This window comes from Camellia sinensis, chromosome 2 (genome assembly GCF_055761805.1).
Source record: "Camellia sinensis isolate YWXY chromosome 2, ASM5576180v1, whole genome shotgun sequence".
Classification (NCBI taxonomy): Eukaryota; Viridiplantae; Streptophyta; class Magnoliopsida; order Ericales; family Theaceae; genus Camellia; species Camellia sinensis.
In genome coordinates this window covers 200,402,065-200,546,243 of record NC_138962.1, presented here as the reverse complement: position 1 = coordinate 200,546,243, position 144,179 = coordinate 200,402,065, and the positions used below count along the sequence as shown (strand labels likewise).

Genomic DNA, 144,179 nt, shown 5'->3' with positions numbered 1-144,179 from the left:
GTTGCATTAGCCATCTTAACATGAACTAGGATCATGCATATGATTATTAACTAGTTTCTGTTTTGGCTTGGAGTACTCGGTAAGTATTTATGTTTCAGCATCCTTGCATGAGTGTAAGTGTTAACATGACAGCATGCTTACCATGTGGCTATATGCTTATGTGATATATCTGCCTAAATGCTTGTAGGTGAATGTTGGATTGTTTGAGTTGGAACAACTCGTCGAAATCCATGTTTTAGCTTACTTGCGAGTAGCAAATTTCAAACCGATTTCCAAACAAACGGATATGCGATGCTTTGTTCCAAATTAAGCGATCTAGTCTATACTTTTGTGTTGTGCGCATCACATAGTAAGATTAGCTAATTAATCGGAATAAGAACGCATAATGTTTTCAAAACTAGATATCATGGTTAGTAGAAGCCGATCTTTGAATGGGCGAGAGGGGGTGCTCATAGCTGACCTTCCCCAATCGTACCCAAGTTCCCGAACCGAGGCAACTTTGGTGATGACGGACACGTGGTCTTAGGCAAACGAGTCAGGGTTTCCTTAATTCTCCCAATAAAATATTTAGGTGGCGACTCTGTATCTGACAAAGCAGTCCATGTTTGGCACTTCTTTACAAAAAAATCTGTTTTCAAAAACGATTTGCCGGATTTGGACTCTTTGGTTCAGATTAAGAACCGTGACAATTTGAGTCCTGAACTGTAGTGAGCCGAAATGAACGAAACGGGATTCCCTCCCAGGCGTTCGGGGACGTCTACACTAATCCACGCACATCTATCTTGTTCCAACACCAACCCTTGTTCCCAAATAACTATATCTTCACACCAATCCCCAACCATTTCCTTGACATTCTGCACCTTAGAGTTCATCTCCTCCTTCGATGTAAAAGACAGTAACATCTCACGACCACCACCCTTTCTGACCACTATTTCTTTCATTCCTTTATGCTCAAGCTCCATCTTCAAATCAACATCTATGTATTCTACTTTCATACGAAGTATCTCATACAGCCATCCATTGCCTATTTCTACTGCCTTTATTTATCAACTTTTCCTACAGTGTTGCCCCCTTTAACAACGTCCACAAAAGTTCTCTGCCCCATGAATTGATTCTCAGCCTTCCTTTCTTTAGCTTGACGAGGCCTATGAACAATTTGATTTCTTGTTTGAGACTGCATTATGCCATGCACCTGTCTTTCCCTTCCAAAATCAGCATTCTTCACCAATAGTACCTTATCATCCACCCACAACCCATTAGCTGTTTGCACTGCTACTTTTGTTGCAACTTCACAACTAAACCTCACAAAGCCAAATCTTGATTGTGTTCCTCGCCTCCTCTTCAGTGGTATGAAAACATCTTTGACAACACCAAACTTCATGAATAAATTGAACAAGCCTTTAGGTTCCTTGCTTGTGGAAGGTTATCCACAAATAATGTATAAAGTACTGGGCACTCAACTGAACTCCCTAACCCTTGTCTCCATCTTTGTTTCACAGTGGAAATTCAACCTCCCTGATGAACTCCTCTTATGTACTCCCTAACCCTTGACTCCATCTCTACCTGTCATATAATAGTTATCAAACAAGCTTAGGAAAAGTATAACTTTCAAGCAAACAACAAAAGAATCAGCAACTAATAAACACCACAACGATTAGTCACTGTTGGATTAGTACAACGCTTAAGACATTTCCCATCATATTCAAGTATCATTTGTGAAATGGTGCATGCACCTAAATTTTAAACCAAAGTTATTTTTAGATATACCTTCATAAAATGATTTATATTTAATGATGTGTTAAAGTTTGAATCAAATTTGAAAAAATTAAATCTTCTGCCAAATTTGACACGTGGCACAAGTTTTGGCGTTGTCAAAATTTTCACGTCAAAGTATAATCATAATTAGTAGATATTTTTAGAAAGATAACTTCATCGATTAAAAATTACAGATAGTCTAAACATTTAGAAAAGGATAAAAAATTTAGTTAGATTTTTAAATCAATGGTGTATATTTTGATTATATATTTTGGACAATTTTCTAAGTTTGTTTTTTAGGAATTGTAGAACTACTATAAAATTAATATTTTGTTTACTGTCAAAATATCATGGAAACGATTGAAGTTGGGTAACTAAAATGGTTCTTTTGTATTGCAACAAACCAAAAATGACTTTTTTACTTTTACCATTAGAGTTGCCCAGTTTTTGAATTTTGTTAGTTAAAATAGTTAGTAAATCACCAAACATTCAACTACATTAAACTAGCTATCAAGTTAACTATTTTAGTTTTGGTAGTAAATCACCAAATGTAGAAATGGTTTTGACTAGTCAAACAATTTTTTTTTTTTTTTATAAATATTTTGATATTTGGAGTTAGTTGTGAGTTTATAAAAAAAAAATAATAATTTTAAATTAAAAATAAAAAATAAGTTTGTTAGACAGTGTATTTAAAAAGTATATAATCAAAATAGAAAAGTAACATTTTAACTAAAATATACCAAAAAATCATAATTATGGAGATACTCTAATATTTTAAGACAGTAAATTGTGAATCCACCGTGCACGGATTCAACTCCCATTATTCATTCATAATAAAAATAATGTCAAAACTTTCTCCCTCATATGATTTTTATTTTATTTTGGATTTAAATTGTTGGTAATTTAGTGCACACAATTTGATAGGAGAGAAAGGGACACAAGCCATGAAGCATCATCATCATTTTTTTCCCTTTTGTTATTGAATTTTTTAAAAAATATTACATATAATTTTATTTTTTTACTACCTTTCACAAGACAATAAGATCATATGTTACAAGAACCAAATAAAACTTAAATAAAGTAGAATTAAGAGGATTTTGGTTTTGAGAGCATTCCATCATCCAATAAGTGGAAGCCAAAGTTGTTAAGTGCTTTTTAGGGGAAGAAAACCAAGTGGAAACCCAAATCTTGATCATTTGGACTTGTATTGATTTTTCTATGATTACATAAGAAACTAACAACAAATTTGATATACTAGGATGACCAAATTTGTGTTGGTTTTTGGTGCTTGCATACTTAAGACCATCTCCAACGGTTTATCAAAGTTGACATCAAATTTAAAATTTGGTGAAAAAGTTACTGTTTGGTGCTCCAACGGTTGCACCAAATCGATATCAAATTGAGATTTCGGCAAACGATTCATCAAACTGAGGACATAATACATATTTCATCAAAACACTGTGTGTGACCGTTGAAGCAGAAAAGCTTCAGAATTTTACACATGGGACGACCACTTGAATGACCACCTGGTTAACCCCTTGGTCGACCACCCGATTGACCAACCGGTCGACCAGTGCACGCGAAATTGGCCTGGTTCAAACAGTTCAAAAAGGTAAAAAAAAAAATAAAAATTGGCTTTACCGGTCGACCAACCGGTTGACCCACGGAGGTAGGTTCAAATAGTTCAAAAAGGTACAAAAAAAAAAAATTTCCTCCTAACCGGTTGACCAACCGGTCGACCTGCCGGTCGACCATCCGGTTGTCCTGAAGGAGATTTGATGAAGGTGAACCGTTGGAGTATTCAGTATCAAATTGAGAAAATGGCCATTTTTTTACTTAGATTTGAAGAAACATTAGGTGAACCGTTGAAGATGCTCTAAAGGTCACTATCCTCCACTTACCTCAAATATCTACTTCAAAATTCAAATAGAAAAAAAAGAAGAAAAAAAGGGGAAAAAATTGCCTCAACTTGTCTTCAAAAAAGACATGTCAAATAGACTTTTCCACTTCAAAATTTCATTGTGTTTTATTGATGTATTATGCCCCTACATTGTGCTCATTTTATCAATGATTTTTTTTTTTTTGTCAATAAAAAAAAATCATTTTCTTTTCCTCTCTATTTTGGCCTGGAAAAAGGGAGAATCTCTGAAAGTGACCCTTGGGTCAAGTTTGGGAAGACTAAATAAGTGTACTTTTTGATTTTTTTTTTGTATTATGTGTAGAAAAAGTAGATAGGAAATGTTGATTGATGTGACCTAAAAAAAATAAAAAGATGAAATAAGTGTACTTTTTTAGGTTAGCCAAACTTAGCCTTACTCTGAATAGCTAGTTGACCCTAGGTTCGAAACTTTTTTAATTTCCATTGCACCAAGTTTTGCGTAGTGTTATTTATTTATTTATTTATATTTTAAAGTAAAGTTACAAATTTGGCAACATGGGCATGAGTTACAATGGAGCCTTCTTTTGAATAGATATGTTCTTGTTTGGAGGAGGAAGTGTGGGCTAAAGATTGAACTTTATCCAACATAATCCCAATGTAAACCCAGAGCCATTGTTTCAAATCTCCAATGGGTTGTTATTATTAAAATTATTATCACTTTATTTCTTTATGGTTTGACCTATCGTATAATATCTTTTTTATTTGGAAATAAACATATAATTAACTCTTTACGACTTGTGAACTAAAGTGAACCATGTAACCCTTAATGACTTGAGCAAAAGAAATTAAAATACCCTTGTACATAAGTAATCTTATTGTGCAAATCACTAACATTTTTGTCATTTTTTGGGTGAAAATTTTTCAATTTAACCCTTTATGTGTAGTTTATCCCTCTGAGATTTGAAAATAAGTACATAATCTCTTTGAGTGTGTTTGTTTGGACTGACTGAATAAGGGGGGATTGTAATCCATCGGACTGTTAGTCTCGGGATACATTGTTTCCGGTCTATTTGATTGGATTGGATTTGTATCCTATGTTTGTTTAGTCATGGGATTAGATGTCTGGATTGGATTATTTTTAGTGAATCCAATGTTTGGTTAGACGGACTGGATAATGATAAATGTTCAAAAGACTATTTTACCCTTATAATTTATAATTTTTATTTAATATATAATTTTAAATTTGTAATCTATAATTTATAATTTATAATTTAACAACACTAAAAAAATTTAATTTATAAGGCCATAATTTATAATTTATAATTTATAATTTATATTTTTTATTTAATATATAATTTCAAATTAACGACAATAAAAAATAATTTTATTTAATATATAAATTAAATTTTCAACAACACTAAAAAAATTTAATTTATAAGGCCATAATTTATAATTTATTATTTTTAAATAAATTTAATTTATAATTTATATTTTTTTATTTAATATATAATTTTAAATTAACAACACCAAAAAAATTTAATTTATAAGCCATAATTTTTAATTTATTATTTTTAATTAAATTTAATTTATAATTTATAATTTAAATTTTTTATACAATATATAATTTAAATTAACAACACTAAAAAATAATTTATAAATGTTCAAAAGACTCTTTTACCCTTTTCTAATTGTTTGCTAAGTAATAGCATGGGGTAAAATGGGCATTTCAGAGCCTAATCCCTATAAGATACCAATCCGATGGAAATAATCTCACCCCCCATGAGATAGGATAGTCCCACATATATGAGACTAATAGTCCGGGGGGACTATTAGTCCGGAGTAAAAAAATTGAAACAAATAATGAACTATTAGTCTGATAAGACTAATAATCTAATTCCACACTCTAATCTTTCAAAACAAACACACCCTCTAGGTCACAGCATATGTTTCACATTTGTTAATAACTTGTTCGGAATATTTTGATGGTGTGCTTTAGTCTAATAATCATAAATAATAATATATTTATTTCCAACTATGAAAAGGTAAACTACAGAGAATAAAATAAAATTTATCCTTCTTATTTTCACTCTTGTGTTATTATTAAAATGAGTTTCACCACGATATTTTTTTAAATTTTTTATTCAAACGTCACGATATATCTAATTGGATAGAAGAGTGATTTTTTGCAACATTATAATGTTAGGTATCATAAAAAATATTTTATGAAAATAATCATAAAATATTTTTAACCTTTAGATTAGATATATAATAAATTATAAAGTGTAATATAAGGATGAAAATTTGTTCATGATCATTTTCATGAAATATTTTTTATGATGTCTACCGAGCATATGTTTTTATACAAAGCTCATAGCCCTGACAACCAGATTCCCTCTTTCCATATTAATTAACTAGTATATACCCGTGCCTGAAGGCACGGTTAAAATATTATTTGAATGAAAATGTAATTGAATGTAAAATTATAGGTAAATGAAATAGTGAAAAGTAAACACATAAATGATACGTAGAATTCAAGCACAACAAAAGTATAAAATTTTAAACAAACAACAAAATGTAAATCTCATAACACATAAACATATAATAAAAATCAGACGAAATACGTCAGTCAGTGCTCTGCAATAAATAAACAAATTAAGCACACCAGTCAATACTCTGCAATAAAAAGAAAATGTCAAATAACAAATTAAGCACACCAGCCAATGTTCTGTAATACAAAAAGAATGCAAAACAACAAATTAAGCACATCAACCAATATTCTACAATAAAAAAAATGACAAATAAAAAATTAACCACAATAATCAGGGCTCCAAATCTACATGGCATTGTGCAAGTAGTATGTCAATTTTACAGTATATGGCACTGTGCAAAGTAATATGTCAAAAAACAAAAAGTGATCGAGGTTCATGCTCCAAAACAAATATTTCAAAGAAATATACGGTGTTTTGAAAGTTTAAAAAATAATGTAAATAAGAATATACGGTGTTTTGAAAGGAAAAAATCTATATAATTGAATTGGGCCTACCTCTCGAACCCTAGATGACATTAAGGTCACGTTCATCACGGATGACAACAGTAGCATGTCTTTCTTGAAGAAATTGAACCTATAAATACAAAAGAATTAGAGGTAACAAAAAATTAAAAATGTATACATCTAAGAAAATGAGAAAAAGAAGTCAGTATTACAGTTCGGCATAGGTTTCCATCCATACGTAAATTATAAGAAAAGATCATCTTGTTAAAAGGAAATTAGATTAAAAAAATCGTGAAAAGAAAAGAAAATTAACTTCAACTTATAAAAAAGACATTTTCTTAGTGGCATTTTTCAAAAACATGCCACTAAATATCATTTTTTGTGGCATTTTCTAAGAATATGTCACTAGTGTAGTGCCACTAAAGTATGTTTTTGTTGTAGTGTTATAAGAAATGTGTATTTTTTTTTTCAAATAAATATAAAAGAAAACAATTTACGTCACTAAAAATAATAATGTTGTCCATAATTAGAGGTTAAAGGTCAATCGTGTCTCAACTTGAAAGTGTTTGGTTATGTAAATTTGACAAAGATAACTGTAAGGCAAAATGAGGTTTAATAATTGTTATAAAGAAAAATTAATCAACACAAAATTAACAACCTCCTCACATATTTTAGTTAACAACCCACTTTAACAAGTTCGTTTATGCATGAATATCACAGATGGAGAAATTGAAATATTATTCTTCTTAAAGAACTTTTAACAATTTTAGTAGCAAATCAGATAATAAAATATAAAAATTAATTTCAAAGAGAGGGTTACAATCAAGATGAGAAGAGCAGGTATATAAACAGAGAGATAAGATTTTTACCTTGGTGTTAAATGATTTTTGAGAGAAGTGAAAAAGTGAAGAATAAGAGGTATGTAAAGTACAGAATAAAAGGTATGCTCGTGCCTAATAGCATGATGTAAATAATATTGAGATCAAAATGTAGTTGAATAGAAATGTAATTTATCAAAAAGCATATCAAAAACTTAAGACATTGAGAAATATAAAGAAATATCAGTTTTAAAACACTTCCAACAATTTTGTTGGTACCACACTCTATAGAACTGAATTAAAGATGACCACCCCTAGGCACAGGTATATATAGTTGTTTAATCATAAATATTACATTTTCATTATTCATTCGTTACCAAATAATACCAACCAAAGTTATTGTATATCTATCAATACTTTACAATAAATAAATAAATAATGTACTAAACACCAACTGAAGCACATCAGTCAGTGATATACAATCTCGAAAAATAGAATTCAAAACTAAACAACAAACACTGCACCAGACAGTGCTCTACAATTTCAAAAAATTAAAATTAAAAATAAATACCAAATAATACACACCAACCAGTGCTCTGCAATTTTTAAAAATGAAAATTAAAAATAAACAACAAACAATGCACACCATCCAGTGCTTTGCAATACCAAAAAATTACTAAATACCAAATGAAGTGCACCAGCCCATGCTATGCAATCCTGATAAATAGAATTCAAAATTAAATAATAAACAATGCACACCAGCCAGTGCTCAGCAATCTAAAAAAAAATTAAAAATAAAAATTAAAGTGAAACCTTATAGAAGAAGAGATTCAAGACTTTTCGAACTTGAATATGAGACTGAAATTGTCTTAAACACCTGTCACTTGGAGAAAATATAAAATTTTATTAGAAGGAACTTCTAGAGGGAAAAAGCTGTGTATTTAAAAAATATCTATAAAAAAACACCTATGTTTCAAAAAAATTATTTTTTAATATAGAAGTGAATGTCTCTATTTAATAAGATAAACCCAAAATAGCACTGGAATAACAATTTTGTCTCAATATCTTACCATGTTGTGACCAGATGTACTGGAAGACAAATTTTTTGGTAAGATGTTTTATGTAAATTTTCATAATATCTCTATTTAATCAGATGTCTTATGTAAATTTTATGTTGCATAAGACAAAATGGGGTTCATCCTAGAGCACATGAAATAAACAAAATGGGTTCAAGCACTGATTCTCTCGAGTAGTTAACAATCAACAGCTAAGAACCTGAAATGTCCGAGAATATCAGTTTAAATTTAGATAGGAATTTGAAAAGGAAAAAAAAAAAGATGAGGGAAATATAAAGCAATTATGACTCAAACACAACCTTACATACCTAAGCAAAATTATTTTTGTTGATGAAATGGTACCAATCCAATCTTAGATTAATAGGCTCTTTTCAAATGCATGTTCTTTTCAACTATCAATTAGTAACCACATAAATGTGCCAAACAGCATGAAAAATCATTTCTATGAACATATAAAGAAACAAACCAAGTTGAAGGTAGTAAATAGCAATTAACCGCAATGACTATTTCAACCTTCCATACTGAGTGACAATTTTTTAACATGAAAAATCCATTCATAGAAAAAGACTTATCTCATTTCAGAGTAGAAAAACAAATAGAAGTCACCCATTCATAGAAACACATTTCATTGAAAAAGATTTATCTCATCCCATAGTAACCTATTTCATAAATCAAACAATTTTTTTTTAACCCATTTCATATTCATATAATTGAAATCAAAACCATAAAGAAACACAAACATTTATGCCCATGTAGACGTCCCCGAACGTCCTGGAAGGGAATCCCGTTTTGTTCATTGGGGCTTACTACAGTTCGAACTCAAATTGTCACGGTTCTTAATCTGATCTCACAATGTGCGATGTGAGATTGATAAATCACCAAAGAGTCCAAATCCGGCAAATCGTTTTGAAAAACAGATTTTTAGAAAGAAGTGTCAAACATGGACTGCTTTGCCAGATACAGAGTCGCCACCTAAATGTGTTATTTTTTGGAAATTTAGGAAACCCTGACTCGTTGCCTAAGGCTACATGTCCGTCATCACCAAAGTTGCCTCGGCTCGAGAACTTAGGTATGATTGGGGAAGGTCAGCTATGAGCACCCCCGCTCGCTCGATCAAAGATCGGCCACTACTAAACATGATATCTCGTTTTTGAAAATACATGCGTTCTTATTCCGATTAATTAGCTAGAATTACTATGTGATGCACACAACACACAAGTATAGACTAGATCGCCTAATTTGGAACAAAGCATCGCATATCCGTTTTGTTTGGAAAATGGTTTGAGGTTTGCTACTCTCGAGCAGGCTAAAACACGGATTTCAATGAATTGATCCAATTCAAGTAATCTAACCTTCACCCACAGGCATTCAGGCAGTTATATCATATAAGCACATAGCCTCATGGTAAGCATGCTATCATGGCAAAACTCACATACATGCAAGATGCTAAAGCATAAATACTCACAGTGTACTCTGAGCCAAAACAAGAAACTAGTTAGTAATCATGCATGATCCTAGTTCATGTTAAGATGGCTAATGCAATACATGCAAAATGCAACTACAATAGGCTCGGCTATTCTACAATGGCATGTGAAATGCAACACTTAACATGTATTCAACTCGAAATTGAAATGCTATGCAATTAGTATGATGAGCCAAGCCTGGTGCATGCAATACAGATGAATGATGCAAACATACATAGCATAATGATGCTAATTGAAACATGCCCTAGAACTAACCATCATAAGCGGTTAAGTAAAAGGGAGAAAGAAATGGTGGTTGGAAGACATGCATCACACACACGCACGCTTATTACAAAATTACCCTCTCTCGGATGGTCCGAATGAATAATGCAAATTAATTAACTAACAAGCTAATTAAATATTATAGACCCTTAATTAATTAAACAAATTAATTAAATTACTGAAAGTAGTAAAACAGCCTCGGGAAGAGGGACGAATGCATGCACGCTCGGCTCCGCTCAGAAATCCACCGCCATGTCACATGTTGCCTCTGTTTACATTGCTTTGCACCTTTGAGGACTGCACAAGTCTCAAGGTTACTTCTGGACTACTCCCTGAGCACTGTGGGAGGTCACCGACCAAGGGGAAACACCACCGGCCATGGAAAACTGGTCATCGGCCAAAAATTATACCACCGGCTGGGTTTTGATAGTCGGCCGGCACTAAAAGTTGCCGACCGACTATTTCTTCCTGCAGAAGCCTGGTTTGCTGCAACAGAGGACAGACAAGACATGGCAATGCATTTTCAAAGTAATTTATGCACCACCACCCTCCTCAGCATGTTTGAGACTTAAAGGAGCATGGTTCTCGACCCTCGGGCCATCAATTACGCATTTCAATGCATGATGGCCAAAGAAGCCAAGTGTGCAACTCAATATGGAATGAAATGCACAAAACGCATAAAGGACCTTAACCTCTATCATGATTGATCAAAAGGCAAGGAATGCACACACAATGCAATGCAACCTAGGCAAGCAAGCATGCATGCAAATAACTCAAGTATGCAACAAATCTAATGCAACATGAGAATGTTAACATGCAATATGCAATAGGCATACAACCAAAACATGTGGACATGTATAGCATGCAACAACATGCAAAATGAAACAAGCATGCAACAACATGGTGAGATGGACTTACACTAACATGGGTAGCTCTCAAGCATGCCAAAATCAGTGGCCAATATGCTAAGGGATACAGGATAAAGTCACATACAAACATGCATGTATAACGGTCCAACACTTAAGCATGAAAGGGCAACTTTAAGGACACTTAAAAGGGACAAACATGGACATATGGCAAGCATTTTAATGCTCTGAAAACATGCAAAGGATGATGCCAAATCAACCTAATAATGCAAACAAGTCATGCACAAAAAACTTGAAACTAGCCCAAAGGCTCAAACCATGATCATGTGACACATGAAGCAAATGACCAAAGTGGACCAAAACAGTTCCAAATCATGCCAAAGTAAGCCTAAAACATGCAATGGCCAAAGCTAAAACAAGCTAAAACAAAAGGGGCAAGGCATGAGGCAAACAAGGCCACCAAAGAGGGGTTACACCACACCTAAGACAACCAAACATGGCATGATTTAGGTGACCAAAATCAGAGATATGACATGCTAAAATGAGCCCAAAAGCTCACTTAGATAGCATCCCAAATGCCTAGACATGATGGCATACACAATGACACAATCATGGAGCATAAAACACCAACCTTTTAAAGCATTAAGAGAGTGATAAGATGCAAGCATGTGAGCATGAAACAAGGACTGAAATATCATAACTAATGGTGCCAAACCACTGAAATGACGCAAATAGAGCATGGTAGAGGAGCCAACACTCAAAGCATACAAGCTAGGTTGCATAGTAGCTATACAAAGCAAGTCATGGATGACCCAAACAACCAAAATCAGACCTTTAGCATGGCAAGAGAAGGCCAAAAGCTTCATGGAGTTAGGCCAAAATTGAGGGATAACAAGACAAGTATACATAGCATGTATGGCACGTCTAAACCAACTTTGGCCAGAGGTAAATCATGGCAAAATAACACCAAATATCAACTAAGACATGGCCAACATGAACTTAAACAAGGCGCTCACACATGAGGCAAATATGACAAGTATTGAAGACAACAAGGAGAGGGAATGGTCCTCTCCTTCTTAGGACCTCAAAACACCATCCGCACCACTGAAATCCAGAGTGGTGAGAAGGCCAATACAAGGTGGTCCCGAAGCCCACAAAAAAGGCACAAAAATGAGGCCAAACAAGGCCTAAGAGGGGGGAAAAAACCCCAAACACAAGTGATCTGAAACAAACTTCAAAAGCATGCAAAAACATAACTTTTATCAGTTATACACTAAGCTTAAAAACAGATGCAAGGTAGGTTAAAAGCTTATGCAAAAATGGGGAATGAAAGGGTAAGTTTCTCACCCTTGTTGACTTTCTTCAAGAACACCACTCCAGCACTTTTTCTGAGTTTAAATCAACCCAAGAACCCCAAGATCAGCCTCAAGGGACCTCAACTCCAAGGTATGGTGTAACACTAGATGTCTTAGTGCAAAACTAAGAACAAAATCACCTTTAGAACACTATTACACATACTCAAAGGCAAAGAGAGGGAAATATAGAGATAGATAGATACAAAATCCTCTAACCCTAATTCTGGAACTCTAGAACCCCTGAGGAGGGAGGAGAAGCTCCCTCTTTATAGAATTCCAATCTTGCAAAGCTTCTAAAACAAGTTAAGCAAGAGACAAATCCCTCCATACACGTGTATGGATGGGGTGAATTGTGCATGCCAACTGGCACTAAATATCTGCATAAAGCAAATGAACAGGGATCTGTAGAAAAATATGGCCGATTGACCAACAAAAATGGCCGGCCAACCAAAAACAATACCGACCGACCAAAATATTTGGCCGGTAGCAATAAAACTAGGCCGATGGCCTCAAGCCAAGGCCGGTGAGGTGTGGGGATGGCCAACAAGCCATTCCCTGCCCTCAGAAGCAAAAACACAAGTGTTTGGTACACAACCAAGCACAAAACAAACAAGTCGAGAGGTCTTGAGGCAAGGCGCGCGACCAAAACCTCCGAAAACTCAAGACGAACACGAACAAGGATGATCATCGAGTGTTCAAACGATGACGTCCAAGTCTTGAGGACGGTCAAAAATGAGATGTCTTATAGCGACCCCGGTCTTCTCCCATTTGATTATTGTATCCGGACTTAGGTTCCGTAGATTCTGTCATTGTATAATTGTTGTTGTTGTCCCTTATTTGCTCATTTGGACTTATAGGATGTGTTGGGTAGGTTTGTTTCAGGTTGGTTGGGTTTAGAAACCAAGTGTTGCTGTCCAGAATTTTGGATCTTCGCTCGAGCGAGGAGTTTGTCGCTCGAGCGAGCTGTTTCTTTTGGTTCTTCGCTCGAGCCGGGGTTTGGTAGCTCGAGCGAGAGGTTGCGTCTGATTTGGACCTGTAGCTGTGCATTCTTGGCTCGAGCGAGCTTTTCTTCGCTCGAGCGTGTTAGTTCGTTCTTCACTCGAGCGATAGTTCCTTCGCTCGAGCGTGTGTCTGGTTACAGACCTGAGGGTTTGAGTTCTTCGCTCGATCGAGTTTTCTTTCGCTCGAGCGAGCATTTGGGTTGTTGGCTCGAGCAAGGCTTCCTTGGCTCGAGCGTAGCTTCTCTGTGTCTGGTCGCTCGAGCGACCAAGTCTTCGCTCGAGCGAGCCTGTCAGGTTTAAATAGGCAGCAGCGTGTTTCAGATCTGTTTTTCATACACTTTCATATTCCAAAACCCTAGTTACGAGTTTTCTCTCCCTATATACACCTTCTCTCTTAGGATTGATCTACTTAGGGTGTGTTTCTACCCTAGATCCTTCATTAAAAAGAGTGTGTGAGTCGAGGGCTTCGTTTTAATCTGAATTGTTGGTTGTTTGGAGCACATTGGTATTTGGGCATTCATCTCTGTCTTCACCATTTGGGTTGTTTTCTTCGAGGTAGGGATTTCCTACTCCATTTTATAGGTTTTGTTCTAAGTTTTGGTATTTTGATATGTTGGGGATACTTTGGAGAATTTTGGGAAAAACCCTAGTTGTATTATTAAATTAATTTGTATAATTAATTCATGGAATTGGGAAAAGATGGTTAAATTCCTGGAATTGGGGAATTTATGGATTAAATGGCGTAGTTGGATAATTTGAATCATTTGTCTATTGAATTGTTGACATAGTTATTTTCAGTTTAGAAATAACTGTTTTGGGCTATCGGTGGAGGATAGTCGTGATTGTTGTAGACATTGCATGTGGATTAGGAATAACTGAAACTAATCACAATGGTTGAGTCATTAATTTTGACTATTGCATTGATACAGAAAATATGTGTATTGATTGAGCATTGCATTTGCATACATTGTTTTGTGTGGGAGGAGATAGGGGATGTACTCCACGGTTTAGGGGAAGATAGGGGATGGACCTCTAAACCGGATTTTGTTTGGGAGGAGATAGGGGATGGACTCCATTAGCATCACTTTTATGTGTGCTTATTTATATAGAAGTGTTTTATTGATACAACACTAAAATGTGTATCAATTTGGAAGTATGAAGTGTTTTGATTTGAGCTTGAGTCTCATTTGTTTGTTGATATTGGAAGGATGTGAATATGATATATGTAATTCAATGTTGTAAGTTTGGCCAGGTTCTGAGCCATGTTGATAAAATTGGAAAGTAAAACGTGTCTTAGACAATAGTGTCATGAGACTGTAAAATGAAGTAATTGATTACCTTGGTTAACCATCTGTTGAATGCTATTGCTTTATTCATTGCTTATATGTGGTTTAGTATATTTCTACTGGGCTGTGGCTCACCCTTTATGGGAACATCATTTTCAGGTTCAGATGATAAGCTACCTCCAAGAACTTAGCTTGGAAGGACTTGGATTTTGAAGACTATTTTTAGTTATTTGTTTTTCATTGTTAGTACATGTAAACACACAAGCCTAGGGCTTTATTTATATTTGAGTTAGAACTCATACTTTGTGTCCAAGTGTTGGCTTGGAAAGATGTAAGCCGGTAGGGCATTTACTTTGATGTTACATGTAATGCTTTTGTTTAGTAAGACTCTGATGGACATTATAATGAATTATTAAAGTGTTTTCTTTAAATAATGCATGTCAATGATATATATAATGGGTTTATTTTTTAGGGCGTTACATGTCTACAGCCCAACTCAAGGAAAAAAAATTCAATCAACACTACATAAACAAACCTGCTTAAATGGTAGCTAAAATGACGTATGACAAATAATAGGAAACTAATAATTAGACCAAGCAACCATATGACAAAACAAATGTTTTGCAATAAGAAATGAGTATATATGTTTTTATCATTTATCATTTTCAGTAACTTAGAAATGGCAATATTAAAATGGGTTAACATGGTGCATTGAAATACTACGACCAGCAGCTGCAAAAAAAAAAAAAAAAAAAAAAAAAAAAGGAAAAATCAAATAGCTCCAACTATTCAAATCCTCCCATAAACAAAATATAAAACCAACCCTTTTGGATCCATTTGGTTTGCTCATGGGAAGTAGCCAACCCACTACCAAAAAAAAATAAAAATTAGATTAGATTCAAAAAGCAAACTCATCACTTGGCAAATCAATACAGCAAATGCTAACAAACTTAATTTCCCATCATCTACAAATCAATACAGCCCAAAAACCCCCATTTAGACCTACCCAAAAATCCAAATCACCCAGTCGTATTCATTTTGCTTCCAACCTTCAACTGAAAATTGTGAATACGTCTCAATCACCCCCCCTCCCAAGAATTGCCAAAGCAACAATACAATTCATTTCTACAACATACAATGAGAGCAAAACAACTCAACAATACAATTCATAAGACTATTGACACCATAGGTCCATAATCATGTTTATATCAGCAACCTTTACATGAAGAAAAACAATACCTGCTCAAAATGGAGGAACCCCACATAACATAATTTCGCTTCAAAACCTTCGGGGCCATATAGTATGGACTCCCCACAATCTTTGAAAACTTCTCCCCTGAATGAAGATGTAAAGGAAGTTTAAAAAATCATCAAAGAACCCACTCAAACACCATAACATTCTCAACTAAAATATTCAAAGTGACCAATTAAATCAAGAATAACAAATGCATGGAAATAATCAGAAGAATGTCTAATCATTGCCCAAAACATACACCAAGGAATAACAAATGCATAGAAATAAAGGAACTTTGGGTTCTTTTGCTTAAGGCCCAAAACAACAGTCAAATGAAAACATACACCAAGGAAAGGAAAGGAAAGGAAAAATGAAAATAAATATTAGCCAGGGAAAAAGAATAAAAGGCATGAAAGAGAAGCTCAGACTTCACCATTCAAAAATCTATACATAACACAATTCTAGTGAAACATAACATGACTAAAGATATAAAGGAAGACATCATACCAAGGAAAGATATATGCCCTGTTTGTGGGTAAATGGTAGCACCAATTTACAAAACTCATCCATGCCATGATGGGTATAATTAACCAGTAATCAAGGAAAGATCGATTTAAAATGCTTAGAAATTGGATTATCTACAGAGGCCTCTTAAATGCTCACATGAAAAATCCATATGGAAAAATTCATTAACAATATTGTAACCCATATGAAAATCAACCAAAATTTCCCAAAATTTCAGCAATTTTTTAATAAAAAAAAAAAACACTAAGGATAGAGAAAAGTGATTGATAGCATGCTGGTTATTAAGTGAGGATAGAGAAAAGTGAAAAATATAAGGAATAAAAAATGCGAACATGATCTCTTGCTATTAGAGAGAGAAGGGAGGTTAACCAATGACCCGTACCTAAAAATAATATCAAAACACATACAAAGTTTGAACTATCCATCACTAAAATATAATTCTAATTACTTTCACATAATTTAACATATCACTAAAACTAACATCGAAAAACTATTTGTAGTATGATGTGTTTTTGTGCTCAAAACTTTGGTACAACAATTATGTTAAATAAACACAAAAAAAAAATGTGGACAAAAAAACAATGCATACAACAACACAACTATAAAAAGAACACACATACAACAACAAGCATGAGAAAGAATAAGACATGAATTGGAACTAATTAAAAGGAAGCTACCATCCATCTATTGAACCTCAAATATCCAAGTATATCATTTTCAGAGAACTTTATTTTTTTAACACAAAAAATAAAATAAAATAAATAAATACAAAGTGAATAGCTGAAAACAAAAAAGGAGAAGCCATCAATCACCAAGAATTTGCCTACAACATTTAAGAGGGTATTGCACCAACATTAAGGGTTGATAGTGAAACCACCTTCTTCTTCACTTATGGGGTACCATTATGCATAGTCATCCAATTAAAAGTATAACGCATGTTTAAACTACTTCAAGCATAAAGTAAGTTTATGCTATCACTCATTACTCCAAGAGACTAACTAATAACATAGATGGTCTATTGAATTAATTTAGTTCCAAAACCAAATATTCGAAGAAAAAAAGAAACGCCAATTGACTTAAAGCTGGCTCTTGTTACTCTAGACCTCTTTACTATTTTTTTTTTTCAAATTCTTTCTAGACCTCATTGAGCCAATCTCAGCATTATTAATAGTCTTACAAAATAACTGGCAAAGCTGAAAGTATAATTTTTTTTTTTTATCACAACTTACAATCCTCACTCTGAAAGTAAAATAAAAAAATGGGAGGAGAAGAAGAAGAAAGAAAAAGAAAAAAAATGAAGAAAAGAAAGAATAGGCTTAGCTCCTGTAAAAAATAGCAGATGATTTTCACCCAATGAAACTAAAATATATTGAGTTAAGAGTCACAGGGGTAAAGGGAAGAAAGAAAAAAAAAATTGACTCTAACCCATCCAATGAAAATTTTAATTTATTATAATCACATTTGTTTGTCACATCTATTTTAAAATGAATATACAATTGTGCCTACAGTGTCTAAATTTGAAAATGAAAATTTTAATTGATTATAAGCACTGGTAGAGTTATAGGGTGTGAAAAAAGTAATAGGCAAAGTTATTTTATTAAATCAACATAATCTAAATTTTTCTTCCACCCCCAAAAAAGAAACTCAATAAATAAACTTATAGTTCCCCAAACAAAGATCCAAAATTGTGGAGAAAAAAAAAAAGCTCACATCTATTTTAAAATGAATATACAATTGTGTCTATAGTGTCTAAATTTTAGAATGAAAATTTTAATTGATTATAAGCACTGGTAGAGTTATAGGGTGTGAAAGAAGTAATAGGCAAAGTTATTTCTTGAAACTCCCCCAAAAAAGAATATACAAAATTATTTATCTTCCACCCCCAAAAAAGAAACTCAATAATAAAGGGTTTTTTATTGATAAATCCAATTTAGAGGTGTTCTATCCCAATAAGTCCACAAAGGAAAGTTATAACCTAGTTAGTCCCATGTTTTTATACTTTTGTTCCATAAGGTCCTTTTTTCCTGATTTATAATTTTTGTTAGACTATTATACCCTTACATCTATTATTGATATATATTATATACAACAATGATATATATATATATATATATATATATATTTTCCTCTGCTTTTGTTGTGGTAGGGTTTTGTTCCTATAGAAGAGAAGACAACACAGAGTTTGCGGTAGAGTTTCATTCCTATAGGAGAGAAGATAATGATTCAGAGTTTGTGCTCTGTTTTTTTTTTCTGTCATAGTTACGGTTTCAGCCGAAAATCAAAGGAAAAGTGGAGGATTTGAATCGAAGAAACAGATGAGATGGCTTACAAATTTGTTCAATCGATTGATTGAAACTCACATTCGACTGGATTAAATCAAAGGAAAAGAGGAGATAGAGGAGTTTGTGCTATGTTTCTAGTTTTTCTGTCAATTAGTGTGATTGCTCACATTTCATATTGTTCTTCTTTCGAATGATGTTCTTCTTTTTCACAATTGTTAAAATTATTGCCCACCAAGTGTTTGATTATATGTTCAACTGAGAAATTCAGCAGAAAAAGTTGTTCTCATTGGAAACTTTGTGGCTAATTGTTGTTATTCCCTTGTTTGTGCAATGATTTTGGGTTTCTTCCAAGTATTACAAAGGAAATTTGTTCATACTTATATTTTTTGGTTTTTTTTCCATCCTTGTGCTCACTATGTGTTTGACAAAATATTCAAACGAAATTGGAACATGCTCATGTCTTGTCTTGGACCAAGAACACAGCAGATATAGTGAAGTATAGGCTAGCTCCATTGACTTTAGTCTATTTTTGATTGAGTGAAAAATGTTTTTACATGGAATAAGATATTACAACGAATAGATCATCACAATTAGTGTGAATGTTCACATTTCATATTGTTTAGAAGTTTGAGAAATGGGTGTTAGAATTGTGAAGAGTGACGTCTCTGACACAATAATGGAGATTTCTTTGTAAAGAGATGAGGCGGGTTTGGTTTGATTTGGATTTCTATAATGGTGGAATTGTAGGAGGTGTTAATAATAGTGATAATAATGAAGATGAAGACGAAAATTATGAAGACACAAAGGAGGATGTGTGTGATGGTTTTTTTATTTTTTTAGATATTGAGATTTTTGAATTTATGATTTTGTTATTGTCATTGATTTTGATTCTTTGTTATTGGATTTCAATGTAGCAATGATTTTTTGAGATTGGTAATGTGTCTGATATAAAAATGATGTAAATGTTCATATTATTAATCAGTGTTAATATTCACGTTAATTTGAATTGAAAATTTGTCGTTGTGTTGTTAATTGGTGTTAATATTAGTCACACATCCATATAATATTGAATGGTGAATATATTTTCACTATGTTCATTACCACTGTGACAATGTGATGTTAAGGTTCACATTAGTATTGCATCAAATTACACAACTACAAGCCTCAACTCTCATTTTGAATACAAACATGATGTGAATATTCACACTAAAACATGCAAATGTGAAGGTTCACATGAATTATGGAATATAGATAAAGGCACTATGGTTTCAAAGTATTAATTACTAATATGGAATGATGATATTAAAGTTCATATTAAAATTGCATTGCCCATATATCACATTAAGCCAATGATTATGTATACACAATTGTAAAGCAGCTGACAACAATGTGAAGGTTCACATCGATTTTTTAATCTCTAAAAATAATATAATCATGTTCACCAACCCAAACAAATATCATTGCATATTAACACTATGCAAGCCAACTTGATTTTAACATAATGCTCTTGTCTTGCTATAATTGTGGCTCAATTAGAGTTTTTTGAAGTTATGACATTATTCACAGTATGACTCATGTAAACATTAGTATGAACATTCACATTATACTTATTGCTAAAATAATGGTCACGTGGGTTTGGTCAATGTGGTTTTGTTAATATTGATGCTGAGATAATATGCAAATATTTCCTTTATGTTGTGAAATTTTGTTCCTGTCAATATGAGAAATCAACATATGTTGGTGCTGTCTTCGTGGCCTATGTGAATATTCACACCTTGATTAACTCCACTATTACTTTTGTTTTCATATCCACATTCATGTGAATATTCACATCTCCAGTGATATTTGCTTGGGTTAGTGAATATGATTTTGTTATTGTCATTGATTTTGATTCTTTGTTATTGGACTTCAATGTAGCAATGATTTTTTGAGATTGGTAATGTGTCTGATATAAAAATGATGTAAATGTTCATATTATTAATCAGTGTTAATATTCACATTAATTTGAATTGAAAATTTGTCATTGTGCTGTTAATTGGTGTTAATATTAGTCACACATCCATATAATATTGAATAGTGAATATGTTTTCACTCTGTTCATTACCACTATGACAAGGTGATGTTAAGGTTTACATCAGTATTGCATCAAATTACACAACCACAAGCCTCAACTCTCATTTTGAATACAAATACGATGTGAATATTCACACTAAAACATGCAAATATGAAGTTTCACATGAATTATGGAATATAGATAAAGGCACTATGGTTTCAAAGTATTAATTACTAATATGGAATGATGATATTAAAGTTCATATCAAAATTGCATTGCCTATATATCACATTAAGCCAATGATTATTTATACACAATTGTAAAGCAGTTGACAACAATGTGAATGTTCACATCGATTTTTTAATCTCTAAAAATAATATAATCATGTTCACTAACCCAAGCAAATAAAGCAAATATCACTGCATATTGACACTATGCAAGCCAACTTGATTTCAACATAATAGTCTTGTCTTGCTGTAATTGTGGCTCAATTAGAGTTTTTTGAAGTTATGACATTATTCACAGTATGACTCATGTAAATAATAGTATGAACATTCACATTATACTTATTGCTAAAATAATGGCCACGTGGGTTTGGTCAATGCGGTTATGTTTGTTGGAACCATCTTCTGTGTATATAAAATAACTTGAAATAAATTCAAACAAAATAAATAAATAACATACCGGATTTATTTATCGAACCGAATTAAAATTAAGACCAAGTCGAGTGTGTGACACTCTGTCCTTAAGACAGATTCACCCCGCCACGGTGCTTACGGTTGAGTGGCGTTTATCTCCCAGGATACAATGATCTTCACAAATTTATAGAAGCACTTCAAACAAATTTGTTCGGCGAACCAAACCTGTGTTCTATACTCTCTTTATTATTTTCCTAAGACTAGAATGTAGGAAAATGCACTAAATAAAAAAATTGGACAGCAACAAGGTATTTTGCAGACTCATATTTTCGGATAGGAAATTGGATTACAAAGACTCAATTTCTCGGGGGTCTAGAATGCTGGATTAATGGCTGTATATATAGGCAACCAACTCTGCCCCGAACAGGTCCCAAAAAATAGTGAAAAGGTGCATAAAGAATATAACTGTTGCTTGAATTCTTTTTCAAAAAAGTTTGAAAAATGTTAGAACAAATTTCAACCAATTTGAAAATAGAACCGTTGGAGAATAGTTTCAAACTGATGGACCTTTATTATATAAACTATATGGAATATATATATATATATATATATATATATTAAACTATTGAAATAGTTTAATAAATAAAGGAAGAGGTACAAACTTTAGAAAACCACTTAGGAATCCAAAATTTAAATTTAGAATTAAATTAAATTTTCATAATTACAAACTTTAGGTAACCACTTAGGAACCCAAAATTTGAATTCAGAATTAAATTAAATTCCCACAATAATTTTTATTGAAAAAATTCAAATGAATTTTATCTAAGTAAATTAATGTTTAGACCCGAAAACGACGTCAACTTCCCATTCACTCATAAATGGTTTTGACGTTCCGTCTTCACCGTGTGACTTGCCACGCGGCAAGGAACACGTCACCTCTTCGGACCCACCCCAAAAGACGTTTGGGGCCCACTCAATTTTGGCCTCAAAGTTGGACCAAAATAAGCCATATAAAACACCATTTTGCCAACAATCCCCCACATGAATGGAATTTGACGGAGAGAAAATGCAACAACATGATCTATTACAGAGAGTACAGAAATTAGAAATATTCTTCAAAAGATAGGTAGCTTTTGGCTTTGAACTTTCTCTTGTGAGACACTATCGGATTTACTAGCTAACTAGTGAACATGATGTCTTGAACTGTTCAGCTGTTTGTGTAAACCAAGACAATAGAACTCACACAGTATATTCCCAGACACAGTTTAGTTCTCACTATTGTGTTCATTTTGGCCCTGAACAACCTGGTCTTTCATGAGTGCTCTAAAGATTTGTAGCCCTTCACAAATCTTATAGAACCGGCCTAGTTCACACTCACGTAAGTGATTCTTATGAAAAGTATCCTGCCATACTCCACTAGGTTTACCTAGATATAAGAATCATTAAAATTTTACTTAACCTCAAACGCTACAGACATCACTATTTCATCAAAGAAATGGGTAGGAGTTAGACTCCCCAGTGATCCTTCTGAGTCATTCACAACTCGGTTGTCCCTTTGAATCTAGATCTTGGGATCTCCAGTCAACTAGGTTGGATTGCCGTTATAGTAACTCTTATTTAATAGGCTTAAGTCACATTCCCCTCGATGAATTATCAACTAACTCTCTTGCTAACCCTTTAGTTTATGGATCCGCTATGTTGTCTTTAGACTTAACATATTCTATGGAAATAATTCCATTAGAGAATAGTTGTCTCACGGTATTATGTCGACGACGAATGTGTCGTGACTTACCGTTATACATATGACTCTGTGCTTTACCTATAGCTGATTGACTATCGCAATGTATGCATATAGCAGGCACTGGTTTTGGCCATATTAGAATATCTTCAAGGAAGTGGCGAAGCCATTCTGCCTCTTCCCCTGCTTTGTCTAAAGCTATGAATTCTGATTCCATAGTAGACCTAGCAATGCAAGTCTATTTGGAAGATTTCCAAGATACAACCGCCCCACCAAGAGTAAAGACATACCCACTGGTGGACTTCAAGTCTCTAGTATCCGATATCCAATTTGCATCACCGTATCCTTCAAGTACTGCTGGATATGTAGTATAATTAAGCCCAATGTTACGAGTAAATCGGAGATATCTTAGAACCCTTATAATTGCTTTCCAGTGTTCTACTCTCGGATTACTCGTATACCTACTTAATTTACTTACTGCATAAGCTATATCTGGGCGAGTGCAGTTTTGGGCATACTCTAATTGAGAAATACTTTCCTGTACATTCTTAGAAAGATACAAATTCACATCTACAGGTGTTCTAGCAAGATGATCATCATCTTTGCTGAATTTGTCAAGTATTTTTTCAATGTAATGAGATTGTGACAAAGCATATCCTTCTGAAGTTTTGGTAATTTTCATACCAAGAATTACATCAGCAATGCTCATGTCCTTCATGTCAAAATGTTTATTCAACATTTTCTTGGTAGTTTTAATCATGTCATTATTACTACCTATGATGAGCATATCATATACATAAAGACATACAATGACATAACCTTTGTCTGTGTTTTTAATATAAACATATTTGTCACACATTAATTTTGAATCCATTTAACATAATTGCCTTGTCAAATTTCTCATGACATTGCTTTGGCGCTTGTTTTAAACCATATAATGATTTAACCAATTTACACACTTTCTTTTCTTTTCCTAGAACAGAAAAACCTTCTGGTTGTTCCATATAAATTTCTTCATTTAACTCACCATTTAAGAAAGCGGTTTTCACATCCATTTGATGAATTTCTAGATTGTATAGAGATGCAATGGCAATTAGCATTCTTATGGATGTTATTCTAGTAACCGGTGAGTATGTGTCAAAGTAATCAAGACCTTCTTTTTGTCTAAAACCTTTGACCACAAGTCTTGCCTTGTATTTGTCAATTGATCCATCTGCTTTCATTTTCCTTTTGAAAATCCACTTGTATCCAAGAGGTTTACAACCTGGTGGCAAGTCCACTAATTCCCAAGTGTGATTTTGCAAGATGGATTCAACTTCACTGTTGACAGCTTCTTTCCATAAAGGAGCTTCAAGACTGGACATAGCCTCTTTAAAAGTTAAAGGCTCATTTTCTAACAAATATGTTAGAAAATCTGGACCAAAAGATTTTAAGGTTCTAGCACGTTTACTACGCCTAGGTTCCTCTTCCTTATTTTGATCTAACTCTTGCTCTTGATCATGTTCTTGATCATTACTAGTAATAGCATCAAAAGATCTTTTATTGTTACTAATCCCTTGTTCAGTCTTATTTGGAAATACATGTTCAAAGAAAGATGCATTCCGAGATTCAATAATAGTATTTACATGCATTTCGGAATATTCTGATTTATGAATCAAAAACCGATATGCACTACTATTTTTGGCATAACCAATGAAAATGCAATCAATGGTCTTAGGTCCTATCTTAGTCTTTTTAGGACTAGAAATAGCCACTTTAGCCAAACACCCTCACACTTTTAAGTATTTGTAGGATGATACTCTTCCATGCCACAATTCATAAGGTGTTTGATTCACTTTCTTTCGGGGTACTTTATTAAGTATATAATTAGCAGAAAGGATTGCTTCCCCCCACAAGTTCTGAGGTAATCCAGAACTTATTAACATGGCATTCATCATTTCTTTTAAAGTCCTATTTTTCCTTTCAGCAATTCCATTTTGCTGAGATGAGTAAAGAGCGGTGGTTTGATGAATTATTCCATGTTCTTTACAAAATTCACCAAAAGGTGATTCATATTCACCACCTCTATCACTTCTAAGTTTCTTGATTTTCTCACCAAGTTGATTTTCAACTTCATTCTTATATTGAATGAAAGTTTTCAAAGCTTCATCCTTGGTTCGAATTAAATAAACATAACTATATCTAGTATAGTCATCTATAAAAGTGATAAAATATTTTTTCCCACCTCTAGTTTGAATTGATTTAAAATCACAAATGTCACTATGAATTAATTCAAGTGGTTTCGTACTTCTTTCAATTGAATGAAAAGGAGTTTTAGATAATTTTGCCTCAACACAAATTTCACATTTATGATTTGAATCAATGTCAAATTTAGGTAAACATTCCATATTAATTAATCTACGCAAAGATCCATAATTAACATGTCCTAGTCTACCATGCCATAAATTTGAAGACTCAAGCAAGTAAGAAGAAGATGTATTATTATTAATAACTGAAGGTACAACGGTCATTACATTTAACTTGAAAAGGCCATCAGACATGTAACCTTTTCCTACATACATCCCGTTTTTGGTAAGTACAAACTTGTCACTTTCAAAAACTAGCCTAAACCCATTCTTACTCAACAAAGATCCAGAAACTATATTCTTGCGAATGTCCGGTACATGCAGCACATTGTTGAGAGTGAGTTCCTTTCCTGATGTCATTTTCAGAACAATCTTCCCTTGTCCTTCAACTTTGGAAGTTGAGGAGTTGCCCATAAAAAGTTGTTCACCATTGTCCACTGTAGAATAAGATGTGAACATCTTTTTGTCGGCACAGATATAGCGAGTAACACCAGTGTCCACCCACCATTCTTTAAGATTTCTGACAAGATTTGCCTCGGAAATAACTGCAGAAAGATTTATAACATCTACACCATTGGAAATTTCATCAATTTCGGTCATTTTGACTTTAGCAGCCTTTTTACTTGATCTTCCTTTGCCTTTACGTTTGTAACGGGGATCTTTGACCTGATGTCCCTCTTCGTTACAAATGTAACACATGCCATTAAATTTGTATTTCTAAGTTTCCCCTCCTTTAGACAGCATTCTCTTCTGCCATCGTTTAAAAACAGTTCCTAAGAACTTCTCTGGTTTTTCACCATGATTCACTGGCACAGTCGCAACATAAGGAGAGGTTGGCGTAATGGCAATCACCATACCAGTACTGGTTTGAACATAAGTTTGACCAGTTTTAGTAGCCATAAATTCTAAATTATAAAATAAAATTATAATTAGAATTTTATACTACACAGAAAACTAAAACCAAAAACCACAGAATTTTAAATTCTGTAAAAATAAAAGAAACAAGAATTGTAACTTTTATTTCCAATTAATTTGAAAATAAAATAAAATTTTATTTAAACAAATTAAACCAAAACTACAGAAATAAATTCTGTGAAAATAAAAGAAACAAAACAAAATGTAACTTTTATTTTCAATTAATTTGGAAATAAAACAAAATAAAATTTTATTTAACCAAATTAATTCCACACAGAAAACGAATCCAAATACACAGAATTAAATTCTGTAAAAATAAAAGAAACAAGAATGTAACTTTTATTTTCCAATTAATTTAGAAATAAAATAAAATTTATTTAACCAAATTAATTCCACACAGAAAATTAAATTTCTGTAACACTTCAATAATTAAGATACTGAAACAGAATTTTAATTAATGAAAACTCAGAAAATAATTTCTAAAAGCCCAAAATTAATTTCTGAAAAAATTTCACAAAAATATATTCTGAATTGTTAATAACACCAGTATCGTACTACTAGTTGTCAAAGAAAATAGACAGTATATTACTACTATCTGTCAAATAGCATATAATCACTATTTGTTTTTCCAACCAGAATATTATTTTGTAAATCCACAGAAAATAATTTTTTTTCGAAATTATTTACGAAGAATGAAAAAGAGAAACAAACAAAAAATTCTGTAAACAGAATAATTCGAATCTGTCTTAAGATTGTTGGAACCATCTTCTGTGTATATAAAATAACTTAAAATAAATTCAAACAAAATAAATAAATAACATACCGGATTTATTTATCGAACCGAATTAAAATTAAGACCAAGTCGAGTGTGTGACACTCTGTCCTTAAGACAGATTTGCCCCGCTACGGTGCTTACGGTTGAGTGGCGTCTATCTCCCAGGATACAATGATCTTCACAAACTTGTAGAAGCACTTCAAACAAATTTGTTCGGCAAATCAAACCTGTGTTATTATTTTCCTAAAACTAGAATGTAGGAAAATGCACTAAATAAAAGAATTGGACAACAACAAGGTATTTTGCAGACTCATATTTTCGGATAGGAAATTGGATTACAAAGACTCAATTTCCCGAGGGTCTAGAATGCTGGATTAATGGCTGTATATATAGGCAACCAACTCTGCCCCGAACAGGTCCCAAAAAATAGTGAAAAGGTGCATAAAGAATATAACTGTTGCTTGAATCCTTTTTCAAAAAAGTTTGAAAAATGTTAGAATAAATTTCAACCAATTTGAAAATAGAACCGTTGGAGAACAGTTTCAAACTGATGGACCTTTATTACATAAACTATATGGAATATATATATATATATATATATATATATATATTAAACTATTGAAATAGTTTAATAAATAAAGGAAGAGGTACAAACTTTAGAAAACCACTTAAGAATCCAAAATTTGAATTTAGAATTAAATTAAATTCTCATAATTACAAACTTTAGGTAACCACTTAGGAACCCAAAATTTGAATTCAGAATTAAATTAAATTGCCACAATAATTTTTATTGAAAAAATGCACGTGAATTTTATCTAAGTAAATTAATGTTTAGACCCGAAAACGACGTCAACTTCCCATTCACTCATAAATGGTTTTGACGTTCCGTCTTCACCGTGTGACTTGCCACGCGGCAAGGAACACGTCACCTCTTCGGACCCACCCCAAAAGACGTTTGAGGCCCACTCAATTTTGGCCTCAAAGTTGGACCAAAATAAGCCATATAAAACACCATTTTTTCCAACAATGTTAATATTGATGCTGAGATAATATGCAAATATTTCCTTTATGTAGTGAAATTTTGTTCCTGTCAATATGAGAAATCAACATATGTTGGTGCTGTCTCCGTGGCCTATGTGAATATTCACACCTTGATTAATTCCACTATTACTTTTGTTTTCATATCCACATTCATGTGAATATTCACATCTCCAGTGATATTTGCTTGGGTTAATGAATATGATTTTGTTATTGTCATTGATTTTGATTCTTTGTAATTGGATTTCAATGTAGTAATATTTTTTGAGATTGGTAATATGTCTGATATAAAAATGATGTAAATGTTCATATATTAATCAGTGTTAATATTCATATTAATTTGAATTGAAAATTTGTCGTTGTGTTGTTAATTGGTGGTAATATTAGTCACACATTCATATAATATTGAATGGTGAATATGTTTTCACTATGCTCATTACCACTGTGACGATGCGATGTTAAGGTTCACATCAGTATTGCATCAAATTACACAACGACAAGCCTCAACTCTCATTTTGAATACAAACATAATGTGAATATTCACACTAAAACATGCAAATGTGAAGGTTCACATGAATTATAGAATATAGATAAAGGCATTATGATTTCAAAGTATTAATTACTAATATGGAATGATGATATTAAAGTTCATATCAAAATTGCATTGCTCACATATCACATTAAGCTATTGATTATGTGTACACAATTGTAAAGCAGCTGACAATAATGTAAAGGTTCACATCGATTTTTTAATCTCTAAAAATATGACTACATCAGCATTGTATTAATCACAAACCATCATTTCTGTGTGTACATAAACATGAAGTGTTGTACATTTATGTACAATTAGATTATTGATGTGAATGTTAATATCACGAATAAAACATCAAATAAATTAATTTAGTTGCATTAAGCCAATGGTTATGTGTACATAATTATAAGACAACATAAACCAATATGAATATTAACATTGACTTTCTAGTAGCAAATATTATGACAACATATCATTGTATCTTATTAAGCACAATCAAAATAACTAATTATGGTTCTTTTGTCCAATGTATTCTAATATTTACAAAATCGCAAATGATGTGAAATTCATATTCATATTTTTCTCGTCGATATAAAATGTGTCTTTTGATGCCTTGTACGTCTCTAGCACCCATACGATGATATCGTTGAACTTCATGCATTTGTTGAGGTCAACTTTACCGATCCTCAACACATCAAACAACTACCAAAATGACATTTCCTTCAAACAATCCAGCTGAGGATCCAAGAACATGGTGCTCGTCATCAGTTTCACTAATCCAATGATGTTAGATCAGTAGTTGACCTTTTTCATGATCACTTTCAGGGGGCTAACTATTTGTTCAAGTTTGTCTTTGATGTGGAACTGTTCTCTTTTTCTTTTGTCATGAAATCTATGAGTAACATCTGTTTGTTCAATTAGAAACAAATTTGTTGTTAACGGTCACAAATGGAAAATCAAAACAAGTGGAAACTATATGTGCTATGAATAGTTGAATGATGTGACCATGGTTGCATTGAGCAAAATCATGATATCAATATTCACATGAACACTGTACAACATAGGATAAAACAATAAAAATCAAATAACTGATGTGAACATTCACATGGATCATATATCATGTCATTAGTTCATGTGTCTGAAAAATGAACAAAATTTTGGGAGTTCAAATCATTCATAATTAACAACACTAACAAGGATAACGGCAAAAAAATAGGTGGAAAATAACAGATGAAATATGGAATAATAACATATTATAACTATTAAACTAACCCGATGTATACATGATGCTAATCTTCACATCATTACATTATATATTTGACTGTGAATGTTCACAACCAAATATATGGTGTGAATATTCACATGGACCGTATTTTATGCCACTTTTTATTTTTATGAAAATAAATAAATAAAAAATTAGGGATTCAAATTATTTGATCACCATCTACAATCAACAACATCAACAAGGCTAACATTCACAAAATGGGAAAAAATAACTACAATATTATGAAATAATAGCACATTACAACCAATCAACAAGAATAATGGCCATATGATGTAAATGTTCACATCAGTTCATTACAATCAAACGTAAAGAGGAAGCACAACAACGATAATATCAAAGAGATGTTTTGGAATTCACATTGAACCAAAAAGAGGGGGGAAGAATAGTGTGAATATTCACATGGACCATATTTCATGTCACTTTCATGGAAAATAATCAAAAATTGGAGGTTCAAATTATTGGATCACCATTAACAATCAACAACACCAACAAGGCAAACATTTACAAAAGATGAAAAAATAACTACATTATTGCAAAATAATATCATATTACAACCAATTAACAAGAATGATGACCACATGATGTAAATGTTCACATCAGTTCATTATAATCAAGCGTAAAAAGGGGAACACAACAATGATATTTACCAAATAGTTGTTTGGAATTCAAATTGAACCAAAAAGTAAGAGGAATGATGGGTGCTTACGTTTGTTCCTCATTTTGGTCGATTGTACACATTGACCGATGTGAACGTTCGTAGAGCTGTCTTCAAATCATTGACAATGAATGAACAACGGTTAGATGATGAGACGTTGGTGAGATCGAATCAATGTAAACTTTTGTAGCAGTGAATCATCACTTTGGCCTATGTTTCCAGTTACCGACAATGACTCAGCTACAGTGGAATGCTGGTAAGATGATGGACGACACAATGTAAAACTTAGGGTTTGGAAAAAAAATGACTAACCTTAGAGTTTGAGAGAGATGATAGTGAGGGTTTTGGGAAAGAGAGATTTCCTGCATGAAATATGGAATGATGAAGGTGAAGTGTTTTGATGGGGTTTGATTTCAAGAATGGAAATATGTATATGAGGGCTTGGGACTATTTGGTCTTATTATATTGAATAGGACCTTATGGAATATTAAAAAAAAAATTGGGTTAGATGGAACAGAACTCTTAAAAAATGGATTTACTAAAAAAGCTCCCATAAATAAACTTCTAGTTTTCCAAACAAAGATCCAAAATTCTGAAGAAAAAAAAAAAAAAAAGACTCACTTGTTCAATGGACCGTTGTGCCATTACTCTCAATTTCTTAAAACATTCAGTAATAGACCCACACAACACTTCCATTCATTGTATAACTTGAATTTTTCATGTATAATCAAAACAAAGTAAAACATCTTGTTTTTGAAAAACAATAAAATCAAACATAAAGGCATTCTAAAATTATCACAATGATTATCATAAAAATTGTATGAAATTCAAAAATTAAAATAGAAGGCCCAAATTATCACCATAAAAAAATCAAGTATTCGCTCTTTTTGATTCTGAACCTAGTTGAACAAAATTTAAGATTTTTAAATTTCACAACATGTAAAATGAAGCCAAGTTGAACAATAGATAAGAAACAAATTACCTAATCAACCATTGTAGCAAACAAAGCCATAACAACTTTTTATGAGCTAATCAAACACTCCTTCGCCAAGGCATATGTGCCTGAAGCAAAAGGAAGAATAGAAAATATACGTAAGCAAGCTCCATTATCCATTATCCAAAATCGACTCCCTAAAAATTGCCCACTGTTTGTTATTAAAAATAAGATCCAACTCCTACTGTTTAATTCACCAATTTGAATATACCTCTATTTTTGTTAACCTTACCAAATATCCAAAGCATGTATCATTCACTATTTGGGGGGAAAATGTAGAAAATGATAGATTCACTCACTAAGATAACTTTGATCAATTAGGACATCCACATTACCAGCACTAAGTGCATTCAAGCACTGTTAATCAAACTCTCTATAGGAAAGGTTGTTTAATCATTTACTTGGCATGTCATGATAGATTCACTCACTATTTGAAAAAAAGTATAATTATATAAGCAGTTGGTTTAACCAAAAGAAAATAAACTATTTTCATTGAGGCATTTTACAAAACATCCAAAATTTGACCATTAAAAACAACCGCCACAACTTTCTAGCAAAATTTGCAATTAGTTGCCTAACCAAAGCTAATGATCAAGAAGATAACCAACAATTTTATAGCAATTAAGATAGACTCACTCCAAAATAACAACATCAGCACTTGTCCCAGAAATTTCATTTTCTTTACTGTTGTTGCCACTTTCTCGGCAACCAAACAGGACTAAAATATTTCTGTGCTGATAACAAAGAAACAAAAAAAATCAAAATCAAAATAGAAAAACAAACCCAAATAAAAGAGGGGGGGAAAAAGTGAGAGAGAGAGAGGAGGAGGCAAAGATTGATTATCATATCAAAATTCAAAACCCAAATAAAAACCCTAAATTCTTCCCAAAAAAAAAATGAAAAAGAAAACAACAGGGAGGATAGCTTCTACCTTGGAGTTGTGTAGAGAGAGAGGAGGCAGAGATTGAGGCAGATAGTAGAAATCACCACTGCGGCTATAGTCCCGAAATCACCATAGGAGATCAAACTTGTAGAGAGAGAAAGCTTGGTGGAAAGATGAAGATGTGTGGAGGGAAGAGGAAGGAGAAGAGGAAGAGGTATGAAAGAGAATGGAGTTTCAAATTTTGAAATCAAAATCAAAGAGAGAGAATGAAGATGATCCCAGATTTTGGAGATTCAATTCTGAGGGTGAGAAAGAGAGAGAGAGAGAGAGAGAGAGACACATTTTCACCCAAATGATCCCAGAAATACCAAACTAATCTGAAGCATTGATATTCACCCAAAAAAATCTGAACCATTGAAATGTCCAAATGGGAGTGAGACATTTTCAACCATTGGATTGAATTAATCTGATGGTGTATATTTTGGCAAATAGACAAAAGTCTCATCAAGATTCAAAAACCCTTCTCCCTTATTATATAGATAGGAGTATCAATTGATAAAACAAAACGACACTAACTCAATTCCAAAGCCCTTGATTCTGGAGCTTATTATACCAAATTGAACTCAAATTTTCTATCTGAATCAAAGAATCCAATCTTCTATTTCACAACAATCAAAATATCCACTTAATAGCTGAAAAAGCTTTGGGGGCAAGCATGTCTAAGAACTGTATATGGGCCTATGTGACTTGAAATCAATCTTCCTATGATACTTCCCTATTCAATTCTAACAAATTGAACTCATCTTGGTAACCAATGGTGTTCTAACAATATGTTGAAAATACAATTTTATTTTCCCTACTTATTTTTCCATTTTTTTTCTTTAAATTCTCAGCAACCAAACAATGCACCGAAGGTAAATAAGTGAGTAAAAAGGAGAAAAAAAAAAGATGGGGGAAAAAGATAGGCAGGAAAATAAAAATAAAAAAAAATAAAAAGGAAAGCGGAAGGAATGTGGGCAAGAGAGAAAGAGAGAGATTGCATAAGTGAACAAAAAGATGGGGGAAAAGAAGGTGGGTGGGTGAGAATTAAAGAAATCTTGACCGTTAATAAATTTGCTAATTAATATAATAAAAAAAGAGAAAGAAAGAAAATAATAAGTATCAAACAAAATCGAATTTCCTTCTCAAAATATTTAGAGGGAAAGATTAAGCTCCTCTGTAGTGATTTCCCTCTAGCATCCATCAATGTTCACTATAATCTCTCTACGGATCAGAGTAATACATTTTTATCTAAAACAACCACTTCCCTAAGAGGCCGAATTCAAAAATCAGCCCACATCCTGAAAAAACCTAGATTGCTTACTAAGATGGATCAAAAACACCTTAAACACCCAAACGCCAACAAACCACTATTCAACAAAGCATACTCAATTGATTTGATAAAACAGTTCTATCTGTAGCAATCGCTACCCATATCTTATTAAGTCATTTCCAATATATGAATACAACATAAAATTTGAACAAAAATAAAAATAAAAATGAGAAACATGAGTTGGTTTTGAAAACTGATTAGCATTTCAAAAATATTAGAATCAATTTCATCCCAAAACCTTGAAAATGAGAATAATCAAACACAATAGAGGTCAGAGAGATCTGAAATTAGATGCGAAGAGATAGTAATTGAGGTCAAAAATAATGAAAAACGCCAAAAAGGGACAGAAAGCTAGAGAGAGAGATCAAAGAGAGAGTATTGGTCAGTGCGCGTTCGAAGGAATGGTGGGTTGTTTGCGTTTGCAATTCTATGTCCAATACTGTTTTTATCCTCATCTGCGTTTGCAATTCTATGTATAATTTTTTGGGTTGTTTGCTGAATGAGAAACATGAGTTGGATTTGAAAACTGATTAGCAGTTATTAACTGAATGTGACATGTTTATTCATTCAGTTAGCAATTCTAAAGGCATTTTTAAAAATCAAAATTGTGTCACAAATATTCAAAAAACTATAGTCCTATAAAACTTCATATACATTAGACATGTGCTAATGAGACACAAACATAATTGAAATTTTCCATAAGCACAATGTGGTGATAAACTAATGAGTAGAAACCCAGCTTATACATAAACTCAAGCACATATTCCAGTAGCTCATCTAAGCAATAAATCTCTAAATTGTCTCAAAATACAAACTCAAACTAAAGGCTATAAAATTAAGACAAATTACTATACCATTATACATATAAATCATAATACACACGTGTATACATATCATGTTGAGTTTTCATAATACACACACGTTTGCAAACCCCAAATTATAATAAAAACAGTATTGGACACAAAATTCTAATAAAAACAGGAAATAAAAATATAACCCAAATTACACAGATTGTAAGCCCCAATAAACCCAATTTTAAACCCAGATGATGAAACTAAAAATATATCAATGTATTCATGAATGTATGTATTAATGAAATGAAGAAGAACAGAAAGAGAAGGGAAAAAAAATATCAAACCCAAATGCACCAATCAAACCCAAGAATGTTATAAACAACCCTATAAATGTATGTATTCATGAAATGAAGGAGAAGAACAGAGAGAGAAGGGGAAAAAATATCAAACCCAAATCACACCAATTTGACGATTCACATGCGACAGATCCATCAGTTTGGGCACAGGAGGGGGACGGTGCAATGAAGAACGGCGAAGGCGGAGGAAGAGCAAGAAAGGAGGCAGCGATCTTCTTTGAGGATGAAGCAGTCATAGTCGACGTCTCAGGCGCTGTGAGAAGCACAGGTGATAAAGGATTGGACGAAACCAATGCTGAAAAAACCGAGGAGGTAGATGAAGGAAGCGATGAGGGAGGCGATGGCAGCGAGTTCGGAGAGAGTGACGACGTGGAGAGGGGTGGAGGATCGGATCTGATCGCGCTAACGATGAAGAAGGTAGTAAGCCATAGAGAAGAAAAGTGTGAAGAAAATGCCGTTGGTCAGGTATAGAGGGAGAGGTAAGGCATTAGAGGCGTTTGGGATGAGGAGGAGGATGAGAGAGAATGTGTAGAGCAGATGTGTTTAGCTAGACATGGGAGAGAGAGCAAAGAGTTGTTTGGACGGGAGATCTATTGATCTAAACCATTGATATAAACTTGGGATTAATTTCAGCCATTAAATTAAAATGTATCTCACATACATTTTATACATTTTCAAAAACCTTCCTCTCTTATTTTATAGATGAGAAGTTATTGATTGGTTATGGAGTATTGCACCACACAATTTATTAAGGGATAAGTATTTTATTATTTTTTAAAAAGAGATAAAAATGTGTTGGGTCTCACTAATTCAACCAATAACAATCAAATTGAAGCATCACCTCAACTTATCCAAAAAAAAAAAACAATCAGTGTGTTTGGTTTGAGTTTTCTGGATTAAGTTTTTTGAAAACTGAGTTCTTCGGTTTTCTTCTTCTTTTTTTTTTTAGTGAATACTTTTAACATTTTAAACATTTTTTTTTTTAACTTTTTTAGATCCACCTTACTTAGATATATCTAAAAAGTAAAAAAAATTGTAAAAAAATATTTTAAAAAATTAATAAATACATAAAAATATAAAAAATGTACTGAATTCTTGTATTCTTTTTTTTGTACTTTTGGTATTTAATGAATTTTTAAAATATTTTTTTTACAATTTTTTTATTTTTTAGGTGTATTTATGTTAGGTGTGTCTAAAAAGTAAAAAAATTGCTTAAAATATTAAAAAAATTTAGTAAAAATAAAAAAATACGAAAAATAACAAAATAAAATTTTCTAAAAAGTGTTTTTAAAAAAATAGAGGGAAGCAAAATTTTCCCTCATTAAGGCCTCGTTTGGGAACAGGCTAATTTAGTAACTTTTTGACTAATTGGCTAAAAAAGTAGGTAAAAAAAACTTGTATGTTTGGGATGACTTTTTGACTAATTACGAAAAGCTGTGCAAAAAGTAGAGAGAAGCCGTAATTGTTGACTTTTTGGTATGACTAATTGGCTAATTGGCTAATTTAGTAACTTTTTGGCTAATTGGCTAAAAAGGTAGCATCCCAAACGAGGCCTAAGAGTCATTTTGTTTCTAGTTTTCTTTGTAACACTATTTCAAGTGCCAATTCAAGTTCATGAGGTTCACTTACTACACTTTACTCTCTCGTAGTATTCCATTATGAGTCCTACAAGATTCTAATTTCCAAACTTGGCGGCAAAGCTCTAAACAAATGGGTCCAAAGTTTTTAGTGACTCAAGCATATCTTTGGCTGTTCCCCAAATTGATGTCACTTACGTTTCATTTGTTTGGATTGCCATTTTTATTTTTTCAAAAAAACGTTTTTGAGAGAAAATATTTTTCTACATGAGATGAAAGTGAAAGTGGAGGTGTTGGAGTGGTATTAGGGTGGCGATCACGGTAATGGCAACGAAAATGGTGACAGTGGCCATGATGATAGTGTGGTAATAAAAGTAATAATAGTGACAATGGTAATACAAAAATTTTAAAAATTTTATAAAATTTTTGGTTAAATATCTCATATGGGTGTGAGACTCATATGAGACTCACATGGTGTGGATCACACACCTATATGATACCATTTGAGACATTTGATAATAAATTTTATAAAAAATTAAGGATCAATAACATTTTTCGTAGTAATATGATGACATTAATAAAATTTTAATTTAAAAAATATTCTGCATCTTTTAGAAATAAAAAATATTTCCTGTCCAAAAGATTTTTCATTGAGGGGAAGATACGCCATGTGACCTCCTCCAAGAGGTACGTCACAGATCCATCCGGCTGAGGTAAGCAAGAAGGTAAAAAGAAAGAAAACCCAACCCATGCACACACATGATTCTTGGACTATTATCATATCTTCTCTATCTCCAAGCTAAAAGACTAAGTTAGCCCATCGGAGGGTCTGAGAGGAAGATACCCACGAGTGAATCCTCACAGGCTTGTTTTGCAGGAAAACGAAGGGGTGGAGTTGGCCAAGACATCATAGGTCACTTATCTCCTCAACCATTGGACCACTGGAAACTAACATTATTATTTTTCGCCCAAACAAATGGAGCGTTAGAGCCTCAATTTCAAGCTACAAAAATACTAGCACAGACACTCTACACTTGGTAAGTTCAAAACCCATAACGTTGGATTCTCCATTCTTTGGTGAGTCACATTTTCTTTCTTCAAACCATCAAAATGAACTAATTATAATGAAATTAACATAAGAACTAAATAAAGATAATTATCATTCAAGTGCTTATTACAACTTTGGTCTAGTTGTAGGTTATTCACTTCAATTGCTTTGAAAAGTCTCCTTCATTAACATGTTCGAGAAAATGGTGCCAAATTCCTCCTTGAAGTCAACTACTGTGTATTAGATTGTAGTTCATTACGAACATAAAAAATACAAAAGTTACATAAATTGTCACAAAAATTGCATGTCAGCCCCATAACAGCTGTGGAATTTGCATGCACCTTTGTGTGTGTTTGTGAAACTTTTTATTTTTTATCTTATGTGCATATTATTTGAGAAGCAACAAGTATTGGAACAAAGCATTACTTAATTCTCTTTTCATGGACTGAGGGATAAGCAGTACAAATTAAAATGCTTTTCACATCTATGATGGTTGGAAAAGCAATGTATGGGCTAGGAACAAAGGGAATTTCTTTATCCGCAAAATGTGCTTTAGAAAGAGAAAAAGAAAAGAAAAGAAAAAAGCAATTGAAGAGTCATTTTCAAGAACTTAAAAAGGGTTTTCTTAAGTACAAAGAAGGCCTGGAACCCTTACCCTCCACAGATATTGTGCAGCCCCACTTCAATTAAGTTTTGTATTTTTATTTTTTTATTGTAGCTTTTAGATTTTCAATTTTTGTCATTTGCACCGAAGTGCTTAAGCTTGAGTAGCTTTCAGTGCAAAATATGATTGATCAATTGCCACTTCTTCAACTTGGTAGCACAATTGTCCAAGACTAGTACAACACGTCGGTTAACAATTTGATTGCCTTGTTGATTTACTAAACATTTGCGTCAGTGTCTCAAATTTGGGACCCATGTATAAACAATGTTTTCAGGACTTTCACCCTGAACGTATAGGCTAACTTAATTAAATTGAGTTCATCCCCTTTCTCCTCCCAAATATAGAGTCTATTTTCTTTCTCCTCTCAAATATTATACATATACAATGTATTAAACACAGTCGTTTTCAATGACAATCAAAAGAGATTAGTTTCAATTTGCCTAATCCAATTACAATTACTACAACAATCATGACTATCCTCCACCGATAGTCCAAAACAGATATTTCTAAACAGATATACAATCTTTACAACAGATAAATTATCCAAATTTCCATAGGTACGAGATAATACATATCTAATTCCACCCTTTACATAGACATCCATCTAATTTCATATTTCCATAATCAATTTCATTATTTATACAAAATAATCATTTAAGTAGTTTTAGGACAAAAACTCATTTTCGTCCAAAACTCAACCCATGTGCCAAAATCAACTATATTAGCATTAACAAATATATTTTTAGCAACCAAATTAACATTCAATTTAAAAAAAAAAAATCAAAAAGGAAATAGAAATATAATGATTCACCCATATAATTAGGAATTGGGATATATAACGGCTTTATTGAATTGAGTTGAAATTCCATCTTTTGGATTACGTAACAACAATTCTATGATGATCAAAATTTAATACATAAATTTAATCATCATAGCATTCACTACAACAATTTACACTTTTGGCGATCAAATTTGGCGACTAAAAGGAATGTAGTCGCCAAAAGTTAACTTTTTAGTTACTAAAAAATGTATTAGTCGGCGTTGGTTTAGGCTTTAGCTCCTAAATTTTTTTAGTCAAGATATATTATTTATTAGCAACTTAAAAAAAATTAGTAACTAAATATGCCATAATAGGTGACTAAAAAAAATATGAGTCATGATATTAAATGCGATATTAAATGTTTTTGAAAATTTCTAAAATATTAGTCGCCAATTGAGGATTTTTGGCAACTAAATCTTTTTTCATCGTCAATTACCTTTCCCAACAACTATTCAACGACTAAACTAGCAACCAAAATTTTAATCGGTAAAAGCTTTGGGTGACTAAAATGTAATTTTTAGCGACTAAAAATTTAGTCGCTAAAAGTGTCATTTGTTGTAGTGATTATTGTTTATGTAACACTCATTTTAATGAGTAATTTAGTAATTCTGAAATACCAACTCATGGTATTAGTTACAAAATAAGTAAAGCTAACCTAACTCACTTTGGTCAGCTAGAGGAAGACAAGATCGGCCCTATCTATTTCTTTTTATACAACTTTATCGATTGAAAATATCAAGAATAATCCAAAAAAACTAAATAACCAAAAAAAAAGAAAAAGAATGGAAAAGGAGCTTTCCCTTATCACTATCGAGAAAACCAAATTCAAGAAGGGTAGCTCTTTGATGGGCTTTCCATTCCATTGTTGCCTTTAGTTAGTGTCACCTCAAATGGGTGAAAGCAGATTCTAGAGACAGAGTGAGTGCACCAAGTGAGCATCTTTTAGATATTTAGAAGCCCATAATTATTTTTTAATAAAAGGGCAAAAAAAAATTTTGCCCACTTTTTTTAAAAGCTCTAAAAATCACCCTTCCATGGAAAGTATAATGATAAACGACTTTTCATTAAGGAATTGAGGTAAGCACTTTTGTCATGGAGAAGCCTCCTAGGAGTTAGGGATTTAAAAAGAAACATATAGATATAGATATAGTAGAGATATATAGATATGCTCATGACCCAAGACATCTATCCAACCTTTTGCATTCTTCAAAGAATATAAAATAGAAAAATATCATGGTAAAGTCCATATGATGAGTGGGTCACTAACTAATAAAGTCTATGTCATGAATAGCCATATCAAAATCTACAAACACTTTTCCAAATTTTAATATATCCTCTTCTGATTTACAAAAGGTAAAAAAAATAAGTGAGACCCACCAATTACAAAGTAAATTTCATAATATCAACTCAATATTAGATATAATTTTTCTTGATAAATAAAAATAATAATTATAGAATAAGTAAAATCGATTCATCATGATATTTTAAAATTATTGAATAATTATTTTTATTATTGAATTATTTGTTTCACTTCAACTCAACTCAATATAATCAAAACTAAGGTGAACAATTTGGTTAGGATTTTTAGTAATCTTTAAATCACTTCATCATTCTTATATTTCTTGATTGTGTTTTCTAATATAGTATAACCATGACCTCAACAATTAGAGTTTTTCATGTGCCTTAAAAATTCAATTCATGGTGAACCAAAAATATGGGATCAATAGAGTATTATGCATATATTGAGTGTCTATTACATAAATCAAAGCAAATAATGTTCCCTATCATGTAAAAAGAAAAGAAAATAATAACTACTCATCTTCGATATATATATATATATATATTTTTTTAACTCACTAACTTTGTTTGAGCCAACACAAATCTCTAATTATCAACAATAAAAAAAGGGGGTTAATCCATCAAGAGTTATACCAATGAGTAATTAAACTCAATTCCTTAACTTTCAGGTTGTGAGCTCGAATTACAATTAATTTATTTCCTCATTTTCTACTGAATCTACTACTTGCAAATCTCGTCTAATGGAAACTAAACTCAGCGTATTTATACTACATGCCTATGTACTGTTCACTTTTAGATTTATTATAACTTCCCAATGCAAAATTGTGGATTTACTCTTCTTATTTAGATTATTTAAATGAAGGACTAAATTTTAACTACTGATAACTTTATTGTTCACCAATAAATAAATAAATAAATAAAGTAACTAAGTGAGTGGAAAAAAAAAATGAACTACAAGCCAAGGTTAAAGCCAAAAAAAAAAAAAACCATGTGAGCATCCAAGGCAAATGATGCAAATGAGCTAAGAGAAATAATAATAAATAAATAAGAAAAGAAAAGGAAAAAGTAGTGTGAGGTGGAGGGTTGTGTGGGGGTGTGTGTGAGGTGTACATGGATGTGCAACAAAAGTTAGGGTTGTCATCAAGCAAAGCTCTCTCTCTCTCTCTCTCTCTCCTTTTTCTCTTTTGTTGATGCTTGCCCACCATATCTTCTCCAACTCTTTCTATATGTTTTTCCTTTCATTGTTTTCTTTTTCCTTTTTTTTTCTTTTTTGGCTTTCTTTCCATTTCTTGTTATTAGTCAGCTTAAAAACAACGCTTCTCTTCCTTCCCACATATTTCTCTTTTTAACACCAAAAAAAAAAAAAAAAAAAAAACCCCAAAGCAAGCACTCATAATGCTTGTCAAAAGGCACACTTATTGTAGGGCCACACAATCACAACAACACAACATCCCCTCATTGGTCTCCCACTCTCTCTCTTCTAGCTCAAGACTCACTCTCTCTCTCCACTATTTGGTGGAAATTTGGCTCCACAAAGACATTGCATGGATGAGTTGAGTAGCCTCCATTTGCATGGTTTTCTTTCCTTTCTTTCTATCTATCCCAACTTTCTTTTCTTGTATTATCACTATCTTTTTTTGTTATATGAGAGAGACTTGATTAAGGTCAACCCAACATACACCTCTCATGTCTTTTTCATGCTTGTTATTGTTTTATCTACAATTTTTTTTCTTTTAATTTTAGTTTTTTGTCATTAATATCAACTTGGGTTGGTATGGTTTCTTCTTATTATTTGCTTACTTAATGATCTCTTAATAATTAATTAGTACATTATTTGCTCCTGTAATTGGAGGTGGTATGGGTCTTCCGTGCATATGATGGGAGAATTTTTTTTTTTTTATACCAATATGTATATTTAGTATTTTTATATAATTTAGAGTTCGGGTTGTTCAAGTTTTGGTCTGATTTCTCCACACAAGCCCGACCTAAAGTTAATTCAAACTTCTAAATTTCAGACCAAGCTTACACCAAATTTAAAATATATTATTCAAGATCTAAAAGTTTTGAATTAAAATCGAGTTACATGGGTTGAACCCACTCAAGTTACATTCCTACTCATTGATGTAATTTAGGTGTTCTCTCATATTTGATTTACATCAATATATATATATATATATATATATATATATTTTTGTTGATTCTAAAATTGAACGGAGCGGATCTAGACTCCTACTCAAATAACCCACCAAACCCGCTTTGGATTGAAAATCAACCTTCTTTTATTTTTCATTTTTTTTTTAACTAAATCAGCCGGAACCGTGGTTCAACTAGCTACCCGTTCGAACGGGTAGCCGAGTCCCAAAAACACAAAAAAAAAAAAAAACTCCCAATATCAACAACAAACAAGCAAATAATTAGTATAAATTTTTCTTACAAAATAACGTGGTACTATCATGTTATTAATAAATTGAGTGCTTTTTTTTTTCTTTTTTTTTTGAATTTTTATTACTACTAGTTACATCAATTTATAATATATATATAATATTTGTTTTGTATAATAATTTGTAGTTAATCATATAATTTAATGAAAAATTGGTGCACCAACCCTGGAAGTGGATATGTGGAGGAAGACGTGCGAGGATGACATCAAATATGCATGAAAATTAGTAGCTTTTTTGAGTCCTGTCTTGTCTCTCTGCTCCATTTGTTCCTTTTCAAGTTTAAATTAATTAATTAATCCCATGCAAAACCTTTCTTCTCTCTCTTTTGTTGTTTTCAAGTATTGTATCTATCTTGAGAAGGTTTTGTAATCAAACATACATCTTTTCAAGAAAATTGAGAAATGGATGATAAAAATTGGAGAAATTACAAATTAATAATGTACTTTTCAAAAAATAATTGATTGTTGGAATGGACTTGTTGACACGTTTGAAGCCAAGCCACATATGACCTATCCCTCCTCATCCATTAAAGATATTACAAGTCAACTTTCAAATATGATCTTATATAATGAACAAACCCAAACAATAATTAATAGGATAGTAATGATTATTTTTATTTTTAAAATATTGTATGGCGTTCAGAGTCATTTCATATGTCAGATACATTATTGGCTGAGTCTACTCTTAAACAATTTCTTATAATTTGACCAACAATCATATAATATACTATATATCAATTTTTAATTTGTCATAACATTCAATCACTTAATAAAACTCACTTTAAAAAACTCAATTTTCTTGTCACTTCAATATAAGTGAATTTAGAAATTTAAAGTGAAAATACCACATTTCTTTTTCTTTTCTCTTTTTTTATAACTAAAATTCAAATGTATGGTTTTATTTAAGGTTGGGACTTGCCTCCCGTCCAGACTGGAAAGTCCAGTCCGGCCTATTGGGCTCATGTTTTAGCTTTTTTCGATAATCCTAATCGTTCATATTTTAAGATTTGTTGAGTACATTATTTTTGTAAAAAATCACGTCTATCGAATAACGGATACTATATATTCGGATCACTTTTTTATGAACTGTTAATTTTCTAACCGTCCATTTTTTTCAGACAAGAATGATCTAAATACATAATATCTGTTATTTAATTGACGTGATTTTTTACAAAAATAATGTACTCAACAAACCTTACAAAATAAACGATCCTTATTTAAAATTAAAATCCTTTGAATATCTCTTCACACTTGCCAATCTCCAACATTCACATAGGAGTAGGCATTGACCGGACCACATCTGCGTCCAATTTAGGCTAAAAAGTGGCCTAGACCTCGCCATATTCATAAAAACCCCGTCTGAGTCTGCCTTTAAAATGAAATTAAAATTTCAAATCCATCCAAACTCATATTATATTAAAAAAATTAAATTTTACACATTTATAAATTTATGATGTAACTGTCATAAACATTCAATATTTATCTATTACATCTTAAATTCAAACTTGGTGAGCATAATTTTATTCTTAAAATACAATTTTTATTGAAACAAAAATAAAACTCTAATATATATTATGTTACATATTACATATAATGATACTTGGGCCGGCCTAGGTACAAGGACTATTTGCAAAATTTTGGCAGCCTACTAACCTAAATTAGATAGTGAGGGGTCTACACCAAATCTCCCAAATATAAGTCCCACTTTACAAAGCGAACTGGACTAGGCGGGCTACCGGGCTAAGCCCACCCGTACTCTCACATGCATGAAGAATTGTACTCTCATAAGATGGGGGTAAATAGAATCACCCAATGCTAAGCGTCAGCTCTAATTTGGTGCGACTATAATACCCCAACCTGTTAAGAAATTATACAAAAGGGCTTGACAGGCCCAAAATGAGAAATTCAATCCACAATGCTTCTTCAAGTCGATCTAAGCCATATACCCTGATCTGATCCAACCTCATGATCATAATCACCCAAGTCAATTATCACATGTGTTAATCAAATTTCAACAAATTTCATCAGTCATATGACAAATTTACGCATCCTTACCCTATTTCTGGCGAAACTGTTTCTCAAGAGTACAGAGCAATTATCATTTGTTAATCAAATTTCAACAAATTTCATTGATCATAATACAAATGTATGCATCCTTACCTCATTTCTGGCGAGACTCGTGGGAGCACAGAGCACTACTTATCATTTATTAATCATATTTCAACAAATTTCGTTGATAATATTGCAAATATACGCATTCTTACCTTATTTTAGCAAGCCTTTCTCAAGAGCCCAAAGCAAATAAGCAAATTTCAACAAATTTCATTAATCATATTACTAGTGTACGCATCCTTACCCTATTTATAGCAAGGCTTTCTCAAGAGCTCTCATATGCTTCCACATAATGTTAGAATTTTTAGAACATAGATCCCAAAAAAAAACAAAGAAAAAAAAAAGGATGAGTTTCCAATTCTCGTATCCTGCAACTTAATAAAATATTTTGTACATCATTTAACAACAAATAAGATGGAGTGTAATCTCACCTGTTGCGGGTTCACCTGCCCCTACCACTTAATGGCTCTCCTTCCCGCATAAGTGAGCTAGATACACTACAAGAAAATGGGGCTTAAAAGACGGAACTATTTGCGACGGTACACTTGCCGTCGCAAAAAGTGACTTTTTGTGACGGTAAAAAATACCGTCTCAACAAACAGAGTATTTGCGACGGTAAAAAATGCCGTCTCAAAAAACAGAGTATTTGCGACGGTAGAAAAATACCGTCGCAAAAAAAGAGAGTATTTGCGACGGTATTTTCTGCCGTCGCAAGTACTATTCTTTTTTTAGACGGTATTTTTCTACCGTCGCAAATACTCTGTTTTTTGAGACGGTATTTTTTACCGTCGCAAATACTCTGATTTTTTGAGACGGTATTTTTTACCGTCGCAAAAAGTCACTTTTGTGGTTTTTTTTTTTTAAGTGAATATTTTTAAATTTTTAAATATTTTTTTTAGATGCATTTTACTTAAATGTATCTAAAAAAAAAATTATGAAAAAATATTTTTAAAAATTAATAAATACATACAAATATAAAAAAAAATGTATTGAATTATTGTATTTCTTTTGTATTTTTGGTATTTAGTGAATTTTTAAAAGATTTTTTTACTTTTTAGGTGTATTTATGTTAGGTGTGTCTAAAAATTAAAAAAATTAAATATTAAAAAAATTCAGTAAAAATAATATAACACGGAAAACAAGAAAGTATAATTTTCTCAAAAGAGTTTTTGAAAAACTCTAACCTAACATAGTGATTGTGGTTTTGAGATAGCTTCATATATATACAGTCACAAAATAGTTTGAATAAATTCAATGGTATTTTTCTGTCACAAAAAAAATAAAAAAAACGATGTCGTCTTACTCTTTTAATATAACATCTCTTTTCATTCATTTTTTCATCTTCCTGTCTCTCTGTATTTATCTCTCTCTGTTCTCTTTATCTCTTTCACTCATCATTCTTCTTTCTCTGTCTGTCTGTGTATCTCTCTCATTTTCTCTCTGTGTCTCTCGCATATCTTTCTTCTCTCTATCTCTTATGTCTTCTCTCTTTATCTCTCTCGCTCATCTTTCTTCTCTCTATCTCTCTCATTTATTTTTTTTTCTCTCTCTCTCTCTCTTATTTATATCTCTCATTCTCTCTCTCTCTTTGTCTCTTTTTCTGTTTATCTCTCTCTCTTTGTCTCTCTCTCACTCTCACTCTCACTCTCACTCTCTCTCACTCATCACTCATCTCTCTCTCTGTATGCTTGTCTATTTGTGTATTTCTCCCTCATTATATTCATCTTGCTCACTCTCTCCGTCTCATATTCTTTATTTATTGAGCTTCTCCTCGATTTATCTATCTTTTCTCTCATCTCTTTTCTGTCTCTGTCTCTTTCGTTCATCTCTCTATCTCTCTATCTCTCTCGTTCATCTCTTTTCTCTCTCTGCCTCTTTTTCTGTCTCTCACTCTCTATCTAACTCATCACTCTTCTCTGTCTGTCTGTCTGTCTCTGTCTGTCTCTTTCTCTCTTTCTCTCGTTGTCTCTCGCTCATATCTCTTCTCTCTATCTCTCTCATCTGTCTTCTCTCTCTGCCTCTCTCACTCATCTCTCTTCTCTTTATCTCTCTCGCTCATCTCTTTCTGTCTCTTTCTCATTTATCTCTTTTCGCTCTTTCTCTCTTTGTCTATATCTTTTCATCCATTTTTTCATCTTCCTTTCTCTCTTCTCTTTCTCTCTCTCACTCATCACTATTCTCTCTCTGTCTGTTTGTCTATCTGTCTCTCTTCTCTCTATGTCTCTCTCTTTTTCTGTGTCTCTCTCTTGCTCATCTCTTTTCGCCTTATTTCTTTCTCTTTTTGTCTATCTTTCGCTCATCTCTTGTTTCTCTCTCATTTTCTATCTCTCCTTCTATCTCTCTCTCTCTCTCTTTCTCTCTCTTTGTCTCTCTCTCTCTAACTCATCACTCTTCTCTGTTTGTCTGTCTGTCTGTCTCTGTCTCTTTCTTTCTCTCTTTCTCTCGTTGTCTCTCGCTCATATCTCTTCTCTCTATCTCTCTCATCTGTCTTCTCTCTCTGCCTCTCTCACTCATCTCTCTTCTCTTTATCTCTCTCGCTCATCTCTCTCTGTCTCTTTCTCATTTATCTATTTTCGCTCTTTCTCTCTTTGTCTATATCTTTTCATCCATTTTTTCATCTTCCTTTCTCTCTTCTCTTTCTCTCTCTCACTCATCACTATTCTCTCTCTGTCTGTTTGTTTATCTGTCTCTCTTCTCTCTATGTCTCTCTCTCTTTCTGTGTCTGTCTCTCACTTATCTCTCTCTCACCACCCATCTTCTCTACCATATTCACCACTACTGCAAATGCCATTCCACTACTACCACTGTTGTCACTCCATCTCTACAACTATCATTACTATCATCATCGCTACCACTCCACTACCACCACTACTACTACCATTACCTCTCATCTACCACCGCTATTCTATCTCCTCTACCACTACCACAACTTCACCACTTATCTCATTCACCATCACTACCACCACCACTATCACCTCTTATCCACCACTTTCACCACTACTGTCATTTCTATCCTCTACCACAAAAAATTAGTTCTTGATTTTTAGTATAAAAAAAAAAATGAGTCACAAAAAAATCATTGACTACAAAAAATTAACTTTATTTTAATGAAAAATATTATCCCTACTTCTACCAAATAAAAAAAAAATAATTTTTTATTCATTAAAATAAATATGAAACAAATAAATTTTCAACCTTACTAAATGTAAAAAAAATAAAATTCATCAACTATAAAAAAAATTTATTTTAATAAAAAATAGTTTTTTTAACAATTCTTCCGTTGCCAAAAAAAAAAATCATTTTATTATTTAAATATTCATTTGTAATAAAAATAAAAAAAATTCCAAAAAACATTTCCATCTCCCCCCCCCCCTTTTTCCATGTCCACTCGGGTTCTCCTACTCCAAACCCAAAATCCCCAATGTCAAAAATCCCTAATCCCTTCCCCCTTTTCCATTCCCGCTGGTTTTTCCCCCCTCAACCAAAAATCCCCAAAAAAAACCCTAATATGCACACAGCTCTCCCATTCCTCTCATTTCATCTCATCTCATCAGTCTCTTTCTCGCTCTCATTTTCATCTGCACAGATCGACTCCTCACCGATCGACCTCACTCTCTCATTGCACCGATCGATCTCATAGGTAAGCTTCTCTCTCTCTCTCTCTCATCTCATCAGTCTCTCTCTCACTTCATCTCATCAGTCTCTCTCTCACTCTCTCATTTTCGTCTGCACAGATCGACCTCGCAAGATCAACTCCTCACCGATCAACCTCGTAAGATCGACTCCTCACCGATCGACTTCACGGATAAGCCTCTCTCTCTCTCTCTCTCTCACATCTCAACATAGTTTGTGTGAGATGAAAAAAAAAAGAGTAAAAAATAAAAATAAAATCAAAGAAAATACTTAAATTATTTATGTAGGGGTGAAACTGACAGTCATATGTTTTTGTTTTTGATATTTTTATGTGGTCTAAAATCGGGTAGGTAGGGGTGCTATTTAACTCACCATAAAATCTAGCTTAATGGGTATGTTCTACAATTTCATGCAGGGTTCACTTGGGACTTGTATAAACTACCATAGACTATTCATCCATAAAAATGTCAAAACAGTTTGCTAATTGTTCTCCACAAAAGGCTTTAATTTTATTTATTTTTATTATTATTGAATTGGGTTGAATTGGGTTGCTTTTGTTTTTGTTTTTTTTTTCTTTTTTTGGTTGTTGGTAGAATTGTAATGATTTTGAGTTTTTTGGGTTATTTATTTGTGTGAATTGCTGGTTGTTCAAGTTCTTTGTCAAATGCACAGTTTTGTTTTTTTTGGGATTAATGGGTGAAACACACTGTACTTATGAGAACCATTAATGTGAGTGGAGTGTGTAGCTGAAATGTCGTTGAGGTTCTATTCTGTCAAATTGATAGGTTATAATTTATCAATGTAAAAGGGGAAATGAAATATTTGAAGTTAATATGATGGAGTTTTTGCAGTTTCATATTTACTAGTTCAAGTAGCTGCAAATATTTTTTAATATCTCATATTTTTATTTTGTTTCCCTTTCTCATTTTTTAGTTTAAAGTTAGTTGTCCTTTTTGTTTTGTGGCTAGTACATTGTTTCTCTTCATCTCCATTGACTTCATGGTGTCTGATAAATCTGTGTGTGTACATGGCTAGGACCATGTTTTGAACTATTTTATTTTCTTAAATTCTAGAGCTCTGTTTTTGTCAAGAAGGAATTCAATGACAGCCATGACTACTTAATCATTGTTTCTCAAACTAACTTAACAAAAAGAGTCTTACAAATGCTTTTTTCCATAGTCCTGATTTAGGTAGGTAGTTTTTATTTTTATTGGGGTTAGGAAATTAGCTCAAAGGTTGAACTTTTAGCTTTGGATTTGTTAGGAAATCACATTATCATGCTGTTTTTCAAGCAAGACAGTTTTTCCTGTCTGTTTTTCAAGCAAGACAGTTTCTTTATGTTGGATAGGACAAGAACTTCAATAATATGCCAAAGTGTGAGCATTCTGTGAAAGCTGCACGAACCGAAACGACTAAGCAGTTACATTGTTACCATAACAAAAAAATCTACCTGTTACATTATTGTTCTCTTTACTATTGGCTACTCTACAGCGTGATGCCATGATGGTGTTATTTTGGAAAATGGAAGTGTACATTTTGCCAGCTTGAAATATGCATGTTGCTCCTTTAGGTTTCCTCCGGATTTATTTTAATTATGGGATTGCTCCGTGTTTATAAATGGCTTACAGTATTTCTGATTCACACCATTATTTTCATTCATGTGACAGTTCTCTCGGCTCTACAAGGAATTCAATCAGTCTCCTCAAGCATAACACAAAGTAAGCTATGTTCTTTCCTCCAAAAATCCAATATTAATTCGACAAAAACTAAATCAATCTAAATTCAATTCATTTTTTGTTCAACTGCCAGAACATGTCATAATCATGGCGGTTGTGCTCCTCGTGGCACTCTTCATATTCCAGCAGTGCGGTACGAGCAAAGTGAGTTTCTCATTCTCTCCGATCATGCTGATGTGGTTCGGCTCAAACATCGCCATTGGAGTATACAACATTGTTAAGTATGAACCCTCTGTTTTCAAGGCCTTGTCTCCTCACTATATCATCATATTTTTTTCAAGAAATGGAGTCACTGGATGGACTCTCCTTGGTACTATATTTTTGTGCATAACTGGTATGTTTGTTTGTTTCTCTATGGTCAACACTTGTATGTAATCTTATTGTTTTGGGTTTTATTAAATATATAAATAAGTTTGATTTTGATTTGAAAAGTTGTTAATTTAATGGGACAGGGGCTGAGGCTATGTTTGCTGATTTGGGTCACTTCAACAAGAATTCAATTCAGGTAATAAAAGAAAAACTCGTTTGAATGTAAATAATTCAAACTTCAAGAAAAATTTAAAACTTGATTATGTTTTTAAATTAGATTTGAACAATCTATTACCATAAAAACTACCCGCCAACTATTAAGTAATTACTTACTACTCACCATGTTGATATGGTGCTTTCAAACTAATAAGAGCACCAAATAATAGGATGATTATAACCTGCCGACCTGGCCCACGTTGGGATATATGAGATATATGTGTCGTTTGGTGTAGCTTATAATGCTGTTTATAGTTTTATTTTATTTTTAGTTAAATATGATGTTGTTGAAAAAGTTAGTGGAGACAAATGGAAATCAATGGTAGAACATGCGAAAGTGTCTTATTTGGAAAGAGGCTTAAAAGAGAATCAGAAAGACACTTTTGTGAAGTTGGTGCAAATTGAACCATAACCTATACTTTTATAGTGAGGAACCTCAAGAAGTAAAAATTTTATGGTGCTCCTATTCAGTGAGGAACCTCAAGAGTCCAAACAGAACAAGTAATAAATAATTGGGTAGAGCTGAAGAAAAATTAAATGATGAAAAGGTAAATTCTATGTTTATTTCATTACCAATCATTAATCAAGGATAAAGGGGGCAACATTTTGGATTCACTTGGACATAGCCCAGCCACATGTGCTTGTCACACATACACAGTGAGATAGAGAATAAATGTTACTTTAGTTTATAATATACTGAAAGCTATGAAACACAAAGTCACCCAAGGAAATGTTCTCAGATTGCTTTTTTAGATTCATTTCTGTACTTCCTTATGTGCTCTGAGACTTGTGATCTGAATCCCATGAAGCTTTGAATGGATATGGATTGAGGTTTTCTGTTCTAAGGCAAGTCTTAATCCTTTAAGCAGATTGTGTTGTTAATAGATTCTCTTTTCATCTGTAAGTTAAAAACTCTCTCTTTAAATTAAGAACCTTTTTTTGACGGCCTTTACATAGATTGAAAACATAAAAATAAAAATAAGAAAAGAAGAAAAGAAAATAAGAGAATGATGATTTCTTAAGAAATATATTTGAAGGGATGTTGGGGGGTGGGGTGGGTGGGGGTTAAGAGTATATCATAAGGTCAAGGGTTGGAGAATTAATTGAACAAAGAAGGAAAGGACTGTTTGGGTCCTTTGGGATGCTGTGAACAGTGCCTTCAGATCAGTACCTTAAGATCAGGTTTGGTTGAGAAACTAAATAAGAGGAAGACTAGGGATTTAGTGCTCACTTTAGAGATTATATGAGCTGAATGATTAGCTGAATAGTTTCACAGATCAAAGAATAGAAACAACAATTATTTAAAATGTAATAGTTTGTTTTTAACATTCGTTTATTTCTTTAAAAAATGTGATTTGTTCTTTATTATTTAGACATTTAACCAGGTCTGACATTGTTATTTCCTCATTATTATGTTTGTTTTTTTGTTCATTTAGGCTTTTGGAGGTGATGATTCAGATGTTGGATCCCCCAGGATTAATCTCACAGCAACAGCAAAATCAAATCCTCCTGTAGATTCTCAGTCACTTAGAGAGTCTGACATTCAATTAAATATGTTTCTTTTAGATTTTATTTTATTATTTTATTTTTTTTAGAATTTGGGTGAATTTTATAATTTAAATATGTTTTTATGAACATGTACAATTTAATTGTTCTTTGTAAAATATTGAATTTGATGGTTTGATTAATTGTTATTTTTATTTTCTGTTATGATATTTTTGTGAATGGAATGTAAATAATTAGCTCTTAGAGAGAGAGACGACACCACCGTCGGAAAAAATAAAAAATTTTAATATTTTTATTAATTTTGTTACAGGGTTTACTTTTTGCGACGATATTATATGTCGCAAAAAATAGAAATTTTATTATTTTTTAATATTTTTTGCGACAGTATTACACTGTCGCAAAAAATAGAAAATTTCATTTTTTTATACTTTTTGCGACGGCACCACCCGTCGCAAAAAACAGTGTTTTTTTTTAAAAAAAAGACTATTGGCGACGGTGTTTTTTGCCGTCTCAAATAACGTTTTTAGCGACGGTAAAATAGGGCCGTCGCAAAAAAGTCAAGAAATTTCAAACGTTATTAGCGACTGCACGGTACCGTCGCAAAAAGGTAAAAATGCCGTCGCAAAATATTAGCGACGGCACTTACCGTCGCAAAAACTCTTTTGCAACCCCTGCAGTTGCGACCCCCCTCTTGCCGTCGCAAAAAGTTATTTTGCCGTCGCAAAAAGTATTAGCGACGGCAGTAGGAGTATTAGCGACGGTATTTTACCGTCGCAAAAAGTCAATTTTTTTGTAGTGATATATAAAATTATTCCAGTCCTAAAAAATATCACCCAATTTTTTTGTTTTTTTGTTCACAGATTCAGACTGAATTCTAAAAACTCAAATTCACAATAAACATGGATAACAAGTTTCTCAAGTCATATATCACAATAAACATAGATGGCAGGTAATTTCTCAGAATCCGCACCCAATTAATGCCCCAACAGCCTGCCCAGGTAGCTTATAATTATACCAGAAATGCCTCGTAAGTAACTCGACTTATTGAGGCCCGAGTGGCCTGAAGTATTCTCTCTCCTCCCCTCTCTATTCTACTTGTGTTCTCCTCTCTTCTCTAAGTGTTCCCTCTCCTCTCTTCTCTATCTCTGTTCTGTTCTCTTTCTCGCTCGTCGTGACCACCGTGAACCCGCTCGTCTCTGCCCAACACTAGGGTGGCGCAATAAACAACTCCGGCAACACCACAGTCTACACCTTCAGAGAGTGCATGAAAGACCTTTCTCGCTCCAATTGCAACCTCTATTTTGCCCCAATCAAAACCCAGATCCTTCGTTGCCTCCCTTTCCAACGTCTGATTCTTTATGATCGATTGTTCTACGATGGGTGTTACTTGAGGTACGACAATTACATGTTCTTCAACGAAAGTTTGAGTGGATTGGATCAAACTATGTGTGGGTCGAGTGGGTGTGTGGGTGGGAATGAGACTATTTCGAGAAAATGTTGGTGATTTTGTGAGGAATTTGAGCTTGGAAGTTGTTAACAATGGTGGATTTGCTGTTAGGTCTGTGAATAGAGGGAATTTAACGGTTTATGGGTTAGCTCAGTGTTGTTTTGTTCTTGTGTTGTTTAACAATGGTGTTCTCTCATCTCGGTTTTTTTTTTTTTTGTGTTGTTTGATAATGGTGTTCTCCCATCTCTTCTGTGTGGTGTTCTCCCATCTCTTTTTTTTTGTTTTGTTCTCCCATCTCTTCTTCTCTCTCTCTCTCTGTGTTGTTTTTGTTCTGTGTTGTTCACCATCATCTTTCTCTCTCTCTCTTTCTCTCTCTCTCTCTCTCTCTCTCCCTCCCTCTCCTTCTTCTCTCTTCCTCTTGCCTCTTTGTTTCACTGAGGGAAAAAAAAAAAAAAAAAAAAAAAGAAGAGAGGTGCCAAAACGACCTCGAGCCATTCGAGCCAGCCCATTTTTGAGCTAGGTAGCAGAGTTGTAATTATACATTCAAAAGACTAAAAGCAATATTTATTCCCAAAAAGAATAAAAGATTGACTTGTTTCTTATAATTTTCATAATTTGTTTTTCATATTTTGAAACTAAAATCAACCCATAAATTTTCACTAGCAAAAAGGCATTGCCTATTATCAAGGAAAACTACAATACCCATTAATAGGCGGAGAAGGTACATGCCACCAGCTTATGCCAGAATACAATTTATTTGATTCATGTAATTCAAGAAAACACATAAAACGAATATTTTCCTGAGCAAAGAATCAGATGTGAATAAGCTAAACCTGGCGGAGTTGCATTTGCAGTCTCAGATAACCTTCCCCGGGATTCTAACAAAACTCTTGGTCCAAGTTATTGATTATTTGCTCGTGCTTGCTTCGAGTTTTGCCGAACCAATTGAGCAGAAAAAACTCAACCTTTTTCATGGCTGTTCCATATCAAACTCCATAAAGTGGTAGCAAAGTTTTGACGAAGGAGTAGGCAAGTGCACCCGTAAATATGTAGCTGTCTACCCTGTCTAGCAGTCCACCTGCAAAAATCACCGCCTTGGCATTGAGCATCAAGCTAAAAATTGTTCATAATCAAGAGTAAAGAGATTGTCCAAAGAACTGCTACCAACAAACTCAGTCAGCCTAGCACATCGAGATTGGAAGCTTTGCTCCATTACCTGTTAAGGTAAGGTTTGCATGCATGTTTTCATTGCATTGACAAAGGGCCTTTTCAAAAAAAAGTTTCAAAGATAGACAAAAATCTTGTTTGAAAAACATGTATAAAAAGCTCTATGTTAAGTGGGGTGATTGATCGTGCTTTTATAGCGATAGATCACACTTTTAACAGTGGCAAGCAATCAGTAAGTGATCAATTGCCGGAAATTAATTTTCAAGCAGTAAACAAAGATAAATTGGTTTGGTTTGGTAAACAAAGAATAATTGGTAAGCAATGAAGAATTTAATCTCTTTTTATTATGTTAAGATAATCTTGATTATTTGATATGAAAGGATATGTTACTAGACATAGTTTGCACTCAATTGTTTAACAACACTATCCATGACAATCAATACCCTAGTCCGCATAGGGTGGGATCGGGGTCATGGCAACAAATAACCTAATCACCTCTCCATCTCTAGCAAGAGCGATATATTTCCATTGCCATCCTCTCTCTCACTAAGGGCATTTGACCTCTTGCCTCTTCCATCTTTGGTGATCCCCACACCATCTTCCAAAAAGGTCCTAATTGACCACCTCATCATCCATCATCCAGACCTCTTATGAAGTAGAAAAGTCAAAATATTGATTCTCAATAAATATATATATATATATATATATATACATCCTCCCTTCTCCAAAAAGAATAGGTAAAAATGCATCCAATTTAGTCCCCATTCGATGGGGGGTCCAGGAGAGGTAAAATAAATATAGACCTAACATTGCCATTATTTGCATAAAGTGGCTTCCCTCGGGTATGAACCCACAACATCAAGGTTGATAGGTTGAGTTTTAACCACTAAACTAGTGGCCACCTATTCCCCTTCTCACCCATAAAAATAAAAAAAATAAGAAAACCGAAAGAGACCTAGTGCATTAGCATTATAAAAACATCAACATTTAACCTAATTTGTACACCCAGGAAATAAAGTACAGCAGCTCATCCCTTGCTGATAACCACACACCAGGTGATACTTTTCGTTGTCAGTCAGTAAATAAAGACTGTTCCGTCACCAAAGTTACCCAAGTAGTAATTGTTTGAAAGAAATTTCATGTTCCTTATAATCATCTCAAGTGTCAGCTAAGAAAACTAATATCAGCAGTATCAATTTGACATACACCATATCTGTCCCTCTATAATAGCAGAACAGCAAAATCAATGCGTCTATTAAAAAATCCTAAAAGTAAATTTAGCAATTAATGAATAGACAATTAAGTCAAATATTTCAGATGTTTCTGAAATAATTTGGCAATACTTGCCAAAAATAAAATAAAATAAAATAAAATAAATAAATAAATAAATAAATAATTTTTGACAGCAAGATATAGTAGATGCACACAGTTACAGTCCAAACACTTCATACGAACAGAAACAACATAGTGGTTAAGGAACCCAACACTTACCTGAAAGATTAAGCAGCATAATAGGTTTGTTGTTACATAAAATAAACAAAGGAAGAAACATCATCATACTAGTACAGTGTATAACTACAGAATTCAACAAGAGCCAGAGGTAGTTACCATGTCCAGGTATAAGGGACCCTGAGTCCTTAACACCCGCATCACGCTTGATCATTGACTCGGTAAGGTCACCAAAAAGAGATCCAAAGAAGTTCAGAACACCAAAAACTATTGCACTGATAATCATCCACGAAACTATGTTAATGCACATTTTCAAGTTTTAAAGAAAAAAATCTCTTATTTTAGATTTTGTAAAATATTAATTCATCAGGTCAATGTACCACACTAAAATACAACCCCCTCATGCTATATCTTATATTTCTGCTGAATGACATATGCATAGGAAATCATAGCGCACCCTTTGATTTTACTTTTAGAAAAATTCCACTTTCTCCAATAATGTATTCTGCTTTCTGGCTATAGCCAAAGCTAACAAGTAGATGAGGATTGAAACCATGATAGTTGACGTGACAAAAACATTACGCAATGTTAGTCCCCATTGATTGATAGTGCTGGGAGGGGATACAGATGATGGGATTGATAGCACTGGGAGGGGATACAGATGATGAAATATCCAACAACTACAATTTTGATCAAGGTCAGTCCAGTCAGTAAGATATTAAGAACCCTTTTTAGGAGAGCATACAGAAGAAGAAAGTGAACAATTCATATGAAAATATTTGTTTTCACCATTTGGTTCACTTGTAAGGGAGAAAAAAAAAGAAACGAAGAAAAATATTTTCAAAAACATTTTAGCTTACCCAAAAGAATCCCACTCACATAACAGATTTGCAGGGTGGGAATTGGGTACAACAATTGGGTATGTTCCTCCAATCTTATTTGGGTGCATAGACACTAACTTTCTCCAATTACAAGTTTAAATAGCATTTCTGTCACCTAGTCTCATAATTGTTACTACTATATCTTTACAATGTTTGGTTACAATTACTCATACAACATTTCTATGTTTCTCGTTTCCAGTAAAGTAAATTTTGTACCTGACTATGTTACATGGACTCGGGTCTAAGTGTCAGGTGCGGGTATGTATCTAGAGATCAGACTCGACAAACGTCTAAATGAGGGATATGCGGGTGCATCTAAAAAATACCAAAAATTAGACACGGGTACATGAATTCAGCTAAACATGGATACATCAAAAAAATATTATGCATTTTTTAGGCATCCCACTAAATATAACATATAAAAACTATTTTAGGCAAAAAATAATTTATACTATATATGATTTTATTATATACATTTTTAAAAATAGATGATTTATTTTATATCAAAAATGCTAGAGATCCCAAAAATTCTACCAAAAATTTTACCGAATGTATCACATGGGTGTGGGACCCACGTGGGACCCACATTGTGTGATTACTCATTTATATATATATATATATATAAATAAATAAAATAATAATTTATGTAGATAATTATTTTTATAATATTATAATTTATATTATATATGATTTATTTTCTCTTAAAGAGAGAGAGAGAGAGAGGAGAAGAAGAGGGAGATTGAGAGGAGAGAAAGAGGGAGAGCAAGAGACGAGAGAGAAGACAGATAGAGAGAAAGAGAGAGATAGAAGACAGAGAAGGAGATCAAGCATTGAGCGAAGAAGATTGATGTCGATGTCGATGTCGAAGTCGAAGTCGAAGTCGTTGAAACCAGCGACCAGAGGAATTGAAGTCAACAACAAGATCAATGTCTTCACCCTTTCAAACGGCAACCAGGTTCTCTCCTTGCTCTCTCCTCTTTCGTTTCTTTTGCCGTATCTATTTGTAAAGAGTCGTATCCCGGCCGTATCCCACATCCATACCCGTGCCGTGTCTTGTTGACACGGGTACCTCCAAAAATCCATAGAGTCCATGTCACGCAGGTACCCGATTATTTTCTATTTCGTTTGCTTTCTCACCTACTCACTTAGTTTTTTATCATCATGTTATACTTACTTTCCTTCTAATCATAGTACCTACTAAAATCATAGTTTTACTTGTTAGTATTCCAATATTCCAAGTTGTTAATATTAATATAAACCTACAATCCTAAGCTAACTTCTTCACCCATTCTTGTTCAGGAAAGTGTAGAGACACTTGCCTATTTTCATGGCACATGAGCGCCAATGTGGCCTCCCTTGCCCAAAAAACCTGAAGGCTGGTGCAACTAATAGCTTACAGGAAATGCCCTAGACCTTATTCGCATATTTATATTAGGATTCATATCTATAAACAATCTAATGGGGATTTTTATGTGGTAGTTGTCAGAGTACCTACCACACAACCACCCTCCTGATCCAGGTTCGTGATACTCTAAGTAGTTTCCAAAAGGTCAGTAAGCATGTGGGCAAATGCATGTGCGAGTGCAACAGTGAAATAAAATAGCATACCTTAGAAAAGATGTTGGCCAACTAAGAATCCTTGATAATATAACAGAAGTGGCTATACAACCAGCTAAGCCCGCAGCAGCTCCCTCCCATGTCTTCTTTGGACTAATATTAGTAAGGGGCGTCCGACCAAATGCCTACATTGAAGTTCAAGCCAACAACACATTTTATGTAACTAATCAGCTAGATTGTCCGAATAACTGTATAGAACAGATAGTAACAAATATATATATATATATATATATGAAGAAATCTGCAAGTTTTATTTTCATTCAAGTAATCAACAAGCAAGCAAATGATATTGACATATCCTTCAACTTAGAAAATCTAACATCCGTAAAATTTTCCAAACATTGATAAAAATGTAATGACTAAATTTCACAAGGCATATGAAAGAAATTACAAGCATAAATGCTCCACTAATATGTACTAAATGTATTTAATAAGTATTATTTGCACCGACTACAGTGATTAACATATTTTAAATTTCTGAGATTTTAGGTATAATCACCCAGACAAGTGAGCAAGCAATAAGACATTACAAAAGAAATCATTTAAAAATCAAGGGTGCTGATTTTCTTTTAAAAGTAGATTGTTCTCATTGCGTGTCAATATTTAATTGTGAAACAACCCTTCAAATTGAAGAGGAGCATCATTGTTCAATAGTTATTAGTTATTTAACTATAGAATTTAGAAACATGGTGGAGATGGTCAACAAGAACCCTTCGGTCAATCAAAACTGGTGAAATCCCCTTTTAAAGGCACTCTAAGATGGCAAATTCAAGTGTTCTAGTAACAAGAAGGGTTTTAGAGAGCTAGGTAGCTGTATCTTGAGGAAAAAATATTTTTGAAGTTACATGATCATACACATACTATCAACAAGGTGATGTGGCTTAATGTGGTATTGATACAAACAGAAAATTCAAACAAAATGATGTGGCTTAATGTGAACCTTTCACTTTAAAACAAAACAGCCATGAAGAGGCTTTATTTTCAACAAAGACATTGCCACATCATTCTTATAATAATTTATGTATAAATTTTCTGTATGAACAGTTTCCCTATTGAATATTGCAAGAGATGGTAGAGAGGTCCAACTGCTTGACTTCAGAAGCACAAATACCTTGCCACCAGCAAAAGCACAAGTATCAGCAGCAATTATGCTGCTAATAGAAATTAACGTTGCCACAAGACCCACTGTCCACAGAGTTTGGCCACCAAGAAGCAAAGGCCATCCTGTTACCACTCCTGCAAAAGCTATACTTGTTAGGAACAGTGTAATAAAAGTACCACTAGACCATCACAAACTTGGAAATTAATTTTAAAAGAATATGAAAAGGTTGACATAAACAAATAATTAAGAGTTAGTGTTAAAAAGGAAAATTGGTCTAAAATGGAGTACCACCTAAAGAGCTCGAAGTAAAACCCATAATATCAGCAAATTAATAATTATGAAGCAGCAAATTTTAATGCTGTCAACAGCAGAAAAGATCAAAGCATTTTGATAAGAAATGCTTCACAAACCAAATACGCATCGAGATCATTGCCTAATGTGAGTAATAACTTTGTGAGTGGCCAAAAATTGCAGAAAGCATTTCAAGTTAATCATCCAGAATAGTAACTTTTCAACATGTTCTAATTAGTCAGGAAAGCATACAAACAAATGTAAACATGCATGCACTGAATGAGCAACTTCATTTACATCAAACATTTTTTCGACAAGAAAATTCATTACCAAAACCAGAACATAAAGAATATAATTCCATTGGTGCGTGCATATCGCCTATAAACTGCACAAAAGACAAAAACCGAGAAAAGACAGTCTTCTCTCAACCGAGAGAGAGAGAGAGAGGAGTAAAAACCATTACGCACAAATTGGTAACTCTCTACCCTCAAAAGACCTCCTATTATGCTCCCTCCACACACTGTCTATAACACAACCAGTGTTGCAGTCTACAGTCCATTACCTTATGGACACATACGTTTGATGGTAATCTTTCTCCCAACATCCTATTAACATCACCATTATCCATTTTAAAACTTTTGTGAAAGTATAGAACCAAATTCTTACTTGAATTTAAGGATGGAGCCGCTAAACCACAACGAAGCTTAACCCAGAAGGAAGGAAGATAACCGCAATAAAATAGCCCAAACATGGTACTACTGAGCTGAGCAAAACGTGGATTTCCCCTCTGCAAAAGCAATGTCATAGCAACAACAAATGCTGCAGATGTCACGGAAACATCAAGACCAAAATACCTGACAATAAATTTTAAAAAAAAAACCAATCAGCAATAGAAATCTATGAAAACAACAAGAATGAGTTGCAAATCAAACGTCATGCACAAAGGAGGAAAAAAATTGTCTTATCAATGTTCACCCACCCTCTCAAACTTGATATTCTTGTTTCAAGCATATGCTTGATTAAGCAAGTTTGCAACTACCAACAAAAACAAGCATAGAAGTGTACAGAAAAATGTTTAAATTTAAAACCAAGAACTATTTAATGAGCAAATACCTAAACAGGGAAAGAACCAATTGACCATTTGTATGGCAGACAGAGTGTTAAGCTTACAGTTGAGCAGGGAAAGAAGAAAAACAAATATCAAGAACATTGCGAAAAACGTCATTCACCATTACATTATACATACATACATACATATATCATTCAAAGTTAATAGAAAAATAGAACATAACAATAATTTTTAAAGTTTAAAGAGGATGGATTAATAGATATAAATTTACAATTTTTTTTATTTTTTTATTTTTATCATTATATCCCAAATTATTTTATTCAAACTTATAATTTATTTTATGTGTGTCTAAAAGATAGACATGTGTGTCTCTCAAGCGTCTAATGAGTGTCAAGAAATATCCAGCACGTGTGTTGGAAAATATGGTTTTTTTGGTTTGAGAATTGAATGAAAATTGTCTCAAAAAATTGGCCTCATGAAGGAGAGATTGAGAATGATGATTGAGCATTTTACATATGGTCGAACCATGAGAGACACATAGTCTAACCATGAGAGACACATATAGTCTAACCATAAGGGGCATATGGTTTTGGAAGCTATGAGGGACACATGGTTTTAGAAGCTATGAGGTACACATGACCTTGCCATATGTCTTGCCAAATATGCCTATATAAGGGCATGCTCAACATTGTGAATATAATCACAAAAATAAGCTAAATTCTCTCCTCCTCTTTTTCCCATTGCATATAAAAGGAGACCATCCTCTTTGGTTGGAGTACAGATATTTTTGCTCTCATATTATAGTCAGTCTGCTCCTATAATATATTCTTCCTGTGTAAGAGAGTGCTGTCATTATTTGTTCGCCGGAGCTAAGCAAAAAGTGCTTCTGCGTTAGCAGATTCTAAACCGTTATAACCTGGGAAACAAACGCCGACATACCTCCAACATCCACGGTGAGGTGGCGAATATGTTTTAAGGACCCTGTAGTATCACACAGGCTTCAATTTGCTTTCTTTTCCTTATTTTTGTTATATGTGTTTCTATTCATTAAGTTGTATGATTTAGTCCCATGATTTCTTATTTTGTAAAACAATTTAATTAAATATGAATCTGAATCTGATTATTTTTTTATTTAAACACACAATTTTTACAACATGTCGAACATGGACACACCACCTTCTTAGACGTGTCCATGCTCCTTAGCTAGAGATTAAAACAATGTCACCAGAAACAAAAGCTACTAAAAAACTGATCAGGGAAAAACCTAGAAAGTTGTTCGCTGTGGGTACTTGTATCAAGCCCAATACATGGCAAGCCCTACAGGTGTCACATCACCAAAACCCCACACGTGACAGACCAATAAGGCACCACGCAGGCATGTCGTATGTTTGATACATGGCGAGCCCTACGGGCACCATGTGCCAAGGCACTACGTAAAACCAAGACTATATGCTTAGCCTAAGCGGGAGCATACATATAAGCCCAAATATATCTGTTAGAATTTACCACTCACCTACTACCTCCACTATCTTTCTCCACACCTACCACCTCCACTATCCCACACTCCACTACCATCCACCTCCACTATCACACACTCCACTACCATCTTCTCCTCTATATATAGGAATTGTAATATACAGAATATGAACAATCAATCTTGTAACATCAACAAAGCAATCAATAATACATATATTTCAACATGGTATCAGAGCAATAGGTTAGCTCTTGGTGAGCTTCACCTTCCGGCGGGCGGCAACCTTGCCTTCACCGCCCGCCGGACCCTAACCTGTTACATAATCAAATCTCAAACAGACCGGCTTCTCCATCCTCGTCACAGGCGCCGCCGGCTTCGTCGGCACCCACTCCTTCCTCGCGTTGCCAGAACAGCCGTCTCGATCACTCTCTTCCTCTACCTTCTGTTCTCAAAAGTTCCTTCAAGGTCGTCCATGGCCCCCCTAGCTCCGCCGCCGGCAATCCAGATGAGATCGCGAAGCTCTTTCCTGGCCTATTTGGGCAGCCATCGGCAATGTTGGTGCCAGGCGAATCGTCCGAGTTTCCCTCAGGATCGTTGCAAAGGAAGCACGGTGTACGGCTTCAGGGGTGGACCAGCTGGAATCATGAAGTGCAAATATGTGGTGTTGACTCCAGAGTTCATTTACCCGTACAGAAATCAGGGCGGCTTTGATATGATCTGCAGTGGCAGAGGCAAGATTGAAACTCCAGAGCAGTTTCAGCAAGCTCAAGAAACAGCATTGAAGCTTGATTTGGATGGGTTTGTTGTCATTGGTGGAGATGACTCAACCACAAATGCTTGCCTCCTTGCTGCAAACTTTAGGAATAAAAATATGAAAACTCGGGTTATTGGATGTCCAAAGACAACTGATGGTGACTACTTGGCAGATAGAATTATTTTTTAGTGAGGATAAGCTCATGGACTCCAATAGCAAGGCTATCATGATGGCTTGGGAGACACCACTAATGGATGCACCTGCAAAAGCTGTTTGCTCATATTATATAAACCTTTCTTTTTTTATTCTCTTTGCTCACCCCCATATCTGACCAAACACCACTCTTCTTTTATTTTACACTTTTCTTTTATTTTAAGATATATCTCTATATATATTTTTTATAATATATTTCTCATATCCCTACTTTTATTTTATTTTATTTATTTTATTTTTTCTATCTTTCTTTTTCCATTATCTTATTATTATTTTTTTTATATTTCACAAAAAAAAAAAAAAAAAAAAAAAAACCTTTACCAATTTGCACAACAAATCATATTTTATTCATCTCAGGAATTTACCCCGGTTCACATTTTCCACCACAACCACAAAAACAAACACACAAACACACAAAAAAAAAAAAAAAAAAAAAAAAAAAAAAAAAAAAAAAAAGACCACACAAGATCACCATCACAACAACAACAGATTTGTTTTCTTTTCTGCAGGCCGCCACCCACCGACCTACTCTGCCGCCGGTCTCTTCTTCTTGCCTCCGTCCTGGACGGCCCTTGCCGGTGTTGCCTCCGGATTTCCCACGCCACCGAGCACATTTACTCCCTGCTCCTCCACTGCCGCATATGGCGGTCCTCCAAATCGGAACATCACGGTGGCCTTCCGCTTCAGCTCCTTGTTTTCTGTCCTTAGCACGCTTATCTCTGCTCGCGCATCCTTATACATGCGTTGGAGCAGAGCCAGCTGGGAGTTTAAATGCTGCACCTCATTTGTCCTACTCTGCAGCCGGTTCGACAAATTTGTGACCGCCGTCATGGTTTCCACGCATGACTTCAGCGTATACTGATTAGCCTCAATATCAGTTTGCATCGCCATTTTTTGCTCCACCGACCGCATCGGAAAGTTCAATGGAGCAAAACCAGAGGTGTTTGGTTGCGGTTCACTGGCCACCGCACCAGTTATTTCTCTTGTGGGCTCGTTCAGTTCGGGAAAGAGAGTGAGCAGACCACGGGAAGAAGAGGCTATGTTCTGGGTAGCTGAACGGGAAGAAGAAGCCATGTTTTTGGGTTGCTGAGTGTTTCAGAGAAGGGTTGGTTACAGAATGTTACAGAGAACGAAGAGGTTTCAACTGGTTTGTTATGCTTCCAAGCCTCAGACTTCGCTTTGGTTTATAAAGACAGAGACGACGAGGCCGACACGCGCTCTGTCAATCACGTGCATCGCCGCGTGTCAGGCGCCCCTTTTGATGGCTCGACGCTTTCTGTCGGGCACGTCTTTTGATGAAGTGGGCGCGCCTTTTGATGGCACGCCTTTTTATGGATTGGGCACGCCTTTTGATGGCACGCCTTTTGAAAGATTGGGCACACCTTTTGAGGGTGCGACTTTTTAAGGGTCCGACAAGACTCTGTAAACTGTCCCGACATTGATTCCGGTTAGCTCCTTCATGGGTCCGACAAGACTCTGTAAACTGTCCCGACATTGATTCCGGTTAGTTTCTACAAGGGTCCGACAAGACTCTGTAAACTGTCCCGACATTGATTCCGGTTAGCTCCTTTATGGGTCCGACAAGACTCTGTAAACTGTCCCGACATTGATTCCGGTTAGTTTCTACAAGGGTCCGACAAGACTCTGTAAACTGTCCCGACATAGATTCCGGTTAGTTTCTACAAGGGTCCGACAAGACTCTCTAAACTGTCCCGACATTGATTCCGGTTAGTTTCTACAAGGGTCCGACAAGACTCTGTAAACTGTCCCGACATTGATTCCGGTTAGTTTCTACAAGGGTCCAGCAAGACTCCGTAAACTGTCACAACAACTGTCACAACATTGTCTGCTACAACGGTCCGACATGACCCCATAAACTGTCTTCTACATCGGTCTGACACCACCATACAATGTCCTCTACCACGTTATGGCACCACCTTTCAGTGTCTTCATCAACGGTCTGACACGACCATGCAGTGTCTCTTATCTTTTTTTTATTTTTATGTATTTTCTTGTTTTGTTCCTCTCTTCAAACTCAAGTTGGTTAGTTTCTATCCTCCTTGAGTTTGCGGGGGGCTGTTAGAATTTACCACTCACCTACTACCTCCACTATCTTTCTCCACACCTACCACCTCCACTATCCCACACTCCACTACCATCCACCTCCACTATCACACACTTCACTACCATCTTCTCCTCTATATATAGGAATTGTAATATACAGAATATGAACAATCAATCTTGTAACATCAACAAAGCAATCAATAATACATATATTTCAACAATATCCAAATATGAAGAGCCCTACAACAGGCAGCACCATGGCCCCGCAGGGCCCATGGTCCTTCATACCTCACTCCAAAACCAAGCAACAATACAATCACCCCCCGGCTCACTTGGACTTGGATTGATAAACAATGGCTCTCCTAAACATTGAGATAGGCCTGCGGCCCATTCTCCTACTTGGTCGCTTAGAAGCGAGCCCCTCTCCTAAACATTGAGATAAGCCCGCGGCCCATTCTCCTACTTGGTCGCTTGAAAGCGAGCCCCTGGCTCTCCTAAACACTAAGGTGGGCCCCTAGCCCATTTATCTACTTGGATGCCTGGGTTGGGAGCAAGACCTAGGCACTACTGCTAGGGATCATCAGAGCATACTGGACTGGCGGCTGAGGTCATGGGATCGTCGAGATGGTTGTCTTCTTGCTAAGACAACTCCATCTCGACTAAGCTTGGAGAAGAGGCAACAATGACCTTACATTCATGTTATCCCATGCATATATGAAACGTTACTTTCCGCCTGCCATGAAACGTTGCTCTCCAGCCACAGACGGCAGAAGGGCTTTGTTAAAATCCACCTACTCTCCACCTACTTCACCCACTTAAACCTACTCCACTAAACCTAACCCACTACACCACTACCACCTCACCTACTCCACTAAACCTAACCCACTACACCACTACCACCTCCACTTCACCTACTCCTTACCTACTACACACTCACCCTCTTCTATATATAGGAATCATGAATCATTGTAATAACAAATCAATATAAATCAATCAATAATACATACAATTTATTCTCTATCTATCAATTTATTTCTTACATGGTATCAGAGCGGGTTTAGAACCTAGTATTTTCGCTTCACCGGCGGGCGGCAACCTCACCTTAGCCGCCCGCCGGACCTCAACCTATTCCGCTGTCATCTCTATCAATACATATAGCTTCTTCCATGGCAGATCTCTCTCCTTTCACCTATTAGAAGTACTGAACTTCTCCAGCCTGCACAGTGATGTCAGTTTTGATGCCCTTGAGAGACTTGTTACTAGGTGCAAGTCATTAAGTGTTTTGAAGGTCAATAAGAATGTCAACTTGAAACAATTACAGAGGCTACTTGCACGGGCTCCTCAGTTGATGGAGCTTGGTACTGGAAACTTTCAACAAGAACTTGCACCGCGCCAGTATGTAGCGCTTGAAAGTGCATTCAGCCACTGCAAAAAATCTGCACACCCTATCAGGTTTATGGGAAGCTACGGCCCTTTATCTTCCTGTTCTTTACCCAGCTTGTGCGAGTCTGGCATTCTTGAATTTGAGCTATTCAACTCTTCTGCAATAGTGGGGCTGTTCTAGGGCTTGTTCCCACTCTCTCTCCTCCTATCTCCTATCACTTTTCTGGATAATATCTTAAGCAATCTGTCTCCACTCACTTTGACACATTATTTTTCTTTTTCTTTCTTTTTTTATTTTCCTTTTCCTACATCTATATATATATATATTTTTTATTCTCATCCTCCTTCCTTTTCTTTTTTAATCACACCGATCCACTGCCCAACTTTTATTTTCATTATTATAAAGCTTAATTGGTGCTCTCGATTCGCCCTGTTCCCCACTCCCTCCTTTATTATTTTTTTTATTCATCATTATTTTTTTATTATTTTTTTTTTATTCGCTTCCCTTACTTTTCACAAAAAAAAAAACAAAAAAAACACAAATCCATTCACAACCATCTCGATTTTCATTCCACAAACTTGTTATTTTATTCATCTCAGGGATCAACCCCGATCACAATTTTACATCTCACCAAAAAAAAAAAAAAAAAAAAAAAACCACACAAGATCACCATCACAATAACAACAGATTTGTTTTCTTTTCTGCAGACGGCCACCCACCGACCTACTCTGCCGCCGGTCTCTTCTTTTTGCCTCTGTCCTGGGCGGCCCTTGCCGTTGTTGCCTCCGTATTTCCCACTCCACTGGGCATGATCACTACGCCCTGCTCCTCCACTGCAGCATATGGCGGACCTCCAAAACGGAACATCACGGTGGCCTTCCGCTTCAGCTCCTTATTTTCCGCCTTTAGCACACTTATCTCTGCTCGCGCATCCTTATACATGCGTTGGAGCAGAGCCAGCTGGGAGTTTAACTGCTGCACCTCATTTGTCCTGCTCTGAAGCCGGTGCGACAAGTTTGTGACCGCAGTCATGGTTTCCACACATGACTTCAGAGTATACTGATTGGCCTCAATATCAGTTTGCACCGCCATTTTTTGCTCCACCGACCGCATCGGAAAGTTCAACGGAGCAAACACAGAGGTGTTTGGTTGAGGTTCACTGGCCACCGCACCAGTTCTCTCTCTTGTTGACTCATTGAGGTCGGCAAAGAGAGTGAGCAGCCCACGGGAAGACGAAGCCATTTTCTGGGCAACAGAGTGTTACAGCGTATTACAGAGTTTCACTCTCAGCAAAGGAAGAATTTTTCAGAGGTTTCTCTCAGTTTTTCTGTCTCAGCTTCTGCCTCAGCTTCTGCCTCAGCCTCTGCCTCCGTCTTGGTTAAATAGCCGAGGCAGCCACGCGTATCGCGCGCCACTTGACGCCAGACGACAAACGGGCGCGCCAGCCAAGGCACTCACGTGCCTCGCCATCATATCTGGCACGCCTTTTTATGGATTGGGCACGTCTTTTGATGGCACGCCTTTTGAAAGATTGGGCACACCTTTTGAGGGTGCGACTTTTTAAGGGTCCGACAAGACTCTGTAAACTGTCCCGACATTGATTCCGGTTAGCTCCTTCATGGGTCCGACAAGACTCTGTAAACTGTCCCGACATTGATTCCGGTTAGCTCCTTCATGGGTCCGACAAGACTCTGTAAACTGTCCCGACATTGATTCCGGTTAGTTTCTACAAGGGTCCAGCAAGACTCCGTAAACTGTCACCACAACTGTCACAACATTGTCTGCTACAACGGTCCGACATGACCCCATAAACTGTCTTCTACATCGGTCTAACACCGCCATCCAGTGTCCTCTACACCGTTATGACACCACCATACAGTGTCCTCTACATGGTTATGACACCCCCATACAGTGTCCTCTACAACGTTATGACACCACCATCCAGTGTCTTCACCAATGGTCTGACACGACCATACAGTGTCTCTTATCTTCTTTTATTTTTATGTATTTTCTTATTTTGTTACTCTCCAAACTCAAATTGGTTAGTTCCTATCCCCCTTGAGTTTGCGAGGGGCTGTTAAAATCCACCTACTCTCCACCTACTTCACCCACTTAAACCTACTCCACTAAACCTAACCCACTACACCACTACCACCTCACCTACTCCACTAAACCTAACCCACTACACCACTACCACCTCCACTTCACCTACTCCTTACCTACTACACACTCACCCTCTTCTATATATAGGAATCATGAATCATTGTAATAACAAATCAATATAAATCAATCAATAATACATACAATTTATTCTCTATCTATCAATTTATTTCTTACAGGCTTATATCACTTCTGGCAGAGTTGAGGAGAACGAGCCACATGTTCAACAGTTTGCTTGGGCTCCAATACTCCTGTGGCCTATATAACGTAGCGTATATGCAGCAAGACACAACACCACAACTCCATAATTCTAACACAACCAAGTTTCATGTTTAAACATCCTCTCACACTCTACATTAGTATTCAAGGTCTATCACTGCCAACCTCCCCCTCTCCAAGCTTGCCTTGACCTCCTCCTCTTCACCTCCAGTGATCTCAGGCCATTGAAGTGCCCGCCATCTTCCCGGACTACCTTTAACCACACCTCTCATCCACATTATACTCAGTTGGGGAAGAGTGGTGCTCGCTTCACATGGCACCCAAAAAGAACACTGGAACTGGAGTAACGACATCCCAAGATGGCGGTAGGGAGACCCTAGCAGAGACCTCGGAACACATCTCCGGCGCCTCTCCGGAAGAACAATGCTCCCAACCGATTATAGCCTTAGTTGCACGAAGCGGGAGCGGGGGCGGGAGCGAAAGCGGGGGAACGTGACCACTTAGAGGAGTCGTAAATTAGGAGCGCTTATATATTATTTTTATTAATTATATTTTATTTATTATAATAAATAATAAATTATGTTCAAATAAATAAAAAATAAAAATTAGATCTTTTATTTTAAAATTTTTTAACAAATCCGATAATTAATTTTTATTTTAACAATAGAAACTTCTTAGGTCGGGCGCGTCTCGGGGAGCTATATATATGTATTAATGCACATTAGAAGTTTTTTTATAAATATTTTTATTTTAATATACATTAATTATTTTATTTATTTATTATATTTTTTAAATAATGTATTATTGTTAATTTATTTTTTTATTTTTAATTGATATATATTATAAATAAAAAATTATAATAAATAAGGAATAATAAATTATGTTAAAATAAATAAAAAGAAAAATTAGATATTTTATTTTATAATTTTTTTTATTATATATGGTTTAATTAGATTTCTTTTAAATAATTGGATAATTTATTTTATTTATTATATGTTAAAAAGTTAAGAAATAATAATTTACAAAAATTATTATTATATATGATATTTTAAGAAATAATAATTAAATATTTTTTTATTACATATATAATATATGATAAATTATATATATTATATATTATATATGATCTATTTGGAGACGAAGAGAGAGTGTGTGAAGAGAACAACGACAGAGATGAAGAGCAGAAGCGGAGACGAAGAGAAAGAGAGAGAGGGAAGCACAGAGAAAGTGACGAAGACGAAGACGATCGAGAGAGTGACGAAGACGATCGCGAGAGTGACGAAGATGATCGAAGCCCTTTCTCCTCTCATGTCGACGTCGAAGGTTAGGGTTTCTGTCTCTCTCTCTCTCTCTCTCTCTCTCTCCCCTTTACGATCCCATCTTGCACTGAATCGCGTTTCTCTCTTCACAGAAACGCGATTCTTACACGTTTCTTACTAGGAATCGCGGAATCGCGATTCTCACTGAGAATCGCCACCTAGTTGCGCGATTCCTGCAACTAAGGTTATAGCAGATCAGCTACATGTATTGACTGAAAGCGTCACCTCTCTTCAACAGAGCCAACAACACTTAATAGATGCCCTACTAGCCTTACAAAGGGCACCTACGCTTCCATCATCATCTAACCCTTTCATCATCACAAAATGGCGCTCCGCCATTAGCCCAGAATGGCTCAGAAGCCAATCTCGCTACACAAAACAACTTGCGAACCCAAGCGGAAGGACAAACAGTCACCCCGCTTCCTCCATTAGCTCCCAGCCAAACACCTCCACCACAAGTTGGATCCGTTAGCGGAGCTCCCACAGCAGTGACTTCGACTGGCTCTCTAACTCTTCCGGGAGATCAAAACCCTTCCCAGCCATTAACATTGGAGGTAGTAAAAGAGCACATACACAGCCTACTTCAGACGAACAAAGGTCACATCCCTGCCTCCCCAGAGTTGGAATCCCGTCCCCCTTACCCTATTCGCATTGCAAGTCTTCCATATCCGATAGGATATACAGTACCCAAGTTTGTCCGTTTCAACAGGCGAAAAGGGAATGCCAGGGAGCATGTTTCACGCTTTCTTGACGCTCTTAGAGCTCACCGAGAGGACCAAAACCTTAGCATGAGAGAATTCTCCAAATCCCTCACAGATCGAGCATTCTCGTGGTATGCCAACCTCGCTGCTAGCTCTATCTCTTCATGGGAAGACTTGGTAAAAAAGTTTTACATAAAGTTCTTCTACGTTGAAGAAAGGTTAACCACCCTTCATCTTATGAGGGAAACACAACGACTTGGGGAGGATATCCTTGTTTACGTCCGCCGTTTCAGGAAAAAAGCAGTAGACATTCAAGACCCGATAGAAGAACACCAACTGGTGTCATTGTGCATCGAAGGGATGCTCACGACTTATAAACTCCAGTTGGTCAACCACCACTTCCCTGACTTTTCCACTTTATGTGCTGTAGCCCGAAACATAAGTGAAACAGTAAGATCAGGGGCACGAATAACAGCACCACAACCCCACTCATGGCGACCAACAGCACCTCAACCTTCCTCATGGAGGCCTAACCGACGCAACCACGTTGTATATGCAGCCAAAGGCTCCTCTGGAGGAAGAGGAGACCCGCAGGCAAAAAAAGAGAAAGTTTGATCAAATTCCCCCGCCGTTACCTATCTCAGTGAATGAGGCACAAGCACTCCTCAACGCCTGGGTAGAAGATGGAAAAGTTCACCTCCTCGAGCCAAGGTGACCTGTTACCAAAAATGATCAAGCGCGGGCAGACTATTGCATATACCATCGTTCCATTAAACATCCTACTACGGAATGTTGGGCACTCAGATCCCTAGTTCGAAAAATGATGTCTGACGATGCTTTGGAGCTACCCCACCAAACAGAAGATGTCTTGAAAGATCCTCTCCCGCGCCACAAGGATAATAGCAAGACGGTCATGATGCTTTCGCATTATGATGAGATGGAAGAGCCAATGGTGTGCGAGCTCTCTGAACTCGCAGCTCCCACTTGTCCGGACTTTAAGACCAGGCGTGTGATAGCGCTTAAGAAATCGACAAAGTTCAAATGGTTCTTTGACCAATTCGGCCTATCTGAAGCAACACGCTTTGAAGTCACCAAGGCCTTTTTAAGACTTGCAGAGCATAATGGTGAAACATGCATGAGTATAAGCGGATCAGTAAGGAAAGTATTTCGGGATAACTCCTTGGCAATAACCTTTACCGAGGCCAACAAACAAGTACTGTTTCCACATAACTGTCCCCCTCTACGTCCCAGTATTCATCAATGGGATGGAGTTTCAAAGAGGATTCATGGATGAAGGAGCTTCACTCAATGTAATGCCTTATTCTACTTCCCAGGGAGCCGGGATGCCACAAAAGCACTTAGTCAGACAACCCATCTCCATCACCGGTTTTGGAAGCCAAAAAATTAAAACCATAGGTCATGTCCAGTTAGACTTAGCAGTGGGACCAATTCGCTCTACTACTAAGGCCAAGTTTGGGAAGACTAAATAAGTGCACTTTTTGACTTTTTATGAAATATGGGTTGGGTTTGGGTTGGGTTTGAATTGATGTGTTAGAGAGGTGATGTGACTTAAATAAGATGATGTGATTTAAATAGGATAGTGACTTTTTGAATTTTTTTAAGAGTTGCCAAACTTGGCCTAAGTTTCATGTTATAGAAGCAGAAACGACCTATCAGGCTCTCCTAGGGAGAACTTGGCTTCACAGATATGCTGCGATCCCCTCCACCTACCATCAATGTGTCAAAGCAATCTACAACAATGAGGTAGTAGCCATAGCTGGCTCTCAAAAGCCTTTTCGAGTAGATGAAGCTCACATGGCAGATGCAATATTTTACAATCATGTCGATGAAGATGAACCTCCCCTGCAACTTCAAGGAATTCCTATACCCAACTGGGATGACCTCTCTGAAGAAGATTCATCACCACCTCGCAGAAAGACATTCACCAAATTAAAGCCCTCAAGAAAGCTCCCTAAAGTCACCAGGTTTCAAACAAAAGATGGAAGAGTGGTATACCGTTTATGATGGTGCGTGGGGTTGGCAAAAGTTACCAATGCTGACCCCCAGCTAGACGAAGTAGCAATCACCCATCGTGAACTAAGTGGAGAAGATCACTGTTGCTACACCTTGTCTGCGCTAGCCTAACGCCCGCTAATGGCAAAGAATAAAAAAAATAGAGACAAGAAGAGTAGGAGAAAAAAGCTGTGGCTTTTCCAGCAACAGATAAACACTTTGACAGATCCCATTGTCTTACGATAACTCATTTGGATGGAGCCGAAGGCTCAAGAGTTAAACCCCTTGCCAAGGCAGCCATTTCATCTCCTAACCAAGTCCCCGCCAACTCAGTTGTAATCCTAAAGCAAGATGGATTGCAAGAAGTCCGACCTGCTCCGGAGTGTTTACAGGACGGCCCTTGGCCCCAAAAGCAAGAACTGGAAGAAATCAACATAGCCCGTAAAGGAGAACCAAGGCGTCCTATCTTCATTTGCAAAGATCTTCCAGCAGAACAAAGGGGACCCCTGATCGAGTTGATCAAGAAGTACTCGAACGTTGTCGCGTGGACATATGAAGAAATGCTAGGATTGGACAAAGATGTTACCATGCACCGTCTGAACGTCATCCCCCTAGCTCGCCCAGTCAAGCAAGGGGTAAGATTTTATAAGCCCGAGGTGGAGCTCAACATCAAGGACGAAGTGGTGAAGCTGCTTGGAGCAGGGTTTATCAAACCCATCCAACATCCCACCTGGCTTTCTAGTATCGTCCCAGTTATCAAAAAGAACGGTCAAATTCGAGTGTGCGTTGATTTCAGAAATCTAAACAAATCTTGCCCCAAAGATGAGTTCCCACTCCCAAACATAGACACCTTGATTGATTCAGCGACGAGGCACCATATGTTCTCATTCATGGATGGCTTCAGCGGCTACAACCAGATCAAGATGGCACCAGAGGATGCCCCAAAGACGGCATTTCGCACCCCTATAGGTAACTTTTTCTATACTGTAATGCCTTTTGAATTAAAAAACGCGGGAGCAACATACCATAGAGCTATGACAACCATCTTTCATGATATGTTGCACAAATCCTTGGAATGTTACATTGATGATTTGGTAGTGAAATCCAAAGAGGAGACCAGTCACCTTAGAGACCTTCAAAGAGTCTTTGAACGCTGTAAGAAATACAGACTCCGAATGAACCCGCTCAAATGCGCATTTGGAGTCACTGCCAGCAAGTTCCTTGGTTGCATCGTTCCATCGCCATGGGATAGACCCCGACCCAGCAAAGGTCGCTGCCATCAAAAATATGCCACGACCAACCAATCTAGACGAGCTGAGAACTTTCCTTGGTCGGGCATCTTACTTGAGACGGTTTATCCCAGCTATGGCCGAAATAACACAACCCTTCAATTCATTACTAAAGGACGTCAGGTTCATTTGGAATGAGGAGCACCAACAAGCATTCGAATGAGTAAAGTCAGCTTTAATTTCCCCTCTCTATGACTCCTCCTCAGCCGGCAAGGCCTTTACTCCTCTACATCACTTCCATGCCGAAATCAGTCGGAGCTCTGCTCGCCCAGGAAATTGATAGACTCGAACGACCCGTGTACTACATAAGTAGAGTCGTACAAGGGGCTGAGATCCGATATTCCCCCATTGAGCGGCACTGCCTCGCCCTAATCTTTGCCGCTAAAAAGCTCCGCCATTACCTTCTTTTTTACCCCAGCCATCTCATGACCAGGAGTGATCCCATCAATTTTCTCCGCACTTTACCTGTGATGAATCAATGGTATCAGTCGAGCGACCCCTTGCTTGGCGAGCAACCCTGGTTTTAGTAGGTGAATCTATACCTACGACCTTTGGAGGTATTCTCCCAGGCACTGGAACAAGAATAGAGGCAGGGGGTGGCCTTTTATGCTTGGCACAAGATGGACGGTTAGGAGAAACTATCTGGGTTTGCTCCAAAGTAATAGTCACCTCAGATAGGCGAGCTAGTTGGCTGAGTTCCCCCTATCTGCAGCTAACAAGCCCCGCTCTCCGCGAGCCATACATAACTCAGGGTCGTCAAACGGAATGAACTCAACATGGACAGGATCAAGATCACTACTTAAGAAATCCCGAAATGATGCAAGATTGCATCTCCAATACTTCCTCCAACTAGGGGTGGTTCCGCCAATTCTATCCTTACTTGCTAGCACAACTTGACCCCGACGCCTTAATTCTTCTGAAAGAAAAAAGTATACATATAATTGCATACAATCGGCCGCAAAACGCACAGGGGAAGGAAGATGTTGAGGAACCCCTTGGTCCAAACCAAACTGTCAAGCAACCCTTAGAAGATTATAGGCTACCACACCGTATATGCCATCCACAAAATAAGGTAAATACCTAGAAATGGTGCTAAGAACCATCACTGAATCAGCATCCCTCAAATAAGATACACCCGGTTCAAAACAAGCTCGCAATCATCTGGGCAGTAAGCAATGGTAGAAGATACTCCACAAACTGACATGACATAAGGACGAGCAACAAACTTGTCCACAAAATCAAAAATGCTGGCCAAACTCCCTTGTACACATCCCTCAGCCCACCTAGCAGAACGCGGCTCACTTTCTTCAATGGAAAATACCCTTGGCATAGGGGCCACGCTAGGAAATCTCTCATACAAAAATAACTGCAGAAAGGTAGTAGGGAGGAAGCTAGCAGTATCATACCGACCTTTGGAACGTTCAACACCCTCCTGATACATATCCAACCTCTTATATAGACCCCCCAGAAATAAAGGAGCCAACGGAATCGGACGGCTGGAAGCAAGAATCGCAGCAAAAGGAAAGAGCTCATGACAAATACTGTCCTGAGGTTTACCCATCAAGACGTACCGCGGCAGCCAATAGGTAATGAAAGCAGCTAAATAATCAACACTCCCCCACTTGTCCCCTTCCATTCCTGGACCTATAAATCTATCCTCCACATTTCCTTGGACGTGATGGCTAAGATCTCGAAACCAGTACCGAAGCCATCCCTCAAAAGTGTTTTTCGATCGTTTGCATAATTAAGGTGTAACCAACACTTTATTCTGATAACGACTCAATAACTTCCCTGCCGGTGCCACGGCCTTCTCCAACCTTCCAACAATAGCCATCTGGCTAAGGGACAAACTTCCTGCGCTAGGATTCACTAATCCAAGGTGCTCTAACTCTGTTAAAATAGCTACATCCTCTAGAGTAAGGGTCGTCTCGCCCCACTGCGCAATAAAAGTGTGGGAGCTCGAACTCCAACGTGACAATGCGAACTCCAACCAAGATGGCTCCCGTCTAATCCGCATACACTGAGAAATAGCAGTAGCAATTTTAGCTCCAGCAAGCACCTCACAATATGAGGGATGATGAAAGATTGTTGCACTCCAGACATCAAAGTCATCTTTGGGTCCCGTATAATCCTCAAAAACAGGAAAAGAATAAGGATAAGTGCCCATCTCCACATGAAAAGGCACAATAGACTCTGGAGGAACAAAAGCCTCAACCCCTTTCTCTGGCTCAACCCCACCAAGAAGAAAATCAATTAGGCCCCCGCCATTGTCATCAAACTATGAAGCACGGATACTTCAAAAAGGGTGACGTATCCGTATCGGATACTTATCAGATACCGATACTCCTCGGATACTCGCGGATACGTATCGGATACTTCTTAAAAGTATTGGATACTTCTTAATTAATTTTTTATTAATTTTGAAGTATCGGATACTTAATTTTGAAGTATCGGATACTCGAAGTTACATATTACTTATAATATTTTGTTTAGTTCTTTGATAAGAGGAATATAGTGAGAGTTAAAGTAATAGAATTTGTCAAATTGATGTATCCTTGTTGTCTCTCTCACTTCTCTCTCGCTTTCTCACTCTCTCACGTTTCTTCTCTCTGCTCTCATTCTTTTTTTGGTGTTGGCATGTAAGGATGATGTTTAATTTGCATTTGCTTTTGCTTTTGCTTTTAGTTTTGGATGTTTTATGAATGTTTGAGCACTTTTAGGTTAATAGGAATCCCTCTTTTTATTTATTAATTTACTTTAAGTTTTATTTTCATGCATATTACATTATTAAAATTATAATTTTCTTTTTTTTACGAATGTATCCCCGCTGTACCTGTATCATACTTTTTCAAATTTTGACATATCGCCATATCCACATCCCTATATCACCATATCCGTATCCGTGCTTCCTAGGCTATCATTGATGACTTAAAAAAATATATTTGCTGAAATTTTTATTTAAGAATGGTTTTTTGGCTTTAGCTAAGGTCTGTGATATTCACTGATGAAGGGAAACAAGTTGAAGCTATTGACCTTGAAAACTCTTAGTTTTATAGGAATTTTTCTTATTTATCAAGTTATCTTTTGCTTTAGGTTTTATTTTTATGCATACTGCATTACTAAAAATTGTTAAAATAATATTTTTTACGAACGTATCCCCGCCGTACCCGTATCCTAGTTTTTCAAATTTTGTCGTATCGCCGTATCCGTATCGTGTCGTATCCATATCCCGTATCCATATCCGTATCCGTGCTTCCTAGTCATCAAACAAGTCCACCCTCGCCCAAAATAAACCCATTGCACCAAAGAAAGGTGCTCTACACCAATATTCCGCTGGAGGGACGATTGGGGGATCTGTGTCCTTTTTGACCTTAAAAAGATTTTTCTTGGATTTACCCACTTTCAACTTGGAAATGCCAGAAGAACCCGCTAGTGATTGTTGCGTGCCACGGCGGGAAACAACACTTCCCTCTTTTACTTTAGCCATATCACAAAACCTCGCCTCTCCTGCATCAACACAAGACTTACAAATCAAAAATGGCATTCACCATTGAGGTGCATTCTACTAAAAAAATAAAAAAATAAAAAATAAAAAAGTAGCCCTCTTCCCCTCGCTAAGACACTATTTTGAGTTAGGCCTCTATCCCTCGCATGAAGTACACCTTCGCTCCAATTTCCCTCTCCCTTGCCTTCCAGGTATGTTTCTATCCCTCGTTAGTTTTCTAACTATTTCCACCGAAGTTTAAAATAAATAAAAAATAAAAAAAAAAACCCTCTTTCCCTCGCTAAGGCTGAGGCACTATTTTGAGATAGCCCCTTTTCCTCACATAACAAAACCCATCCCTCGCAACTCCCCTCCATCCCTCGCACTCATATTCATTTCCCTCGCATAACAAAACCCATCCCTCGCAACTCCCCTCCATCCCTCGCACTCATATTCATTTCCCTCGCATAACAAAACCCATCCCTCGCAACTCTCCTCCATCCCTTGCACTCATCTTCATTTCCCTCGCATAACAAAACCCATCCCTCGCAACTCCTCCCACCCCTCGCATTTATCTTTACTTCCCCTCACCTCCCCCTCGCACCAATCCTCACTTCCAAAAAAAAAATTAATAAATAAATAAAAAATAATAGCCCCTTGCTTCAACTTTTTTGTTATAAAAAAAATAAAAATAAAAAATTCTCTCATAGCTCTCAATACGATCCTAAAATTTTGCCAAGTACAAGTCACCAACTCCATAGCTCCCCAATATTTATTCTAACAGTTTATTATTATTTTCTAAGCATACACCTCTCCAATATTTGTTATTAATTTTACAACTTTCCAACCTTTTGACTCTTTACCAAAATAACATTTTATTGATTTGCCTCCTCATCATCCAAAAAAAAAATTATATGTGGCTCACCATCTTCTTTAAGATTCTCCAACAATTTTTTTTTTTTTTTTATCACAACCCATACTACATTTTGACTCTTCCCTAACCCATATCTTATATATATTGATATATATAAATATATACAAATCAACTGAGCAAAACACATACCTTTACAACCCACGGCAGCCCCAATCGGCCCCAATCGCGACAAGCTCCGCGAGTGCCCGTCGCTCTTCTTTCTTTCCTTTCCTGGTTCGATTGCTCCTCTCAAGCTCCACCTATAGCAATAACCCTTAGAAACCCAACTTTACTGAGTCAAACAGATCGAAACCCCAGCCCTTCTCTGTCGATGACTCACACACAAATTCTTCAATCAAGACCCAAACCCACGCGTGATCAGCAAGAACCCAACCCTAGCAGTCAACCCAGAATCACCTCAACATCCAACAGCCTAACTGATTGCTTCGCAGCCACCCCCGCGGCTCACCTAACGGCGTCGCCTCTCTTTTCCCTTCGTAACATTGGCGATCGACCACCTTAGAGTCAAACAACCTAATCGTTAACACTAAACCTTTTCCTATACCCAGAAACTGACCCTCCGGCGTCGCAATCTACTTCAATCTGAGATAGTGTGCAAGTCGCCTCACCACTGATGCACCAATCCACACACTCGCGACCCACCGACGACAACCCCTGGTTCTCTCTAAGAGCTTGAATACAACTTCGGCAGCCAACCAACCTTAGAGGGAGGGGGAGAGGGAGTATAGAAACCCAGAAATCAACTTGAGAGACTATGGAATTTATTTTTATTTTTTTTTAATGGTACATTAATCTAAAAACAAAAACAAAAACCCAGCTACGGGTAACCAAGTCCATAACACACCCTTCTGTACAATGGGTAAAAGGAGCAAACAGAACTCCTACCTGATTCAAAAAATATATATATATATATTAAGAATCCTTATTTCTACAAAAAGGCGAGCTCACTATTCAAACGGTTCGAACAAGTTCAAATTATACCCAGAATATACACAAACTTTTATGTGGCAAAAATGCAATGTTCAAGCAGAACAAGGAATTTCAATAAATAAATAAATAAATAAAATAATAATAATAATAATAATAATTAATTAAAATATATATACATTCTGAGGTTGTACCTTCCCAAGGAAATCCTTAAACCAATCAAAAAAATTCTCTTTGCTTATTATAAACACTAAAAACAGACTGCAACAACCTTAGACTCTCCAAAAAGCTATTGCACGCTACCATGGCAGCTCCGAATCAGTAGCTATTAATGGTCTGCTCTAAAGCTATAACTCCAATTGATGAGTTGTCCTCTCCATAGATCGCTCTTTCCTAACAAAAGCTGCAAAAGTCAGCAAGTTCACCCGCTCTTTCCCGATGCAACCCCGTCTTTATAAGAGCACAAATGCAGGACAACAGCACAAAAAAAAAACACAAGCAAATTAATATCTAGTCGCCAACACTCTCCTCTCAACTTCAACAACCCATTCTCTCTAAATGGCTTCCGGAGGAGAGGGGCACCGAGATAACACCATTTGGCGGCCGATGAACAAGGCTCCAAACCAAAAAGGTTCAAACTATAGAGCTTCAAGCTCCAACTCTAGAGCTTCAAGCTCCACTCCTACTCACCGCCGCCGTCCAATGTGTGAGTTCTTTCGAAAGATGCTCTCCATGCCTCCATGGCAATTCCAAGATCTGTTATTCAAATCCCTTTGGATCCAACACCCAATATCCACTCATACAGTCGTAGAGGTGCCGGAAGAATTCCAGGATAAAATAAGAGGATGGTACAAGGCACTAACCATTCCAGAACTTTACACAATACCACTATCCCACACCTGGTTTTTGCTAAACCAAGAAATCAACCTCACTCTCCAAGGATCCACCTGCCAGGCAAATCAGGTATTAATCCCACATTTCGAGAGGATCCGCATCAATATCCTCTCTCAAAGACCGACAAAGAGAGATCTAGACCACTACATCTCCATCAGGTCAGCACCATTGGAAAACCCAAATGAAGATTTGGGACTTGGGACTTGGGACTTGGGTAGGACATAGAGAACTTTGCAAATCTCAACATGGGAGAAGAGAGCGCTTCCCGCAACGCTCAGCCAAACTTCCCGACAACATTTCGGTTAACATCCTCTTCTTCAACACCAAGGGCGTCGCTCGCCCTAACTTCCTCCAACACTACATGCACCTACATTCTAGCGGACGCTTCCACCTCGTCATCATCATAAACACAAAAAAAAGGGGAAGCGAGGCCCAGTTCATGAGCCAAATCATGGGCTTTCCTAACACCAAGACCATTGCCCCCCCTTCTAGCGGCATGGAAAGGGTGATGAGCGGAATTTGGTGCCTATGGAGCGAAGCCGAAATCTCCTATGAAGTAGTGGAAATTCCATGGAATCAAGCCATCGCCCAACAAGCCCACATCTTTATCCGGCCGGCTCGCACCGGATGAAACTTAAAATGTAAACTCTCCATGAGCAATCCAAATTCCCCCGTTGTATCAAAAGCCTAATTTTAGACGACTCTATCTGACTACTTGCCTGCATGAGCTAATATTTTCAAAACTTTTTAACACAATCATGTACAAATACTCTCATTAACTATAAGAGCATCTGTACAAGGGGGCATTATTGTGGGTACTTGTATCAAGCCCAATACATGTCAAGCCTTACAGGTGCCACATCACCAAAACCCCACACGTGGCAGACCAATAAGGCACCACGTGGGAATGTCGTATGTTTGATACATGGCGAGCCCTATGGGGCGCCATGTGCCAAGGCACTACATAAAACTAAGACTATATGCTTAACCTATGCGGGAGCATACATAAAAGCCCAAATCTTAGTAGCAAGAATCGTGCAACCAAGTGACGAATCTTCGTAAGAAACGCGATTTCGCGTTTCTTAGAAAGAAACGTTTAAGAATCGCATTTCTGTAGAGAGAGAAACGCGATCCTGTCCAATATGGGATCGTTGGTGGCTATGAACAAAAACCCTAGCTTGTTTGTCAACAAAAAGAGAGGAGAAAGAAGGTGAAGAACCTGAAGGTCGTCTCTGGGTATGTCCTGCTTCTTTGCTTCGTTTTTCTTCTTCTTTCATCACATCGAAGGTCGTCTCTCTCTCTCTTTGTGTTTTTCGTCTCTGTCACAATTCGCTTCTCTCTCTCTCTCTCACAGATCGTCTCCTTCTTGTTGATCGTCATTGTCTCCTCTGCCTTCATCTTTGCCTTCTCTCACTCGCGTGCTCTCTCTCTCTGACCTTTTGTCACGATATATATCTAATATAAGTAATATATATATTTATATAAAATATATATATATAAGATAAAACATATATAATCTTTATATAAATATATATATTTTAAAAAAAAAATTAACACATTATTATTTAATATATATCATATATATGCATATAAATATATAATAAAAAAACATTTAATTAAAAAAAATAAAAATATTAATATATATAATCTTTATAATATATATAAATTAAAAACACATTAACAAATATAAATATAATATATATATATAAGATTATATATTATACATATTAATAAAAAAACACGAACACATATATGTAAAATAAAATAAAAAAAAAATTAACAATAACACATTATTTAAAAAATATAATAAATAAAAAAATAATTAATGTGTATTAAAATAAAAATATTTATAAAAAAACTTCTAATGTGTATTAAAATATATATATATATATATATATTACCGTTCCACGAGGCGCTCCCAACCTAAGAAACTTCTATCAGCTCATGCTTCCCCGCTCCCGCTCCCGCTCCCTCCCCTACCCCCGCTCCCGCTTCATGCAACTAAGGCCCAAATAAATCCAAATATGAAGAGCCCTGCAACAGGCAGTACGATGGCCCCGCAGGGCCCATGGTCCTTCATACCTCGCTCCAATACCAAACAACAATACAATCAGCCCCCGGCTCACTTGGACTTAGATTGATAAACAATGGCTCTCCTAAACATTGAGATAAGCCTGTGGCCCATTCTCCTACTTGGTCGCTTAGAAGCGAGCCTCTCTCCTAAACATTGAGATAAGCCCGCGGCCCATTTTCCTACTTGATCGCTTGAAAGCGAGCCCCTGGCTCTCCTAAACACTAAGGTGGGCCCCTGGCCCATTTATCTACTTGGATGCCTGGGTTGGGAGCAGGATCTAGGCAGTACTGCTAGGGATCATCAGAGGATACTGGACTGGCGGCTGAGGTCATGGGATCGTCGAGATGGTTGTCTTCTTGCTAAGACAACTCCATCTCGACTAAGCTTGGAGAAGAGGCAACAATGACCTTACATTCATGTCATCCGATGCATATATGAAACGTTACTTTCCGCCTGTCATGAAACGTTGCTCTCCAGCCACAGACGGCAAAAGGGCTTATATCACTTCTGGCAGAGTTGAAAAGAACGAGCCACCTATTCAACAATTTGCTTGGGCTCCAATACTCCTGTGGTGGCCTATATAACGTAGTGTATATGCAGCAAGACACAACAACAACACAACTCCATAATTCTAACACAACTAAGTTTCATGTTTAAACATCCTCTCTCACACTCTACATTAGTGTTCAAGGTCTATCACTGTCAACCTCTTCCTTTCCAAGCTTGCCTTGACCACCACCCTCGGTGATCTCAGGCCATTGAAGTGCCCGCCATCTTCCCGGACTACCTCTAACCACACCTCTCATCCACATTTGCAAATCTAGATGTGTTCCCAACTCAACCTCAAAATGGTGGGATACAAGTGATAGACACGTGTCCCCCAAGTGTCCAAATGTGTCTAATAATAATAATACACACATGGACACATCTTCGGCACATGTCGGGAGTGTCCAATAAGCATTAGTGTCCGACACAAACACGCCACCTTCTTAGAAATGTTGGAGCTTCTTAAATGATTAACAAGTCAGCTAGGTAGGAACTCTTCTATTTTTCATTATTTATTTTTTTTTGGGACAAGTAGTGCCTCATTCTTCTCCATGTCATTCACATATTCACTCTGTTTTTTGGTATAACATTCACATATTCACTCTATTTGTTTAACAAACTATCTCTTCCATTGGTGCAGGATGAATCCAAAGGCATATCATATCAGCATTAGCTTTCAAAATAATTATTCAATTGTTTTCTTGACATTTAGGTGACCAATGATTTCATTGGCTTGCATCCCAAGTATCATATTTTTTCTTCTATTTCTAGACTATTGAAAATATTTTTTGATAAATAGACTATTCTATATTTTATGACAAATAGTGTATCCTATGATACATAGACAAGAAAAATATGAAAATCAATATGCAATAACATAAACAATTAGACAACTATGTCTCCCAATATCCATTCAATCATTATTTGAGATAAATAAGTAATGAGATACATCCCGCTTCCCCCCTTCCCTCCAAAAATAAATAAATAAAAATTGATGGCTTGATTTTAGTAGCTTAATGTTTTCAGCCCTATCTCTTTTGTGGCATTCATATAATTTTCATAAATAAAATAAAAAAGAAAAAAAGAAAAAAAGAAAGAAAAAGAAATAAAAAAAGGTATATGTGGAAAAAAAAAAGTTATATCATTGTATGAAATTAACTAAAGTAAGAAGCATAGTTTCCTTTTGGGTATTATCTATTTGCTAAATTCAATAATTTTCACCTAAGACCTTCCAATTGATTTAAATGATAAACGCTACAATACAGAATATTGAATTAAAGTAAATTATCATGGGTATTCAGCAAAGTGCTGGCATACAATACTAGAGATATTTATGAGCAGATAACTACTGAGGCCATACGTTGCAGATAAGATATACCACTCAAACAGACATCCTGAGTAAGTTTAATGATTCACTCAAACTACTATTTGGTACTTGGCAATAATTACCCATATCTCCAGCATCCATTTGTTAAATTTGTATGACACAAACTGTACCATCAATGTGCCAAAAAAATAATTGGATATCACAAAAGTTTCAAAATAGTGTTTCCATGTGTAATAACGTACATTAACAAATCTTACAGTGTAAGGATGGGTATGAGAGTGCAGATAACAGAGCAAAATCGTGACACATATCGAGGAGGAGGTGTCATTCCTGCAGCAATTCCACGACTCCTAACTAGTTCAAAGTACTCCCGTGAACCAACAAAAACCGCAGCAGCAATAGCCACCGTGAAAACCCATCCTCCAGCCAATACCACACCTCCACAAGAAATTCCAATGCCAAGCCCAAAAACAATCCTTTTCTTCAACTGACCTGCTTTTTGTTGGAGCTCTGAAGCTGAATCTACCTTCAATAATAAATTATAGCCTTTGTCAACTTCCTAAAACATTCCCCTCTCAGAGATTTCAGTCAATTAACCATGCAAGCTTAAGATAATAAGAAAAATATTAAAAATGAAAATAGAGCAGTTAGATTAACTCCCAAGAAATTTCCAAATGATCTCTTCAATTCCAAGAATGTATAGTGCCATTCTGCAGAAACTGTCATTTATCCAAAACCCTAGAATTATTGGATTAGACTATTCAATGGGAAAGTGTTAAATTTAAGGGCAAACTGTTCTAGAAAATGGGGAGAAGGATGGCTTTGCCTGCTTTGACCTATAACATATCTTGCGAAAATAACCTCATATTTCCAATTTAAAAAAAAGAAAGAACTGTTAGGACAATATGCTGATGACCATTTATCCAAGCAGTTTGGTGGTCTTAAATATGTGAGAGGTTTTGCTTCCCAAATTAGCTTATCAATGAACTAGGACCCTCGTGTAAGTCCCTACTTTTATTGGACTATCCAGTTATATTCATTTTTTCATTTGAAAAAACCTCTCAAACTTAGTATGGGTTGAAAAGCTTGGCCATTGGTTCCGTTGTGTTTAACATGATTTGTATGGGGTGAAAGAATGAGGATATTTCAAGGAATTGAGGAGCCTTCTATAGATTGAAGACCTTTTTCTTGGCTATCCAGTATAATTAGAATTCAAGGAGGGAGCTTCCAAGCCTTAGAGTTAGAAAGAAGTGTATAGCCTTATTTTGACTGAGTTTATAGGCTGCTCACTCTTTTTGAGCATATGGAGGTTCTAGACAAGGCTTACATTTTTCCTTTTTTTTTTCTTTTTAATATGGGTAGCATCCCCTCTTGATGCTTTTCTCAATAAAATTTTACTTATTAGAGAGTAAAAGAAAGAAGAAAGAAGAAGAGATCATTACCAGTTTAGGTTTACTTACATCTATTATCTATATTATCATGCATCTTATTTAAATTCATGAACTCATTCCACATAGCAAAAAATAAAATAAAAAAACGCAGTACCTAAACTTAACCCAAACAATGCATAATGCCCAATTAAACGAAGGTAACTTTACACGTGTGCACTGCAAGGGGATCGCCACACTGAAGGAAAGGGCATTGAACATCATAATTCAGATACGCTACTACAATGTGACAAAGCATAAAGGAGTTGATCTTCAACTACTTACTGATGCATATAAAAACTACATTTTTGTCAAGAAAACTATATTTCCACATTCACTCACTAAGGGTCTTCAAAAGAATCTCTTATAAGGGAAAATGAAATTACATGTTGGATGTGCAGAATATTACCAAGGGCAACAAATATAAGTGTCACCCTATCTACATGCGGAAGAGCTGCCACATAAGACACCTCGTGTATGTGTCAAAACATAGCACTCATATCAGTATCCACATTTCATATAATAATGTGTAATTGGTCATGAATGCATGCCAAGTCAAGCAAGCAAGGGACAGGATAGTACTTGGGTCAAGAATGTGATACGACGCATGCATGTCCACCAAAGGGACATGAGACACGAGCAGAGAAGATAGAATAGAGTGTTTGAACACACATGTAAGGCCAAAGAATAGGTATGACCCACATTTGAACGTGCAAGACAAAATTATGTGAAAATGTGCGACAGGAAAGAACAACAGAATAAGGGCATAAACATGTGCTAGGCCAATAGGAGATGCCTCATGAATAGCACTTGATTTTGTTAGAGAAAGTGAGTAGGATCTGTGCCATTTTTTATGCAATACATGATGGGAGAAGTTGGAAGGGAGGTTTCACGATTTATTTACATACTCGAACAAATAAAAATTTCCCCCTGCAAATTCTGCGATTGTGACGTCTATGGGCTTTCTTATAATTTGGATATGCTATTTTGGAGGGTGAATGTTGTAGGTAATACTGCCTAGGGGTCAATGAATAGTACATGTCACAAACACGAAGGGCAAAGGGAATGTTCAATGACACACATAGCAACCCAATTTGAGAAAGAGTGGCAAGAAGCATCATGGTGTGAGCAAAGGACCCAAAATAAAGATCTCAAAGATGACCTCTTTGGAGTACGTGTGTAGAATGTTGTGATGTAAGGAGGGTGTCACCTATTTATAAAAGGTAGGGCACAAGGTCCTTAACAAACTTCTAAATATTTCAGAATTTTGTCAGCATATGTTAAAGATGTGTCAGAATATATCATTTTGTTAGGATTCATCTCGATCCCCAAGCTCTCTCTCTCTCTCGTAAGATGAACTTAACACAGTAAACAACCACGACAATCATACAGTCACTTGCCTTTGTCAATGGCTTGAGGCACGAGTTTTGAATACAACGGCATTTTTAGGTGCATGGTATCAACTCCACAATAGGACTTGAATCACTTTGCTGAATGCTAGGGAGTCCTTTAATGTGGTTTAGTTTGAACATCAAAGATATTTCTTCTAACACATGCGAATTATTGAGGAGACGTGTGTCAATCACATGTCTTCATCTATGTGTACACAACACATGGCACTTTAGGAGATATCCACAGTTGTCATATTAAGAAGTGCTACAAGGGGAAGAACCAGTAGGAAAGCCCAACCAGCATAGACTGTAAATTACAGTGTTTTAAAAGGTGCTTGGCGCACCGAGGCGATAAAGTCTCCTACAGGCGCAAGTAGTAGAAGAAAACCAAAATTATAAAATAGGTAAAAATTTTAACATAACAAATATATATAGAACTTCAAAGATAATAAAACAAGTTTCACCATTTTAAATAATTGATAAACATAACATTTAATCTTCTAAAAACTAAAAATATAATATCTAACAAAAGATACAAAGTATCACATTCACATCCACCAAAAACCTCAAGTTTTAAGATCATCCACATAAAATTCAAAACAACTAAGCTTCTAGTTTGCAATTCAAAAAAGAAATAAAAAGCACTTAATCAACAGTTGGAGTAGAAAAATAGATAAAGCCCATGAATCCCATGCCTCGCGCCTTGAAAAAAAACCCTCGCCTTAGCGCCTAAGCATGCCTTTTAAAACATTGGTAAATTATACCTACTGCTACTACCTTATACGCATCACATGCTTTCCCCTTGATACCTTCCTTAAAATCCAAAAAGAGCCACATTAATATTCATTACTACCAGCATGCCAACCTGTATTCCATATTCAACAAGAAACCTCTCGAACTCAGAGAATGGAAACATGTCTTTCTTATGTTCTTAGTTACCTTAGGCAGTCTTGAGTTCGGTGTTCTATCTTCTCCAAAATCTACACAACATTTCTCCATCTACTCCCAAATTCGATGTTGTCCCAATCCCCCAATAACTTCCAACACCAAATTCATCACTTAGGAGCATATTAACAATAACATTCCCAAACCAATCTCAAATTTTAAACAACAAAACCCTGCATCCCAACGTTAGAAAAACATAACGAGCATTTATTAACATAACTAAAGCCCATATGCAAGAAACAACAATGATATATACACTACAGGTTCAGTAGCTTCGGTTTGGTTCCTCAGAAAAATTCCTCAAATAAACCTACTAGCTGAATTTCATTCATTAGAATTTGTTTGAGTTGGCCTTTCACAGTTCAGAACTAAAATTACCGTAAAGCGTTTCTTTTCTTTTCGTTCGTTCAATTTTTTTAGGCAACCAAACAAAAAAGAACCAGTTTTCCTGAATTTTATCAACCTCAAGTAAGCAAACCCACAAAAATTACTCAATTCTCAGGCAGTCGAATTGGATTTACCTCTTTGGTTTCCCCTTCGTCGAGTCGGTCGGGTTCGGTACTAGCCACAGCCGTAATTACGCGGGGGTGGTCCACGGAAATGCCCCTGGGAACCCTGAAAACGCGTCTGGAGCCATCGAACAATAGACTGGGTCTCAAATTAGAGGAATTGGGTCGAGTTAGAATTAGGGTTTTGAGAGAAGAAGAAGAGGAAGGACGACGAGAGTGGCAAGCGCAGAGAGAGGAGAGAGAGAGAGGGATGAGATTGCATCTACTGATTTCTATATAAGACGCCATTGAAAATTGGTGTTGGGGTTGTGATTGTAGGGTTGTCCTAAGCGTAATTCACGAGCATGTTTGCGAGAATTACAATGGAACAGCCATTAATGGAGAGAGAGAGAGATGTGAGGTGGAGTGGTCTGTTTTCGTCTGGTGGATGTATGAGTTAAAAATCATCATTCCTTTCTAAGAAAGATAATAAAACAAAAATAGGAAAGAACAACTTATTAAACTATAATAATAATATTAAAATACTTTTTTATATTCTGATTTTTTTAGCACTGGAAGTGGGCATATGTATTTTAATAAAAATATAATTTCAAATAAGTGGATTCAAATTAAATAATAAGTTATTTAATTTGGATTTGTTTATTCGAATTATTATGATGAAATAAAGAGCCGTGCTTCAGACCCCCAATGACGTGGCGCTGCGCCATTTGCTGAAAAAAAAAAAAAAATAGTTTTTTTTTTGGCCAATCAATGGGCGAGACACGCATGACCCCAGCACCCCACTGGAGGTCGGAAGCTTTATTCTGAAGTAAATGAATGAATAATCATTTGCCACCATGTCAATTAACAGTCTAAAATTTTTTTAGAGATCAAATTATTACTATTGAATGACCCAAAAAAAAAAAGTTGTTTTAACATTTACAGAATAGTAATTCTATGGTCCCATAAATAAAATCGGAAAAAAAAAAAACAAATTTATAATTGATATTTAAAGTTGGTATTGTGAACTCATAGTTTAAATATTGATGTAAAATTCTAGATATTTTACAGATTTTTATATCTAGAATTGTTGCTCGGGAAATGCTAGAGAGCTCTAAATTTAGAGCTCTAATTTGAGCTCTAGTGATGTGTCAAAGCAAAAAAAAAAAAAAAAAAAAACAAAACAAAACAAGACAAGGCACAAACATCACATCAGAGTGGGTCCCACTTTCCCATTAGAGCTATTATAGCTCTTATATTAAAGCTCTAAAGCATTTTTGTATGTGTTTAGTGAACTTTTCAAATGTTTTTAATAAAAAATATTCTCTTCCTTTTTATTGGGCTTACACAATAGTTGGAACGGAGATATATTTTATTGTCAAATCTAATATGACAAATGGATAAAAACATGTGTACGGATCAATCAATAGTTCAAGTCACCCGCTTGGTCAAATATGTCATATGGCAGGATTGAAGGAAAATATCCAAATGCATGTCTTATTTTTTTAATAATTCATACTCGTAGCAATGAGTATGGTGAATTTGTTTAAAATATTAAAAAAATCATTAAAAAAATTTAAAAATATGAAAATAAAAACTCAATTTTTAAAAAAATTGAAAACAAATAAGACGATTGTTTCTCTCACAAGTGATAAATGATTTATTACAAACATATATGATTTATCTTCTCTAAACTTGAGGTCCATTCACAGAATGGCCGAGTTGTGGGATCTCATTCAAGAATTCCTAAAATAAATTCCCAACCCCGCTATTAAAAAAAAAATAGGAAATTAGAAAGAAGAAAAGAAAGTCTAGATTCATGGCAACACATACTTTATTTATAATTTTTCCAAAGGCATTGCAGCACATACAAATTATAAGGTTCATTGAAAAGGAACAGAAAGAAAAATTAAATTACCAAAAAGAAAAGTGAAGAAGCAACCATTAGTATCATTTGGAGGTGGAAAGAACTGCTGATAACAAAATGTTGCGACAACAAGGTCTGTAATAATAAATTATACAGATTTTAAGTAATATATATAAGATACCAAATCGCAGATATGATTCAATTTGCTTTGCTATTGAATGATTAGTGGCCAAAGAACAGACTTATGAGAGCTGCAGCAAACACATCCCGCCAATGGTGCCAATAGAACACATCCCAAAATGAAAAATTGAAACAAAAAAATACACACTCGGAAGAAATCAATACCTTCCTAACAATGCAAGACAAGCATCCACTTCTGTTGAAACTCAACCAAGGACGAGCTTTGCAAGTTCACTACCAACATGTACTAAAGCGTACAGATTCCATGCTCAGTTGTCAGACCACCAAACTAACCACATATATTTGTATGAAGACACATACACCTATATTTATATATGCCCACAGTGTAAATAATATTGAGATCGAAATATATTTGTAATTTATATACGTATCATATTAAAACATGTGAAGTCAGTAACATTTTTTTTTCTTAAAGAACTTTTAATAATTTTGCTTATACCATACCCTCTATAGAATTCAATTAAAAATAACAACTCTCCCTAGTCTTAATGCAAATTAAGGAATAAACATATAAAATTTATAATGTTCATTAAAATTAAAATGGTAAACTAATGTTCCGCAATTATAATAAAATAAAATTAACCAAACAATACACACCAATTCATGAGTAGTGAAAACTAAATAACATAATGTGGAAACAAAATTAGAACAAAAATAAATAAATAAATAAAAATAAAAAATACACATACAACAGAATTAGGTCAAATTTTTATTTTTGATAGTTATTTTGATGTTAAAAAACAAATTCACTACAGTTTTTGGATGTATGTATGGTCGACCATACTATTAAGAGAATAGTTTTTGGATGTAGAAATGGTAGAGACTATTAAGAAAAAAACATTTAAGCTCTATACTAAATAATTTTGTCAACCATACATACATTGTATGGAAATAAAATCTATAGATATTGAATCAAATCTGTCGAGCATACATAAATTATGAAAACAAAATAATTTTGTTCTAGATGATGAAAACAATTTTGTTCAATGATAAAAATATAAAAGTTTCTGAGTTAAGCTCTCAATTTGGGCCCATGAAAGTGGTGGCCCTTTAAACATCATGCAAGCAAGCCATATGACATAATTATATGTGCATGACAACCAATTATTTGAGATGTCCCTTGAAGGTAACAACACAAAAATACACCCATAGCAGCTCACTTCAATCACGGTATTAACTGGAAAGGTGTAATTTGATTTGTAGGGTTTACCACTGGTTTCAATTTGATAAAATATGACATAATTGTATATGCATAATAATCAATTATTTGAGATGTTCCTTCAAGGTAACAACACAAAATTACACCCATAGCAGCTCACTTCAGTCCTGGTATTAACTGGAAAGGCGTAATTTGATTCGTAGGGTTTACCACTGGTTTGAATTTGATAAAATAAGTTAATTAATTTCATCATGTTTTATCGTTAAGAAATGAAGAGTCTATTATAAAATTATGCTTATCATTTTTTTTTTTTAAAACAAATATGATAAAAATCATATAATTACAAACCTTTGCTACTCTGATAAGTTATTAGTGGGTCAGTGGATAATGAGAAAGTTCAAAGCAGGCAATTTAACATGAAGTTAGAGGGCCACTATGAAAAGGTTCCCTGATTATTTTCTTTACTATTTAAGTGGGGAGGGCTGGAAATGCGTGAAATGGTAATGCAAAATGTGAATTTTCATGGGTATCCAAAAATCTCCACATAATTGCTCCACTTCTAAGTTGATGCTCACTTAGCAAGAATTACATTTGGATTAGGCTAATAACACAGACACAAACAGACTTACTTGGAATTCACACTTCGGAAGGACTGTTGATGAGCAAACTGCCAAATTTATTCACCACAGATGCAAACAGAAGACAACAAAATGAAATTGTTATTTGAAGTTCATTCCACCGGATCAAAAGGACAATTACATTTAAACTTACACACTCATGTGGCAAAATAAAAAAGAGGCTATTTGCTGTCTTACCAGTATATTTGGATCAATCTGAGCACCAACTATATCCCTTTTAGAGGATCGATCACCTCCGCTAGCAGATCCCTTCGTGAACAAAATATTGCCTGAATCAGTAATGAACAAAAAATTACAACTTATTGCCTGAATCAGTAATGAACAAAATAAGGAACAACAATAATTCCGGCAAGAAATTGGCTCAAATACCTCCAACTGAGAAACTACAATTATTCCCCAAATCAACCGGGCAAAATAGAAAAGAAAAAAAAAATGGTGTCAGTTTAAATTCATAATGATTATGCAAAGTAACAGAAAATCAGATAAGAATATAAGCTAATCCTTGGTTCAATTGCAGAGATTTAGTCATTGCCAGGACTGGTAGTATATTAATCATTTCGAGAAATTCAATTAATGCCTATCACGCTATTCTACCTCACTTTTGGCCACTAATCTTTACAGCGAGCATTTTTTTTTTTTTTTTTTTATACAATGATCATCTTCATCTAGGGTGGGAAATTGATAATTAATCACTGCATAACACGATGGCTGAATTCAAAGTGAATAAAAAATTTTCTTTTTGTTGTTTTTTAAACACATTTTCAACAACTGGATGGTGGACCAAAGTTCAAATTTTCCAGAACTAAATTAGACCCGTGAAAATGGAAAAGCACACTAACTGTTCTCACTCAATTTCCAAAAGTACTACGTACCCTTTTGCCTCAATACAGGCAATTCATGGAAAAGACTTGTAGTTACTTCCAAATTTCCAACCAATTGAATCAAGGTTGCACAGCCATATAATCAAACAAAAACACAAAATAATTTTTTTAAAAAAATCTCAAAAAAGCAATGAAATTTCAATAAATGAAGATTACTCGTTTAGAAAAAACCTAAAAAAATAAAAATAAATAAAAAGAAGAAAGAGATTCCAAACAAAACAGTATAAGATAGTTTACCAACAATTACTCACAAAGCAAGACAATTTCCATATATATCTCAGGAAATTTGAAAGAACCAACTATAAATACAAAAAGTTTTACTTCGTCGTTACAAAATTCCCCAAAATTTCTTTGTCCTCGATTCTCTTTCACACAAAGACTTGCTTCTTCGTCGCCTTAATTTCCCGCGACTTCAATTTCTGAATCACCAGCAAAATTCGCAGCTAGTTATTCGCGTTCCAAAACCCTCCTACGAAAATCCAAAATCAAATTCGTTTTTTGCATCAGAATTCACCATTCATCTTAATAAGTCCACGTTGAATCTCGAGCCGAATCCATCGTATACCACATTCGAACCATCAAAACCCTCATTTTCCCAGATTTTCCCCCTTCGAAATCAGTCGAGTAAAAGCCCTAATTTTCACCAAATTTCGGGAATCGTATAAAAAAATATCTCAGATAATGGCTGTCTCGTTAGATCGATTATTTATATATAATATAATGACTGCCTCGTTAGATTCGTTAGAAATACGGTAGAATTTCTACAACTTCATTTCCTTGGCATCCTTAGCGATCTTGCCGTTGGAAGGCAACGCCTTCTTCATGATCCGACTGATGTTGGCGATGGGTAGGTAGCGGTCCTGATTACGAACGTCGGAGTGAGGGAGAGTGGTAACGGAGAGCTCCAATCGGGGTTGCAAATCGGAGAGGTCCAAGGCAGCGAGTGGGAGGGTTGCAAATTCAAGCCACTGAGAGAGGAGGGGGGAGAAGGAGAGAGGTAGCGTGCAACAGAGAGGGAGAGAGAAAAAGATGGAATGGGTAGAGACGTGGGTAGGTGGGAGAGGGAGAGAGCACCGAGTGTTTGGGCGGGAATCAAACACATCTCAACCATTGATGTTTATTAAAATGGATCTAAATCATAGGATCAAAATGTATCTCACATACATTTTAAGACATTTTCAAAAACGCTCTTAACTTATTATATAGATTTGATGTGTGACTAACTACATGTTCAATTGCGTTAAGAAAAGCTACCAACCTTGTTAATGAAACAGGACATTCAAACATCTGAGCCGGCCAGCCCATAACACTCGGAATCTACCAACGCGGTATCCACAGCACTCTACACTTAGGAAACAAATGTACACAAAAACCAATCGTATTCATAAGCTCATCGCACATCACACCATGCAAATACATTGGCAACCATGTAGACTACTTGCCTAAAAATCCCATTTTTGTGATTGGATTCTCAATTTCATAACCAAGATTTCAAATTTAAATAGCAATCATGTTTGTGAATTGCACAGGTTCAATGCCATATATGTAATATGATTAAATTGATACATGTGTATGTGTGTGTGTATATATTATCCTAAACATTGTATTGGGAGACTGCAGATACCGAGCAGTAGAGAGGAGCTGACAGTGGCAGCAGTTGGAGGAAACCTGTAAATAAAAATATTGGAATCAATGAATTATAAAACAAAAACCCAATAATCTGCTGAAAAATGACCCAAAATAATTTGCAAAGCAAGTTTATGTTTATGGGTTTTTGGCTTGTTTCAGGCCAAAAATGTATTAGATTCATTAATTTTGATTAGTATTTGAGTTTATATTGATGGGTTTGTGATTGCTTCGTGCTGCTTGTGTTTAAAATGTATTAGATTCATTCATTTCGATCAGTGTTTGAGTTTTTAGGGATGTATCTTTGCTTGTTTCAGGCAGCTATTAATTAATGATTTTATTGATTTGTAAATACGCATTTTAAGCACCCTGATATGGTGGTACACACTTTCTAGTGTGTGTATATATATTAAGTGAAAGTGCACAACCACACTGTTGCGTGAATAACTTCAAAACATAATCTAATGAAAACTGACTTACCCACGTCAGTTCCTCCAATGCTTGCTCCATTCTGGATGTGAAGAAGGCAAGCTGCATAAAGGGAAGAATACAAGGGGAAAACAAACTGTGTATCAAGTCTAAACAAGACCGGAGCATGAGTCAAATTGTTTTGAACATTTTTGTCAAACACATGGTGAGCAAAAACAAGAGCCTAGTAACCATTTCCACGTCAAAAGAAGAATACCAGCAGCAGCAACAATAAGAGGGAAAATTAATTTCGTATAGGTTTTGCGATGATTTTTTGCTGCTTTAGGCATTGCATCAAATAGCTGGATGGCAAAGAACAAATGTAATGTGATGACAAACCAAACACAGACACAAAGAGCCCAAGACAGTTCTCAATCAAGCAACCATAGGATAATAATGGAAGTAAAAGAATTTGATTGCACAACTAATGGAATATGGAAGTTGAGAAATGGCATACCTCGTCTGTTTCTTGAACCAGATTGACAACACAATTTGCGTCAAGCCAACCCAACAATCCTCTTAAAATAGAACAACTTATGAAGGAAGGAAGGCCAGCTTGTTTGAGAAACATCGGTATTGTTTGGTTTGATTTTGGGAGAAATTTTTTATAAATATACTCTACGAAGGAAAAGGGGTCACTGCTGTTGAGCACAGCAGTGACTGTGGTGCTTTTGTTTGAGGTATATTATGACATTATTTTTATGATTCAAGTCGTTGATTTTGTAGGGCTTATTGAGTATTTCATGCCTACCAAAAATCATATTAATCGGATATCAACAACTATATGATCGATAATCAAAAAAATAAATAATGAGTTTTTCTTTTGAGAAATAGTATAAACAATATGCGATTCGATCATATAGTTATTGATATCCGATTAATATGATTTTTGGTAAGCATGAAGTACTCAACAAACCCTACAATATGAACGGTTTAGATCATAAAAATAAGACTATAATACACCTCAAATGAAGACACCACAGTCACAGCAAGGACCCCTATTCCCGCTAGGAATACTTTTTTAAGTATAATCAAGTCAAACAGATTTTTTCAAAAAAACTCTCAGAAATGTGTTTGGTTATCCAATTTTCAAGATTATTTTTTGAAACATGGTTGCAAAAAAGGCAAACCAAAGTTTTTATACTTTTATTTCAAAAACTACTCAACAAAAAGACAAACTAAACAAGTTTTTGTACTTTTTTATCTCAAAAACTACTCTAAAAAAAGTCAAAGTTATTTTAGAGATAATATTTGGAAAAAGACGAACCAAATAAGTTTTTGTATTTTTTATCTTAAAAACTATTCTACAAAAAAAACAAAGTTATTTTAAAGAGAATATTTAAAGAAAAACAAACTAAACAAATTTTTGTACTTTTTTATCCTAAAAATTACTCTACAAACACAAACCAAACACACTCATCATCTTTCACCGAGCTTGCTGAAGAAGCCCCAAACAGTGCATATCTTGTGGGGCAATCTTCGTCAAGGGTGGGTGAATTTGGCATGTCACCTACCTTAGAGCATCTCCAACGGTGTACCAAATGTTTCACCAAATCTGAGTCAAAAAGGGATCATTTCCTTAATTTGATACTTCGCGCTCCAACGGTTCAACATCAAATCCGTTTCATCAAATTTGCGCTAGGCAACCGGTTGGTCGACCGGCCGGTCAACCGGTAACGGCAATTTTTTTATTTTTTTTTTTTTTTTTTACCGGTTTGAACCTTTTTTTTTTTTTGAACTTTTTGAACTTTTGGTGGTCAACCGGGCGGTCGACCGGGTGGTCGACCACCTAGGCAAATTTTTTTTTTTTTTTTTTTTTTGACTGGTTTGAACCTTTTTGTGAACAGTCTGAACTTTCTCCGGGGCGACCGGTTGGTCAACCGGATGGTCGACCCGTTCGTCTCATCCCAACGGTTAGGAACAGTGATTTGGTGAAATGGTTCGCCTGCACTCAGTTTGGTAGAATTTTTGCTGAATTCTGGATTTGATATCGATTTGGTGAAACCGTTGGAGCTTAAAAAAGAGGCTTTTTCACCAAATTTTAAATTTGATGCCAGGTTTGGTTCACCGTTGGAGATGGTCTTAGACACACTACACTGACGTTAGAGGCAAGTTTTGCTGCTTTTATAGATTATTGTTATAGATATTGTTAAAATTTGATTTGAAAATTTAACAAGGTTAAAATTATATTGTTAAAATTGGATTTGAAAATTTAACAAGATTAAAATTATGTTAAATAGATTAAAATTATGTTAAATTTTTTAAAATAAGTTTAATTTGTTTACTTTATAAAATGTTTTCGGAATATTACGTGTCTGTACTCCTTAGCCAATTATCATTCAATATGTCTCTTATATTTCTCAATTACCCAACACAATACCCCACCTATCCACATTCTCGACCAATCACAATACTTCGTGTCTATACTCTGCGATTATGGAATATTTACCTATTAATAAGTCAATCTCAAATATGTTTTTAAATAATTAAACACGAGTTGAAATCCAGCAACATGGTTTATTTTAGCAAGCCTAAATAAAAGTTTGGTAAATTATACGGACCTCCTTAAAAATTTAATAAAATTGTAGAAACCTTTCCTGAAGTTTTTAAAATGACAAAGGCCTCTTTTGAAAAGTGGGTTAAAAGTCACTTTTTAACTTTCAATTCATTTTAGATCATATCATCTCTTACATTTTTTACAGATTTTTTCAAAAAAAGAAAGTCAAAAAGTCAATTTTTAATTATCTTTTCAAAACACCCAAAACCCTTCCTTGAGATTAGTGTAAGTGAAAACTAACCTTAAGAGGGATGTTTGTCATTTTAAACCTCTGAGAAAATTTATACATTTCATTAAATCTTTAGGAAAACGTAGTGCAATTGAAATTTAAATCTCATGGGATTTAAGAAAATTTTCTGTAATTTCATTAAATTTTAAGAGAAGCATGTGTAATTTAGATTTAAGAAAATTTTCTCTAATTTCGTTAAATTTTAAGAGAAGCATGTGTAATTTAATGATAAAGTGTAGAATAACTCTACTTTCTCTTTTTATTTGTTTTTATGCCAAATTTTATAGTAATTTTTTAAACATTCTTACTACTTCATATAAATCACTTCTTACATTAAATTAAAAATTTGATAATATCAAACTACTTCAACCAACATAATCGAATAGCTTATCATCATAATCATTAAGGCTAGGTTTGACATTTTTTTAAAAAATCAAAAAGTTAAAAATTATTATTTAAAAGGTTGTTTGGGATGACCTAAATAAATACACTTTTTGTCTTTTTACAAAAAGATGTGCAGAAAAGTAGAGAGGTGGTGTGATGGAAAAAAGATAAAAATATGGATTATTTTTGGGTTGCCAAACTTGGCCTAAGTTATATCATCTATCTACCACATCATTTCAAACCCAACTCATATTTAATAAAAAGTCAAAAAGTACACATATTTTAAACATTCCAAACAACTCCTAAATCTCCGGAGTTCACGTCTCATATTTTGATGAGTATGGAATTCAAAATCAAGATCATGAGTTTGATAAAGGATCTGGCTTCCCTCCAGCTCTAGATCAAATTAGAGGGCATTGTTAGGCTCGCGGAGGCCTATCACAAGTCTCGTTTCAATAATATGAATCATTCAATATGTAAAATTCGTTGAGTACTATATGTCTGTAAAAATTCAAGTTGATCGAATATCGATAGCTATGTAATCAAATCAGTTTCGCATACAAAAAAAAAATAGACAGTGAAAAAATAAACGGTTAACAAAAATCTAATCCGATGGAATAGTTATCAATATCCGATCAACTTGATTTTTTACAAATATATAGTACTCGACGAGTTCTACACATTGAACGGTTAAGATTATCAAAACGGAACCCATAGTGGGCTCTACGGACCCAACAATATCCTCCAATTGGATCTGGAACTAGAGGGAAGCCATTCCGTTTGATAAATAGGACACTTTATCATTTGAGATCATGTTTGAAAAGTTGAATTTGGACTAAAATAATTAATAAAGATAAAATAAGTTAAACTAGTTAAAGACAAAATATTATACTAAAATCATATTAATCATTTTATTATTTCTCTCACAATTATCAAATTAATTATAAAAAAAATGAGCTAATTATATTCTTAAACACAACTTTTTCAACTGGACTAAGACATCGTTTGTGAACAAACTATTTTAGTAATTTTTTAGCTTTTTACGAAAAAATATGTAAAAAAATAGAGAGAGAACAATGTAATAATTTATAATAATTTTTTAATTTTTTAACTAAAATATATAATTGAGAGACGATACTTAAAATAACTAAAATAACACATGAGCTTGAGTAACACATATATGTTTACATTTTTTTGTTTGCCATTATTATTTTAATATTATTCTTTTAGAAATGTTGCCTATTTTGATAACACGACTAAAAATCAATTTTTTTGAGTTATTAACTTTTTTTTAAATTGCATTACCTTTTTATTTTTATTTTTTTGTTGCACGTTTTTTAAAAACAATTAAAATATCAATTTCTAACCCAATTCTCAAAAAAAATCATAATTAAAGATTTAAATAACGTACTCCCTCTGTTTTAAAATAATAATTTTTTTTAAATAATTTAATTTTTTTGATAGTATAATTATTACATTTTAAAAAAATTAATTTTCTAGAATTACTTTTTTATAGTATATATTTTGGGAGAACATCAATGTTATAATTATACTTTTTATGTTATTAATGAATTTATAAAAAAATAAAATAAAAAAGATTTTTTTTTTTAAGGTCCCTGGTATTAAGATTTTATAGTATAAAGGACACTTAATATTTTTATAATGTTTAAGGTCCCTCAATATCGATCCAGAGAAAATTCAATCGAGAGAATTTCTCTGGACAAATCACATAAAAAATTCTAAATTTCTCTGGACACATCACAAAGAAAATTCTAAACTTCTCTGGACCAACACCAAATTTCTCTGGATATATCGCCCACACCAAATTTCTCTGGACACATCACAGAGAAATTTTACACATCTCCAACACTAAATTTCTCTGGAAGAGAATACGAGAAAGAGCACAGATTATGATGTATTACCACCACAGAAGAAGAGCTGAAGAAGAACCTAACTCATCAAGTAAATTGAGAGAGAGAAAGAGATCTTCCAAAACAGCTTTCAAAAAGTATCCATAGATATTTGTAAAAGCTCTGATCAACAATGGACTTTTTTAATATTCCCTTCCAACCTAGAGAAATTTACAAAACCCAAAGAAAATTACTTTCAACCCAGAAAAATTATGAACTTCCCAAAGAATTTCTCTAGGTTCAACCCAGAGAAAATTGAAATTTCTCTGCAGATGAGGAGGTCTTGGAAAAAAAACAATACAAGCTAAACCAAATTTGTAGATTCTTAGGAAGACGATAAACACCAGTCCAGAAATTACAAAGTCTTCTCAAAGTGAATGCATGTACATACTAAATACAAACATATGGTAAATAACTGACATAATTCAAAATAAGAAAAAAACAAGGAATAGGATTTCCAGAGAAAATTTGATCCAGAGAATTTCTCTGGATTTCCAGACTGTTCAACAATATTGTGCCTATAGCTGTCAAATTATTTTTGCTGGCTCTGGCATTTTGGGTTCAGATGCTTTTAATTGACTTCCGAAACTTTGGAGGCAAGAAAAAGGCAAAAGTGTTGTTGATTTGTATAGTATTTATGTGGTTAGAAAAGAATGCAATGATTTTTTATAAAATAATTTGGGGATGTTAATTTGTTTTGGGATAGTGTCTTTTTGCATCATTTTGGGCATCTGTTTCCCTCTGTTTAAAGAGAACTCGTTTTTTCTTATTTCTATAGATTGAACGTTTGTTTTTGAAACATAGCTTTTGTTGTTTCAGCCGCCTCAACATGCAAAACTAGCAGAATTACTTGAAATCTGACAACCAACTGTATGTAGACACCATTAGCTACAAATGTAAATCTAAACTATTAACTTCTTGCAATTATTACTCTTAGAAACAATTAATGACAAAATTATGCATTCCAGATATTCATTTGACAGAAAATACCAAGCAATCAAACAGAATTAAGAATCAACAAGCTCGTCTAATCACATAAACACATATATACATGCATATACACAAAAAATAATCATATATAAAACTAATTGTAATGAGAATATAGTGAAGTATAAACAATCCGAAAGCAATGCGTTAAGTTAACAAATTGAGTACTGAATCAAGGCAGTGCAGATAGAATTGACCTTCCTCAGTCGGGACATTAAGAAATGTACGTGAATGGCCAAGATCCACTGCAGAACTGGAGGCGGCGACGGCCACCACAGACTCTTTATGCTGCACCATCTCTACCATTCATCTAGCCTTCGAAGAGCAGCAAAGCACGACGAAGTACAAAAACTTGCGAACGCTCGATCGAAGAGGCAATGAGCAGGAGATCAAGTTGAGCTTGGAAGAGGAGGAGACTGAAGATGATAAAGAAACCCTAGCTGTAGTGGAGAAGACGTAGGGGAGCAGTTCTTTTGTATGTCAAATTTTTTTGTGATATACGTGGGTTGGATTAAGGGACCTTAGACATTATAAAATAATATTGTAGATCTCTTCCATTACTAAAAGGAAGATAAAGACTTTAGACTAATTTTTCCTTTAAAAAAGTTATATTATTTTTATATTTAATTTTTAAAAATAAATTAATATTTTAAGATAATAAAAAATAAAATAAGAAATTAATATTTTGATACGGAATATATTTTAACTTTGTATTGAAAGGGACGAAAAGATAAATGTTGTGCTGTTGTAACTCTTAATCCTTGCAAGAATTACCCTAATTATCTACAAAATTCCTGCGAATTTCTAACCGAGAAACCCTTTCACTAAAAAGACTTCAGTTCGACAATCCATCTCCGAATTCAGAAACCCATTTGCGAAAAATGATCAGAGACGATCTCTCAGACTCTGACACTCAAGAAAACGATTCAAATTCGAGTTCGGAAGACCTCGAAACTCCAAACAATGGAGAGACCCAGAAGATGTCAGAGTATGAGAAGCAGAGGATGAAGAGGATGGAAAGTAACAGAGCAAGAATGGAGGCTTTGGGGCTGCAAAAGATGGCTTCTTCGTTAATGGGTTCGGTGAAGAAGACGAAGAAGAAGACCGAACCGAAAGGGAAGGCAAAGATCGTTGAGGAAGATGAGGAGTATAAGCCTCCTGAGATGCATGAGGGGTTGAGCTCTTCAAGCGATGATGAAGAGTTTGTGGGTGAGGGAAAGAGCAGGGTGATCTCTCTCTCTCTCTCTCTCTCTCTCTCTCTATTATCTGTTTGGTTGCTGAGAAAATAGAAGAAGAGAAAACAACTTTAAAGTATCGAATTTTATGTTCAACATTGTACAGAATATATACTCAATTACATATACATATATAAAAGCATTTTCCAACCCTTCATAAATTTTTTCATCTAATTTGATTTCAAATTTGAGTAAAAAGATTGATTTTATATGAACTACTCCAATCCTTTTATCAAATTTTCCCAAATTTCATTTTTCATCAAATTTGATGAAAAAAAAAAAACTCCAATGCTTCATCTTTTTAAATTTTAATCAAACTTATATTTGATGAGTTCTCAATTTGATGGAAAAAAATGACTCTTGATTTGATGAAAGGATTGGAGATGATTTTTTAGCACTTTAAATTTGATGAAAGAAATGGTGAACGATTGAAGATGCTCTTACTAAATTAAATCATTGTATTCAGCAAAATTGGTTGGAGGGTTTTTGTTTCTCTAATTATTTTCCTTTCCCACATTTTGATTAAAACTAAAAATAGTTTTAGAGCAGTCCACTCCTATTTCTTAGTTTGCTCTCCTCTGTCTTTCCATTTTACTTCTAAAATCACTGGAATTCTCTCCTTCGTTCAGTGATTTTATGCCCTATTCAAGAGACTGCAATGTTTATCTTCCTAATATTTTGTTTTATGAAAACCCATACTTCTTTGTTGTTTTTATTTGAATAAAAGTTTAAAATTGATTTTGTGAGTCACACCATCTTATCAGATTCTCACTTTTCCAAATAAAATGTGCCAACAATGGTCATCCATTTCTTGAAGCCAATTTAGGTAGTTATTGATTTCTGCTAAACTTTAGTGATCATCTCTCTCAGATGGTTACTTTGGATATTTTCCATGGATATGATAGATTCTTTGAGTTTAGTTCACGCATGCTACTACAGTCATCCAGTGCAAAAGAGTTCCATATTATTTATATAAAAATAAAATAAAAAAATGTTCATTGTCTCTCAATAGAAATAATAGCATCAATGAAGTATTGTACTTGTATTTTTACCAATATTAAGTCTATCTTCTACACAAATTTGGCAGAGCAATATTTACTGAGGTGTGAGCTAGCTTAGTTGGTGAAATCTCTTGGTTGTCATATGAGAGAGACCTAGGGTTCAATTGCATCTTCATCTGGGTTTGGGGTTGTCAACAAGAAAAAAGGCACTCCTCCCTCTTCAGAAGAGCAACATTTTCTGAAAGTTGTAACATTTTCATCCAATCACAGTCTTGTAGAATAATTGCATTAAAGAAACGAAACTTGTTTAGAAGAACAAACTCAATGATAAGATGAAAGTCAATAGTAGAAAAATAGTAAAGGCTGGTGTGTGAGTAATTTTCTTACCACACTGCCCGCCTAGTAATCAGCTGGAGAGCACTGGCAGAATAGATGGCTTTAGTAACCTGTAACAGAAAAAAAAAGGCTCCGGCGGTGGCTCTTCCAACCGGGGGCACTCCGACGATCAAGTCAGTATATCTCTCAAAGATAATCAAGTGCTAAACTCACAAGCTTGAGTATAAAACTGCGTACCTTAGACCCACGGGGGTGCCTTTCTTTTATAGTTTACTCAATCCAAGTCCTACTAGAAGCTTAACTTCTATGGACTCCAATTTAGTATTACTTTGGATTCCTCAAGAGATAAAGATAAACTCCCTAAGAGCTTTATCCTTATCTTAGCAAAGTCTCCTCTTTTATCTAGGACTCTTGTCCGTTATCCGCTTATTTCGGATTCCGATATCTTCGGAGATAACCTCGGCCTAGACAAGATAACATCGGCAAAACTACCACGACACGTGGCACGTTGGCTGACACGTCGGCGTCACCATGCCACGTGTTGGTATTCAGAAAATACATCCCCACAACTGCCCCCTAGGTTCTATTACCTCGGCATTCTGAGGTGATGGAACCTATATCTGTATTTTCTTCCAGTACCTCGGCGTAAAAACTTTTTGGCCGAGATCATTCATTTTAGGCCGACATGCCTTCATCAAAGAACAAGAACTTCAAACGAACTCCTCCACGCGCATGAGCTGTCATGCACCTTTTCTCAACCGTTCCCCTTACGTGTTTTATCCTCATTGGCCCGTGTCTGTGACGCGTCTGAAAACTGTATTTCACCCATCTGCGCCGTCTGACGTGTGCGTTGTTCCAGGCGTAATAAATGCCTTGCTTTTGCCGCCGTTTCAATTTTTTTACAAAACTTTTCCCCCTTTCTTTTCGTCTCTTTACTTTTGTTTTCGATTTTCTGGCTTTCTCTCTCTTAAACCTTCTCAAATCCGCCATTGCTCTAGCTCCAAGCTCTGCAACCGTCTTCATTCTTCCTTTGAAGCTTTCGTCGTTCCGTTGTGTCTGCAACCGTTGCCTTACCTCGGCGACCTTTTATTCTGGCTTCATTTGTTCTGGTAAGCCTCTATTCCTCTTGTTCCAAATTTCTTCTATGTGCTTTTGTTTACTTGCTGCCATTATTGCTTTGTTTCAAACCTTTGATTTTGCTGAACTATTTGTCTGGACGCACTTATTCCATGATTTCACTCATGTCTTGAACACTTCTACTGTTTCAATACTTTTTTGCCTTTGTTTTTGAGCCTGTATTTCTTTCGCTTTTGAGAACCATACCTCTGTTCTTGATTCTGAAACGTCATTCTTTGTTTCTTATTTCTTGTGTTGTTTTCCAGATATCTGCCTTTAATTCTTGCTTTCAATCTTTGCCTTCATAGATTTAGGTTTGGGTTTTGTCTGTAAAACCTTCAATTTTTAAGGAAAACTGAAACAAGCCTTATCAGTCCTTACCTAGGGTTTTGCCGAGGTCCCAATAACCCCTTAAGAGCACCTTTTTCCTGAAATCTAGCCCTCTGACTTTAGGCCGACGTTATGGGCATGTGGAGACATAGGGTTGATACCCCGACCAAACTTGAGTACTTTAGGCAGGAGTTCTCCGTCCCTGCCGATGTCCATCTGAAACTGGCTGGGGATGGTGACTCCATCATGCCTACCGAAAACACCATGCCTCTCCCTATTGTAGCCTTTACTGAGTGTGGACTTCGGCTTCCACTTAACATTCTTTTTCGCGAGATTTTGCATTATTATAAGCTGAACCCTATGCAACTTGCCATAACTCTTATCGAGTGATTTTTGGTATCATAGCCCTAGCTAGGCAGGAGAATGTTAGGATCACCCTTGCCGATGTACAATATTGTTATACCATGTGCCCCCTTAACCTGAAGGAAAAAGGTTACGTCTACTACCTCAAGCCGAGATCTACTGAATTCAAAATTGTAGCCGACCTCCCGGACTCCAACAAGGGAGCCGGGGATGACTTTGTCATTGCTTCGAGAAATTGGGAATTTGGTCCAGACGAAGATGTTCACCTCTACCCTCTTCCTCGAACAGTTAAAGAGGGCAAGGGTAAGAGCCCAGCGCCAATACTTAGTTATTTTTTTTCCAAGTCTTCAAAACTTTCTGTTTCTAATGTCTTGTTTGTTTGTCCTGCAGATCTTCATCAGCCACCAAAAAGCTTCCGCCAATCCTTCTTCCCAGGAAAAGATTTAAAGAAGCTCCTAGCTCTTCCAATCCACAAGCGCAAGGCTCCCCTGTTACTGAATTTTATTCCGACATACAAATCCACACTGCGCGACGTCCCAAAAAGAAAGAAGAAAAGCCTATCTCCTCCCTCTGCTACCACTCTACAAACAGCATTAACATCTCGGGCTGACCAAGGGTCAACCTCTGATCCAACTGACCAACCATCAACTTCTGGCCCATACCTAATCCCAATACCAGAAAGAAAACGTCGGCGAAGACTCGTAAAAACTGCTAAGATGGGTCGCCCGAAGCCTGTTGCCCAAGATCTCCTAGCCAACCTTCCCACGGATGGTGACGCTCAACCGCCGCAAACCATGCCCCCACCAAAGCCAAAGAGAATTAAAAAGGCTCAGCCCAAGGCCAAAGCTACTGAGATTGAGGCTGAGGACGCTCTGCCCATCTCACACCTGGCTGAGAGTAAAAGAACTGCTTCTACTTCTGTAAAAAGGTCTGCTGAGGCCCAGCCATCGGAATCCACCCAATCAAAGAAGCCGAGGTCATCGTCTGCGACAACCTCGGGTTCCAAAGTACCAAAAGTCCCTTGGAGACCAGAAATTACTCTGGAAGATAAGCCAGTCCTAGCCAGCGACAGTGCCGTTGACATAAACGTCGGCGTGGCCCTAAGTACTGCTCTACTCCTCCCAGGCGATCTTGAGCGAAATGCCAAGATGAGTGAGTATGAGAATTACGCTTTGATGCTGCAACACTCTGTCCAAGGAAGTGCCTTTGTGTTGAAATTTGTTTTCTCTCTTAATTTGTAAAGGTTTGTAACAATTTGTGCCTTGTGTTCTTTCAGGCCATCTAAAATGCCCACTCCTTCTCCATGCAAGCTTTTGAAACAAGGGAGAAGTTGGCCGACATGAAGAGGGAGGTTTCTGCCCTCAAAAAGGAGAACAAAGCTGTTCTGACAAAGATGAAGAAGCTGGAAGATTAGGCCGAGGCTGCCACTAAGGCCCAACAGATGGCCGAAGCAAAAGCGGAGTCTGCTGAAGTCATCAAAAAAGTTGTCGAGGCCGAGAAGAGAGATGCCGAGGTAAAAAAGGCTCAAGCCAAAAAAGAGCTCGAGGAGGCCCTGGCCACTAAAAACGCCGAAATTACTGAAGCTGATGAAAAAGCTTACGCCCAAGGAATGGCCGATGTTGCTGAGGACTACAAACTGCAAGTTAGGCAGGCATGCAACAGGGGCTTTTCCCTTGGTTGGATGTCCCTGGCCAAAAAGCTCAATGTTCCTGAAGATTCTCCTCTGCACAAGGCTGACTTGTAAATTGCTACAAATTTCAACAAGTGAAGAGAAACAGTAATCTCGGCTTAACTTCAACTTGTAAATTGTTACAAATTTCAACAAATGAAGATAAGGAATCAGCTTAACTCCAACTTGTAGATTGCTATAAGGTGCGTACACCCTTTGCAGGTTGAAGATTTCCTATATGAAATTCATGAAGGAATTTGTAGAAGCCACGCTGGGGGCAGATCATTAGCCCACAGGGCCATTACCCAGGGGTATTGGTGGCCCTACATGCAAAAGGATGCTGAAGCCTACGTGAAGAAGTGTGAACAATGCCAAAGGTTTGCACCTTTAATACATCAGCCAGCTGCTGACCTGAACCCAGTATCTAGCCCTTGGCCGTTTGCCCAATGGGGCATGGATCTTGTCGGGCAACTTCCCCAGGCAACTGGGCAAAGAAAATACTTGGTGGTGGCAACAGATTACTTTACAAAGTGGATAGAGGTAGAACCTCTTGCCAAAATCCGAGATGTGGACGTCAAGAACTTTATATGGAGAAACATCATCACCAGATTTGGGATTCCAAGAGCAATAGTCGCCGACAACGGAACACAGTTTGACAGCAAACTCATCAAGAACTTTTGTGCCAAATTCAAGATCAAAAACTACTTTTCAACACCAAGTTTTCCCCAAAGTAATGGTCAAGCAGAAACATCCAACAAAGTAATTTTGGATGGAATAAAGAAGAGGCTGTAGGCAGCAAAAGGAAAGTGGGTAGACAAATTGCCCAACGTGCTTTGGGCATATCGGACTACGCCGAGAAGATCAACAGGGGAATCCCCCTTTGCCATGGCTTATGGTACAGAAGCAGTCATCCCATTAGAGATCGGCATCCCAGGGATCAGGACCCAGGGAGTAGAGAATGGCACCAATGATATACTCTTAGCCCGAGATCTGGATCTTCTGGAAGAACGAAGAGAAAAAGCTGCAATTCAGCTAGTAGTATACCAGCAACAGCTTGCTAGAGCTTACAACAAAAAGGTCAATCCAAGAGATTTTCAAGTCAGCGACCTAGTCCTGAGAAAAGTCGTCGGCAACAAGAAGGATCTCAGAGAGGGCAAGCTTGGCCCAAACTGGGAAGGACCCTACAGAATTACTTCAGTATTAGGCAATGGAGCTTATCGGCTTGAAGATAACGAGAACAAAGCACTGCCAAGACCTTGGAACACTTGTAATTTGAAATTCTTCTATCATTAGATGTGCAGTATTTTTGGCCGATGCCATCAATAAAATCTTTCCCCTTTTCTTAAAACACATATATTTGATAAAGTTACATATTAGTGTTTTTTAAGACATGAACAATGAGAACCCAAGTAGACCTTAGGTTCACATTGGGGGCAGAGAGAAGACAGAGACACTTGATTCACTTGTTGAAATTTGTAGCAATTTACAAGTTGGAATTAAGCTGATTCCTTATCTTCACTTGTTGAAATTTGTAGCGATTTACAAGTCGAAGTTAAGCCGAGATTATTCCTTAATTCACTTGTTGAAATTTGTAGCAATTTACAAGTTGGAATTAAGCTGATTCCTTATCTTCACTTGTTGAAATTTGTAGCAATTTACAAGTTGGAGTTAAGCTGATTCCTTAATTCACTTGTTGAAATTTGTAGCAATTTACAAGTTGGAATTAAGCTGATTCCTTATTTTCACTTGTTGAAATTTGTAGCAATTTACAAGTTGGAGTTAAGCTGATTCCTTATCTTCACTTGTTGAAATTTGTAGCAATTTACAAGTTGAAGTTAAGCCGAGATTACTGTTTCTCTTCACTTGTTGAAATTTGTAGCAATTTACAAGTCGAAGTGAAGACGAGATTATAGTTTGCACACTTATAGCAATCTACAGGTTGATCCAACCAAAGAAGATGCTTAACACTTGTTGAAATTTGTAGCAATTTACAAGATAATGTTAAGCCGACATCTGATCATCTGTTGAAATTTACAGCAATTTACAGGTTGAGGTAAAAGTTAAGTATATTGTTTAAACACTTGTTGAAATTTGTAGCAATTTACAAGTTGATCATTGTTATAACTTGAGAAAAATTTACAGTATATAACACTTGTTGAAATTTGTTGCAATTTACAAATAGGTTAGACCGAGATCACTGTTTAAATACTTGTTGAAACTTGAGAAAAAACTTGCAAAGTTAACATTGAATAGTATATGTTAAAACACTTGTTGGAATTTATGAAGAGTTTGCAGGTCTGTATCTTGCCGAAGTAAAATGTTATTGTACCCGAGGTACATAACCCCGAGAAGATTGCACAAAGGAGGCAAAATGGAAAGGCATGCAAAATATTCCAAGTATAGAATCATACAGACGCAATCAAGAGAAATTAAAGAGTAAAGCGTTCAGACGAAAACAGTTGCAGTTGTATACAAAGAAGGCACTACGGCCTACCAGAAATAAAGTTGTATCCAACAGAAACAGAAGATACATCAGCTAACTAGAAGAGCTTACATTAAGTACAGAAAAGCTTATATTATCCAAAGAAACAAAAAGAGTACGGAAGACATCCAAGTTATGATTCTTTAGTTTCAAGAGCGATTTAGGTTTGGACCTCGGCAGATTCCTGGGGAACTACTTCGGCAGCCTTCTCTGCAGCCAGCTCGGCATCAATCTCTGCAAGCGTTTTGTCAAGACTTCTTTCAGCTAAGAGAAGGTCGGATGATAATTGCCCTATAACAGCTTCCCTAGGCGCCTCCCCAACCTCATCACCCTCTTCATCCAAGGTTAAGTCCATGACTTGCTCAGTTGGAGGAAGGGACTTGGCCTCAGTAGCATCCTTGGATTTCCTCACCAAGGCCTCATCTTCATTGTTATCTTCATCCTTAGCCTCAGATTCTGACTCATCTTCAGCTTGACTTGAAGGTGGAGCAGGAGAAGGGAATGGGAGAGGAATCGCTTCAGCCTTGTGCAGAGGAGAATCTTCAGGAACATTGAGCTTTTTGGCCAGGGACATCCAACCAAGGGAAAAGCCCCTGTTGCATGCCTGCCTAACTTGCAGTTTCTAGTCCTCAGCAACATCGGCCATTCCTTGGGCGTAAGCTTTTTCATCGGCTTCAGTAATTTCGGCGTTTTTAGTGGCCAGGGCCTCCTCGAGCTCTTTTTCGGCTTGAGCCTTTTTTACCTCGGCATCTCTCTTCTCGGCCTCGGCAACTTTTTTGATGGCTTCAGCAGACTCCGCTTTTTCTTCAGCCATCTGTTGGGCCTTAGTGGCAGCCTCGGCCTGATCTTCCAGCTTCTTCATTTTTATCAGAACAGCTTTGTTCTCCTTTTTGAGGGCAGAAACCTCCCTCTTCATGTCGGCCAACTTCTCCCTTGTTTCGAAAGCTTGCATGGAGAAGGAGTGGGCATGTTGGATGGCCTGAAAGAACACAAGGCACAAATTGTTACAAACCTTTACAAATTAAGAGAGAAAACAAATTTCAACACAAAGGCACTTACTTGGACAGAGTGTTGCAGCATAAAGGCGTAATTCTCATACTCACTCATCTTGGCGTTTCGCTCAAGATCGCCTGGGAGGAGTAGAGCAGTACTTAGGGCCACGCCGACGTTTATGTCATCGGCACTGTTACTGGCTAGGACTGGCTTATCTTCCAGAGTAATTTCTGGTCTCCAAGGGACTTTTGGTACTTTGGAAACCGAGGTCGTCGCAGACGATGACCTCGGCTTCTTCGATTGGGTGGATTCCGATGGCTGGGCCTCAGCAGACTTTTTTGCAGAAGTAGAAGCAGTTCTTTTACTCTCAGCCAAGTGTGAGATGGGCAGAGCGTCCTCAGCCTCAACCTCAGTAGCTTTGGCCTTGGGCTGAGCCTTTTTAATTCTCTTTGGCTTTGGTGGGGGCATGGTTTGCGGCGGTTAAGCGTCAACATCCGTGGGAAGGTCGGCTAGGAGATCTTGGGCAACAGGCTTCGGGTGACCCATCTCAGCAGTTTTTACGAGTCTTCGCCGACGTTTTCTTTCTGGTATTGGGATTAGGTATGGGCCAGAAGTTGATGGTTGGTCGGCTGGATCAGAGGTTGACCCTTGGTCAGCCCGAGATGTTGATGCTGTTTGTAGAGTGGTAGCAGAGGGAGGAGATAGGCTCTTCTTCTTTCTTTTTGGGACGTCGGACAGTGTGGATTTGTATGTCGGAATAAAATTCAGTAACAGGGAGCCTTGCGCTTGTGGATTGGAAGAGCTAGGAGCTTCTTTAAATCTTTTCCTGGGAAGAAGGATTGGCGGAAGTTTTTTGGTGGCTGATGAAGATCTGCAGGACAAACAAACAAGACATTAGAAACAGAAAGTTTTGAAGACTTGGAAAAGAAATAACTAAGTATTGGCGCTGGGCTCTTACCCTTGCCCTCTTTAACTGTTCGAGGAAGAGGGTAGAGGTGAACGTCTTCATTTGGACCAAATTCCCAATTTCCCGAAGCAATAACAAAGTCATCCCCGGCTCCCTTGTTGGAGTCCGGGAGGTCGGCTACAATTTTGAATTCAGTAGACCTCGGCTTGAGGTAGTAGACGTAACCTTTTTCCTTCAGGTTAAGGGGGCACATGGTATAACAATATTGTACATCGGCAAGGGTGATCCTAACATTCTCCTGCCTGGCTAGGGCTATGATACCAAAAATCACTCGATAAGAGTTTATGGCAAGTTGCATAGGGTTCAGCTTATAATAATGCAAAATCTCGCGAAAAAGAATGTTAAGTGAAAGCCGAAGTCCACACTCAGTAAAGGCTACAATAGAGAGAGGCATGGTGTTTTCGGTAGGCATGATGGAGTCACCATCCCCAGCCAGTTTCAGGTGGACATCGGCAGGGACGGAGAGCTCCTGTCTAAAGTACTCAAGTTTGGTCGGGGTATCAACCCTATGTCTCCACATGCCCAAAACGTCGGCCTAAAGTCAGAGGGTTAGATTTCAGGAAGAACGTGCTCTTAAGGGGTTATTGGGACCTCGGCAAAACCCTAGGTAAAGCTTGTTTCAGTTTTCCTTAAAAATTGAAGGTTTTACAGACAAAACCCAAACCTAAATCTATGAAGGCAAAGATTGAAAGCAAGAATTAAAGGCAGATATCTGGAAAACAACACAGGAAACAAGAAACAAAGAATGACGTTTTAGAATCAAGAACAGAGGTATGGTTCTCAAAAGCGAAAGAAATACAGGCTCAAGAACAAAGGCAAAAAAGTATTGAAACAGTACAAGTGTTCAAGACATGAGTGAAATCATGAAATAAGTGCGTCCAGACAAATAGTTCAGCAAAATCAAAGGTTTGAAACAAAGCAATAATGGCAGCAAGTAAACAAAAGCACATAGAAGAAATTTGGAAGAAGAGGAACAGAGGCTTTCCAGAACAAATGAAGCCGGAATAAAAGGTCGCCGAGGTAAGGCAAACGGTTGCAGACACAACGGAACGGCGAAAGCTTCGAAAGAAGAATGAAGACGGTTGCAGAGCTTAGAGCTTAGAGCTAGAGCAATGGCGGATTTGAGAAGGTTTAAGAGAGAGAGAAAGCCAGAAAATCGAAAACAAAAGTAAAGAGACGAAAAGAAAGGGGGAAAAGTTTTGTCAAAAACTTGAAACGGCGGCAAAAGCAGGGCATTTATTACGCCTGGAGCAACGCACACGTCAGATGGCGCAGATGGGTGAAATACAGCTTTCAGGCGCGTCACAAACACGGGCCAATGAGGATAAAACACGTAAGGGGAACGGTTGAGAAAAGGTGCATGACGGCTCATGCGCGTAGAGGAGTTCGTTTGAAGTTCTTGTTCTTTGATGAAAGCATGTCGGCCTAAAATGAATGATCTCGGCCAAAAAGTTCTTGCGCCGAGGTACTAGAAGAAAATACAGATATAGGTTCCATCACCTCAGAATGCCGAGGTAATAGAACCTAGGGGGCAGTTGTGGAGATGTATTTTTTGAATACCAACACGTGGCATGGTGACGCCGACGTGTCAGCCGACGGGCCACGTGTTGTGGTAGTTTTGCCGATGTTATCTTGTCTAGGCCGAGGTTATCTTCGAAGATATCGGAATCCGATATAAGCGGATAAGGGACAAGAGTCCTAGATAAAAGAGGAGACTTTGCTAAGATAAGGATAAAGCTCTTAGGGAGTTTTATCTTTATCTCTTGAGGAATCCAAAGTAATACTAAATTGGAGTCCATAGAAGTTAAGTTTCTAGTAGGACTTGGATTGAGTAAACTATAAAAGAGAGGTACCCCCGTGGGTCTAAGGTACGCAGTTTTATACTCAAGCTTGTGAGTTTAGCACTTAATTATCTTTGAGAGATATACTGACTTGATCGTCAGAGTGCCCCCGGGTGGAAAAGCCACCGCTGGAGCCTTTTTCTTTCTGTTACAGGTTACTAAAGCCATCTATTTTGCCAGTGCTCTCCAGTTGATTACTAGGCGGGCAGTGTGGTAAGAAAATTACTCACACAGCAGGTATTTAGGAAGTTTTAGATTGCAACATGCTCTAATGCCTTGTCTTCATCAAGAGAACAAAAAAATGGTTTATTGATATATTTAGGTGCATGTCACATGTAGAAGACAACACATTTTTGTTCTTTACTATTACATGCCTATATTCTTGATTGTGCATGTCTGAATTGTCAGATGCTCTTTTCACTTTTTTGCCACCATTATAATTGTAATTTTGTATTGATTCAGCATTTCCTGTTGTAACTGGAATTATTAAACTAGTTCTGATAGCAGCTCTGTAATGTGATGAACACTTAATGTTTAAATTCATGCATATTGCCTTGATTTTCTCTCATTCCAGGCAAAGGAAAAAAAATTAACGCCTAAGAGTAAAGTCCCTGCCCAGAAGCTTATGAGCAACTCAGATTTTGTTGATGACGATGAGGCTTTAATGCAAGTAAGTAGGTTCTTGTACATGTTCTGCAAAATTTTACCGAAAGAACAGCACTAAATCATCATTATATTGATGTAGGCAATTGCTCTTTCACTAAAAGATTCTGTAGAGTGTTCAGATGTCGGTTGCAGTGGGCTTTCTCAAAGTGCTGGTTTGCATTTGACTGATGGTATGATTAATGAAAGAAAAGGAAAAGCCTACAGTCAGGAAGACACAAGAAAGAGGAAGAGAAAAAAACCGGTTTGTTTTGTGCTTGGGATAGTGAGTTTCTAAAAGAGGCTTGTTTTGTTTCTTTCATTTTCTCATCTTACTTGCACTTTCCCATTTGTTGTCAGTAGGTTACTAGTCGAGTGCAAATGACTGAGGATGAGTTGGTTCTACACTTCTTTCAATTTGATGGTAAGCTCAAGTTCCTTTTGAGACCAACAAAATCAACCAAAGAGTACTTGAAACTAATTTCTGTGGCCATCATTTCATATGTGTATGTGTGCTATGTGATGTAAAAAGTTGTGTTTATCCCCTGATTGTTGTGTGAACAGTTTTCAATAAAGTTTTCTACTTCAAAACAGTTTTGTCCTTATGTGTAGGCTAACAAACTGAGTAAAGGTGGTAATATTTGTTCTAGTAATTTTAAACAATATTCCCTTATATTTAATCTAGAAAGTGTGATTTTGGTTGTGATCTCATATTTACCTGGTATATGTCTTGAATTTAGAAAAACCTGTGGGGTAATGGTTGAAATTTGAAGCATGCAACACATAGAGTAGTAACAAATTTTTAGTGTTAAATTTTCGTTGTTGAGCTAGTAGTAGTATGAGAATCCAAGCACGAGGAAGTAATGTGGAATACCCCTGCAATTTTGTGGAAATGATACGATCTCATTATGTTTATCATTTTTAATTTTTGAGAAGCATAAATTGTCAAATTTATGATTGATCCAAGCGTTTTGGAACTTACTATATTCGAATTTTTCTGTGGAGTGCTTAATTCATGGTCTCAGTTCACATCATATTATTTTTATTTTTGGAGCCCACTATTGAAAACCGCACTCTCCTAATCTTTGAAGCTCTATCTGATGGTGAGACCTTTTGTCCTCTTGCACCCCTTTCTACCAAAACATTGTGCTTAGCTACTGTTGTATTTTGCTTCTCACTTCTTTGATGGCTGAAGGCCTGAAACCATTTCTAGAAGCTGTGATGCACCTATGCTAAGAGTGTTTTCACTCCTCATGAATCCAGCCTATATTGCATGGACTTAGGAATGGGTGTCGGATGCAGTTCACACGGGGACACGATACAATATTCATGTTCCTTAATTTACTTCTTTTATTTTATAAGGTAAAATGGTGTTCACAAAGTGAGCATTTCATGCAAAATAATTAATATGCGGGTTTTATGCATCATTTTATTGTTAAAACTTGAATTACTAAATATGTTTGTTAAGTGAATATGCAATTACACATGTTGGACACATATCCCATACCCTTAATCCAAGGGTCGAGTGTCCGACACAGATATTTCATATATTTACGTGTGATGTAAAATCCAGTTTTGCAGTTTCATTGTATAAAGATCTATATATACCTGTTTTCAAAAAATTGTGCTTGTTTTCCATACTAGTAACAATTAAAAAATAACCACCTTAGTTGTAAGATTTGGTTTGATGAACTATTCATATATGCCTTCTATTACCCCTTTTAATATCACAAAACTATATAATAATTATAAGGTCTTCATTCATTTCTATAAAAGCAATGCATTTGAAGAACTTCTGTTTGAATGGACTCTTCTTTTTTCTGTACCGTGTTTATATCTCTTGTTCATTGATGAGGTGAAATGCTGCTTGACAGAATCAGGGAAAGGGGGCATATCTCTTCGAGACTTAAAAAGAGTAGCAGCCGCTCATGATTTTACATGGAAAGACAATGAGATGGTTGATATGATCTATTGCTTTGATAGCAATGGGGATGGAAAGGTAAATTCTTTCTCTTTGTCAGTATATGTTGTTGGCGAACATTCAAATCTGAAAAAGGCTTTCTTGAAATGCCATTCTTCTTCAAAGAGAATTATGGGTTTGATTTCCAGACAGTGCAAATCTGGTGGAAGTACCAAAATTTGAGAGAATTAAAAATTGACTTTATGCATAGGTTTGAGGTAGTAAATTTTGTAAGGTTCTAGCGCATTAAGGAAAGGATAAATCATGACTTGTGAGATTCTTTCTGGTTTTCTTCTTTATTCTTGTAAACATAGTATCTTTTTAAAAGGTATGTAGCTGAATTTTTCTGAAATGACCTGAAAACTAGAGATATCAATGTTTGATCATGTTTGAATTAAATGTAAGCAAGTTGTAATTAACGATATGCTTTGCACCTATGTTCTGTATTTTTTTGTTCCAAATTTCAGCTGAGCCTTGATGATTTTCGGAAGATTGTTGGTCAATGCAACATGATACAAGTTTCCGAAAATTCTGTGATAGGTTCAAAGGCATGATAGCTCGCAAAACCTGGACTCTGGAAAACGTTTGTACGTTGCTAACCTCTTATTCTCCTCCTATCTCTGAGTTCTTGAATTGAGGAGTTAAAGATGGTTCTTCTCTCCGATGGCAGGCATCTGTGTCATCCTGGTATGCTGAGGGGCAAAGAATCTTGTATTATTATTTTTGTTTGTTTGTTCAAAGAAAGTAAAATGGAACTGTGTTTTTTTCAAATCTTTGTATGATTTATGACTCTAGTTTTATCAAAGAATATTTGCTTGTTAGCTTTGTAGATCACGTCAGTTGGATTTGAGATTAAAAGCATCTTGAAAAAAGCTCAACCACACAATTTGGTAGAAGATGAAGAGACTATTAAAATAGAATGCTTGATCATCTTCAACCTAAAGCACCTTCTCACAATTGATGAAAGATCACCAAGAATTCTGGACACAAATCAGTGCTAGTTTAGAATTAGCTCATAATAGTTTTGATTGTGACATTTGTTTTTTGGCTTTTGGGAAAAAGTTTTGTAAACAGTTGATTCAATCAAATTTAGCAGTGGATTGAATGGTTGCAATTGTTTCACAATACCACTGATGGAGAACCTTCTTAAATTACCGAGAAGCATGTTAACAAGGCAGCTGTCACACAATGCTCTTCCAGTCTTGCCCATGCAATTACACTCAAAAACACAAACAAGAAAACAAAAGAAAATCAAAATCAAACCCGTTAGTGCATGTCTGTTAAAGTCAATTACTACATGACAGCTAATGCAATACAAAGCTTTGTCCTATGTTGATCACACATTTGTCTTCTTCAAAGTTCTGTATCATTTTAAACATGGGATAACACCTGATGATCAAACAGACGGCAAAACTCCAGGGGGTCGGTCATGTTCTCTTAAGAAGATACCCCACAAGGATGCCAAGCACGCCAACAATAACGACAAACATGAATGAAATACCACCACGGCTTTTCTTGCTTTCTCGTCTCAAGAGCTCCTGCACATGGTAAGCCCAAATTAAGTCATACAATAAAAGCACTTTTGTGATGCTGTTGAAGTAATATTTTGCGTGTAAAACCATTACTTACAAGATCTACATATATAAGATCTAATAACCGTTAATTAGGCAATCTTATTTCTATCAACTGGAACTATTGTTAATATTAACAGAAAATTGCAGAATTAGTGTACATTTCACATGGTTGATGAATTTACTGTTTAATAGGCCTACTGAAATGAAAATATTACATAAAAATGTAATATATATCTAAAAAAAGTCATTGACACCATTTCCAACAAGCAGCGTGTACATTTCATCCAATAGAGATCACTATGTATGTTTAGTCACACTCATCAAACATGCACCCATGGATATCATTTATCATAAATTATTAGGGAAAGGGATGATAAGTTCAACTCATTGTAGGACTAATATGCAAGACGCTAAAGAAAAAATATTTAATTGCCTATCCAAAGCTAAAACACTTGTTGAGATCCCTTTATTTTTGGCTAGCGAAGACGTTTTCTATTTTTCTTGATTTGTTTCAAAACAATTGAGAGACATGAAATTACAGGGGTTGCAATCCTTTGCGTGCTTTCTCTAAGAATGTCTTACCCATAAAAAGGTCAATAGTTTGTAATCCCATAGATGATCACAAATGAAGTTTAAATATGTTAGTTGTGGTACAAAGTACACACAAATTTCTGTTTATCAGAATGTCTGAAATCATGTAAATCTCTCTCTCCTCCACAAGATCACAAACATTTACAATATTCTAAATGCATTAGTATATTTATGAGCATTTTATGGCATCCAAAGGAGCAACGAAACAAAATCGATTGTAAGAAGATTAAAAGATTCTGCCACAAACCCTCCAGAAAAGAGATGCAACAAGATGGTGCTCCATCTTTCCCATAAGTTCTGAGCATTTATATGTTTCCAGTATGCATCCATTAGGAGGGTTGGTTCTTCAAAAGAAGTATTCACAAACTGAATCTCTTACCAGTTCTTGCTGAAGCTTGCTAGTTTGCTGAAGCGCAGATTTTTTCTCCTCGGTCAGCTTAGAAATAAGAGCTTTTACCTGAAATAGAATGAAGTGTTGCTTAATTATATTATACAGTACTAATTCTATGACCATAGTCATAGAATTTTAAAAAATAATAAATTCTATGATCATAGTCTATGCAAGAATCAAAGTAGTTGCCATGATTTAAAAACTTAAAACCCATTTAACAATACCCCACAGAAATTGCTTTCTGGACTCGGTAACAATATCTAACCGCCCACATGAACCAGAAAAATATCCAAAATGGGGTTTTGCAGTCATCAAATAGAACATGGAAACTAATAGAATTATAAATGCACGTTTTATAGAGTCAGATTCTCTGGACAGCATCCTATAATTACAAGTACCACCAGTTTGAAGAAGTGTACTTAGGACAAGGTATCGTATACCCAAAGAAGACCAATACCAAAGGTCAGGAAGTTTACAAAGTCACATGCTTCAGAGTAATCTGACACATTTTAAAAGATACAAGATTTCCAATAATGGACCATAGAAGCAATTTCTTCACAACCAACTCTTATGACAAACAACCATTCAATGTCCTGAAATTCCTATGAATTAGTATTATCACAAATTTATATGCAATAGATGACTCTTTTTACCCATGCACACACAAAGCATTCAAAAATAAGACAATGCACCAAACACAAAAAGGATGGTATCTTGCAAGGATGAACATAGGTAAAAAATTTAAAATTCAACGAACAAATTAGATTAAAACCTAGTAGACAGAGAAAAGGGGAAGTATGCATGCATACATCAGATTGAGAGGTCAATCATAGACCTCAATTCTTGAAGATTATTTGGTATAGGAAAAGCGCAAATAAAGCCTTCCTAAATTGGCAAATGGTCACTAGTAACTTCCTAATCAGATGTATATTGCTACAGCAAAACCAAAGATGCTGCATGAGGAAAACAATATGAAAAAGCTGCCTGTGTGCAACAGAGAGCTATTAAATCTAACCACTTGAAAGTGAAATCAAAGAAGCTTTCTAAGTCACTAGTGTTACTTTCACATTTCGACCATAAAATATTAATTTCACCCTTACCTAAGCATCAACTGCCAGTCTAGCAACCCCAAGTTTCTAAAATATATTAATCTAGATAAAGAATTCAAGTTACTGAATTATAAGGCCGGAAACAAAAATATAGGCATGCTACATCAACCTAAAGTTGCAAGTACAATATTCCTAAATATAATTCCAATTAATGTATAATAACAAAGATGCACTTTGGAAGAGGCTAACACAAAAATATGGGTTTACCAGCCTCAAAGAGAGATAATTGGGATGAATCGCATGGTATAATTGGGCTCTTAAAATGAAGGAACTATAAGCAAAGACAAGGAAGATAAATGCCGAAGTATGATATCTCTAAAGGAAATTCAATACACACAAGAGAATTAGATAGTTACATCTCCTTCATAGTAAGCCAAGACATGGAAAAAAAAAAGGTTTATATGTAGAAATTTAATATAGTAATTAAGCATTTGAAGGAAAATGACTGAACAACAATAATCTCATAGACCCAAGAAAGAACAACTATTAGAAACACAAACCTGAGGCAATTTTTTTTTTTTTTTTTTTTTTTTTTTTTTTTAAAAGAAAAAAAAAAGAAAAAAAAAAGCAAAGGTATGAAAAATAAAACATACTGTTCAAACTCAAGAGGTCCAAAAATCAAATGTACCAAATTTACAATAAGTAGAGCACTTACAGTCTCCTCTAAATGGAAGATGTTAACCAATTAGCAAAAGCACATTATATTAAAGTAAATTTCAAATAAAGGAAACTACAAGTTGACAATAAATGTACATGATATATGCTTTCAATGTTTAAGTTCCAACTTATGATGAGACTATGGCGGTGCTTGGAAACAATTTTTTTCGGTTTTTTTTTTATTTTTTTCACTAAAAGACAATTTTTTTGCAAAACCACAAAAAACAAATCCAAACAAAATATCACATCAAATCTCATAATCATTTCACTTTTTCTCTCACAAACATCACATCCAACCACAAAAAAAACCAACTATCTTCCCAAACACAAAATTTTTTTTCTCCAATAATATCCTACAACTAAAAAAACCTACATAAAAACCCACTTCCTAAACACCCACTATACCAAGCTAAAAATAGATACCCAAAATGCAAATTTTCTTGGTAATGATTATTAATTAAAATACCTTCTCAAATATCCACGATAAACTATCATCTAAGCATGCCAATCCAAAGGCCATATATGGGAAAGGTTTAAAAAATAAAAATTAACCTCTGAATTATTATCTTGAGGCTCAACATGTGCCCTTTCCACAAATGCTCTTGGAGCCTACAAACAAAGTTACACAAGTGTGTCAAAATGTAATCTGGTGAGAGGCAACTTTAAAAACACAACAGACAACTTCATCTCAAGTTACCACTGTATGACATCTCAAATACTCACAGCAGTATATTCAGGTGTATTTACAGTCCCATTGTCAGATACTGAAGCCCTTGGTGAAGAACCTTCCTCTGATCCTTCTCGCACTGGTGATGGTGGTTGCGGTGGAGGGACATAAGCAACTCTCAACTTAGATTCCTCGACTTGGTTCCCAGACTCTTTGTTGAACTTTAAAATTAAAAAACATATAAACAAATAAACAAAACAAAACAATTATATGAGCAACAACACATTGTTTCAGATTTTTGGATCTTGCATACAAAATTATATAACAATTTCACAATTACCATCTCTGGAGTGATATCCTTTGCGGTAGCTCCAGGACCAACAACTGCGCTTTGAAGTAAGAACTTGTCCTTGCATTGCATGTCAGGAGGAGCCTCCTTTTGTGCTTGCATTGTCACTAAACCACACATTTTTTTTACAATTAATCGCCAAATAGAGAGAGAGATTTGATATCGATAATTAACAAAGAGTAATACTTCTCTATCCCAAAAGTTAGACCTACTTTTCAAACTTAATAATGTGACAGTCTATTAAAATATCTAAAACAGCTCTCTCTATCTCATGGATTCTCTAATCATCAGCTTATCATATCTTTTACCCATTATTAGGTCTTAGAAATAGGTCTAGAAAGTGCATACTACTGAAATTTTAGGAGTACGATGTACTCCAATTTGAAATTATCTTACCAATTACTAATATAATATACATACCCCCCTAGATCCATCCTTGGGTGTGCTTCTACATCTGTGAAATATAAAGTTTGATAGCATAATTAACAAAGAGTAGTGCTACTCTAACACAATAGTTAGACCTACTTTTCAAACCCAATGTGATAGTCTATTAGAATATCTAAAGCCCTCTCTCATATATCCTCTAATCATCAGACAATCCTATCATTTACCCATCCTTGGGTCTAGAAAGTGGGTTCTATATCATTTTCCTTAACAAAAATGGTTGATAAGGAGATGAAAATTATGGTAAGAAACACAAATTAAAATGAAGAATTGAGAATTAAATAATTAAAAAAAAAAAAACTAAATAGCAAAATTGCAGAGAGAGAGAGAGAGAGAGAGAGAGAAGAGAGAGACCTATAACATCGCATGAAGAGTGTGGCAACACGATTCCAGTGTTAGGCCTAACACAATACTTCTTCGGATTCGTCGTTTTGACCTAAAAAATTGACAAATTCACGAATCAAAAAAATTACACATTTCCAAATCTCTAGGGCTTGATAAATCTCCCAAATCACTTTCACGAAATCATTACAACAAAATCACATTCAAAGAATCAAAAATTGATTATACCTTGAAAGCAACCGTATTATCAGAATTGTTCAATAGTTGCAGAGAACACGAGATCTGCTTCTTCAATTCAACTTTTTTTTTTTTTCCAAAACAAAAACACAAAATCTTTTGTTAAAAAAGCACAGATCTGAATCCAAAAAGCGAATTGTTGTATAAAGGAGAGTTTAAAAGTATGAAAATTATGAGAGAAAGTTTACATGGAAATTGAAGCTCCTGAGGTTCGATGCTGAGAAGCTCTCCGGTACTCATTTTCGAAGCGATCGGTGATTCTCTCACCGAAGCGTGGTTTCAGTTGAAAGAAGTGGTTTTCCGATTCCAGCGAGCGGTATTTCTGGTTTTAGAAAGAGAGAGAGAGAAGAGGTGCAAAGTAGCAACAGTGGGACAGTGTCTGTTATCTATGCTATACTGTTGTCCCACTTTACAGTTCGTGCGTTTCCTTTAAAAGTCTCATCTTCAATGTGAAGTAAAAGTAAGGTGCTGGTGAATCAATTTTTGATGGTGTAGTTTGCGGTTTGGATTCGTCTGTATATTTGTAATTTGGAAAAAATTAAATCTTTAATTATTTATAGTGTAGGTTGTGATTTGTGTTAAGGCCCCGTTTGTTTTAGATTATAGGGAGGGTATTGGGACTAGTAATACTAAGATATTATTAATGTCCTTGTTTGTTTACAGAGATAGCCTTGAGAATATTAGTCCCTTGGTATTACTAATACCCTTGGAAGGGGGATTGGTAAGGAGGAGGTAGAGATGGTATTAGAAAATAGTGAGGAGATTAGAAATTTTTTTATTTTTTATATATTGGGAATTTTTTTTAAATATAATGTTTAATTTTTTATATTTTTTTATTATTTTATATAAAAATAATTTAACAATTCTCATTATTAATCCCCTCACTATCAATCTCCTCACTATTAATCCCATCACTATGAATCCCTCCATTCTATCTCCCAAAACAAACGGTCATAATAGTATTCGTAAATATACAAGTCATTTGTAGATTGAACTTTTTGTTTTAAAAATTTATTCATGATGTAATGCTCAACAATATAATTAAAATAAAATTATTCAAAATTTTAAATTTATTTAAAAGTAATTTTTTATTAATTTTTACATTTATCCAAATATTAAAATGGGATAACAATAACTAGTTAGGAATTGAAATAAGGACAAGTTTGAGATCTTTAAAAAAAAAAAAGATAAAAAGATGAAAAATTATAAAAATAAAAATAAAAAATATCACTGTTCACTAAAAGAAATTATAAAAAAATGATTTTTATACAAAATAACGGTAAAAAGCAGCGCTGACATGAGTTGCCCGTGCAGACTTTGACAACAAATTACACAGGCGGAGGCAAGTTTAAAGATAGTGCTGTTCGGTCCGTGATCACGGGTTTCATTTTGATAATCTGAATAATTCAATATGTAGAAATCGTCGAGTACTATATGCCTGTAAAAAATCACATCGATCGGATATCGCTAACTATTTGATCAAATTAGTTTTGTATAAAAAGTGGATGGTGTTATAGTTAACAGTTACAAAAAAAACTAGCACGATCAAATAGCTATCGATATCTGATCAACGTGATTTTTTATGAGCATATAGTACTCAACTAGGTCTATACATTGACGGTTCTGATTAGCAAAACAGGACCCATGGTGGGCTCGCACAGGCCGAACAACACCGTCCGATTCAAACCTGAAAAAGAGGCAATTATTTCTCATCTCCAAACCAACCCACCACACTGCCAACTGTACGGCCTACCCCCATTAACTTCTTCTTCACATTTATTTATACAATTTTTTAATACACATTTTTTCGTAAAAAGTCAAAAAATTAATCCAAACATTCCTATTTTTTTTCTCAACTTTTTAGTCTAAAAAGATAAAAAATATACTTATTTAGAACACCCTAAATAATTTATTATTGAACTTTATCCAAATCTATTAAATAAAATAAAATAAAAACATTTACAACCTCGCAAATTTTATAGAAAATGAAAATTATATAATTTATTTAGTTTTCAATCTTCAAAGAAAATTTCAGTCCTCTTTCTAAAAATTTTCATCAAGAGAAAAAGTAAAAAATAAATAAAGGTTTTATACCCCCATTTTGTGGTTTAGAAAACAATAAAATAATTTGTGAAACAAATCTTGAAACTTTGTCCAAATATAATAGAGAACTCAAATGATGAGAATGATTCTAAGATAGAAAAAATCTGTCATCAACTTTATCTTTCCCTTTTGCAAAATTTACGAGAAAATTTCACAGTCTAGATTTTTTTTTTAAAAATGTACAAAGATTTGAACGGGCAAGTATTGGTGTGGGTAAAACTCGTGACCCACCTGCAACTCACAAAATAAAAAAATCTTAACCTGCTTCTGACCCTAACGATTTTGCAAAACCTCCTAAATAGGTGTGAGCAGTTCGGGTTAAGCGATTTTCACAGATTAGATAACCCTATACCCAATCCTAATGTAAAGTGTTAAACGGTATATTTAAAAAATAGATAAATTACACTTTGCTCCTTTTGGTTTATTTTGGCAACTAAGAAAAAAGTCAGCTTATTGACTTATTTATGTCACGTTATCTCTCTATTTTTTTCTGCATATTTAAAAAAAAAAAACCCCAAAAAGTTTGTGTTTTTTCTTATTTCCCAAGATAGACCAAGTTTATTTTTTCTCACTCTCCATTCACGTTTCAAGTTTTTTTTACAGTTTACTCCTAAAGTTAAAATCTGTTAGAAATTAAATAAAAAATGACATAAGAAAAGTCACGTGACATAAAAATATTTTACTACATATAACTCACATATCTAACATAAACTTAAATTCCAATATAATAATATATATTTTTTTATGTAATGCGACAATTATTATGGTATTTTCCATCTAATTTTTAAATATAAACTAGTTTTGGAAGTAAACTAGAAAAAACTTAAAACAAAAAGGACCATACTGAGAAAAAATAAATTTTAAGGGTCAAAGTGAAAAAATGGTTAAACATAAAGGATGCAAAATGTAATTTAACCTTAAAGAATTCCTTTTTTTCAAAAAAAAAACCTTTTCAAGTTTACTAAATTTTCTTTCACTTTTTTTTTTTTACTACTTTGATTTTCAAATTTTTATATAAAAAAAAACACAAAATTGTTTAGAATTTTAATAAAAGTAGGAAAATTTTAAATTTATATGTTGAATAAAGAAACCAGACTAACCTCGCATGAGCACAATCTTCATTTTTCAATAATATTATGTGTACAAAAAATCATAACGAAAATCATATATGTGTAAAGCTAACTACACCATAACATATTGATTTTTTTTTTTTTGGGGTACAAATAGTACTATTCATGATGCTTGGTTAGAATTTTTCAAAATATCTTTTCAGAAAATTTTACTTTCTTGTTTTCCGTATTTTTTTGTTTTTACTGAATTTTTTAAATATTTTAAGCAATTTTTTTACTTTTTAGACATACCTAACATAAATATACCTAAAAAGTGAAAAATTTGTGAAAGAAACCTTTTAAAAATTCACTAAATATCAAAAATACAAAAAAAAAAATACGAGAATTCCGTACATATTTTGTATTTTTATGTATTTATTAGTTTTTAAAAATATTTTTTCATAAATTTTTTACTTTTTAGATACATCTAAGTAAGGTGTATCTAAAAAAGTATAAAAAATTGCTTAAAATATTAAAAAATTCAGTAAAAACAAAAAAATACGAAAATCAAAAAATTCAGTTTTCAAAAAAGTTAATCCAAAAAACTCAAACCAAACACACTTATTGTTTTTTATATTTTTAAAATGATTTTGTTCACAATTTCATTAATAATAGGGATTTTTTTAATTTCATCCTTCTGCATGATATTGCACATTGTAAAAGTTTCAAAAACAAAAAAAAATATGGTCATTACTCAGTGTTGGTCCTTGTTAAAATATTTTTATTTGGTGATAAGTTCTTTCTTGGCAAATTTTATTTATTGGCCTTTTTTTTTTTAAAGTTCTTCAAACTGTATATTCTCAATATAGAGGCCATTGAATCTCATGGAGAGGAATGTGATATAAAATATGGAGGTCAAGTAAAGTCCGGATTAAGTTAAATCATCAAAATATTCTGAACTTTGATTATTTACATCATACAAGTCCATGTGTAATGATTTCAAACAAACATGTGATAATTCCAAACATATAAGATCTGATATGTAATCCTAAGGGGTTGAATGATAATTCCAAACGAGGCCTTAGTATGTATACTAAAGACATTGTTAACAATATTGATATCAAAATTACTAATCTCAAAATTAATAATCTCTTGTAATCATGTTGAACTAATGTTGAGGAAAATATAACTAATAACAGATTGTACAAAATGTTTGTTGTTAAACTTGGATCTACATTCTTATTATAAATATATATATATATATATAAAACTACTTGCTCCTAAAAATAAAAATATTTTCTTAAGCTTAGCGACCTAATCTTTTATTTGAAGTTGCTAATGACAACCTAAGCTTAAGCCTAGCAACAAAGCTATTTTCTTAAATTTTCATTCATTCCTTCTTTTGCAAGGAGAAGGCTGGAGTTCAACTCCCCCTAACTACAAATCTAATGACTAATTACTGACTTTCGTCGATCAAAAATAAATAAAAAATCACCATCACCGGCTATCTCTCACTTTTAGCCATCGTTAGCAACTACTACCGACCACTATCAACCATTATCCATTGGCAACAACCATCTTCTACTAATATCAATCACTTCCAACCACCTCTACTCATCAACAATTACTTTCAACCACTGCAATTCCCAAGCCTCTCCAACCAGCCCTCACTTGTTTTCAAAACAATTTTTTGAGACAAGTATAAGTCAATTTTTTGTTTTTCATTTTTCATCAAAAATAAACATAACATATTTAATATTTTTTATAAACAAAAAATAATAAAGTGTAAACATTACCAAAAGACAAGGTGAATTGTTGGGACTCTTTGGTTTTGCTTCAAAAGCAACTATTTGAAGTTTCCTAAAAGTTGTGTTCTTTTAGAAGAAGAAAAAAATTATGAGAACTTTTTTTTTTTAAAATCATTTATCAAACAAATTATTGGTATTTTTTGAAAAAAAAAAAAAAAAAGCACAAAATGAAAATGATATCAAGCAAGATTTTTAGCTACATTTAGGTTGGTTCAATACATTTACATTATAATTCAGACTTATACTATCTACAACAGATCATGCTATTTTTGGCAGTAATACTTCAACATATTACAGTATCAAAATATCATATTTGGGTAATGATACATCCCACTAAAAGTGGTGCTCTAAAGCATCACTAATGAGTTGGCAAGCACTTTAAATAAAAAAATAAAAAAAAAACAAGACACAAGCAGTGGGCCCCGTTCACTGCCACATCACTAGTGGTGCTTTTAGAGCACCACTTTTAGTGGTCTCAAACATTATTGATCATATTTTGAAAAACTTTATTCTAGCAATTCATATGCTATATTTTAACACGATTTATTTCCATCAAAGGATACAATTGTGTGTACCTAATTACACACATTCACAATGTCTTTAATTTATACTTTTAAAAACTTCAATTTTTTGCTCCAAAAAGAAAACTTCAATTCATTATCCTAATTCAAAATGACATTAAATAAAAATATATATATAATGGTTAATATTTTCTAATGAAATTCTTTCAAATTGTACTTCAAATTAAATTATTTTAATACGATGTTTAGTATTTTTTAAAAATTTGTAATTTTATTTTATTTATATACAAAATAAATAAAGTGGTATTTTTGGAGGCAATTTAATAGATTTAAATAAATCAATAATCAAACATTCATCATGTTTAAATTTGACAAGATGAACGACACACTCCTCGAGTCTTTTTTGGTGCCTATCATGTTATTAAAAATAATACAATAAATAGCACACTATAATAAGAAATACCATGTCAAAAAAGGAAATGAGAAAGATGATACAATGATATTTTAAAAGTCTAGTCAATGTAATCCAAGCAAGTATATAGTTTCTAATAGCAAAACAAACACACGTGAAGAGAGCAATAGATTCAACAATGACCAATCTAGAAAATACAAAAGCATAGGCAATGATAAGTTTTATGAGATCACAGTGCCCTACTCACTTGTATATGTTGTGAAAGCAAACAAACCATCATTGTTTGGATATTTTCTTTCTTCTTGAATAAATGCTTGAGTGGACTTTCAAACCGGTCATGACCCACGTATTATTTATTTATTATTATTATTTTGGCTACAACTAAGAACTTCACATATATTATAGAATTGAATTAATATACTTTTCGTCCGTAAATACATGGGTGTCATTTGATTCCGATATATCAATTGTGTCAATTTGATTCTCCTTTTATCTAATTTGTATGCAAAAGGTATACGATGCCCATTCGGTCCAAATTTTATAATGAAATCGAGGTTTTTTTGTTTGAATCTGGACAAAAATTGACCTGGAAATCATTTAAACACAAATTAAACATGTTGAAAATGAAACCGACACAATTGAAATAGGAAGGACCAAAATGAAACATAGGGCATGTTAGGGGCCCAACCACTGGGCCATCTGCTATGTGTTAGGATCAAACACACCCAGAAATATATCTCACACACACAGGAAACACAATATTTACGTGGTTCGGCCCAATGCCTACATCCACGGACAGAAATGAGAAGTTTTCACTAAAATGGAGCAAAATACAAAATACAGAGGAGGAGATGAAACTCACTCAACTCACAGCTCTCACTCTCTAATTTCTGATCTATATCTCATCATCTCCCTCCCGTCTCTATTTATACACAAAGGAGTAGGTGGGAGAGCCTTCATTCTTGACCTTCAACATGGTTGGTGGCCACCAAGCTTGACTTGGTTGGTTGTCTTCCTTTGTTGACATGAGGATCACCCCTTTCACATGGGGTGACCTTCAACAATCACCCCCTCAGCCCATGTGAGGTGATCCACAACAAAACCTGCTGCCAAGGTATCAAGCACCCCCTGATTGGATGCCCTGCACCCCCTGCTCGGGATACCCTTGCATTACCGTGCAGCTTCTTGCATGATGAAACACGGGAGCAACTAGAAAACTTCAGAGTTTGACACATCAACATCTTCAATTTTCCTTGCTCGGAGCTTATTTCTGAACAACCAGCCTTTGCTTTCTGCACTTCAGAACAACTTCCCAGCGATCTCATACGCCCGTTGTCTGTGCTGCAATCCCTGATGTTCGGTTCTGTCTCACTTGTACGTCCGTTCTGATGTTTGACAGTTAGCCCTTCTGCCAAGACACCTTCCACCGGTCTGTACAAGTTACCACTATGCAACTCCGTGCATAGTGCTTGCACCCCCCTTATTGGAGTGCATTGCAAAGCTCACTTTGCGACTTGAAATTGCATCCCTCCCTTGCATCTTTTGAGAGGTTGCAAAATGTCTTTAACACGGGAGCAAAAGAAACTCTCTTCTTCACTGGCATAGTTTCTACAGACTTGGTTTCTTTGCTCTGAACTTTCTTCAAGATTGGCTTCACTGGCTCAGATCTGTGCACCTTTGAACTGCCTCCTTGCGTTCCCGTGCACCGTTTTCGCCATTCTTGATGAAAGCCTTGCTCAATCATACGCTTTGGTTGCGTATGTTCTCTCTTTGTACCCTTTGACTGGCATTTGACAACACTCATCTTTGTCAAAGCTTCTCCTTCCAGTCTATACAGTTTGTTGCACAATTTGCCTTGCAACATTTCTCTATCACCTCTGCGTACATGAAGAACCCCGCCACTAGATGAGAAACAATTTCCTTTTAGATCTAGCATACTCAGGGAGATTAGATTCCTCCGTACTCCTGGCACATGTCGGACCTCAGATAAAATTACTTTTCTTCCATCCTTAGTAAGGAATCGCACTGTCCCTATGCCGACAACTCTATTCACTGTGTTGTTGGCCATCCGGATAGTGCTACCGCTGACTCTTCGATAAGTGGAGAAAAGCTTCTTATCCGCACATATGTGGAACGTACACCCTGAATCCAAAATCCAGCCGGGTGTCTCCAACTCTGACGAGATTGTAAGCAACACCTCTTCATCGTCAGAGGAATGCACTGCAACTGCTGTAGTTGAGGGACCTCCGTGTCCCTTAGCCTTCTCTTTGGCTTGTCTGTCCGCCTTTTTCTCTGGGCAATCTCTTATTACGTGATCCTCTTGATCACAGTAAAAACACATCCTCGTGTTGTCCTGTCTGAACTGTGAACGCCCTCTGCTTTTACTTCTTCCTCTACCTCTGCCCCTTTCTCTATCTCTGCCTCTACTTTCTGTGACAAGGGCATGGGACTGCTCTCCTTCCATCTCTTTCTTCCTTGCCTCCTCGTTGAATAAGGCGTCTGTGACCATCCCCATGGTCAGCTTCCCTTCGGGTGCAAAATTACTGAGAGAAACCACCAACGTCTCCCAGCTGTCTGGTAAGGAACTGAGTAATAATAATGCTTGCATCTCATCCTCCAACTCCATTTTGATTGATGCAAGCTGGTTCACAAGGCTGTGGAATTCACTGGTGTGTTCAGCAACAGACACACCATTCTTCAGCTTCAAGTTTATAAGCCTTCTCATTATCAAGGCTTTGTTCCGTGCGGTCTTGGACTGGTACATGCCCTCCAATTTCATCCATAGGGCATAGGCGTCTGTCTCTTGGGCAACATGGTGGAACACACTGTGGTCAATCCACTGTCTGATTTGACCGACAGTCTTCCGGTTGGTTTTTATCCAGTCCACATCCTTGTCTCCATCTGGTTTGACCCCCTTTAGCGCTATAGGGTCAAACAAATCTCTACAATACAGGACGTCCTCCATCCGCGGCTTCCATATCGCATAATTAGAAGCGTTCAACCGAATCATCGGCCCTGAAGCTGATGTGGATTCCTCCATCATCCAGAAAGTAATCTCTGTTTGAAAAACAGGCTTTGCTGTGAAGTCCGGACTGCTCAAATTAGCCGGAAAAACACTTCGGATTGCCAAAATAAAAACTGCAAATTTTTGAAAAACTTATTAGCACAATCTGACCGTACGGATGTGTCCGGAATACTCCAAATAGTCAGAAACCACTATTGGATCACCAAAAACGGACTCCAAATGGCTTAGATCAAGCCAAAACAATTTTAACGGTGCAGATCGGCAGAATCTGGTGCGCCTGAGAAGCACCAGATTTTTCTCTGTTCGGCTGGCGTCTGGCTGACGTGAGCGGCTCAGTCAGCGGCTCGGTCAGCGGCTCCGGCTCGGTCAACGCGGCTCCTGCTCGAGCGGCTTGATGCGCGCGCGTGCGGCGCGTGTCGCGCGTGAGATCACGCGTCGTCTACCTCTGAAAGCGCGTGAGGCGCGTGCATGCGCGTGAACTCACGCGTCTTCTACCTCTGAAAGCGCGTGCGGCGCGTGACGCGACTGGGATTCACGCGCCAACTTCTAGGGGCGCGTGAGAGCGCGTCTGGCCTCTGTTGGGTGTCTGTTTTATGTTTCTGGACTCCTCTCGTCGAGCCCTTGCTCCTGGTATGCTCAAAATCTGATTTCGAGCAATACGATTTCTGGACAGTTTCGGAACAACACTCTGTTTTTCCGCAAAACGCACAACACCGGCTCTGATACCACTTGTTAGGATCAAACACACCCAGAAATATATCTCACACACACAGGAAACACAATATTTACGTGGTTCGGCCCAATGCCTACATCCACGGACAGAAATGAGAAGTTTTCACTAAAATGGAGCAAAATACAAAATACAGAGGAGGAGATGAAACTCACTCAACTCACAGCTCTCACTCTCTAATTTCTGATCTATATCTCATCCTCTCCCTCCCGTCTCTATTTATACACAAAGGAGTAGGTGGGAGAGCCTTCATTCTTGACCTTCAACATGGTTGGTGGCCACCAAGCTTGACTTGGTTGGTTGTCTTCCTTTGTTGACATGAGGATCACCCCTTTCACATGGGGTGACCTTCAACACTATGTTTCCATTAAACAGAAGAAGAAAAACATTCCACCCCAATGAAATATTTTGCTTTCACTTCAATCATAAGATAGTGGGTAAAACTAAAGTCACATTAGATAAGAGTTTCTCCATTTGGTCAAAGTCTTCAGTACCTTTATCCTCCTTGCCAACTAAAAATATGATAGCAGAACTTGACTTTAAAGTCTAACAGTAGCAAATTCAAGAATCTTTCTTTCTTTTCCTTTTTAAAAATAAAAAAATTATATACATATATTGAATTGGAGAACATTCTCATGCAGTATTTTAACATAAGAACATCAAAAGGGGTCAAAGCTGAGATACATAAGTAGCAAACTTTAAATAAATAAAAAGGCCTAAGGTTCTGATAAAATTATTCTAATTTCAATTATTATTATTGTTAATGTTTTAATTAACATTTCTGTGTGGTAAGTTTGATCTAATGTATAAATATATATTTGACAATGAATATCTACCAGCCAATGAATAGACCCCTCTACCAAGAAATGCCTAACTGACAAAATACTCAATAATCATTGATTACAACAATTTGCTTTCTATTATATGTCTCCCTTCATACATAAGCATACAGGTCTGTACATAATATATTGTACATGTACAGCACAATCGAAAAAATTAAAAATAGCAACCAAACGAAGAAGTATGTGATTAAACAGCTACAATATCCAAAAACTAAATTCAATTCAGTTGACATCTAACCGACCTGTGTATGAAGGCGCCATCCATTACACACCCTTTACCATATAGACATCAATTAGCATCAGCAACAGCAGATGACTGTGGTTGACGAGCACGAGCAGTGAAACCAGCATACCAAGCAACCCTCATGAGCTGCATACCAAGAATCAATACCCACCAACACACCAGTCCTCTAATGGAGTGCACCATCCACGCCGGTGCATTAAGCTCAGCCCCAAGCTTCAGCCCTCTCATAAGCTGCAAAACACGGTATGCTTCGTAGATAACAGGGGTCACAAGCCACACTGAGGACTGCCAGTGCCATATAAGCATCTCTGTAATCATCTGTACTGACAGAAGCAGAAGGTATGGACCCAATAAAACAGCAAACGAAATAGGGGGGAGTTGGGGCTGAAGGAAGCCCTTTTGGGAACCAAACATCATTATCAAGGGAATGATAAAGCCGGTTATGGTTGCAACCATGTTCCAGAACCGATAACTAAAAGGAGCCTTGCTGCTACAGGGTTCAGTTGGGTTTTTGGGACGTGCACAAGAATTGGCCATGAGAAGGAAGAGCGACGCGCCGAGGTTAAATATGCAGTCAAGTCCAGTCAAGGAAAGTAGGCTGGCTATGTTGGGTCCAAGGAAAATCGAAGATATGGGTAACCATAAGGTGGGGGCCATGCCCGTGGCGAGGAGAAGGGACGGGCCCAGAAGCCACATAGGCCATTTAAAGTACTGAAACTGGACAGATGACCGTGTCTGATCAGCTGCATCTGTAGCCTCTTTGATAGTGGTTACAGGAGCTTCATCTGTCTTATCAGAACTCAGGGTCTCAAAGATGTTGGCAGTTTCCTTTAGGAAATTCCCTCCAGTATCATTATTTTCAGCATATGTGACGGGTGAGGCTTCCCATGGAGACAGATTTGTACAGCAAAGAGGGGATGGTTTAATGCATTTATGGTACAAGGTGTGGCGATGCTGTAGATTTGGGTATCTCAACAATTTCAGGCTCCTAGAGTGTATCTGAGTAATACTAATGGTTGAAATAGTAGGAGATTGGATGAAAGAAGCCATTTTGTGTTTCAGGAGCTGAAACCTTAGGAGGTTTAAATTGTGGCTTGCTTAACTATCTGAAAGAAGAAAAAATAAATTAGAATAATATAATAGACAATTATAATAAAACATAGATGTGTGTTTGGTTGAGTTTTGAAAATATATTTTCTTAAAAAATTAAAAAAACTAGATTGGTGAAAAAAGTGAAGAAAAAAAAAACACACATTATTTTCATATGGTTTTCTCTTTTGAGGTTGAAACAAATTTTGAAAATTCAAAAATATCTCTTTTGGTGTTTAATTTTGTCAAACTAGTTTCTAATTTTTCCATAAAAAAAAAAAAAAAATAAAATAAAATAAAAATAAAAAAAATCAGAAAACAAGTTTTGAAAGAATCAGAAATCACCACCTAACATGATATTTAAAACAAACACACACGCACACACACAAAAAAAGAAAAGAAAAAAAAAAGCCATCCTCAAGTTCTCAAGCATGATCCTAAATGCTATAAAGTAGAGACTTGTTAAGAAAGAAATGAAAGGAGAATGCACTTGACCTAATTACTTGATGCAACATTGAGAGCAGTTGACAGAATCCATCCCCCACAAACATCAAATAGTTATTGAAGTCATCCAATAACATTATACTATACTTACCTGGCCTTATATGGCTTTACCAAGTAAGGCAAAAAATGACCATACACCATGTAAAATCAATATTCTAATTGCTAGGGTGCAAAACAAAATGTTCAACATTTGGCAGTAGTAAAACCCTGACTCCAAGATCTATTCTTTATGTTCAAGCTGTTGAGTTTAATTGCATAGACTTTAACTCGGTCTTGTTAAACCAACAGTAGGCTCTCTCAAGTTAATACTCTTAGTGGAAACATATTTCATTAGACACCAACATATGTCATTATACACCAGAGCATTTTACAAGGTGAGTAATCAACAATAGGCTCGCTGTAGTTTTGCAAACTAATTCCCTGCTTGAGCTTTTCGCTGAAGGTGTAGGGAACAAACCTCAAAGTACTTTTACAGCTCTGCACATGTGCAATTGAGAGTCCTCTCAGGCAGGCTCTTGAGCAGACTCCAAAAACAATGGCCTTGTTTGGTTTGTCTCTTGAGAGACAATTTTTGAGAAAATTTTTTAAAATTTTGATTGGTTGAAAATTTTTGGAAAAAAAATTCAAAATCACTTTTCTCTCTACTACACATCAATCAATCATTTTTTTCTCTCTCCTCTCCCCTTCTCTCACATCCTGCACATTTATCACTCACTTTTTCTCTCACACCCACATATTCAACTACAAAATAAATAAATAATAATAATAATTAAATCATCTCAAAATCCAAAACTTCAAAACATTCAACCAAACAAATTTTCAAATTTTGTAAACTTTTTTCAAAAAATTATTTTTCAAAATTGTTTCACAAATACAAACCAAACATGACCAATGGGTCTTTCAAAAGCAATTTTCTAGTGAAAATCCAACAAAATGTCGGGAATAAAACCAGGTCAATTGGTGCCTATGAAAAGAACCATGTCCTAAGTAATGCAAATGCTCCTGCAGTTTTTATCTTAGATGATTGTAATGGAGCTACAACTTTGCATAAGCTACACACCTGCTTCAATTGTACTCAACAAGCTGACAGCCCAAACCTAGCTACTCTTACAAGCATGGCCAACTCACAATGCATAGACTCAAGTGTTTTGTCCGTTGGAAACTGTCAATCTAACCTAATCTTTCTATAACACCTACTTTAGAAAACCACTTTGAGCAGGTCTTCCTCCTAACAACCACATCGAGGGGATTGGGTCCTAACCTTTCACATTCATGACCTTTAGCTGCCTTTGATCCACATATATGACAGGAAAGAGGCTCTGATACCATAGTTACATACCTTTTCAAGATAAAATCAAAACAGAAAAAACAGGGAGAGGGAGAGTAGCCAACTTGAGGGGGCTAGGAAATACAAATCTCCAGAGAGCAAAAGCCCTAAATTTTGAACTGGCTTTGATCATTCTATCCAACCACACAGCATGTACAGATTATACATACCTATAAAAGATAACACCTAGAGACCACACACAAAATCAATAACTAACCAACATTATCCTAATTAAATATCAAATTACTAAAAATAGAAAGCTTCATCGTCGTCGTCATCATCCCCCAACCCCACCCCTCCCCTCATAAATGTACCAATCTAATTACAAGTAAGACATCAAGAAAGCCATTGTCTCAGGCTACACAAGCATACAAGCACAGCAGCAGAAGTGATAGTACTGGGTTAACAGTTACCATGGTCATAGAATAAATAGAGAACCAAAGATGAATAGAAATCATTCTACTAAATACTAGCACAAGAATCAACTATCAATTGCTAAAAACCAATTATTATGCAGCGGTAGGGTAGTGGTGAGTTGATGGGGAAATCTATAATACAAACCTCAACAAGGCAAGCACTCTATGCCTCAGTTACAATCATTTTCAGTTTTTGGTTATGACCCATTGTGGTATTAATCCATATGCCTCAATTATGATCTTCTTGTGATCATTGGTTATAACTTATTGGGATTGTTATTTTAGTTATGATCAACTAAATCTTTGGTTATGGCTCAAGCAGTGTTTGGTTATGATTCATAGTGGTCTCTTTGGTTATAACTGAAAGTATTTTTGTCAAGATACAAAATGGTACAAACACCACAAAATGTCATAACTTGCATTTGGTCCACATTTTTTTGAGAGTGTGTATTGTAGAATCTCTCGAGTTAATAACTACCATCGCAAAAATTCATGGTGTTTTCACAAACATCACAAACATAATCCTATAAGTTCAACATTTTGATGCATACTCTCACTCGCAAAAATTACACATATACATATCAATAGATTCAATACACAGATACAAGCATAAAAGGAGATTTCTCAAAGCAATTGGTCTTTACACAGTACAATCAATGAAAAAGTCGATAACTATGCATACCACTAACTCCAGTTAAACATAGAATTCGGAACTTTCGGCAAAAGCCCTGTTTGGTTGCCGAGAAACGGAAGGAAAACAGAGGAAATTCGCTGAAAAAACCCGGATTTCTCAGGAATCAAAGGGGGCAGAAAGTGCAATGAAAATGAAAAATCGATTCGAAGAGCGATTTAAAATTACGAAATTGAAATTGAAATTGAAATTGAAAATGAAAATTAAGAGTATAGTACGCGATCGAATTTTTTACCTCATCTAAGCAAGTCTCTCAAATCGAGATTGATCGGTTGTTCCAAAATATTTTGCGATGATTTACTTCTAGTCAGCCGTTATTGAGAAGGGTAATGCTCGGGTAAACCAAATTCCCGATCAAATAACGAATTTCCTATCACATACACGAGAGATTTGTAATTTTATGGAGTAATACGTGAGACATTTTTTATTTTTTTTTCATCACATTATCTATCTACTTTTCTACGCATCATAAAAAGTACACTTATTTAGGTCATCACAAACAACCCCTTACTCATGTATTTGATAGAAAATTTGAAGAGTATAGTATTTTTTTTTATTTATGTTAGGTTTGGCATCTCTTAAAAAAGTCAAAAAATTAAAAAATTACTATCTTATTTAAGGTCAAGTTTGACATCTTTTAAAAAATTCAAAAAATTATCACTATTCACCAAAAAAATATTAAAAAATTAATTTTCTACACATCCATACAACTCAACAATCATGAAAAATCTGGCGCTGTGCAGCATTGGTTGAATACTATTGCACAGTTTGGGTGTAATTTTCATATATTACTGTTTGGCCTGTGGGGGCCCATCACGGGTCGCGTTTTGATAATCTGAACCGTTTAATGTGTAGAACTCATTGAATACTATATGTCTATAAAAAATCACATTGATTGGATATCGATAACTATATGATCAAATCAGTTTGTATAAAAAAAATAGATGGTGTTATAATTAACAATTGAAAAAAAAAACAAACCTGATCAAATAGCTATCGATATCCGATCAACGTGATTTTTTATAAACATATAGTATTCGACGAGTTCTACACATTGATGGTTCAGATTATCAAAATGGGACCTGTAATGACCCCCACGGCCAAACAAAACCGTCCAGTGCAATGCTCAAAAAGTAGCCAATAATTTCTTACATCATTTCGGCCGTGCAGATTGTACAGCTGTGGCCCATACATCTCTAATCTTCTCCTACACACTTTTTTATACAATTTTTTAATACACATTTTTCTATAAAAAGTCAAAAAGTTAATCCAAACATCCATATTTTTTTCAACTTTTTAGTCCAAAAGACAAAAAGTGCACTTTTTTCCCTCAATAAGTCACATCATCTTATTTAAATTACATCACCTCTTTACCACATCACTTCAAATCCAACTCATATTTCATGAAAAGTTAAAAAGTGTACTTATTTAGAACATCTCAAATAACCCTTAAAATAAATTAAGAAGGGTCTAACTTTCCTCCAGTCCTAGATCGGGTTGGAGGGTACTATAGGGCCTATAGAAGCTCATCACGTGTCCCGTTTCGATAATCTGAACTGTGTAATGTGTAAAACTCATTGAGTATTATATTACTGTAAAAAAATCATATTGATCGGATATCGATAGCTACATGATTAAATTAATTTTGTATTAAAAACAATGGACGATGAAAAAATAAACAGTTGACAGAAATCTGATCAGATGAAATAGCTATAGATATCCGATCAAAGTGATTTTTTACAAGCATACAGTATTCGACGATTTCTACATCTTAAACGATACGGATTATCAAAATGGGATATGTGATGGGCTTTTATAAGTCCAACAGTATCTTTTAATTCGATTTGGGACAGGAGGGAAACTAGTCTCAATTAAGAATGTCACGATATGATGCTTTTACAAATTTGAACCTGGAAAATTATACAATTTTTTTTTTCTTCATCATTAAATAAATAGTTTTGTTAGAACATCTCTACCATTTACTCAAAAAATTTATTAAATTTGAGTAAAGATTTGATGAAAAATTTCATCTGATATCATATGTTCCAATACTAATTTTTCAATTTTCATCAAAGAACTAGTTAACTGGGAAGATATACGTGTAGATGTACAGGCAGTCGTTCGCTTGTGTAAATTTTCATCAAACAATCGGTTAATTGAGAAGATAACTGGTCGGTCGTCCAGTGTACGGTGAAACTTCTGCAAAAATAACGGTTATTTGCAAAAATTTGATGAACCATGAAACCTCTTTCAATTTGATGAATTTTGTTTTATTTTTTCCTTATTTGATATAAGTTTTGATGCCATGGTTGAAGCAGAAAAAGTGCACGTGTTTCACCAAATTTAATTTGATGAAAAATCTTAGTAAGGGTTAAAAACGCTCTAAGCTGATTAATCGGTTATATTTTATTCATTTCATATTAGTCGGCCGGATACAACAAAATCATTCTATTACATCTAATGTACTTATTCAATCTAATAAGCACATTATATGAGAATTGGAAAATTTTAGAATTGTTTCTCTTATTTATTATGTTTACTACTTAGACAGGCTTATTTTGAGAAGTAAGTTAAAAGTTGACTTTTTGACTTTTTTCAAAAAAACGTATAAAAAAGTATAAAGGTAATATAATTAAAAAAATCAAAAAAAAAAAAAAAAAAACTGCTTTTAAGTTGCCAAAACAAGCCACAAAATACCATCTCCTATTTTTACTAAGAAATTGAAAAAAAATTCCCAAAACGAAAGAAAGAGCAAAAAAATGTGAAAAGTAAGATAATAAATTAAAATATTTAAAAATTGCTTTGCATCTTCTTGTGCCATCCAAGTCTATAACAGATGCCTAACGAGATGGCGTGCACTGCAATGTGACTTAAATGTTAGGGAAGATTGATGTCATTTTTCCGAAACTAATGGGGTCAGTTGTAATTTGGGAAATTGTCAGGGGAGATCCATGCAATTTGCTCAAACTATTTTAGTTTCCAATATTATCTTCTTCTTCTACCTTTTTTTTTTTTGTTGGTATTTATCATTTTTTTTTTTTTTTTTTTTTGTTGAGGAATGCATTTATCATGACCTTACACAATAATATATTTGGTAGTAAGAAAATTTAGTGACTACTGCACTAAATGCAAATGATTTGAATATTTATGAAAAAAAAAAATATATCAAATATCAATAAACACATGTTTAAACTACATTTATCTTCACGAAAATATACAATAAATATAATTTTTAAAAATATTTATTTGATTAAGTTGATTAAATATTAGTAATTACATGTCTAAATCACATTATCTATAAGAAAAAATGACAATATAGAGGCATGTGATTTTACTAATTGAAAATTGAAAACTGGCAAACATTTGGATAGCGTAATAATATATAAATATAAAATTTATACATAATTTTTGGGGGGTAAACTATAAATACTTTTTTTGAGATTTGATTAAAATACAAATCATCCTTATAGTTCTAAAAATTACATTTCAACCCCTGAAATTTCTAATTTTATAACAAATCGTCTCTTTTATTAATAAATTATTAAGTAATTAACAATTTTAAATGATGTTAGGAATATGTTTCAATTAATAATTTATGTAATTTTATTATTGTATAAGAGAGCAATTATTAATTTTATTTTTTTAGTTAATTCTGTTAAATAAAAAATTCTGATAAAGGATATTTGTAATTTTTTAAATCGTAGGAAATATTTATATTTTAAGCAAATCTTAAAAAATGTATTTATAATTTATCTTAATTTTTATATATAATGATGTAATTTGAAGAAAATTTTTTATTTTAAAATAAGACATCTATTGTAATAATGTTAGCATATCATTCTTGTGGTGTTTATTTTGTATAAATATATCTCAATGTCTCCACATTTGTGCATTTAATGTCACAAGATTACGGTAAGAGGTTTTACTAACCCAAAACAAAAGGGTGGCTGCTGTGTTACTGTTGTACGACTATATGTAGGGAGGTAAGAAAAATTTTAAAAATTCATCAAATCAATTAAACCAGATTAAATTGGTCATATTTGGTCATCGTTTAATAAAATTTGATATGTGTGGTTTTTAAATTTTTTTATTTTTGATTCGGTATCGGTTCAAGCATTTTGTACACCGAACTAAACCGAAATGATCGCCTCAACATATATTGTATTTATAATACATATAATCTAATTATATAATGATATTAATGAGTATAATAAATTATTAACTTTAATTAATTAATTTTATCATCTTTATTATTTAAGTTTGTAAACTTTTATTATAGCCTCGTTTGGGAACAGATTATTTTAGAAATTTTTTGATTTTTTACGAAAATATATGCAAAAAAATAGAGAGAGTGATGTTGATAAATTGTAATGATTTTTTAGCTTTTTGGCTTATGGTGATCTTAACTCTAAATCATTATTCTTGAAACCTCAATATTTTTTAACTTTTTTTTTTTTTGTTAATCTAAGAATTGAAAAGTATTTATGGAATGGATTGGATTGGATATGTTTGAGATGGTAGACAAATAACTAATTTAATGTTTTTGTATAAATTAGTGATTATATTTAAAAGTGACTTAAGTTTGAAAGGTCCTAGACCAATTAAGTCGCATCAAACCGAATCGTTTCAATTAGTTTAGTATGGTATGATGGGAGAAATGGTCTGTATCAGTGTTCAAAATAATAAAATTAACATTATCGGTTTAGTGAAATTTTTTACCTAAATACCGGCTGTACCAAACCGATTACATCCCTAGCTATATGAGTCCATTTTGGGATCCGTTAGGATAATCATTTTTTTTTACAGTATATCAAGTAAAACATACCTGTAAAAAATTTAAGTTGATCAAATATCGTTAATTCTTTCATCTACTCACATTTGTATTCAATTTTATCCTTCAAATCACATATTTGTTATTTATTTTTGTAGATACAAATACAATTCGACAAAATGGTTAATAATATCTAATCAACTTGATTTTTTATAAGTATATTTTACTCGATGTACTTTAAAAAGTGAACGGTTTGGATTATTGAAACAGACTCTAAGATGGGCCCATATAACCTCACGATAGTGGTTGTTGTGCCCCTCACGCAACAACCATCCTATTTCCAAACAAAAAATGTTACACGCTTCAAATATTTTACCAAAATTTCTACCAAATTACTGTGCATTTATGTCTCGTTTGAGAACATGCTATTTTATTAATTTTTTGAATTTTTGACTAAAATATGAAATAAAAAAAAATTGATATGTTTGAAATGACTTTTTGAGTTTTTATGAAAAGATGTGTAAAAAGTAGAGTAAAAAAAGAATCTTTAACTTTTTAGTATAAGTTGTTAATTTAACTTTTTAATATAAGTTATTAATTTTTTAATTTTTAAAGTGATTTTTTAACTATTAGACTAAAAGATTAAGTTGCCAAAATATTAAAATACATGTGTATTTAATGTCACAAGATTAAGGTAAGAGGTTTTACTAATACAAAACAAAAAAGTTAAACGTTCCAAATGTTTTACCAAAATTTTTAACAAAAAATTTGAAAAAACATTGGTTAAATTACACTGACACTTTTTGAGGTTTATATTTATTATAGTTTCCCTCTTCACCTTTTGAAA

The 144,179-nt window shown here is 35.3% G+C and overlaps 4 protein-coding genes, 3 long non-coding RNA genes and 1 pseudogene across 11 annotated transcripts; 3 read left to right on the top strand and 5 right to left on the bottom strand.

Moving 5' to 3' along the window:
- The first annotated feature begins 49,302 nt into the window (after positions 1–49,302).
- On the top strand, positions 49,303–51,132 carry LOC145819790 (uncharacterized). Its single transcript, XR_014360563.1, has 3 exons — positions 49,303–50,498; positions 50,590–50,850; positions 50,969–51,132. It is a non-coding gene; the product is annotated as an uncharacterized LOC145819790 (long non-coding RNA).
- Positions 51,133–54,557: 3,425 nt separating this feature from the next.
- Positions 54,558–90,098, bottom strand: CDS5 (cytidinediphosphate diacylglycerol synthase 5). Of its 4 annotated transcripts, none has more exons than XM_028224901.2 (7): positions 89,631–90,098; positions 85,604–85,872; positions 61,168–61,355; positions 60,220–60,344; positions 59,100–59,233; positions 56,770–56,885; positions 54,558–55,072 (listed from the first exon to the last, which is right to left on the bottom strand). In XM_028224901.2, the coding sequence occupies exons 1-7, from the start codon at positions 89,904–89,906 to the stop codon at positions 54,981–54,983; spliced, it is 1,200 nt and encodes a 399-aa protein (XP_028080702.2). In that variant the 5' UTR covers positions 89,907–90,098; the 3' UTR covers positions 54,558–54,980. The 4 variants fall into 4 exon arrangements, with proteins under 4 accessions (XP_028080702.2, XP_028080700.2, XP_082772705.1 ...); XM_028224899.2 differs by having other exon boundaries at positions 85,604–85,905; positions 89,631–90,066; XM_082916579.1 differs by lacking the exon at positions 54,558–55,072 and adding an exon at positions 56,259–56,652 and having other exon boundaries at positions 89,631–90,068.
- On the top strand, positions 63,303–64,229 carry LOC145820549 (pyrophosphate--fructose 6-phosphate 1-phosphotransferase subunit beta pseudogene; annotated as a pseudogene).
- Positions 90,099–93,381: 3,283 nt separating the features above from the next.
- Positions 93,382–95,381, bottom strand: LOC145820548 (uncharacterized). Its single transcript, XR_014362327.1, has 3 exons — positions 93,832–95,381; positions 93,640–93,731; positions 93,382–93,491 (listed from the first exon to the last, which is right to left on the bottom strand). It is a non-coding gene; the product is annotated as an uncharacterized LOC145820548 (long non-coding RNA).
- A 138-nt stretch (positions 95,382–95,519) lies between these two features.
- LOC114282234 (uncharacterized) lies at positions 95,520–97,022 on the bottom strand. Its single transcript, XR_014362326.1, has 4 exons — positions 96,895–97,022; positions 96,450–96,500; positions 95,968–96,011; positions 95,520–95,685 (listed from the first exon to the last, which is right to left on the bottom strand). It is a non-coding gene; the product is annotated as an uncharacterized LOC114282234 (long non-coding RNA).
- A 6,194-nt stretch (positions 97,023–103,216) lies between these two features.
- LOC114282208 (uncharacterized) lies at positions 103,217–118,273 on the top strand. Its single transcript, XM_082916578.1, has 6 exons — positions 103,217–105,106; positions 115,075–115,507; positions 115,583–115,744; positions 115,843–115,903; positions 117,354–117,478; positions 117,907–118,273. The coding sequence occupies exons 2-6, from the start codon at positions 115,463–115,465 to the stop codon at positions 117,991–117,993; spliced, it is 480 nt and encodes a 159-aa protein (XP_082772704.1). The 5' UTR covers positions 103,217–105,106; positions 115,075–115,462; the 3' UTR covers positions 117,994–118,273.
- Positions 118,274–118,570: 297 nt separating this feature from the next.
- VAP27-1 (vesicle associated protein) lies at positions 118,571–124,382 on the bottom strand. Its single transcript, XM_028224897.2, has 8 exons — positions 123,989–124,382; positions 123,792–123,862; positions 123,576–123,657; positions 122,769–122,884; positions 122,485–122,649; positions 122,314–122,370; positions 119,984–120,061; positions 118,571–118,977 (listed from the first exon to the last, which is right to left on the bottom strand). Exons 1-8 carry the CDS (start codon positions 124,038–124,040, stop codon positions 118,867–118,869), a joined length of 732 nt encoding a protein of 243 aa, XP_028080698.2. The 5' UTR covers positions 124,041–124,382; the 3' UTR covers positions 118,571–118,866.
- Positions 124,383–134,344: 9,962 nt separating this feature from the next.
- On the bottom strand, positions 134,345–138,984 carry LOC114282253 (cytochrome P450 family protein). Of its 2 annotated transcripts, none has more exons than XM_028224894.2 (2): positions 138,797–138,984; positions 134,345–135,640 (listed from the first exon to the last, which is right to left on the bottom strand). In XM_028224894.2, the coding sequence occupies exon 2, from the start codon at positions 135,582–135,584 to the stop codon at positions 134,580–134,582; it is 1,005 nt and encodes a 334-aa protein (XP_028080695.2). In that variant the 5' UTR covers positions 135,585–135,640; positions 138,797–138,984; the 3' UTR covers positions 134,345–134,579. The 2 variants fall into 2 exon arrangements, with proteins under 2 accessions (XP_028080695.2, XP_028080697.2); XM_028224896.2 differs by having other exon boundaries at positions 138,553–138,860.
- Positions 138,985–144,179: the final 5,195 nt, after the last annotated feature.

Bases quoted from the DNA above. Each gene is read 5' to 3' on its own strand.
- LOC114282253 (XM_028224894.2), bottom strand. From the start codon at position 135,584: ATGGCTTCTTTCATCCAATCTCCTACTATTTCAACCATTAGTATTACT.
- CDS5 (XM_028224899.2), bottom strand. From the start codon at position 89,906: ATGGCGTCTTATATAGAAATCAGTAGATGCAATCTCATCCCTCTCTCT. The intron at 59,234-60,219 runs GTATTTGTGCTT...ACTTCAATGTAG, and splicing joins GTGCTTTTGCTGGTGGCAAG to GCATTTGGTCGGACGCCCCT. The intron at 56,886-59,099 runs GTATGCTATTTT...GATGATTATCAG, and splicing joins TGGCCAACATCTTTTCTAAG to TGCAATAGTTTTTGGTGTTC.
- VAP27-1 (XM_028224897.2), bottom strand. From the start codon at position 124,040: ATGAGTACCGGAGAGCTTCTCAGCATCGAACCTCAGGAGCTTCAATTT. The intron at 123,863-123,988 runs GTAAACTTTCTC...AAAAAAAAAAAG, and splicing joins TCAGGAGCTTCAATTTCCAT to TTGAATTGAAGAAGCAGATC. The intron at 122,885-123,575 runs GTCTCTCTCTTC...TGTGTGGTTTAG, and splicing joins CTCTTCATGCGATGTTATAG to TGACAATGCAAGCACAAAAG.
- LOC114282208 (XM_082916578.1), top strand. From the start codon at position 115,463: ATGAGCAACTCAGATTTTGTTGATGACGATGAGGCTTTAATGCAA. The intron at 115,508-115,582 runs GTAAGTAGGTTC...ATATTGATGTAG, and splicing joins ACGATGAGGCTTTAATGCAA to GCAATTGCTCTTTCACTAAA. The intron at 115,745-115,842 runs GTTTGTTTTGTG...TGTTGTCAGTAG, and splicing joins AGAGGAAGAGAAAAAAACCG to GTTACTAGTCGAGTGCAAAT.